The 144179-nt window shown below is 42.0% G+C and overlaps 3 protein-coding genes across 7 annotated transcripts in view; all 3 read right to left on the reverse strand.

Annotated features, from left to right (window-relative positions):
* Positions 1-46288: 46288 nt before the first annotated feature.
* STK31 (serine/threonine kinase 31) lies at positions 46289-98755 on the reverse strand. Of its 2 annotated transcripts, XM_079786037.1 has the most exons (23): positions 98713-98755; positions 98572-98624; positions 94627-94725; positions 88842-88916; positions 87108-87266; positions 85052-85410; positions 82268-82442; positions 76874-76989; positions 75114-75273; positions 73058-73180; positions 71817-71996; positions 69637-69753; positions 68459-68578; positions 66046-66177; positions 64722-64823; positions 62253-62333; positions 59541-59666; positions 58796-58921; positions 58530-58616; positions 57699-57848; positions 55772-55894; positions 48965-49033; positions 46289-46633 (listed from the first exon to the last, which is right to left on the reverse strand). In XM_079786037.1, the coding sequence occupies exons 1-23, from the start codon at positions 98738-98740 to the stop codon at positions 46406-46408; spliced, it is 2988 nt and encodes a 995-aa protein (XP_079642163.1). In that variant the 5' UTR covers positions 98741-98755; the 3' UTR covers positions 46289-46405. The 2 variants fall into 2 exon arrangements, with proteins under 2 accessions (XP_079642163.1, XP_079642164.1); XM_079786038.1 differs by lacking the exon at positions 48965-49033 and having other exon boundaries at positions 98713-98752.
* Positions 98756-102199: 3444 nt separating this feature from the next.
* Positions 102200-119604, reverse strand: FAM221A (family with sequence similarity 221 member A). Of its 3 annotated transcripts, XR_013814295.1 has the most exons (8): positions 119483-119604; positions 116732-116905; positions 113578-113768; positions 112614-112820; positions 109621-109725; positions 103513-108359; positions 103196-103333; positions 102200-102894 (listed from the first exon to the last, which is right to left on the reverse strand). XR_013814295.1 is itself a non-coding variant. In XM_079786170.1 (7 exons), exons 1-7 carry the CDS (start codon positions 119545-119547, stop codon positions 104923-104925), a joined length of 894 nt encoding a protein of 297 aa, XP_079642296.1. In that variant the 5' UTR covers positions 119548-119604; the 3' UTR covers positions 103432-104922. The 3 variants fall into 3 exon arrangements, 2 of the variants coding, with proteins under 2 accessions (XP_079642295.1, XP_079642296.1); XM_079786170.1 differs by lacking the exons at positions 102200-102894; positions 103196-103333 and having other exon boundaries at positions 103432-104991; positions 108277-108359; XM_079786169.1 differs by lacking the exons at positions 102200-102894; positions 103196-103333 and having other exon boundaries at positions 103424-108359.
* Positions 119605-127276: 7672 nt separating this feature from the next.
* Positions 127277-144179, reverse strand: part of CCDC126 (coiled-coil domain containing 126) — a 17737-nt gene continuing 834 nt past the window's right edge. The window contains exons 2-4 of one of the 2 annotated variants that reach the window (XM_079786045.1): positions 139069-139198; positions 131744-132140; positions 127277-129010 (exon numbers count right to left, since the gene is read on the reverse strand). In XM_079786045.1, the coding sequence (XP_079642171.1) occupies positions 128826-129010; positions 131744-131981 (423 nt within the window). In that variant the 5' untranslated portion in view covers positions 131982-132140; positions 139069-139198 and the 3' untranslated portion in view covers positions 127277-128825. The remainder of the gene's footprint in view (positions 129011-131743; positions 132141-139068; positions 139199-144179) is intronic. The other variant, XM_079786044.1, reaches the window with a different exon arrangement.

Genomic DNA, 144179 nt, shown 5'->3' on the forward strand with positions numbered 1-144179 from the left:
GGTGTGCTGACTGGGTTGGACTTTGGGCTTCTCTGCATTTCCTTACGCATCCTCCTGGACAACCCCAGTGTGACCCCAGCCCTGCAGAAGCAGTGGGTGGCTCTTCAACGTAAAGACATAGATAGCTACAGCCTGTCAGGACCTCCTACACGAATGACAGCCTCCAAATGAATAGAGCTCGTGTCTCAGTGGAAACCTACAGTCCCAGCAAGGAAAGGGTCAGGGGGGAGGTCATTTACAACCGACTTCCAGAGGTTTACTTAGATGTATTATTATTTACATTTTAATAATACAGATGAGAAAATCGGGGGCGAGGGGTAAGTACGTATCTACCTTCATGCAACCCATCAATGGCACAGATGCTCACTGATCACCAAATTTATACTTCTCTTTTTTGTCAATACTGATTTTCATTTTTTTTAAAAATGAAACGTGCAGCTTGAGGAATCAGGAAGGTAAGGGGGCGAGGCATGAATTGCACACGGTGGGCAGAGCTCCAAATTGATGACAATGCTCTGGCAACCCATTCAGTTGGGCCCCAAGGGTTCTCAGGTGCTCACCTTGGCAAGATCCCCAACACTCAAGGTTTCAAAAACCTGAACTCCTGGTAGACCCCCAAACCCGTGACACAGCCATTATCATCTCTCTACAGCAAAAACTCACAAACTCAGACTGCACACGAGGATCGCCTGGGATCCATTTGAACAAATACAAATGTCTAGTTCCCAAGAGACTCTGACTTGGTCAGTCTGGCAGAGGGCCCTGGCAGCAGTGCTAGTTAAAAAGCCCCTCAGGTGACCCTCCTGGTCAGCCAGAGCTGAGAACCACCGGCCCGCAGCTGCCATTCGTGGTCAGGAGTGCTGTTCTCTCTCTTCTCTGCCTCTCCTGGGCCCTTATCCTCTCAATTCCCCCTGACAATTCCTTCTGTGAAGGCCTTCCAAAACAGCCTGCTCCAGATTCTTTCTAATTAATCAATATGAGCTTTTTCACAGGGAGTGAGGAGCAGAGAGAGGTTGTGACAAAGGGAAGTTTGCATTATTATTTATTACTGAAGATGTATTTAGCAGCCAGGATGTGCTGAAATAAAGGACTTTGAGATTGCCTTATCTGGTGTGCAGCTGCTATGAGCAGTTAGTCATGTGGTTGTTTATACTTCTCTATTTAACTGCCTGTGAAGTTAATAGGTAGATGCAATGCTGGAGTTGAGCTGGTTCAACTCTGAACTCAATATGCAGCTTCTAAAGAAAAGAGCAATTGTCGCCTCAAAATCCAATTAAGTGCCACTTTCCCCTGCTGCTAGATAGACCGAGACCCTGGGAGTAATGTTAAGGACACCACAGAGCATCCAGGACAATCACCGTGCCCCTTTTACTAAATCACACCCCAGCCAGCAATTAGCAAGTGCAAGAATTTTAATGCAACCCTCTAGCTGCTAGTTGTCAAACAAAATACTATGAGAGGCAGAGGGTGATGAGGGCCAGACAATGAATTCAAAAAGACATATGTACCATTATTCTTTTTCTTTTTCAAAGAGGAAGTATTCAAGGTCAGCAAAACAGATTACACAGATAGTTTCCCAAAGGATGTGTCTTTGGGGACCCAGTGCCCCAGCCTCTGTGCCCGTCCAGCGTTCTTCACTGTAATTAAGATACATGTGCTTTTCTGGCCTTTGGGAGCTGCTGATAGACAGACAGCTCAGCGGCCAACGAAGTGTAAATTGCCTAATGCAGACTCTCCATGTTAGATGGTGCCCCAGGCAATGCAGGGCTGTGCGGCTACCTAAGCAGACTGCAAAGCAGGGTGTTCAACAGTTTGAAGACACAGAAGAACTGGTGTTGGGTTTAGATTGCAGCCTTTCCTTTATACGATGGGGATGAGAGGGCATTCCCAAGGCTGAGCAACTTCAGCTGGTTCTTGCCACTTGTCCCACCAGTCAACCCCTAAAGTCAACCCCCAACCTCCCCCGGGAGCTCTTTCCTCCTCCGACTGACTTCCAATGGGCCTGGTTCTGTTTCTGCATGAGCCTGACTCCCCCCCTCACACTGTGGAAAAAAGAAGACAGGGCTGTAATGTGCTAAATTCTGTTTCCCCAAAATTCATATGTTCAAGCCCAATACGACTGTATTTAGAGATGGGGCCTTTAAAGAAGTGATTACATTAAAATGAGGTCATATGGGTGGGCCCTAATCCAACTGACTGGTGTTCTTATAAGAAGAGATTCAGACACAAAAGAGACACCAGGGACACACACACACACACACACACACACACACACACACACACACACGAATGTGCATGTGAGGGTATATTGAAATGGTGGTCATCTGCAAGCCAAAGAGAAAGGTGTCAGGAGAAGCCAAACCTGTGGACACCTTGATCTTGGTCTTCCAGCCTCCAGAACTGGGAGAAAATACATTTCTGTTGTTTCAGCCATCCACTTCGGTATTTTGTTATGACAGCCTTAGCAAACTAATACAGTGGCCCCTATCTTACCTAATAATAGACAAACATGTAAATTGACTGTACCTCCACTACACCCACAGCCAATCAGGAGTGAGGATGCAAATTAACCCAACAAAGATGGCGGGTTAATTTGCATATGCAGGCACGGAGCAGCCCGGAGGGGCGGGACGCCTGCTATGAGGGGGAGGGGGAGTGGCCGAGGGAGCTACAGGAGCGGTGCTCTGCAGGGAACGAGGACTTGCAGGCTCCTGGGCGGCCGGGAGTGATGCCAGGGGAAGGAAGGCCTATTCTTGCACAAATATCATGCAACAGGCCTCTAATTTTGATATAATTGAATGTTGTTTTGACATACAAATCAGAGCACACTGATCTTTTTGTTGGTGAGTCCTCTCCACCCGGCCATCTGTACTATGCAAGCAGCACTGCACGTTGGCATCTAAGTCAAGGAAAAACCTCAAGAGTGCTCCCTGTGAGGAGAGCTGGTACTTCTACAGTGACCTCTTACACACCTGCTCATGCACACGGAAAGTGTTCTTGGGGGTTGTTAGACCTTGAAGGACCTGAACTGAATCACAAAAGTGACAAGAAAAATTGGAGTGGTAGGGAAGGAATGGTGAGAAATACATTAGTATTTCTAGTGGGGGGTTAGGGAGGTGTCCCATAATCCTCACCTCATCAGTGGTTAAAAGTATTTAAGAACTTTAAGGTAAGTACACACAGTTAAAAAACAGCAGTAATTCTACACTTGAGATACATGTACTGACTCTGTGTGTGTGTGTGTGTGTGTGTGTGACTTTATGCATGTGTGTGTAGGCAGAAGAATGATGAATCCTGTGTGCCCAAATCTGTTTGCTCAAAAGAATCCTGCAGTATTTAAGAAACACAGCCCAGGATTCTGAGCTTGGTTCTACAGGGATCAATGTGAGACTTCATGACCAGAAAAAGCCAGAAAAGTTCACAGTCCACAAATAAGAGACTTAAGAGAAAGGCCAAATTGACTTGAGTTGCCCTGGTGCCGATCTAGAACTTTCTCTAAATGACTTAAGTTTTAAGAATACTGAGGTCTGCCTCCTCTCCCAGAGATTCTCATTTAATTGGTGCAGAGTGTGGCCAGAGCATGGGGAGGTTGTAAAGCTTCCCAGTGGTTGTAATGGACAGCATGGGCGAAAAACACAAGGAGTCCTTCCCATTCCTTCGTCAAGGTCAAGATTGACCTCCGTGAGCTGAGAGAGGATGTCCTCAGTCCAGGGGCTCCGGCAGCTGGAAGGGGAAGGGATAGGATGGGACAGGGAGTGAAACTAGTCAAAGCAAAAGGTTTATTGCCCAGAGCTCTTACTTTCCTTCCTTCCAAAAATCATAACAGGGGTGGCAAGAATTGTTGATTAAACAGAGAGAGAGATCCTATTTGCCTACGAAACTGACAATGCCGTCATCCCACCCATTAGCACCGGTGAGAAAACAGTGGAGAGGGTTCTCTCACTGACTGAGGATTGAAGGCAGACTCTACAGCCTTTAGGAAAGGAGTCCTGACAATATGTATCAAGAGCGTTAACAATGCCCGCAGCCGTTATGTCTGAAAGAGCTATGGAAGGATGCGCACCAAATTAACAGTGGTTTGTTTTCTCTGGGTTGTGGGACTTCAGGTGAATTTTATTCCCTTCTGTTTTCATATACCGATGTTTACTGTCTTTTACACAATGAGCATGTATTGCCTTGGAGGGGTCAACAAAATGTAAAAGCAATGTTTTATTAAAAGTTTTGCATCTTTGTGGCTCAATCCTGGGTTCCCACACCAAAAAAAGTTTTGCATCTTTAACAAGACTTTTTTACTCATGTATTTCTCACCATTCCTTCCCTACCACTCCAATATTTCTTGTTTGGACTCATAAGTCATATGCCACCAGACGTAACTGCATTAATCCCTGTAGAACTGAGCGCCAAACCCAGGGATGTGTTTTTCAAATACTGCAGGATTCTCTCACACTAACCGACTGGGAGCACAGGATTCTCCATTTCTCTGCCTACAGATACACACACACACACACACACACACACACACGCACAAACGCACACACACACACACACACACACACACACATACACATACACGTCAGTACATTGCAAATGTCTTGTTCAATGGGACTGCCCCATTCCAAAGCCCAAGCATTGACTAAGAGCTGGGACTCCGGAGTCAGAAATCTTGCCGGCATCCAAGTGGCGTGACTTTGGACAAATTAATATGTCTGTGCCTCACTGTCCTACAATGTAACGTGGGGTGGAGAAGGAAAGCTACCCCAGGGGGCAGATATGATTCACAGTGAGCTTCGTAGGGCTCAGCCCTTGTTCTGCCACTTGGGACACTCCTCAGCCTCTCGGAGAGTCAGATTCCTCATCAATAAAAGTGGGATTATAGTAATAAACCCGCCCTCTTCCCCACCATGTTTGAGCTCCAAACTATGGGTGAAAACTCTAAAGGGCGTGCAAATGCCAGTCGTTATTTTTACACAGTTCTGATTACGTCCTGTCACATCTGATCGGTTCACCTCCCCGTGACTGCATGAGAGCCCAGAACAAGGTGGTGCTCCACGCATTTTTCAGAAAAGCTAAGAGGCCTTGCGCCCTCAACCCCCCTCATCATTGTCAAGACAAAGGAGCGACTTGGCAGCATTTTGGCCCCATGACATGTGCTGGGCCCCAGGACCCGACAAGGCACAGGCCTCCACGCACACCCCCGAGGTGACTGCTGAACTCTGGATTTTAGATAGAAACCCACACAGTTCTGCCCAGACAAGCTATGCTGTCATCGCAGGCATGGATGGGTTTTCTTTTCTTTTTTTTTTTTTTGATGAAAGAGTGGTTTATTTTTTTTTTTATTTTTTAAATTTCTTTATTGATTAAGGTGTCACATATTTGTCCTCATCCCCCCATTCCCATCCCACACCCCTCCCCATGGATGCCCCAACCCTCTGTTGAACTTAAGCATTGGTTAGGCTCATATGCATGCACACAAGACCTTTGGTTGATCTCTCCCCCCTCCCCCCACCCTCCCCTATCCTCCCTCTGAGGCCCGATAGTCCGATCGATGCCTCCTTGTTTCTGGTTCTGTTCTTGTTCATCAGTCTATGTTGTTCATCATTTCCCCTAGATGAGCGAAATCATGTGTCACTAGAGATATACTTATAAGAATTGAATGTGCGACGAGCAATAATAGTTATGCTGACAGGCAAATGAATCAGTCTGTAGTGAGTTTCTTTCTGGTCCAACAGTTCTTTTGAGACCCAATATCAATGTCCACCAGTTCCTTATGAGTACATGTCGGCACTGACCCCTCAGCTCTGGATGGTGGACAAATGGTGGTAATGCAAGTCCGACTCCCCCTGGTTTGGTCTCGGCCGGATCCAGGGGCACGGCTTCACCCGGATCCAGGGGCCCACGGCCTCACCCGGACCCGGGATCCAGCCTCACCCGGATCTAGGGGCACACGGCCTCGCCCAGACCCAGGATTCAGCTTCATCCGGACCCAGGGGCGCATGGCCTCACCCGGACCCAGGGGCGCGTGGCCTCTCCCAGACCCAGGGTCGCGTGGCCTCAACCGGATCCAGGGGCCCACGGCCTCACCCGGACCCGGGACCCAGGCTCACCCGGATCCAGGGGCCCACGGCCTCACCCGGACCCGGGGCCAGACTCACCCGGATCCAGGGACCCACGGCCTCACCCGGACCCGGGACCCAGGCTCACCCGGATCCAGGGGCCCACGGCCTCCCCCGGACCCGGGGCCAGGCTCACCCGGATCCAGGGGCCCACGGCCTCCCCCGGACCCGGGGCCAGGCTCACCCGGATCCAGGGGCCCACGGCCTCCCCCGGTACCGGGACCCAGGCTCACCCGGATCCAGGGGCCCACGGCCTCCCCCGGACCCGGGACCCAGGCTCACCCGGATCCAGGGGCCCACGGCCTCCCCCGGACCCGGGACCCAGGCTCACCCGGATCCAGGGGCCCACGGCCTCACCCGGACCCGGGACCCAGGCTCACCCGGATCCAGGGGCCCACGGCCTCACCCGGACCCGGGACCCAGGCTCACCCGGATCCAGGGGCCCACGGCCTCACCCGGACCCGGGACCCAGGCTCACCCGGATCCAGGGGCCCACGGCCTCACCCGGACCCGGGACCCAGGCTCACCCGGATCCAGGGGCCCACGGCCTCCCCCGGACCCGGGACCCAGGCTCACCCGGATCCAGGGGCCCACGGCCTCACCCGGACCCAGGACCCAGGCTCACCCGGATCCAGGGGCCCACGGCCTCCCCCGGACCCGGGACCCAGGCTCACCCGGATCCAGGGGCTGGATGGGTTTTCTTAAGTGTCACCTTTCTCAAGATCAAATATAAACCGCGCGCAACACTCTGCCACCAGGCACAGGCAGGGATTCAGTCTCGGTCACTGACATGGTGCCTGCTCCCCTCTCCGGGATCTCACGAGGTTCCCGACTAACAGAGCATCCAGGGCAATCCCGGTCCAAGGTAGCGTCTGCCCCGCTGAAGCTGTGGCCAAGCCCTGGTCCTCTGCTCTGAGCTGGATTCTGCTCTGCGTGGACTCAGGAAACTCCTGGCCTGGGTGCTGTGGAGCACAAGACCACAGACTCAGCATCGCAAACAAAGGTCATTTCCTAAAAGCGGGTGTGCAGGAAAGAAGATCAGGGGGCCTCCCGGCGACAGGCCGGGCCCTACCACAGCAGTTCCCTAACAGAAAAAGGACAGCCTTGCTCTTCCTCCCTGTGCCAACCTCGTGCCTGCGAAGGATCGCCGGTCAGCAGAGCCGAGCCTTGTTGTTCCCTGTGATCTCACTCAGTCCTCAGGACGACTCTGTGGAGTAGCTGATCATCCCATTTCACACACCAAGAAACGGGCTTTGAGAGAAGCGAAGGGCTCGCGTGAAATTATTCAACAAGGGAACGCAAACACCACGACACAAAACCGGGCTTGTCTGCCCCCAACACCCGGCTCCCAAGCAGGCAACGAGCTTCCAGGAGGTTAACCTGGCAGGTGGGCTGTTTCGTTCCCGGAGGCTTAGGAAACGATTCCCAAGGCAAAAGAACTAACCATCCCTTCTGATTATCCTGGCCACACTGTCATCTCACCCAGAAATGGGGCCTGGGACGACGCCATTAGCACAGAAAGGGTTTTCCACATAAATCAACCTTTGCCATCCAACTGCCGTGTGTGATGCTATGGAGCTCAGGTCCAAAAACAAGTTCGCGTCACGTATATCTCAAATCCTCCGATACCGAAGGGCACTGTGGGCTTACAGAACATATTCACGGCAGAGGGAGAGCATGTCAACTCCTTGGTAGGTAACCTTGGGCTAGTGTTTTAATTTAAATGTTACTTTTCTCGTGTGTTCAGTGGAGCTAAATAGTGGTATTACTTCACATCGATGATGGGTTAGGAATTATATAGGGCTTAATGCACACCAGGCCCTGCTCTGAGCATCCTGCATATAGTAGCTCATTTAATCCTTTCCACAGCCCCACGGGAGAGGCGGAGTGGGACCTGTTATTATCCCCACGTTACAGAAGAGTAAAGGAGACACCGAGAAGTTAAGTAACTTTCCCAGCATCACACAGAGCTGAGACTCAACCTGGAGCAATCTGAGGATGTCTCACCACCAAACCATACGGCTTCTTCATGTTGTGAGGATTAACTGAGATGGCGCGTGGAAAGCATTTCTAGCATCGTACCTGGTCCTTAATAAGTGCTTAGTTGATGCTATGCCATTATTTTTATTATAATCACCATCATTTAAAAACTGAAGCAGAGGATAGCATTTTAAACTGAGGCATAAAAGCACATCTCCAAAGAGCAAGCAGACTTCCAGCCTTTGTAGAATTGTCTTATTAAAACAGGAAAAGAAAAAGAAGGACTTTGCAAGAGAGGATCTAAATCCCCATCGTAGAGGGATGGCGCTTTTTTAAGCATCCCATTTACAGGAGCAATTCAACAAAGGCCCAGGGAGTGGAGTAGCACTGCAGACCAACCGCAGAGGGAATTCCCCCCTGAAAGCCCCCGAAACCATTAGGAACTCAGGCAGCTGGGGAGCGGCAGTGCTCTCATTCCTGCCATCTCTGCCTCCCTGCTGACTGCCACGTCCTTTTTTAAAAGAAGGAAATAAAGCTAATTAGAAAAGCCTTACACTGCAATGAGAAGCCTGGATTTAATGCTAAGAGATGGGAAGGAGTGGAGGGCTGTGAGTAGGGGCTTTGATGCTCTCCCCACAGTGGTTCCTCCTCAAAACCTAATGACACTCCTCAGAGATGCCTTCCCCAACAACCTCAGTTAAGTCAGGTCCCCGCCCTGGCCGGGTGGCTCAGTTGGTTAGAGCGTCGTCCCATACACCGAAAGGTTGCGGGTTTGATTCCCGGTCAGGGCATACATCTAGGTTGTAGGTTACATCCCCAGTCAGGGCAGGAAGCAACCGATCATTCACCTTGTTTTTCTCCATCATGTAACAGAATCCCTAATTATCTCATGTAACTTGTTTCTGGTCACAGAGACCTCTGTATAAAAGCACATATCCCCAACACCTATTACATGTTCAATAAACACTTCTTAAATGAAAGAGATAAAAAGTTCAGTCTCTACTCGCCACTCACCTCTGAAAAACATGTATGAGTGTTTAAATATACAATCCACACAATCACTACAAAAATTCCCTTTCTTCTCCAACTCTACCACAGTACTGCCCAAAAGAAATACACTGCTAGCCACCTATGTGATTTAAAAATTTTAGTAGCCATAAGTAAATGGAAACAAGCAAAATTAACTTTAATAATGATTTTATTTAGCCTAATAATGATTTTATTTATTCTAATACTAGAGGCCTGGTGCACAAATTCGTGCTGGGTGGGGTCCCTCAGCCTGGCCAGCAATCGGGGCCAATCGGGGGGACCGGCTGGCTGTGGGGAGGGACCACAGGAGATTGGCCGGCTGCAGGAGGTTGGCTGTGGAAGCGCACTGACCACCAGGGGGCAGCTCCTGCTTGAGCGTTTGCCCCCTGGTGGTCAGTGTGTGTCACAGCAACTGGTCGTTTGGTTGTTTCATCACTTAGGCTTTTATATATATAGATATTACCAAAAATAATCAATATTTAGAAGTTATTAATGAGATTTCCCACATTCTTTTTTTTGGGGGGGGAGAGGGGGTAACCAAATCTCCAAAAGCCAATGTGTATTTTATCTTTATGACACATCTTAATTTTGACAAGCACATTTCAGGTGCTCAATAGGCACATGTGGCCAGTGGTTGCCATATTAGATGGCACAGCTCTAGCACCTTAAAACAGCAGTGGTTGCCAACCATTGGTCCGTAGACCACTGGTGGTCCGTGAGGTCTGAAAGGTTGGCAACCGCTGCCTTAAAACTCTCAAAGTCCATTTCAGGAATTCTCTCTCTCTCTCTCTCTCTCTCTCTCTCTCTCTCTCTCTCTCTCTCCAGTTGCTGTTCCCTATGCCTAGAACTCTTGCTCCTTCCCCAATAGGCACCGTCTCTTTGTTCAGACCTCCACATTGCATTATTTATTACCTATCTGTTCTTTAATAGCTGTCACTGTCCATTAGGATATATCCCATGAAGCAAGGACCTGATGGTATCTCCAGAGTCTAGCACATTGCCTGGCATATCATAGGTCTTCAATGAGTGTTTGTGAATGAGGGAAGGAAAGAAGAATAAATCCTTTAGATCTGATCCCTCCCCTCCTTTGGACCAAAAGACCCACCCTCCTCTCCGAGTCTGAATCATGATAGGCTCCAGCTGCTTTTGTGCGGGGTCTTCATGATTTGGGGGCCATAAACCCTTTGGCAGTCTGTGACACGCATCGACCTTTGCTCAAACTAATGTTTTTAAATGCATAAAGTGACATTCACAGAATTACAAAGGAAACTGAATATATGTCATTACAGTTGGCAAATTTTTCTTAAAATTGTATGTGGTAATATTAGCATAGGTAGCTAGATACTTACTAATAAAGGAAAGGAGCAGAGGGAATCCGACATTATTAAGCATTACCAACCAGGGAGCATAAGCCTGCTTCACTAGGAAGTTACAGCTCAGACCCCTCAGGGGACTGCAGCACTGCCCACCAAGGGGACTGGCACTCCTCCATATACCCACCAGATTGTGCCTCTGGCATGTGGAAAAACGGCTTTGCTTTGGGGAGAAAGTGGGAGCTCAAATTGCTCTCAAGTATGGACAGAAACACCCCCGTGAGCCATGTGACCCACCCTGAGCTGCCTGTACCCCATAGTTTCCATGTAGAAGATGGGGGGGGGGCATAAGGAGAGACTGGTTCTCTGGGGCCTATCTCAGTAATGTGAGCATTGCCCAACGATCACCACCACCTCCCCATCCCCAAAGTATTGGGAGAAACAATGCATTCTTAGGACAAGTGTGGGCTTGGAGTTAGACAGACTGAGTTTATGTCCAAGCACAGTCACTTACCACCTGGATGGGCTTCTGCAAGTCAATTTTCCTCCAAGCTTCATGTCTCCTGTCTGCAAAATAGAGGGAATACCATTGTCATGGAGGTACTATGAGGACTAGAGAGTCCATCGATAAAGCAGCTAGCACAAGGAGGTTTTCAGTAAACAGTAAATATTATTAAGTACTATTAACCACAAGAGTTTAAGTGTACGGTGTCTGAAAATGGAGAAGGTGGAGAGAAATTAAGGTACAAGAAATCAAAACGAGAGATCTGGTTGCTGAAGAATTTCAGCCGTTCAGTGCTGGGTGAAATAAATGATCATGTGGGGATGATTAGAAGGTAATTTTATGTTATACAAAAACGACTTATTCGTTAGGACAGCCCAGAGCAAGAGATGAGGACTGACGTGCATAGGAGGCCAATCACAGACACGCTTCCCAGTGCCGGAAAAGGTGGCTGGTCACATGGCCCATCTCACAGCAGGCCGGTCCCAGCCCTCCCTGCATCCTTGCTCACCCAGGGGCTTGGGAGGAAAAGTCCCTCTGTTTCACAAAGTGATGACAATTAAAATGTCAGGGGGGAAAGTGATTGAAGTGTCACTATATCTTTGGTGACCAGATTATTTTTAATTTTTCAGTTTCCCTCCCCTGACTTTTGGGATCCTTGTAACCAGTGATAGTCGAAAGCCCTAAGCATACATGCAATCCATTCATTGTTCATTGGTGAAGTCCATTCCCAAGTTCTCTTTTCCCTTGGAGATATAAATAGGAAGGTATGAGTGCTGGGTGGTAAAGACGAGGCTTGATTTTGCTGTCTTACTCCAACCAGAGTCCTGGGAAGCTCAATGAATAATACTTTTCCTTTCTTATATTTTTCCCCTTCGCTGACGTCATACCCCGTTCTCCTCCCAAGACTGTATGTTGCCTTCCAGGATTCTGTGAAGGAGCCAGGCCTAGGACCCACAGTAACAAAGGAAGGAAGATGGAGAGGTGACATTAGGTCCAGCCATGTGCAGGGCACCAGCCTAGATACTGGGGGGAAAGGTATCGAAGGGCCACTAGATACCTGCAGTCTAATTATTCTACACAATGAAGTCAGTTGTCCTTGCTTAACTCAGAACACAGGGCTCCCACAGTTCATCTCCAACTCGCACTTCCAGCCCCATTCTTCACCCCTGTTGCTACAGCCATGCAAACTAGAACCCAGGACCAACTCCAGGTCCTGGCTCTTTACATGGAGCTGGTCCATATCTGAAAATGTAGGACAAAGGTGAGTTTGAATCCAGCACTACTATTTATAAACTGGTGACTTAGGTAAATGGGTAAATTTCTTAACCTCTCTGGACATCAGTTTTCTTATTGCATAATGTAAATAATTCCTTTTTCATAGGATCACATGAAGATTAAATGAGATCACCCATGGCAAGTGCCTGAATTACATGAATGACAGAAAATTCCCACTAGATGCCCGCTAGGTTAGATGTACGTAGGAACAAAGGAGGAAGAGAGAAGCTCCTTACATTAAAAAAATTTTTTCTCCCATATTAATATACCAACAAGAGATTTGCTTGTGTCAATAATCATCTTATTATACACGCAAATCACGACCGTGAGTGCTAAGCTTACCAATTCCCATCTTCGTATAAATTATTTAAATCAGATCAGTACCCCGCAGAGTTCGAGATTTCAGTGCTGTGATCATCATGCATAAAAACCTTTTTATGAAGGAAGCAGACAGTGAGAAAGGACGTTGGGCATTCAGGACACAGCAACCGGGTGGCTGAAGGTCAGGGTTGGGTTGGGGGGAAGGAAAATAGAGGAACAGAAGAGGGGGGAGGAAGGACAAGGACCTTGAGAGGAAAGGCATAGGATTCTCAAAAGTCATTTTACCATGATTTAAATGAATCTTGACTTAAAAGGTAAAAAATACTCACAATACCCCAAAGGCGTAAACAACCCAAATGCCTACAGATGGATAAACAAAACGCGCTATACACATACAATGGAACACTGTCCAGGCATAAAAAGGAATGAAATTCTAACACATGCTATAACGTGGATGAACCTTGAGGATATTATGTGAAGTGAAATAAGCCAGACATCTAAGGACACATATTCCATTATTCCATTTATATGATGTACCTGGAATAAGCAAATTCAGAGACAGAAAGCAGAATAGCGGTTACCAGGGGCTAGGAAGAGGAATGAAGAGCTACTGTGTAATGGATACAAAGTTTCTGCTTGGAATGATGAAAAAGTTCTAGAAATGGATAGCGGTGATGGTTGCAGAGCAGTGGGAATATTCTTAATGCTACTGGATTGTACACGCAGAAATGGTTCAGATGATAAACATGATGTCATGTCTATTTTGCCAAAATGAAAAAAAAGGATAAACTGCTTCTGAATACCGTATTTTCCGGCGTATAAGACGACATTTTAACCCAGGAAAATCTTCTATACGCCCAGTCATCTTATACGCCAGAAAATACGGTACCTTCCAGGCTTTCTGGAGGAGAACGCTAAAGAAGAAGGAAGAGAGAGCCCAAAATCAGAGTTCCAAAATGTCCCTCCCACCTCCAAAAAGTCTGGAGCCGGTTCTCTGAGGGACGTTGTGTATTTCAGCATCCACCCAAGCGTCACCATTGTCCTCTGCCCTCTTCATGTGCACCTTGTCCTTGAACAAAGGGGTCTGCATTGACACCAATTGGTTCTTCTTCCTCCGCTGTTCCCCACCACAATACCTTAGAGTGGAAGATAAACAGCCACGTAAAAACCACCCCACGGCTGATGCTAGCTAAACACCCATTGTGGGAAACTTCCACGCCTAGCATTAGAATTACCCACGGGGTGGCGCTTCTTTTTAATTTTCAGCTTTTATGGTTTTTACAATTAAATGCACCCTCAGCACCCACGCTCCTGCTCAGTCGGTACGGAGATTTCCACTGGCACTCAGAAAAGGATGACACATTACAGATGTGACTACGGCAGCAATTACCCCTTTGTTCCTTTAAAATGGCCACACGCCGTGTTCAGCCAGGGCGGGAAATGAGGCCATCGTCTAACTAATTTTTATCTCAATTATCTGGGCAGCGGCCTGAATTCTGATCTTCCCTTTGCTGGTAGAAATTGGACATGATCGAAGGAGTTAGACAGGACAAGAATGGGCTAGGAAACTTTGGTAAAACTGCCTGCAGGGAACAAGGTCATGTGTGATCTTTATACTCTTAAACCTGCGCCTCCAAGTGCGGCCCGCAGACCTGCAACATCAGCACCACCCGGGAGCCGCCTTAGAAATGCGGCCACGTGGAGGGCACCATGACAGACCCACGGGATAGGGCCCCCAGTGGCACCCAGTTCTTAGGGCACCCATTCATCTAGGACTGTAAAGTTTAAGAAGCCCAGTGTTCATCCCAGCCAGCGTGGCTCAGTGGTTGAGCATTGACATATGAACCAGGAGGTCAGAGTTCCCCAGTCAGGGCACATGCCAGGGTTGTGGGATCCCCAGTGGTAGACGTGCAGGAGGCAGCCGATCAATGATTCTCTCTCATCATTGATGTTTCTATCTATCTCTTCCTCTCCCTTCCTCTCTGAAATTAATAAAAATATAATTTTTTTTTTAAAAAAAAGAAGTCTGGTGTTCGTTTCCTGTGGCTACTCTAACAGATCACCACAAACGTCATTGCTTAAAACAACAGAAACGTCATCTCACAGTTTGGAGCTTAGGGAGAAATCAGAGACCAGGTTCAAACTCTGGCTCTGCCATTTATTAGCTTCTGTGACTATGGACAGGTACTTAGCTTCTCCCAGCCTTAGCTTCTTCATCTCTAACACGCAAATAATAACCAGCTTGCAAGGTTCTACACACACGAGAGAGGGCATGTAAAGTTACCATGCACTCAACAAATACGCATTGAGTCTGTGCTGTGTGACAGGAACTATTCCAGGGTCTGGAGATAGAGCCTGGGACAGAGCAAACAAAAGCCCAGCCTTTATGACTCGACATTCCATCGGGGAAGGCAGAAAGTAAGCAAATCAATGAGAAAAGACATACTATGCGGTCGGTGGTGCCGCAGGAAAAGATCAGCGGGAAAGGATGTGTGAGGGGTGGGCAACGTGTTGCCTCAAATAGGATAGTGAGGAAAGGGCAGGCTGGAAAGGGGACGTGCGAGCAGAGGCCGGAGGAGGTGAGGGACAGCAAGCAGACGTCTGGGCAGGGTGTGCCAGGCAGTGGGAGAAGCAAGCGCGGCAGCCGGAGGTGGAGGCTTGCCTGGTGTGTGGTGCGTGCCAGCCTCGCAAGGAGGCCGGAGTGACCAGAGGCGACGTGCTGAGAGGTGGCAGCCCCTGCTCAGAATTCCGATCGTGTCCATGGCTCGGAGGGCCCATCGGGCCCGCGTCCTTGTCAGGGGTGCGTTGCTTTAACTCCCCAACTGCATTCTAATCTTTCATTATTTTCTGCTGATTAACTCCTTGAGCGCAGAGCCCAGAATACCTTTGCAGTGCCCTTCCTGTCCCAACCAAATGCCTCGGACATGGATGGACAACTGTCATCTGGAACCTGACCAGACACACACACACACACACACACACACACACACACACACAGGCAAATTGCCAATTCATCCTACTTACTAAATTACTAGTCTCTTTGCCCAAGTTTTCTCACCTCCACATTATGACTAAACTAGACGCCCGATGCACGAAATCCGTGTAAGAGTAGGCCTTCCTTCCCCCAGCTGCCAGAACCGGCTTCCCTCTGGCACCTGGGACCCAGGATTCCCTCCGGCTGCCAGCAGGCACCCAGGACCCGGGCTTCCCTCACAGCCCCAGCTTGTCCAGAAGGTCATCCAGAAGGATGTCTGGTCTAATTAGCATATTATGCTTTTATTATTCTAGATTATTTTAAATTTATTTGCATTGAGAAGAGTTCCCTCTTGGGAACTCACTTTTAACATGGCAATCTCTGCCAAGCCTGGCGTTCCTGAAATTCCTTCAACAAGGATATTGCTTACATTGGCCACATCAACAGCTACACTGACCCTGACAAGAACGAACTTGACTCTCATCCACCTACACGCTTTTTAGGGTGCAGGATGCTTCATTAGCCATGCACGCCTTCTCTGAAGCTCATAAACACCTGCTGAACCAAGGACCATAATTTGAGGAACAAGCTTCCAGAGGGCTAGAAATGCATGTGGACCACATTAGGAAGAAATCATTAGTCTTCGATTACTCCCTAAGCAAAGGATAGGCACTCCAGTTAAAGCATTACTACCATGTATTGAGCATTTACTATTAGCCTTGTACTGTGCTAAGTGCTTCACTTACCTGCCCTGGTTGAGTGAAATCTTCACAATAGCCTGCAAGGTAAGTATTAGCTCCACATTACTGATAAAGAGGTTAAGTCATTGGCCCACAGTTCCGTCACTATTGAGGGATAGAGCTAGGATTTGAACCCAGTTCAACCAGCAGTGAAAACAGTACACCAAGTGTACATGCAACAAAGATCCAAGAGGTGATCTCATTCTGAGGCTCGGGGCAAAGTGCTTTTTGCAGAGGTAGAAGGTTTGTCCTTATTGGTAGCTGTGAGAAGCTAGGGCTGCATACCGAGCTGAATTGTGACCAATCCCCAAGACAAGATGGAGGGGTACGCTGAGCGCCTGGACCCCCTTCACAGGAGCGAATGGACGAGCAAGTTGTACTTGGGCCCACAATGCTGGAGCCTTCCCCCACAAATTAGCTGTGGGTGCTCGATGTTGATGACTGAGAGCAATTATACCACTCACAGCAGATGAGAGCATACGGTGCCAGCCAACACGAATCAGTGTGTCACAGCAGCAAGGTCCTTGGTTACGATTTAGGACATGTTGTCAAACAGTGATTCTAATATTACCGGGAGGATGGGGCCAGCAATGACATCTTTCAGCCAATAATTTCCAGCACTTTTTTTTACCCTTATCCAGTGGCCACTGTTTACATACAGTTCCAGTTTACAGATGGAGAAATAGAGATACAAAGTAGTTTGCCCCAGTTTACAGCGTGAGTCATTGGCAGAACTTGTGGGGTTTGAGAGAGCCTAATAGAATCCCCTTTCCTGTCTTGAACCCATGAAGAAACAAAATAGCCCAGCCAGTGTGGCTCAGTTGGTTGAGCGTCTCCCCATGCACCAGGAGGTCGCTGGTTCAATTCCCCAGTCAGGTCATATGCCTGGGTTGTGGGTTCGATCCCCAGTAGGGGGTGTTCAGGAGGCAGCTAATCAATGTTTCTCGTAGATGTTTCCATATCTCTTTCCCTCTCCAAAACCAATAAAAACATATTTAAATTTTTTTAAAAAGAAAGAAAATAGCAGAGGCAGAGATAGAGCACTATGTAATACCATCTTTATTACAAATAAAGCTAGGCTGGAAGACAAACGCCCTGGCTAACTCCAACTCAAGGACAGACAACTTGAGGGGCAGACAACTCAGTCACTGCCCCAGTACTGGCTTGGACAGAGAGGAGAGAGAAATCCCCTGCTCGCAAAACCTTGCCTAGCTATATTAGCTCCCCAGTTGAAAAACATGGACTGAAGGCTGTTGTCAGCCAACCAGGTAACTCACTTCACCCTGAACGACGTGAGCCTGGGGGGTCCGTCTATGTAGGGGTGTCTCTTCTGTGGTTTTTCTCAGCAGGGTCTCGGGTAACACTATCTTGCTGTCCGTGGGAGAAGGGCTTCCCCTGAAGGGAATAGGGGTTACCACTGCCGATCATCCTGGGAAGCGGGTGGCCCAGGCAAGAAATTAGAATCCAGAGAGACAAGCCCTTGACTGAGGCGAGGACAAGTGGCCTTTCTTCCTGGGACGGGAGGAGGCATCCGAGCAGAAGGTCCTGTCTCATGTTGACACAAAAGTGCCCGTGCTGCCACTTGGACTCGCTCCTGGGACTTGTTTTCCAGGCCTCTGCTGCCAGTCTGCCTGATCCCCGAGGCACAGGCCCGCCCAGCACCCAGGGGAGAACGGGAACAGAAGCCTCCCTGAGGGCTGGGCAGCACCGTCTGAACATTGCCTCCGAGGCCCCAGCTCCCCAGGCCAAGCCTCACCAGCGTGGGGCACACTGCTCTTGGTCTCTGACCCGCAGCCTGCGGCCAAGACCCCCACCAAGGTCTCGTGGCCCCAATCCCCTTCCCCAGGGTCCTTTCCGAGGAAAAATCCTTGTCTGCGCCTTTCCCAGTCCAAAAATTCTGCCATTTCATCCAACGGCAGATGACGTTCATTTTCCGTTTTCTTTAGACATGTACCTTCAACAGACGTAGCTTATCTACACAGACGTAGCTTGGCTTCCGGTTGCCTTAACACTTCCCTCTCCAGGAGAGATTCTTGCCTTGATCTGTACATAACCAGAAGGCCCGTCGAAGTATTGCTCTTGTTGTTACAGGAGGAACTGTCCCTCGATAGTCAAGCCAGACTCCCATCTCTGGGAAAACAGAAGAAAATGCTGGCAGGTTTTAAATAGCTGTTTCCCACCTGCATCCCAGCCACGGCTTCCAGCCCTCAAGGCTTAAAAAAGTGACTCGGGTTCCAGCTAGTGCCATCACATGTGTTCCAGTGCTGCCTCCAGGCAGACTGACAGACACAGATGCTTCCCTGCTTCCTCTGACCTTGACTGAATCTTCATATTTTTAGAGCTCTATCTGTCAACATTGTTTTCTGCCCCAATACACCCAAGGAAGATGATACCCTCTGTCACTCACAGCATCTCGCCGACACCAGCGGGGATTCTCAGATTGAAGGTGGAGCAGGCAGACCTTTCAGAGACATAGCAGAGTCTTTGAGGGGGAAAAATTTGTGTAGTTTGCAAAGATAATTAAGACACCCCATCCCCTCTCAACCCCACCTTCCCCCTACACAAGAATAAATTCTGTGGAGGCTCTAACTTGCATATGTCTTCTCCCACCAGCCATTATAAAATTCATCTGGATGTGCTTATTACAAGCCTTGCCACTCCTTCCAAAGTCCATGTCCTTGGGTCACGTTAGTGTCTCCTTTCATTTTTCCTTATTCTCTGCCCAACAAGTTGCTAAAATCTAAGGCGCATGAGGAGCCCTAGAGGGACGCCTAATGCTCAACTCACTAGAACCAATGTTTACATTTGTAAAGGGCGGAAACACTGCCTCCAAACACAGTAATCCAGGCCCTTCTATAGTCTTACCTCACAGGTGTCCTAAACCCCCGTGTGCGTTTGAAACAAGAGCTGGGAAGCTGCATTGAAAGCCTTAGAGCCTTCGGGTTCCAGAATGACACAGTTGTGTCAGGAGAACTCCTCCTTCGAGCAAGACCAGTATATGGGAATTATATTACAGGGAAGAAAAATAAATGCATATTCACCTTGTAAAATCACGTACCCATTGAGTTGCTTAACTGGCAAGCTTCCCTGGAACTTATGAAAAGAATTCAGTTTACGTGAAATTCCGATGTATACACACACCAGGGGGAGGCAGCCTTGAACGTACGGAGAGGTACCTACACCCGTGAGAACATTCTTCCTCACTAACTCACCAACCCTTCTCTATCCGTTCCATCTACGCATTTATATATGCCTTATAGTCATGCACAGCCCAGTAGACACAGAATATGAATACCTGCACAAACATAGAACTGCTAGCTGTCATCTGGGTACTTGCTGCAGGAAAAAATTCAGTTTTCCACGTTACGTCAGAAGAGACTGAGCTGAAATGTCGGTGTTCAGACTAAATGAACACCTTGAAGTGTCTGCTTAGGTGAGGGAGTTAGGAGTCAGGCATCCCAGGTGCCGAAAGGCTCCCTCCACCCCAACACTCACTCCTGGAGAGAGCAAACAGCCATGCTGAGTCACAAGCAGAAAGACAAGGAAAGCTCTGGAAGTTTCCAAATTAAGGTAGTCATGCATTTTGCCCCGGCGTTGGCTTCTGCCCGCCTAGACGGACAAGCATTTTAGGGGACACTGCATGTAAAGGAAGAAAATGGCCCGTGGGACCCTTCGCTCCCCGCCCTTACTCTGCCCGTGGCCCTCCTGCTGCTGGGCGCTTTACTTAGTTCTTAAAGTTCCAGCATTTTAATTCTTTCTAAATTCTCCACAATTCTAAGTCACTCCGGACATGACAGGATTTCGAGTAAGTCCTCCTGTTCTCAAGATATAAAGTCCTGAGCCAAACTGAAAACAGCCTTGGACGGCTTCCTCAGGTGTCAGGTACTCTCTCTCCCGGGCCCCGAGGTGGTGCCCTGGGCCAGCGCCATCCTCCCTCCCCACTGACCACACCCGCGGGGCCCCCCAGCGCCTCTCTTCAGTAACTGCTTTCTCTCTAGTTACCCATTTCCCACGCCCCCAGCCCACCTTCAGCCTGGACTCGTTGCCCATACGCATCCCTGGTCCTTAGCTCAGACACCAACCACAGCAGCCTCACCTTCTCCTGATTTTTTTTCAGGTCTGAAATTTCAAATTAATTGTAACTATACATTCAATTATATAAGTAATACATTAATCTATGCACCTTATAAGAACTGAAAGACTACTAGGCCAACATCCCCTTTGACAGCCCCAACTCTGGTTCTTCTCCAGAGGTTATCTACTTGGGGAAAACCTTCCAGACATGGGCATTTGTCTCCATCATGAACACACAGAACATACGGGGCCGTATTGCGTCCTTCTCCCTCCGTCCTCACTCTGACTACTGACAGCTTTAGATGCTGGAAGCCAAAACAGCCATTAGCTCCCAGAACTGAGAACTGGAGTAAGAAAAGTACAATATCCTCTCAGGGGAAATGGATGGTACCCAGCACCCACGGAAAAGGCCATGTTTTCAGAAGGGCTAATACCAGGCAGCAGAGCCTTCTCCAAGCAGACACAGAGGAGAGGGGGGAAGGTCTGTGGGGTATTAGGAGCATCACAGAGCAGTGCTGGTTTGAGGGGGACAGCTCTCCAGCTCTCACCAGCACCATGTGGTCCAGCTCCCTGCTGGGTCCCCTTCTCACCACTGGGAGGCCCGAGCCACACTCCACTCCACTAGTCACCACCTTCCCCCCGTGCCCCCCCCCCCACTCCTTCTGTCTGGGAACCTGGAAGGTCTGCCATTTTGGATGTGGACAGGTACTTCCCAAAAGCTCAAGCCGACGGAGAACCAGTAAGAAAGGGCTCACTCCTGATTAAATTGAGCCCAGCCTGCATCAGGACAGCCAAGACTGCTCTCTCCTGAGTGACAGAAACACACAGAGGGCAAGCATGTGGGGGTGACATGTTCTCCAGATCTAAGAGAGACCCCACAGACACATCTGCAGGGACCCCACAAACACATCTGCAGTCTCCTGTTTTACTTCAGTCCCTGCCCACCTCACCTTCTCCCTCGTTTCCTAAATTGGAACTTTGGCTATGGGAACTTTTTTTATTAATAGCCACTGGATTGACTCGAATAAAATAACAAAATAGCCAGATACGACCCCAATGATTCCATTGGAGATGACCTCACTAACTCACCTGGAGCAGCAAACCCTATGAAAGCCAGCAGGGCGGTGAGAGGAGCCCTCGCCTGCTTCGGGTTCTGCTTTCTTTCAGTTAACTGCGCTCTCGGTCCGGCTCATGCTGCACAACAGAGGCAAGCCTCCCCCCTTCTGGCCATCCACAGTGTCTGCGTTCTCACAGAGAAAACCCAGGTGTTTGCATCGCTGGTTCCTGTCCTGGAATGCTTGGGCCGCAGTCTCTGCAAGGCTGTCTCTTTCTTGTCATTCACCTTCAATGTCACTTCCTAAGAGGTAACTTAGGAAACCCTCACATGCTCTCCTAATAGGATGTGGTGCTTTCTTTCACTTGCCATGGGCAGCTCTTATAGGTGAGTATGGTAAGGTGCTGAGACCAGACCTGGGGCTTAGAATTCATAGACACACACTGGAAGCTATAACCTACACTGTATAATATTTCCTTTTCTTAAAGAGAGAAGTACACAACCTATCATCTATTTCAGCGGTCGCCAACTGGTGGTCCGCGGATCACTGGTGGTCTGTGAGGTCCAAAAGGTTGGCGACCGCTGATCTATTTCATTCTGCTCATGAAAATTATAAAGGGGTCAAGAAGGACCCCTGAGGCTCCTCCTCCGGTCTGTGATACCTTACCTACCTTCTAACCAAAGCTACTTTTTTCCTTTCCTCCTTATTTCCTGATGGAAGAAAGGCTCTCTCCATGTCAGCCTCTGCTCCTGTGATACAAGGTCCCTGCACTTGACCTCCTAAAACTTACAGTTAGCTGAATGTTTCTTCTTGGTGCCCTCAGAGAGAAGGGAGATTCTTTTTTTTAATTGTAGGCTAGCAGGTTGGTGGTCCCATAACAAACAGCATCTTTCAAAGATGGAATCAATACTGATACAACACAGAGCCACACAAGAGGAACATAAAGCAAGAGGACAGATTTCCCAAGATTCATCGGGGCCTATTTGTTTCGTTCCTGAGCTGTGCCTCCAACGTCAAATGGCCCCGGGAGGGAGAACTGGTCCCCCAGAGGCATAACATCCTCACTTCTCAAATCATCAAACACTTACTGTGGCAGGAGAGTGCGCCGTGTCCTGGGCATCACTCTCCCCTGAAGCCACCTGGTGGTGGGACATGGGGAGGCCGGGAAGAGCACCAAGTCAAGGGGTAAAAATGCGCATCTTCCTGAAGTTCAATTTTACTAAGAGATTCAAAGGGGGAAATGATGGGGGGAGGGGAAACAGCTAAAAACATAATTTGGTATAAAAATGAGTTGGATTGCCTAATACAGTGTCCAAGAATTTTATTTTTTTAAAAATATGTTATTATTGATTTCAGAGAGAGGAAGGGAGAGGGAGATAGAAACATCAATGATGCGACAGAATCACTGATCGGCTGCCTCCTGTATGCCTCCTACTGGGGATTGAGTCCACAACCCAGACATGTGCCCTGACCAGGAATGGCACCGTGACCTCATGGTTCATAGGTCGATGCTCAGCCACTGAGCCCACTGGCCAGGCAAGAGTCCATAAGTGTTATGGGAATAAAAAGTTTGAGCTTGCTGCAGGCAGGTTCAGGTTTCGACTCCAGCCCCATTTCCCCAACCCTAACCTGGCTGGTGGTCCTTCCACTTTGCCTTGGGCTATTTTTCCACAGGAAAGTTCAAGAAGCATTGAATCCTTACAGATTTTCAGAGATATTGAATGAGGGTTGAAACCAAATGGGATGTCTGTGTGTACTTCAAATATATAGGAAATGCATCTAATCTATATATATAAAAGGCTAAGCAACCATCTGACCATCCAACCAGCCAGTAGGTATGACACGCACTGACCACCAGGGGGCAGATGCTCAACGCAGGAGCTGCTGAGCTGCAGTGACTTGGCAGCGGCGGTTCTCAGGTGACGCACCCGGAACCAGAGAGGAGGGAGCCCAATTCCTGGCGGGAGCACGATTCCACCTTTGGCTGAGGGTTATTTTGTTTCTGGGGCACTGTCGGCCCCGAATCTGGTTTGTTGCACACTTGCGTTTGCATTCCACACCCTGTACAACAGCAACTTTGCAGAGTGCCCTCTCGCACTCCAGGACCCCTTAGGGGATGTCAGAGAGTCGGTTCAGTCCGATCCCCGGAGGCCAGGCTGAGGGAACCCCACCTGCCAGAGGGACCCTGCTCATTCCGCAGACACCCTTCGAGCCACGGTGCCGCCCCAGGGAAGGGACCACAGGAGGTTGACTCCAGGGCATGTCCAGCCTGTCTCACCCAGTCCTGCCCCGCCAGCCACCTTCTAATTAATCTCCTTTCAATGTGCACAAATCCATGCACCGGGCCACTGGTCAGAATATAACACCTCTCCATCCTAGAGTCTGTCCTTTCTTCCTGCTGCACCACAGTGCCCCTCCCAACCCCTGCAGCAGGAACTCAGGCCTATATTGCCACTGCCCCAACCTGGTCAGTCAGCAAAGCTTTACTTGCACTTGATGATACTGTGCATCACACATCTAAGGATCATCTCCCCCCGAACACCCCCATCTAAGGATCACCGCCGGCAACCTCGGAGGGAACAAAGATGAATACGATGATATCCCTGCCTCAGAGAAGTTCACAGGCATGTGAGGGGTCGGTATATCAATTTTTACATGACTTTGTAATGTGCTAAATCCATTAAGAAAGCTACAAAGTGCAGCGGGAGCAGAGAGGGATGAGGGATCACCTGCCCCTCACAGGAAGGATGGTCAGGCGCCATTTCTCAGCTAGAGCGGCGCTCTGGGCTCCACACTCCAAGACTCTGGAGCAGCGATGTGGGCCCCGTCCGGTGGGACCCAGGTGTGCTCTGGAAACCCTGCCCAGCTGGCTGCCCCCGCTCGCCGCTCCCGGCCCCGGCCCTCAGTGCCTCCATTGCCTGCACTTCACCCGGAGACACTCCTACTTTGTAACCACCGTGCCGTGTGTTCTCCCTCGGCCCCAGGAAAGGCAGCCTTGGCGTAGCTTTCACTACCATCTAGGGCCCCCAGCCACCGTGTTTTATTATTCCTACTCCCCCTGTGAAGAGATGGAGGCTCAAAGAGCTTACGTTGCAAAGCTAGGTCAGTCTACACTCTCCACTGTACCACTCTCTCCCCTGGTTATAACGCTGCCCTTGCCTGCAGGTATTTGACAGGCCTATTTTTATGAATGAAATGCCAATATCTCGTCTGGCTACTAAAAACAAACAAACAAACAAAAAAAAAACCTCAGGAAGGAGAGGGTCCGTTTTGACAAGAAAACTATAAATTTTTGTAATGTTCTTTCTACTCTTACATGTTTGAAAAAAAATGCTGCCTTTGTCTGAGTATAAAACGGAAATTATGCACTGTGTATTCATTTGTTTCTACTGAAAGCAGCAGTGCCACGCGCGGGAAGATAACAAAGAAGCCCAGATTAGACGATGAGTGGGGAGGGAGAGGCAGGACAAGGGAAGGAAACACGAGCAGCCAGAGACGTGGCTGAGAGGAAAGGTGCCAAGCCCCACCCGATGCCTCTGAAGGTGTAAAGGCCCAGGAGCAGGGCCAGAGGTTACCCATCGGAAAGCTGGAGGCCTCAGACTGGAACCTGGGCCTGGGGGAGGTCAGAGAGCCAGGATCTCTGCGGCCGTGCAAGCAGCTCCGGGTGCACAGTCGTGCCCAGGAGGGAGACCAGCAGGGGGGCCCTGCTCCAGGGTCAGATGCAGGGAAAGGGCTGCCACGGTGCTGTGGCGCCTCCTGCTCCGATATACAGCGGAAGCTGGCATGTGGTGCCCGCCCAGCCCCCCTCCCTGCCCCCGGCCCGGCTAAGGTGGGGTCCAGAAGCCAACAAGCCAGAGAGAGAAACAGGAGAACACGCTCCCCTCGTCAAACTCCCACCTTCTGTCCTGTGCCCCGAGGACGATGGGGTAGCACTTGCATGCCATGTGTCGGGAGCACCTCCGATGCCGGGTTCGCAGGAGATGGAGCAGAGCTTTGTGCCAGAGTCCTCCTCCTTCGGACCAGGCAGCTGCGAGAAGGCATCTCAAGCTAAAGACCCGGCAACAAGGCAGCCAAACTTGACCTTTCAACTCCTCTCTGATTTCCACTCTAATTCTGTGAGGGCCTTGACTACATCCACGTGGGTTCATTAAGTGCTCACGCAGACCTATTAAGAGTTGAAGAGGAACAAACCAGTAACCCACACAGGCCTCGTCCTTCCTTTTTCCTATAGCTGCCACATCAAAGGGATGGTGGATTTGGTCCCAGTTGCCTTTCCTGAAGCGGGTTATCACAAAGGAAAAGGATGTTATTTAAGGTGGAAGAAAAAAGAACACCAGAAAGTCAACCAATTTATGTTGGTTGGAAGCAGTGAGTGAATGCAGGGGCTGGATGCAGATAAGATGGCCTGCACTCCAGTCCACGTCTCATATTCTACCGGCTGGTAAACTGCCGATTAAAGAATACCCCAACTGGTGTCCGTCAGAGGGACAGTCGGTAGTCAGACTGCAAATCCAGACGAGAGGCATCAGCAACATTCCAGGAAGCAAGTTGAGAGAAAAAGTTATATAAATGAATACACACACACACACACACACACACACACACACACACGGCTGTCCTGGTGAAAACAGATGCACAGCCCTGAGCTGTAACTAATGCCTGTTCCTGTAACCTCGGCAACAGAGACTGTTCTCCTCCTAACCTGAAGAGCCTGTGGGAATGAGTCAGGAAGAACGAGGTGCGGCTCTCCTGGCCAGGTGCCGTGCGGCCGGCCGATGGAGCAGCGCCAGGCCAGGTGCAGAGCCTGCAGAGAGGGCCTCCTCAGCCCGCAGCCCTGGGCGCCGCAGGGGCAGCTCCAGGTGGGACGCATGCTGCCCACCGCCACGCCCTGGGCGGGGGCCTGTGCTGCGGGCTGGGGCTCCGGGTAACCTGTGTGCTGGCACTCTGCCCTAGCGGCCCAGGCAGGCCTGCACCTGCCTCCTTACACTCTAAAGTGATTCTCCCTGGCTAATGGCCGCGGTCAGCTGTGGTCTCCCCTCGTTTTCTGTCTGCTTCTCTCTAGCTCGCTTTCCCACCTTTCACAGAGAATGCCCTACGGGAAGGTGATGGTACCAAAATACCTCACTGCAGCCCAGCATTTATTTCCCCCAAGAAGCAGCTATCCTAGACAGTGGTCGGCAAACTCATTGGTCAACAGAGCCAAATATCAACAGTACAACAACTGAAATTTCTTTTGAGAGCCAAAATTTTTAAACTTCTTCTAACGCCACTTCTTCAAAATAGACTCGCCCAGGCCGTGGTATTTTGTGGAAGAGCCACACTCAAGGGGTCAAAGAGCCGCATGTGGCTTGCGAGCTGCAGTTTGCCGGGGAGGGCCATCTTCGGAGTGATTTTAAGGCTGTACTTGTGTCAACTCAAGCTGGCCTAGGATGGAGTCCGATATTCTCCACCGCAAATGATTCCTTTCTGGAATACAACACAGTCAAAGGCACCCTCATACAATCCCACAGATAGGACACACTTACAGCATGCTTACTGTGCAGCGACTGGTTTTCTCAATCATGCTGGGTGCCGACGTGGGAATCTGGCAGAGAGAAGAACGAGGAAACTCTCAGAACTTCTGCTGCAACCCAGTAAGTCCCTGCTCCAGCCCAGCCCCTCCCGACGGGTCTACCCTGACGCTGAGGCCCATGAGATAGCGCTGAAACTATCTTCATCGGCAACGTCAACTCTTAAATAATTGTATCTTTATCTGTAATGCTAAGCCCGCTGCTGCTCTGCATGACCCTCGTTGGTCATCGCTGGCCTTCAGCTCCCAGCCACTTCCCATATTAAACCCGGCGTCCTTCCTGGAAAACTACCTTCACTTCCCGGCCACGCCCTCTCTCTCTCTCCCCCCCTCTTCCTCCGGCCCTGTGCCACTCCCGCCCTGTGCCACTCCCTCCTTCCACTACCCATCTCCAAAATTACTCTCCTTTCTTTGACAGAACAGGGATGGGTTACATGGCCAAACATATCATGTGAAGCTTCATCCCATCATATTCATTTGGGGGTGGGTCATAAATATTCAGTCCATAGCTGCAACAATCTTGCCTCATTTACCCGGTAGAGGGCAAATAAAAATTCCCAGGGAAGATTTTTTTTTTAATGATTAGTTTGTTTTAAATATTTTTTATTTAAAAAAGAAAGTTTCCCAGGGGCAAAAAAAAAATCACATTTCATGGAAAACTCAGTCAGGAGGATGGACCCTAACAGTAGCTCTGTAACAATCTATGTTGGACTTGGACCAGGTCACCGCACCCCCTTGCTCCTGGGAGGGAAGGAGCTGGATGGAGTGACCCCGGGGCCTTCTCCGGTTCTTCCGAACTGGGACTCTCGTGGGAGGAGCCGCCCTGCACATTACTTTTTAATTTGTGCATCCCTGTTGTTGCCTTCCCTCATCAGTCCCTGAGACAGAGTACACAGAGTCCACAAATGAAATGACAGCTGTTCTCACTCAAGACTGCACCATCCATCAGGGAAGCAACTGCCCTCCAGTCTCTCCCGCACATGTGGCATCAGGACTCCAACGGCAGCACCCTGAGCCCTACTGCAGGCAGACTGCACTCACTTTATTTAGCAAAAAGGCTGCTCTTTCGGAGGGCGCCTTGAACTTGAAAACATGCCTAATTCCACTTACATAAGAGATGCTCCTCGGGAGTGTGTAAATGCTTATATTCAAGCCTAATGCAATCTAAACAATATTGACTCTGCACCAAAACCATATAACTTCTCAAAAAGACTGAGACTGGGGTAGTGCTGCTTTTGACATGCTCAGTATTTTCCGTTTTCAATTCTGCAAATATATGATTGCAGTCCAAAAAAAAAAAGGTGTACCCACAGAATCCTCAGCAAACAGAAAGCCATGTTTGAAGACCTGCCACATGGAATGTCCATGTGGCTAGTTCAGTTTCCTCTCTGTGTTCTTCCCAGATAACCTTCATCTCAACGGGGAATGTTAATAGAGGTAGATGAGTAATAAAAATTCAAAGGACTTCTCTCTTTCCCCTGCTGTTTTCTATTAGCAGTGCATTGTGTTGTATTATGTTCCAGTGTTTACGTACAACATCTCATAAATATTAGAGAAATAGGCTAGCAAGGCCCAGCCGGTGGGCGTGGCTCAATGGTTGAGCACGTAGGGATAAAAAGATACCCCGTGCTATGGAAAGATACCCGCGCTCTCCCCGCCCCCCCAAAAAAAGGAAATTCATGTGTTGAAGTGCTAATCCCAATGTAACTGTATTTGCAGATAGGGCCTTTCTGGAGGCAATTAGGATAAATGAGTTTATAAGGGTGGGGCCCTGACCCAATAGGCTGTGTCCTTATTAAAAAAGACACTGAAGAATCCCCATTCCCCACCTGCACCTGCATCTCACCCCCAGTCCCTCTCTCCAAGGATGCACAAAAAAAGAGGTCTTGGGAGCACGCAGCAAGAAGGCAGCCATCTGCAAGCCAGGAAGTGGACCTAACCAGAAACCCCTTTGGCCGGAATCTTGATCATGGATTGCTAGCCTCCAGATCTGTGAGAAAATCACGTTCTGTTTAAGCCACCCAGTCTATAGCATTTTGTTATGGCAGCCTCCACAGATACCTACAGATCCTGCCAACCCACTCAGACTTCTCTAATCCTCCCATTTCTTCTCATCTGTTGCATTCTCCTTGGTCCACCCTTCTATCCTACCACCAACGTGATCTTTCCAAAAGGCAAAATTTATCCTCGTTTTCACTGAAACACCTCCTTTTGTTGATCAGTTAGGTTGTTTGCAGGCTTTTTCTATTACCAACAAAGCTACAGTGAATGGCCTCGTGCAGGAATCATTTCACACATGCAACACTTAACCTATTCTCGTCCATTGCACAGGCATGACAGGTGCATGTTATGGGATTTGCTCTTGGGACTTCAGCATTCATCTGACTGTTAAACAATTCTCCCATGTGCCCGTTTTTGCCATTGCACTCATTTTCTTTTTTTCATCTCCATCCTAATCACATGCCTTTTAACTAGCAACATTCTTTGTTTTGCACTTCAGAAACATGATTAGGTTAATAATGTTCATTTATGACCTCAAAACCAGATGCAAACATGCGGGGAGGGAGAGAGAGAGAGAAATACCAATGATGAGAGAGAATCATTGATCGGCTGCCTCCTGCATGCCTCCCACTGAGGATCAAGCCTGCAACCCAGGCATGTGCCCTGACTGGGAATCGAACTGTGACCTCCTAGTTCAGTGATGGGCAACCTTTTGAGCTTGGTGTGTCAAACTTCGCCAAAAAACTGAGCATAACTCAGGTAGTGTGTCATTTTGAGGAAAAAACTAACTCCAAGACTCTAGTCGCAAATGTTTCATCCTCAGGAGCAGCAAATGTTTCATCCTCGGCATGCGGCTGCGTGTCATCAGAAATAGGTTCGCCATCACTGTACTAGTTCATAGGTTGACACTCAACCACTGAGCCACGTCTGCCAGGTGACCATGCATTCTTCATGATGGAGCCTCTAAATCCTCAGAGCCCGTCTAGTTTGGCGCATGGGCAATTCTAATGAATAAAGTCCTCTGGGTTCTCCTAGAAGATTAAGATTAGCACCTAATAAAGCTAGAACTAAACACCAATAACAGCCAGAAGTGATGCTTTACCGTGAAGGTGAGGCATCCAAACTGTAAAAACATAAAATAACACTCTTAGACCATTCAGTGTAGAAGAAATAGCCCAATATACGTGAACTGCTCCTGAGGGCACACTTACCATATTACAACACAAGTAGCTGATGAAGCAGAGTCACAAAATACTACGTCCTGTTACTCTGTTCTTTTTAAGAAAACAGAAAATGGGTGAGGGTTGTCGATAGATAAAAAAAGAACACCTTGAGAAGGATTTTCATATTACATTATCTCATTTAATGTCTACCAATCACGTTGGGGTAGACATTATAATTATCATGTTACAGAAGAGATTCAGAGAGCTTAAGTAATTTGCCCAGGGTTTTTCAACTACTCAAATTCAGGTCTAACTGATTCCAAAATCCTTGTTTTTCATACTATATCACACTCTCTCTTGCCACGCTCACTGCTACATTAAGAATTAAAGTGCTGTGAGCCAACCCAGGAACCTAATCCCTGTTCATATCATCATTTCTGTGGGAAGAACAGGTGACCTGTGTTGAGCAACCTACACATGAATTTTTAAAACCCAACTTTTCATTCCTTGGGTTCTTCCTGTAGGACATTTGGTTACCCCTTAATGTGCTACCTAGCACAATGCAGGTGAATAAGTTAATTCCCTACTCATATGAAGCTTACATTTTTAGTAACTCCTTTAGTTTCCTTTTTTTATGAAAATAAGACATCTTTATCAATTATGTATTCTATACAATGGATGAAAACACTTCCTTCCACAGATCTACTGACAGAAAGTTCTCTCCTAGAATAGTGCTAGACACACAGAAGGTGCTTTTAAAATCTGCCAGTGAATAAATGCATACATTAATGAATGAGAGTGTGCTTTCAAAAGGCAACCCAACTTTGGCAAACTTTTGACTGGAGGGAGAAAACCAATTCACTGAAAACCAATTCATTGAGTGAGCAATTTTTCAATATTACGGTAAAAGTGAAACAAATTAATTGATTAACTGAACGAGTTAATCATTTGGTAAATTGATGTTGGCAAACTAGCTAATAGATAAATTGGTCACTTGAAAAATCAGTCGTTCTTAAAGCATTTCTTGAGCAACAGCTGGGCCTTGCATTTCAATAGCAGGGATGTGGCCTGGGCTCTCTGTGGCAATGTCCCTCTGATCAAGCATATGTCACAGTCCATCTATTGCAGTCCTCCTCTCCCTCACCTGGGTGGCCCTTCCCTCCCCTCTTCTGTGTCCTACTCCTCTAGCTATTGTCTCCTGTCACAATAGATTTTCCTTTCTCTCCTCTCTGGTATATGCCTCCATCAGTCCTGTCAGCTCTACAGCTCTGGGCACAAACTACGGAATGTTTTTTTCCTTCCTGCTCTCACTCCTTCTCACCCTAGTTGTACCCTAACTCACCAGGCACATTATGGTATATTTAAGGCAAACATTTAGTCAGAAAAAAGAAAGAAAGAAAATGTGTTTGCTGATAGAAAACTCTGCATTGTCTACAGGATACCCCTCCAGGTCATGTGATTCTAGCCCTTCAGTTGTTGAGCACCACTTACCTACAGCACACGGAGTCAGGTCATCTGATTCTAGCCCTGTTCACTGTCTTTATTTCACAACTCTGTATAAATGTCTGTTCTTCGAATTCCCTTCTGAACCAGTTATAACATCTGCCTAGGTTCCTCACTGAATAAGCTAAACAAAATCGTTAACATATGTTCATCTTTATATCTGTATGAGAACTATGATTTAATCATTTTTGAAAATTATCTTTGAACACATTCCTTTTTCTCTAGTTTACTTGCATTTACACGATATTAAGAGTAGCATCACCACCCAGCCAGTGTGGTCAGTGGTTGAGCATGGACCCATGCACCAAGAGGTTGCTGGTTCAATTTCCAGACAAGGGCACATGCCCAGGTTGCGGTCTGATCCCCAGAAGAGGGCATGCAGGAGGCAGCCAATCAATGCTTCTCTCTCATCAATGTTTCTTTCTCTATATACCTCTCCCTTCCTCTCTCTCTCTCTCTAAAAATCAATAAAAACATACTTTTTTAAAAAAGAGTAGCATTACTGAAATGGGAGTGGGGGTAAACCTGTGTGGTGTTATCTGTGGTCTTGAGTAGCCATTACAAGCCAGAGTACCTTGGTTCCCTGGCAGCCTTTGGCCAGTTACCTCTAATGCTCAAAGTGTTTTGCTTGCCTTTCTATTCATCATAATAAAAATATTTGGAAATATTTGAAATGGAACCATGAGTTACTTTCAATAGCTTTATTGATATGTAACTCATCTACACTAATAAAATAGAAAGATGAAAATTGACCATACCTCCGTGGTGCCCACCAGCCAATCAGGAGTGAGTATGCAAATTAACCCAAAAAAAAAAGATGGAGGGTTAATTTGCATACACAGGCGCCCAGCAGCCTGGGTCCCGGGAACATCCTCAGGACCCAGGCCGCTCAGAGCCTGTAGGCCACACGTAGGCCCTGAGCTGCCAGGGTCCCAGAACACCCCCAACCACTCCTGGCCTATGGGCCTTGGTGCCGAGCGGCTGGGGGCAGGGCGGCAGAGGCTTGAGCAGGGCCTGAGCGGAGCCGGGGGGGTGGAGGTAAAGCCCTGCCTAAGCCGTGGCATGGGCTTGAGCAGGGCAGGAGCGGAGCCAGGGGCTGCAGAGGAAACACCTTTCTGACCGCTCATTGACTAAGTTCCCTGTACGCCACTGGCAACGTTCTTGGTAACTTGGGTAATAAGAATCCAAAACAGTGATCTAGGGTTTTTCCACCACACTCCTGGAGAAAAAAAATGAAGGTCCACTGCTGGAGGGCTAAGAAATGTCATATCCTGCCCTAGTGGGTTTGGCTCAATGGATAATACCTGAGCCTGCCAATCACAGGGTCCGGGTTCAATTCTGATCAAGGGCATGTACCTAGGTTGCAGGCTCCTCCCTGGCTGGGGCCCAGGTCAGGGCTCATGCAGGAGGCAACCAATCAAAGTGTCCCTCTCACACTGATGTTTCTCTCTGTCTCTCCCTCTTTCTCTCTTCCACACTCTAAAAATCAATGGAAACATATCCTCAGGTGAGGATTAAAAAAAGAAAGAAAGAAAGAAATGTCATATCCTATGAAAGACACATCTTGAAAAATGCCTAAAGAAAGTTGTCATTTTTTCATGGTGACTAGAGCCTGTCTTGATGAAAACACCTTGGCACCTGCGGTGACTGGCAGTGGCTGCAGCAGTGGGGTGATGGGGCTGGCGCCTACCCCTGATCAGCCCAGTCACCTCCTGCAGAGGGAGGCCAGACTGCGGCTTAGGCCCGCTCCCTGTCTGTCAGTAGGACATCCCCTGAGGGCTCCCAGTCTGTGAAAGGGGGCAGGCTGGGCTGAGGAACCCCCACCCCAGTGCACAAATTTCATGCACCAGGCCCCTAGTATACCATAAAGTTCACCCATTTAAAGTATATAATTCAATAGTTTTCAGCATATTCACAAAGTTGTGCAACTACTACCACAATCAATTTTAGAACATTCTCATTACTCCAAAAAGATTATCAGTTGCTCTTGATTTACCCACAACTTCCTGAGCCCCTGGCAACCACTAATCTAATTTCCATCTCAAAGGATTTATTCCAGATATTTCATACAAATGGAATCATAAAATATGTCGTCTTTTGAAACTGGCTTATTTCACTTAACACAATGTTTTCAAGGTTAGTCCATATGTGTCAATACTTCATTTCTTTTTATAAACAAACTAGTAGCCCGTTTGCACGAAGATTCGTGCAATAGACCTTCATTCACCTGGCTGCCTGCACCAGTTTTCTGCCGGCACCGGGGACCCAGGCCTTGGCTGTGGCCACCGCCTTCTGCCTTCTTTCAGGGTCGGGGCTTGGCCCCGGGCGGTGGCCTTGGGCTCGGCCACACCCAGCGTCCCTGCTACGGAACACAGGAGCCGACCCCCAGTGGTTTCCTGCGATCCGTGCAGGCTCCCCGCTGGTGCCCAAGGCCGGGAAAGCCTCCGCCCGAGGCTTTCCCGGCCTTGGGCTCCGCCACACCCCAAGGTCCCTGCAATGGTTTCCTGGTGGGCGTGGTTGGTGGGCGTGGCTTGGTTGGTGGGTGTGGCTTGGGCATAGCGAAGGTGCGGTCAATTTGCATATTTGTCTATTATAAGGTAAGATGACCATATTATATCCCATTATATGGCTATATCACATTTTATTTATCCATTTAACAATTGATGGATACTTGGGTTGTTCTAATTTTTAGCTATTATAAATAATGCTGATATATACATTCTTTTTATGGGGGGCGAGGGAGTTAATCCTCATCCAAGAGTAGAAGCAAGTGAGGGGGAGAGACAGAAACATCAATGTGAGAGAAAACACATTGATTGGTTGCCTCTTGAATAAGCCCCAACTGGGGGCTTGCAAACCCACAACTCAGGTATATGCCCTTGACCAGGAATCAAACCTGAGACCCTTTGGTGTGTGGGCCGATGCTCTAACCATTTAGCACACCAGCAAGAGCTGATATGAACATTCTTTACAAGTTTTTATTTCTCTTTGGGATAGACTTGGGCAGGGTCCTATGATCGCTCTATATTGAACATTTTTAGGAACTGCCAGACTGTTTTCCAAGGCTCCATTTTACGTTCCTACCAGCATTGTGTGAGGGTTGCCTTTCTCTCAAGCTCTGATAATAAAGAGTAAAAGCAAAAACTATTTCACATGTTTTTACCCCTCAGTTTGAGAGATAGTTCCCTCAAAGTGGTGTGAAGTTAATAAACTCACTTTAATCTCTTACTCAAATCAGAACTGGCAATTTTGTATTCCATATTACAGTCACTTATCGACTCTACATAGATGGTCCCAGGCAATGGCTTTGGCCTAAAAAATGAGCTATAAACTTTTTCTATTAAAGGGGTCATATCTCCTACAATAGAGTATTTTACAAAAAAATTAAACATGCACAGAAATTAAAATTTATCTCTTTACATGTAAAGTTAATCATTCTGCCAGCCATTCAAGAAAATGATTATGCCATGCCAGCACAGCTAAGGGTTCGGTGAGCCTGAGGGGGGGGGGGTGGGGGAGGACAGTGAAGGATTAAAGAAAAGACAAAGAGAAAAAGCTGGGGCTCGGTGGATCTCCTGTGAAAGATCCAGATGGCAAGCTGAGCCTTTATTTTATAGTCAGAGAAAAACAAGGTAGTGGTCACCATAGTTGCAATGTTCTTGTGAGTTTCACTTGTTTTGGCAGTACTTGCTGCACCTCCCACAGCCCATTAGCTACCCAGGAAAGATCTAGGGGGTGCCATAAAGTCAAGCTTAATTATGCTAAGAGGGCTCTGCCCTCTAAGCTGGACTTGTTTGTGGCTCTGCCACAGGTCAATTCAAGGCTTAACTCTAGAGCTGCTCCCTACAAATGATCTTCACATTTTAAAATTACAAAGCTTCTAATTTACCAAAATAGTTAAATAATGTATGGCTTGATACCTAACATAATAACATTTTATTTATTATACAGAAGCTAACCTTCTATGTCACTTCAAGAAAATAATCAGCAGAAATACATTTTAACTCTATCAAAACTGTAAGGGCAGTAAACAGATTTATGCAGAAAAGGTGTAGTTGCACTTAATTTTGGACTCTGCTAGGACAGTCTTAGGTTTGCTGACCCCAAGATCAATTCACTTTTGCTAGGAGACACCACTTCAGGATTAATGGCATTTAGCAAGCAATTCTTGTCTCAGTTTTTCTCACAGATATGCCTTGTCTCAACAGCCATACTGAAGGCTTTCTAGAACAAAGACTCACACATCTTAGTGTCTTCAGCATCTATCCTGGTGTCCCACACACGATGTCAATGATGATAAATGTGATCTTTGCCAAGAAGTTAGTCCCTCATACCTCACTTTCCTTCCTCCTGGGTAAAAGAGGAATAATACTTGTATTTTATAGGGTTGTTGTGAAGATTAGAGATACTGTAAATGAAATGCCTAGCACCCACCCAAACTCATCCACTATAGTAATTTATTCTACCATAGCCTTTAATTATAAAACAAGTAACACAGATTTCAGAAATTTTTAACACAAAAGGAGGTGAGAATTGAAAGCAGTAGGTTAAACTAACAACCAAGGTAGATTTTAAAATCAACTGTTGTATCAGGGTCTAAGGATGCACTTAACTACAATGAAGTCATCTATGGCTAGCCTCGCTCAGGTGTTTACTCTGAATATGCTACCATCATGCTACGAAAATCAACATCCCTTCCCAACTTGCAAAACACAATGAAATAATTTTGTCAATCATATTAATCAGTAAAGAATGAAATTGAAAACAACCTCTAGCATGACTTTAAACACTATGAAGCAAAAAATAAAAATTATTTAATGGGGCATAAAGTGTATTGTTTGCCTTAAAGACAAAGCTGAAGGTTCTTACAGCAGCCCCAAAGGAATGATCTGATCCAGGTTTTCCTACTTAAGCAAACTGTCATCTGCTATGGCTGATGATTATGTGGGGTTGAAAAGGATATAATGGAAATAAAATTCTGTGACTCATAAATCGGAGTGCAGAAGATGATGCAAGCCATGACTCAGGTAAGCACAATAATCATGATCGAAACTATGTTTGCATTTTTCATAAAGTTTGTCATAGCAATGGTAATTTGCAGGTTACCAATTTGTTGCCATAAATGGAGCTGATATCAGATAAAAAAGAATCATGATGTTCAAGGGAAAGCAAGTAAATGTTGAAATATTAACCTGCATAATATTTTGGGCAGTTATAAAATCATAATGGTAATAACCTAACTCTGTACCTTAGTATGAAGTCATTCAAGAAATTTTTTTAGAACATGTTGTAAATAATTTAATTGTTTCAGCAGTAACTAATCTTTCTATAAATAAACTAGTAATGATTAAAAATGGGGAAAGAGGAGGGAGGATAGGAAACAGGAGGAAGAAGGTATACCAGACAGGTATGCAATGTAGACATTACTTACCTTTCAAGAAAATGAAAGATAGGAAAGACCTTCGAAGTCCCCGCCCTTCGGGCAACATATATAATGGCTCTTTCTTGTCAAGTACAACTGAAAGAATACATGTGAAAACAGAATAGAGTGATAAAACTAGAAGTTTGTAACTTAATTCTTGAGCTAAGTAATTCTATGTGATCTTGTTTCTCTGGAATTTCCCTTCTTTCTGTAAAATAAGAGTCCTTCTTTTAAAAAAAAACATACAACTCAATGTTTGTTCTTGTCTTCTCTCTGGATGAATCCTTCTACCATATTATCAGATATTCAAAAGCATGACACTAAATTCTTTGAGAAAGACATCTCCTCTACTTAAACTAAAATTCTCCCAACATATTTTACTCTGAACAGCTTCATTTTATGGGGGGATGGAGGGGGGAGCTACTATGTTTCATAGACAGCTTATCAAATATTCTTACCTTAAAAAAAAAAGACTTTAAATTGGAAAATTTCCCCCCAGTTATTCCAGTAGACAGTTTAATTTACTTGGCTATACTATTATATTTTTGCTCCATAATTTTATTCTCTGGTATGTAGAAACAAACTGATAGTTGATGACATCTAACATAGAGAATAACTGAGAATTCTTTTTAAGGAAGAGAAAGTATTATGATTAAAATGGATTTTAACATAAGTAGGCTTTACTTTCCTTTAAAAATGACTTATTTTTCACAACTAAAAACAAAAAAAAATATTTTTATCTAGGAGCTATTTTAATACTATGAAAGATACTTAAACTTGACCCCTTTATCATTAAAAGGAAATTAAAATGGAGCAAGCATACTTCTTATAGATTTACAAATTCCTACAAATTAGCCTTCAGTAAAAGTTTCAAGTCATTCCTTGTATTTTTTCACTCAACAAATATTTATTGAATGCCTGTCATTGTGTTAGGTACAGTCCCAAACCTTAAGGTGTTTGTTTAAAAAGATACAGACATTAATCAATCACATTAAAGAAAATTATAGTTGCAATAAGTTTTCATTGTACAAAAAAAGTCTGAACATTGCCATTTCCATGACTAGTTTAAAGCCTTCTTAAAATTATCCTTTCAAAGATTGATAACATAAATAACTCAAAACTTTTTTTTAATTATTTCAGAGAGGAAGGGAAAGAGAGAAATAGAAACATCAATGATGAGGGAGAATCATTGATCTGCTGCCTCCTGCACACCCCCTACTGGGGATCAAGCCCACAACCCCGAGCATGTGCCCTGACTGGGAATCGAACCATGACCTCCGGGTTCATAGGTCGACACTCAACCACTGAGCCACGCCAGCTGGGCCCCAAAACTTTTTACATGGAGGCTATCGAGTAAGAAGGTCAAATTCTCAGTAAGTGAAATAGTGATAAAGACTTTTGAACAATAAAATATATAACCTAAATTGCTTTAGATCTCAATGAAGGAGAAATTTACTATATCTTCATCCAAATAGCAAGTTTGATGGCATTTAAAACATTTTTTTACTAAAACCTTCCTTGTGTATGTTTATCCCAGGATGCCATAGGCCCAGAGCTACCCCTGGTGGCCATACACAAACTTACAAAAAATTGTTCTAAACCTTGTTTTGTAATCTTTGTTGAGTATTACAGATGTCCCCCTCCTTTTTCCTCCTTCCCCCCACCACCTGGTTCCCACCCCATCCCAGCCCATTGTCTGCTATTAATCAAAACTAAGCATCTCTTAAGAAATAACACATTATTACTTGATAGCTGAGGGAAACTTTAAACTTTGAATGAAAAACAAATATAAAAAGATTAAGGTAGATAATTATATAATAAAGTATAACAATGTTATAGTAAAATTTAAGTGATAATAAATGGATATTCGTTGTACAATTCTTTTAACTTTGCTGTATGTTAGAGACATGTTCACAATAAAACGTTGACAAAATTAAGAATTTTAAAAAATGTCTGTCACCTATATTTTTACAACAAACACCTTTTTTGGTATTTGTTTCCCTTATGTATAAACATAATGTGTGTCTTCATAATTCATGCTGTGTAACAATCTATTACATTGATATGTAATGAATTATAAAACAATTCACTGTTCTGCATTTAGTCAATTTTTAGTTGAACAATTACATGAGTGTTTTAGTATGCTGTGTTTTCATTTCATTCACCTAAAAGTATTTTCTAATTTATACTATTTCTTTCTTTGACCCATCAGTTATTTGGGAGTGTGTTTTTTAATTTCCATATATTTGTGAATTTTCCAAATTTCCTTGTTATTAATTTCTAATGTCATTCAATGTGGTTGCAATACATACTTATTTAAATTCTTTTACATTTCTTGAGGCGTGTTTTATTTTCTCACATATGGTCCATCCTGGAGAATGTTCTTTGTGCACTCGAGGAGAATGTATTTTCTGCTGTTTGGGGATCTCATTTTCTAAAAAGTGACCCTTGGTTTAGTGTTGTTCGAGTTTTCTATTTGCTTCTTGATTTTCTGCCTAGTTGTTCTTTCCATTATTAAACATGAGGTAATAAAATCTATAGTTGTTTTTGTTGAATTGTCTATTTCTCCCTTCAATTCTCAGTTTTTACTTCTTTTCTGCTGTAAGGAAGCAGTAATGGAAGACCTATCCGCTTAAGAAGGGCATTCTACACCAAGTACGTATGTCACAGGTGGTCCAAGTGCTAGCTCTATGATGGAATGAATGGTAAGGATAAAATTATAAGACTCTGCTATAGAAGTGGAGATACTAGGGGCTGGATACCAGAGAGCTACAATTTATTCTTCCTGCTATATTTTATCAAGAGTCACTCCATTAAGATGTAAATCCTGATTCAATGCCTCCTGCAAAGCTTCAAAAAATCAAAAATCTCTGAAGTCCACTGCACTGTTCTGCCAATTTTTGGATATTCTGTAGTTCACAATCAACAATCCTGGACAAAAGATCAACCAATGAACTTATATGCATACTAGAGACCTGGTGCATGAAAATTCATGCACTCAGGGAGATCCCTCAGCCCGGCCTGCACTCTCTCACAGTCCGGGACCCTTCGGGGGATGTCCACCTGCCAGCTTAGGCCCACTCCCTGGAGGATCAGGCCTAAGCTGGCAGTCAGACATCCCTCTGGCAGCCCAGGAGCCACAGGGAGCAGGCCTAAGCCACAGTCAGACATCCTTATCGCTGCTCCTGCCACTGCCACTGCACTTACAGCTGTCAGCCCCACTTGTGGCTGAGCAGAGCTCCCCCTGTGGGGCCACACTGACCACTAGGGGACAGCTCCTGCATTGAGCATCTTCCCCCTGGTGGTCAGTGCATGTCATAGCAACCGGTCATTCCTGGTGGCTCTGCCGTTAGGGTCAATTTGCATATTACCCTTTTATTATATAGGATATTCATGACCCATGGACACAATGGGGTGGTGAGAGCCTGGGATACGGGGGGAGGAAAACTAGAAAAGGTCAATGGGGGGAAAAGGGGACATATGTAATACTTTCAACAATAAAGATTTTTTTAAAAAACAATCTTGGACCTGCCCAGAGTGGTGACCTTGAGCATAGTTGTGTGCAGCATTCTTCTTTCCGCTAACAAGTTGCTCTGGTTGAATGAGTAAATACTTCCCTATATCCGTGGTCGGCAAACTGCGGCTCGCGAGCCACATGCAGCTCTTTGGCCCCTTGAGTGTGGCTCTTTCACAAAATACCACGGCCTAGGCGAGTCTGTTTTGAAGAAGTGGCATTAGAAGAAGTTTAAGTTTAAAAAATTTGACTCTCAAAAGAAATTTCAATCATTGTACTGTTGATATTTGGCTCTGCTGACTAATGAGTTTGCCAACCACTGCCCTATATGAATCCCATCTATAGCAGTTAGTTCTAGGTCTGGAAAGAGTATTTTGGGCACATGCTTCCCAGCTCTTGTCTCAAAAAATGGGCATCTAAAGATGCATTAAGCCCTAGCTGGTTTGGCTCAGTGGATAGAGCAGCAGCCCACGGACTGAAGGGTCACGGGTTTGATTCCAGTCAACGGCACATACTTTGGTTTCAGGTTCCCCAGCCCTGGTCAGGGTGTGCGCAGGAGGCAATCAACCAATGTATCTCTCTCACTTGATATTTCTGTCTCTCCCTGTCCTTTTTACTCTCTAAAACTAAATGGAAAAATATCCTCGGGTGAAGATTAACAAAAAAATGCATTCAGCTGCTCCATTTTATTATTTTCCAACATCCTTTTTTCTGTCAAGAATGATGCCATCTGGCTGGATTCCAGGCAATAGAGTTCCCAACAACTGTCCCCAACCTGGATATCAACTTGGCCAATGTGAATGGAAAGGCACTCCCTCATGCTGATCTGAAGATGTTGACACAGCCCTATGGTAATGATTGCATTTTACGTATATTTTTCCACTTTTCTACCTTTTGATTGGAAAGTTAGTACATTTGTATTTAATAATTACTACAGTACACATCTTCCTTTTTGTTTTCTGTATATCTTATGTCTCTTTTGTCTCTGTATCTCCATTACTGTCTTCTTTAGTGTCAGACATTTCTAGTGTACCATCCTCTTTTTGTTTCCTTTACCATGTTTTTTTAAAATTTTCTTAACAGTTACCCTGATAATTACAATTAAAACCTTAAAACAATCCAGTTTGGGTTAATACCAATTTAATTTCAATAGCAAATCTTTGCCATAAATCCATTTGCTCTCCTCTCCTTTGTACTATCACTGTCATACAAATTACATTCTTATAAGTCCATTAATAGTTTTATAATTCTTTATGAAATTTTTTATCAGATTGAAAAAAGTTATAAACAAAAATACATTTATATTGTCTTTTATATTTGTTTATGTAGTTATACTTTTACCTTTTTTGTAGGGCAGGCAAGTGTTGTATTAACAAATTGTTTTTATCTAGGAATGTCTTAATGTCATAAAATGTTCATTTCTTTCATTTTTGCAAGATGTAAAATTATTGGTGGGCAATTTTCTGCTCTTTGAAAATAGCATCCATTCTAGCCCCCGTTATTTCTGATGAAAAATCAGCTATTTATCTTATTGAGCATGCCTTGTACTTGTCTTTTCTCTCATGCTTCTTTCAAGATTCCATCTTTGGCATTAGCATTCTATAGTTTGTAACATCTAGTTGTGAATCTCTTAAAGTTTATCCTACTTGGGATTTGCTGAGCTTTTTGAATATGCTGATTCATGTTTTTCACCAAATTTGGAAATTTTCAACCATTACTTCTTCTAATATTGTTTCCTCCCCTTTCTTGTCTTGCCTGGGACTCCCATTATGCTGTTGGTACACTTGTTGATACTGCATAGACCTCTTAAGTCTATTCACAGTTTCCTTAATTGTTTTTCTTTTGTTTCTCAGTTTAATCTCAATCAATCTTTAAATTCATCAATCTTTTCTTTTGTCAATCCAAATCTACAGGTGAGCTCCTCTAATGATTTCTTCACTTCAGTTATTATACTTTTCAACTCCCTAATTTCTATTTGGCTCCTTCTTATAATTTCTAGCTCTTTATGGATATTCTTTATGTGGTGAGACATTGTTCCCATAACTTCCTTTAATTCTTTAGATATGGTTTCCTTTAGTCCTTTGAACATATTCAAAACAGTTGATATCAAGTCTTTGTGTACTAAACCCAACATCTAGGCTTCCTCTGGGGCAGTTTTTATTGATTGCTTATTTTTTCTTGCATATGGAGCATACATACTTTTGTTTCTTTACATCTTACCTTTTTTTTTTTTTTTTTTTTTTGCTCAAAACCAGACATTCTAAATATACTAATTTCCAACTTTAGAAATCATATTTCCCCCCTCAACCCAGAGTCTGTTGTTACTGCTAATTATTGGTGATGATGATGATGTTTGCTAGTGAGTGGCCAGGATTAATATTGTGAAGTCTGTACTGTTTTTATGTGCAACTTAGCTAAGTGGTCAGCGGATAACTGAACAGACAATTCCTTAAATGCCTGGAATCAGTAAATCTCCCAACCTTTGCTGAGCGATTTGTATGTTTGGGCACATCTTCAACACTCTGGCAGTTACAAATCTACCTTAGACTTTACATACTGTTTTCTAGAGCCTGAAGGTCACCCAAAGATGAAAGATTAGGGCCTTCTGAAGGTCTTGCCTGGGAATGCACACAGCTCTGAACATATGTGTGTGGCCTTTTAGAACCCTAGGAATTTGTTAAAGCTTTTCAATGTATCCTAGGAACATAACATCATTTCCAGATTTTTCTATTAAATTGTTTGCCCCAACAGTATCACTACCTCAGGAAGCTGTCAAAAGAACTGCCATGATCTTTTTTTTAAATAAGTACCCTGGGGAAAGTATTTTTCCCACTGAGCACGCTCCGAGTTAGGTCAAATAGAAACAAGCCCTGTGAATGGAGTTTTTCCAGGTAGCTTCCAGACAGGTCAAACAGTGACAATTCTCTGGCAATGGAGCTTTTTGAGGAGCTCCAAACATTCTGCCATTTCCACTGGCTGTTAGGCCTCTGGTTGTCATAGCTAACATCATTGTGAGGCTGCTGATTTACAAGGCTACAACAGAGCTGGAGACAAGCAATGGAACAAGACAAAGCTTGTAATTCTTACCAAGACTCAGTTGCTTTTCTTGAATAAATGTTCTTCGAATTGTTCCAAGTCCGTGGTTAATTCCAAGAGTTCTAAACAAGTTGATTTTGACAATTTTTGTCAATGTTCTTACTGCTTTTATGAAGACTTTCAAAGACCATTACTCCACAACTCCAGAACTGCTTATGCATATAATTTTAATGGCAGAAGATATGGTTATAGCAAAAACTAAGGAATGATAAAGCATGTTATTTGATGAGTTAAGATATCCAGCCAAATTCTTGCCCTTTCCTTCCCCAAATCTACCCTTGAGCTCTAATTTGCTTGGCCTGGAGTAACTTCTAGTTCCAAACAAGTGGAACCCTCTAAAATTAGTCAAATGTCTGTTCCTCAACTTCTTCATTCATTTTTCCTTCCTCTTCTCTGTGGTGACATAATTTCTCTTTTTATAGGTGATTACATACTGCATTGCACTGTTACTCCCCTAGGCAGTAAACCCATTTGCTTGCCTTTGCATTTCTCTTACACACATATATACCTATTTCAAGAAACATTTATGGCATTGAAGAGATACTTAGTAATTTGTCTCTTTACATCACACATTAGTATTTTCAATTTTGAAACAAAAAATACAAATACTCAGTATGCTACAAAATCTGATTCTCTCCCTAGTTTCATAGAACAGAAATTGCTAGGTATAATGTGGAAAAGGGGGGGTTTTCGTTGTTGATTTTGGCAAATGCTAGGCTAAAAACTAAACAGATTTTTCTTCTAGAGAACTTCTTAGAACCTTTACCATCTAATATAAAAGATCAACCTCCAATTTAGTATTCATTACTTTCCAAACAAGTAATCACAGAATTCTTTTTTGTACTGAACCTCTCAAGGGACTTGGTTCAGAACACATTTGGAAAATACAGGTCTAATTCTTTATTTAAAATAGTGAGCATAAATACAGTGTTCTATTCTTTGTTCCCTTTAATTATCCAAGTTTGCTATAACCTTAATTACTGTGTCTTTATTACTGAATCAGATAAAGTTAAGTTCTATTATAAAACAGGAAACCCAAAGGTAGCAATAACTTGAATGTATGGCAATGGTTCTTTTTAGTACATTAGAATAACTTAAAGCCCTTGTTAAAGCACAGATTGCCAGGCTCCACCCCAGAGATTCTCATTTAGTGAGTCTGGAGTAGAGCCACGAATCTGCATTTCAATTGGGGTCCTCAGGTGATGCTGAGGCTGTAACATGATGTAACATGAAAGCTTGAGGCTAGCACAGAGGATCCAGAATATTCCGGACACCAGCTCCTTGGACTTGCTGCTCCATCATCCTAGTTCATGGGTTTCATCCTAAGGATGCTACTCCAATTCTAACCATCATGTTAACGTCTAGGCCAGGCGTCCTCAAACTACGGCCCGCGGGCCACATGCGGGTGTTTTTGCCGTTTTGTTTTTTTACTTCAAAATAAGATATGTGCAGTGTGCATAGGAATTTGTTCATTTTTTTTTTAAACTATAGTCCGGCCCTCCAACGGTCTGAGGGACAGTGAACTGGCCCCCTATTTAAAAAGTTTGAGGACCGCTGGTCTAGGCAATAGGAAAAGGGTAAAGGCAAAGGGGCACATCTCCCAGCTAAGTTACCTCCTTTTAAGGAGCCTTATTTGCAAGAATCTGGTCAAAAGGCCTCAAGAGAAAATGGTGAATGTAATATTTTAGTCAAGTACACTGCCACCCCAAATAAAATTGGAATCTATTACTAAGAAAAAAGGAAAACTAGATTTTGCATAGGCAACTAGAAATTCTACCACACTTTACATATATTTCAATCACCAAGTCCAACTGATTTGCCTAATTATTTTATAATTATGTCTCATGTTTCGTCACTATTTCTACTTCCCTAGATCTCTGTTTTCATCATTTGTCACCTACATTTTTATAATACCCTTCTAACCAATCTCCCTACCATCTATCCTGTAGTGGGTATGAGAGGGACTTTGAGGGAACTAAAGCTATTTAACATTCTTCAATGACTCCACATTTCCTATAGAATGATTAGGTGTAACCCTTTATTATTCCATACAAAGCCCTCATCTACCTGTATGACTATCCATGCCTCAGATTTTATACAATTAAACGCAACTAACTGTTTCTCCTTTCAGTGCTTTCATCATGCTTCCTCTGCTACTTAAAACACTCTTGCCCCATCTTGACCTTTACTACTCATCGGTTAAGGTACTACCTTCCTCCACAGTTTAAGTCCCTTCTCTTCAATCCCAGAAGGCTCTGTCCAGAGCTATCATTGGATGCTCCATATTATATTATGAAGATCTGTTTATATCTCTGACTTTCTCAACAGATTGTGTGCTTTGTAAGTGTAAAGACCACCTTTTATTTATTTTCTATCCCCAGAACTGGGTACAAAGTGAAGCAACTATCATTTATTGAACAAAAGCATTACCCTTCATCATCAGCTGGCCAACATATTAAAAATCTGCCTAGGATCTGTCCACCAATCTAATAGCCTTTTCTATTACAAGTATATTAGTCTAATTATGCAATTTCAAAAAATAATAGACAGAAAATCTTTCCTTAACACCTCCAGTTAAATGAAACTTCAAAGTTTCAACATTTTGCATAGCCAAATATCTTTTATTTTTTAAAACTGGAATACCAAAGACATAACCCAACTAGCTACAGAACACTTCCAGGTTTTTTCCTGTGTATTTAACCAAACTAAATTAAGTTTTTAAAGTGAACATCTGCAACAACAAAAGAATCCTAATCTATCAATCAAAGTTGGCTTCACCACTTCTTGTCTTTTCTTTATATTTATCCAAGTTCTCCAACTTTAATTCTTCTTCCTCTTTATACTGGGCATATTCAGTATCTTTTTCTGGGTTTGGAGTTGGTGTCTCTTTTGGTAGCAAGAAACATTCAGCATTCAAAACTTGCTCAGCAGTCATTGAACTTCTCCGATAGATCAAACTACATAGGAGGGATTTGACATTATCACCCTGCAAGGAAAAAGAGATGTGGCAAAACAAAAATCAAATCAAAACAAACAAGCAAAAAGACAAACCTGCAATAAGGAAAGAGGATCATATTCAAAAACACTTTTAACCAATGTTACAGATCTAAAATCACTTTTTCCTATTTAGATTTTTTAAGATTTCTACAAAATTCAACCCGTTTTTACCAGAAATGAATTACTCAATAGTTAAACAATGAAACTGAGTTACAAAAGAAACACAGCTGAAATGTCTCAAGAAACAAGTGAAATTCCAAAACAGGACATTTTATATCTTCCCCTTTCCCGTTTTTAGGGTAATAGTCAGAGCTTGGCATGATAAAAATGTACACTGAAGCTCCTCTCGCTCTCTCCCTCTGCTTTTCTCTCTCTGAAACCAATAAAAACTTATTTTTTAAAAATACTCTATTTAAAGTGTCAGCCTGTGGACTGAGGGGTCCCAGGTTCGATTCCGGTCAAGGGCACATGCTCAGATTGCGAGCTCGATCTCTAGTAGGGGGCATGCAGGAGGCAGGCAACCAATCAATGATTCGCTTTCATCATTGATATATCTACTCTCCCTCTCTGAAATCAATAAAAATATATTTTTTATTTAAAAGACGTTCTTTATTTATTGTGGGCACTTTGATAAATCTAGAATGGGTCTTGGTTTCTGCTCAGTAAGTAAGGAAAATGGCCCTTCTCCCCTGCCTTATGCTTTAGGTTAGCTAAAATTTCAGCAGGAGGAATATTGTCACATGCACCAGATTTCACTGAAAAGCAAGACACTTTTTCATTTCCTTTATGTTTAAATGAGTAAATATTTACTAAATATGTATGGTATACAGAACACTGCTGAATGCTGAATTTAGATTGAGGGCAAGAAATATTTGTGTTTTTTATTGTACCTTTTAAGTATTTTTATCATGAGTATGTGTGTCAAACATACCTGTTATTTTTTTCAAAATAGTGTCTTGCAAATAGTCTCTTATAGAGAAAGAAAATATATTCTTCTTAGAATTGATCTAATGAAAACTTGTGATATCTTTACCTTTCTCCTAGGGGTCAAGTGATTGCCATTCTTCCCCCTTTAATGGGGAAAATATACTTATATTCTGGAGATAGGCATTCATACCATTTTCTAGTTAGTGAAACTCTGATTTTAAGTATTTGATCATATCAAAGTCAGAAATAAATTTACTAAATGGTAAAAAAAATCTACACTAATAAAAGAGAATGATGCAAATTGATCATACCTTCGTGATGCCCACCAGCCAATCAGGAGTATGCAAATTAACCCAACAAAGATGGCAGGTTAATTTGCATATGCAGGCACCAAGCGGCTGGGGGCGGGGCGGGACACCTGTGTTGTCACCATGGCGACGATGCAGGCATTCCACACTGCCCCAGCCGCTGCAGGCCTCTGGGCAGCGTGGGAAGGCGGAAAGGCGGCTCTGGGCCGGAGCAAAGGCAGAAAGACAGCTCCGGGGGGAGCGAAGGCGGTGCCGGCAGCCAGGGGAAGGAAGGCCCATTCTTGCATAAATCTTCGTGCATCGGGTCTCTAGTATGTATATATATATACATATAAAATACTCTATTTATAGATCTTGGTTGTTTACTTGTTCACATTTCCAAATTATTAATTTTTTTAATGCTGCAATCCTAGTAACCCAGCCCCTAGTTCAATTTCTGATATAGAATAGAAACTTAAACTATGTTGGCTGAATACAAATATGAATGGCAAAGCAATATGAATGGCACAGATGTGTGACAAAGAAAAGATATAGCTAGGTATTTATAAGAAAAGTAAAACAGCACTAGGAGATTTGGCTCAGTGGATAGAGTGTCAGCCTGTGAACTGAAGGGTCCCAGGTTCGATTCTGGTCAAGGGCACATGCCCAGGTTGCGGCTCGATCCCCAGTAGGGAGTGTGCAGGAGGCAGCCAATCAATGATTCTCTCATCATAGATGTTTCTATCTCTCTCCCCCTCTCCCTTCCTCTCTGAAATCAATAAAAATATATTTTTTTAAAGTAAAATATTAATTTTAATACAATATCACCTTGGAAGATACAGAAAAGACTATTTTTCCTTAATTGTTACTTAAGATTATTTATATAATTTGTGTGAAAAACATACACTCCAGCAGTCTTCTCTAGCAGTAATTCTCTGGCAGTAATTTAAGTAGGGTACTTAACTTTTTTTCAGTATTTCTTTATTGTGAATGCTATTTCGCATTCTTACAATAATTAGAGCATACTTTCAGTCAAATATTTAAGTTTACATTACTATTACACATCTATATCACATTTGCAACAAGTAAATAAAAAAGTCACATACCAAACGAAACTGATCCACTTTTGGGATTCCCTCTTCATTTGTCTCAAATTCCTGATTTTGAACAGAAAGCTGTAAAGAAAATCAGAAGGAATAAATTCCCAATGTACCAATACTGACCCTATAACAAAGTCAAATCTGGAACTCTTCAGATTCTGGTGAGAAGAGAACAACTAACTCAAAGAAAGCACATTAACCCTTGCAGGATAAAAATACGTTCATTATAATAAGAACTTGTTCACAAACAACCAAATAGTTCCCCCCAAAAAAGTATCAATCAGAGTGGTTGCACACAGTATAGCAACTTTTAATACTTCCTCACCTTACAAGCACCATCCCCAACTGGAGACTGGATCAGCTCTGCCAAGTCCCACATAACCCTGTAGTTCCATGGCAGGAAGGAGAGCAGCTCAGAGCTGGGCATTCAAAGTGTAAGACCTTTAGAGGGAGGCTATTGTCTGGGACCAGAGAAAGTGCTTAGCCCCATCCTGCTGGCTGGGCTGGCATCATCCTCAACAAGAGAGAGTTTTGATCTATCGTCCTGAGCCCAGGTAGGCTAAGCTTGCTCCTGTACCCAACCTGAACCTGCAGCGCGCCTCCATAGAGGAAACTAGAGTTGGAGACTGTCAGAAACAAAGGGGTTTGGCTTTGAACCAGGAGCTACTTTCCCTAAACCTATTCTCAGCTAGCCTGGGTTCATCCTACAGTCTCCCTTTGGAAGGCTCTGGAGGAAGACCAGGCAACCTCAGGGGGAGTTGGAGTAGCTGACAGGTGAAAGTGGACATCAGGGAGCTTCTGTCCTTTTACAGATCTGCTCCCAGCTCAAAGCTGGAAGAAGGCAACCCTTTTACACAGATTGGCCCCTCCCACACACACTCAGGTCCAGTCAATGCAGACACAAACTGAACAGAGTAGTAGTTACAGACAGGCAGCCCAAGGTCGGTAACTCAGAACATCTGACAGTGACCTGTACCTGAACCCCACTCAGGCAGACCCAGAACTAACACAACCAGTGGTGGGCTTCAGACCACACCAAAGCTTAACCTAACTAGCCACACACAAGTGGCACACCCAAAGGGGAATTCTGGCAGGCACCAGATCCTGCTGGAAACAACCCTGCCTCAGGGGGCAGCCCCTGCACAGCATTTCATGCATGGTGATCCAAGTTTACCTTATAGTCACCCAGACTGAAGGGTTAACCCCACCCACAAAAGGGCCAACATCATTCAAGTTCAGCCACAGCAGGGGGTGCACATAACCCACAAGAAACATTCCTAGAGGATGGAAGTCAGGTGATCTGGAAGATTGTTCTACTGAACCCAACAAGACACCTCAAAACTGTACCAGCACAGCAGCTTGCACAGTGTGGTCAGCGATGAGCCTCACAGTCAGCCAGCCTGAGGGTTGATCCTGACCATGAATGGGCCAATAGCAATCGAGACCCAATTACAACAGGAGGGCCCACATAAGCCACACAAGGGACATTCCTAGTGTACCCAGCTCAGGAAATCAAGGAGAGTACAATCACTAGGTCCCACAGCACACCTACTACATAAGACTACCCCATAGCAGTTCTATCTAATACACAGATGAAGAAACAAGTCCCAAATGAAAGAACAGGAGGAATCTCCAGAAAAAAAGAGTGAAATGAAATGAAGGCAAGCAATTTATCAGAGTTCAAAGTAATGGTTATAAGGATGCTCAAAGAACTTACTGAGAACTACAACTATTGAAAAAGAACATAGAAACCATGAAAAAGAACCAGCAAGAAATGAAGAATACCATATCTGACATCAAGAATACAAAGTGGGTTGGATGAAGCAGAGAATCAAATCAGTGATTTGGTAGCCAAGGTAGGAAAAAACACCAAATCAGAGCAGTAAAAAGAAAAAAGAATTAAAAATAATGAGAATAGTTTAAGGAACCTCTGTGACAACTTCAAAAGAACCAACATTTGCATGATGGGGGTGCCAGGAGGAGGAGAGAGAGAGCAAGGAATTAAAGACCTATTTGAAAACATAATGACAAAAAACTTCCCTAACCTGGTGAAGGAAACAGACATACAAGTCCAAGAAGCACAGAGTCCCAATCAAGATGAGACCAAAGAGGCCCACACAGAGACACTTCATAATTAAAACGCCAAAGGTTAAAGACAAAGAGAAAATCTTAAAAGCAGCAAGAAAAAGCAGAGTAACAACTGACTCCACACTACTAATAAATCAAAGACATATGCATCCATATTCTCACTGCAGCATTTAATAAGACATGGCACATATCTATACAATAAAGAGCCAGGGTCATAACGACCATTATGACTGAAGGCTCCACCAGACCGAAGTCATGCTGGGTTGCCATGGTGACCCAGCACTGACTGCTTAGGGGGCTGCGGATCAGGTCCAAAGAGAGGCCTGCAGAGAGAGAGGCAGGGTCTGATCTGTAGCCTCTGTGGCAGCTATTGATCAGAACTTGCCTCTCTCTCCCAGCCTGGCCAACAGCCGTGCCTCCATTTCTCTCCAGGCCTCCAATGGGGCTGCTGATCAGCACCACCTTTCTGATCAGGCCCCGTTGATAGGCCCAGAGATGCTGACTGGCATAGAAACTGACCAATCAGAACCAAATCTGGGTGAATGTAAGGAGCCAATGGCTGCCTAGGAAGTGGAGCTTTTGACGCAGACTGGCATAGAAACTGACCAATCAGAACCAAATTGGCCAACAGAGGAGGGCAGTAGGGGACAAGATCAGGCCAGCAGGGGAGGGCAGCTGGGCATGATTAGGCAGGCAGAGGCAGTTAGGGGTGATCAGGCAGGCAGGCAGAGAGATTAGGGGCAATCAGGCAGGCAGGCAGAGCTGTTAGGGGCAATCAGGCAGGCAGCCAGGTGAGTAGTTAGGAGCCAGCAGTCCCAGACTGTGAGAGGGGTGTCTGACTGCCGGTTTAGGCCCAATCCTGGTGGTCAGACATCCCCTGAGGGATCCCCAATTGGAGTGGGTGTAGGCTGGGCTGAGGGTACCCCCCTCCATGCATGAATTTCATGCACCGGGCCTCTAGTATACAATGAAATTATTCAGCCATAAAAAAAAGAATGAAATCCTGCCATCTGCAATAACATGGATGGACCTAGATGGTATTATGCTAAGTGCAATAAGTCAGAGATACAAATGCAATATGATTTCACTTACATGTGGAACCTAAAAATTAAATAAACGAACAAGCAGACCAGAAACAGACTTATAGATACAAAAAAACTGAGGGTTGCCAAATGGGATGAGGGAATGGGTGAAAAAAGGTGTAGGGATTAGGAAATACAAAGTGGTAGTTATAGAACAGTCATGGGAATATAAAGTACAGTATAGGGAATCTAGTCAATAATATTTTATTAACTGTATAGTGTTAGATGGGTACTAGATTTATCAGGGTTATCACTTAAGTTGTATAAATGTCTAATAACTGGTTTTTACACCTGAAATTAATGTAATATTGTATGTCAATTATAATAAAAAATAAAATACTATTTTTAATCAACCAGCCACATATAATTGTGTCTATTCCTACTGTCTCTATTCTGCCCCACTGATCTGTATGTCTAAGTGTACACCAACATCACACTTTCCTGATTTTTAATTTCATTAAGTCTTAAATTCAGATAGTTTAAGTCCTCCAACATTATGCTTTTTCGAAATTATTTTAGCTATCTCAGATCCTATGTATTGTCATATAAATTATAGAATTTGATTGACAATTACTGAAAGCCTAGAAGTATTGTTGTTGAAATTGTATTGACTCTGCAGACCAATTTGAGAAGAATTCAGATCCTTCAACATTGAATCTTCTAGTCCATGAGCATGGTACATTTCTCCACTTATTTAGGTCTCCTTTAATTTCTCTAAACAACACTTTTTAATTTTCAGTGTATAGCTGTCTCTACTGTAAGTGATGTATTTCAATTTCCTATTTTGCTAATACATGAAAACACAATTATTATGCTGATGTTTTTTCCTGCAACCTCACTAAAGTTCTAGTTGCTCTTACGTACATTCCTACATATTTTCTACATAATAAAGACAGCTTTACTTCTTCCTTTTCAAACAGTGTGTTTTTTACTTCTTTTTATTGCCTTAGTACACTGGCTAGACCAGGATCAGCAAATTATGGCCTGTATGCCAAATCTATTCCAATGCTTATTTTTGTACAGCCTGGAAGCCATTTTTTAATGTTTAAAAGAAAATAAAAAAAAAAAAAATAGTCCCGGGTCCGGGCGAGGCCCTGGGCCCCTGGATCCGGGTGAGCCTGGGTCCCGGGTCCGGGCGAGGCCCTGGGCCCCTGGATCCGGGTGAGCCTGGGTCCCGGGTCCGGGCGAGGCCCTGGGCCCCTGGATCCGGGTGAGCCTGGGTCCCGGGTCCGGGCGAGGCCCTGGGCCCCTGGATCCGGGTGAGCCTGGGTCCCGGGTCCGGGCGAGGCCCTGGGCCCCTGGATCCGGGTGAGCCTGGGTCCCGGGTCTGGGCGAGGCCCTGGGCCCCTGGATCCGGGTGAGCCTGGGTCCCGGGTCCGGGCGAGGCCCTGGGCCCCTGGATCCGGGTGAGCCTGGGTCCCGGGTCCGGGCGAGGCCCTGGGCCCCTGGATCCGGGTGAGCCTGGGTCCCGGGTCCGGGCGAGGCCCTGGGCCCCTGGATCCGGGTGAGCCTGGGTCCCGGGTCCGGGCGAGGCCCTGGGCCCCTGGATCCGGGTGAGCCTGGGTCCCGGGTCCGGGCGAGGCCCTGGGCCCCAGGATCCGGGTGAGCCTGGGTCCCGGGTCCGGGCGAGGCCCTGGGCCCCTGGATCCGGGTGAGCCTGGGTCCCGGGTCCGGGCGAGGCCCTGGGCCCCTGGATCCGGGTGAGCCTGGGTCCCGGGTCCGGGCGAGGCCCTGGGCCCCTGGATCCGGGTGAGCCTGGGTCCCGGGTCCGGGCGAGGCCCTGGGCCCCTGGATCCGGGTGAGCCTGGGTCCCGGGTCCGGGGGAGGCCCTGGGCCCCTGGATCCGGGTGAGCCTGGGTCCCGGGTCCGGGCGAGGCCCTGGGCCCCTGGATCCGGGTGAGCCTGGGTCCCGGGTCCGGGCGAGGCCCTGGGCCCCTGGATCCGGGTGAGCCTGGGTCCCGGGTCCGGGCGAGGCCCTGGGCCCCTGGATCCGGGTGAGCCTGGGTCCCGGGTCCGGGCGAGGCCCTGGGCCCCTGGATCCGGGTGAGCCTGGGTCCCGGGTCCGGGCGAGGCCCTGGGCCCCTGGATCCGGGTGAGCCTGGGTCCCGGGTCCGGGCGAGGCCGTGGGCCCCTGGATCCGGGTGAGCCTGGCCCCGGGTCCGGGTGAGGCCGTGGGCCCCTGGATCCGGGTGAGACTGGGTCCCTGGTCCGGGTGAGGCCGTGGGCCCCTGGATCCGGGTGAGGCCACGCGACCCTGGGTCTGGGAGAGGCCACGCGCCCCTGGGTCCGGGTGAGGCCATGCGCCCCTGGGTCCGGATGAAGCTGAATCCTGGGTCTGGGCGAGGCTGTGTGCCCCTAGATCCGAGTGAGACTGGATCCCGGGTCCGGGTGAGGCCGTGGGACCCTGGATCCGGGTGAAGCCGTGCCCCTGGATCCGGCCGAGACCAAACCAGAGGGAGTCGGACCTGCATTACCACCATTTGTCCACCATCCAGAGCTGAGGGGTCAGTGCCGACATGTACTCATAAGGAACTGGTGGACATTGATATTGGGTCTCAAAAGAACTGTTGGACCAGAAAGAAACTCACTACAGACTGATTCGTTTGCCTGTCAGCATAACTATTATTGCTCGTCGCACATTCAATTCTTATAAGTATATCTCTAGTGACACATGATTTCGCTCATCTAGGGGAAATGATGAACAACATAGACTGATGAACAAGAACAGAACCAGAAACAAGGAGGCATCGATCGGACTATCGGGCCTCAGAGGGAGGATAGGGGAGGGTGGGGGGAGGGGGGAGAGATCAACCAAAGGTCTTGTGTGCATGCATATGAGCCTAACCAATGCTTAAGTTCAACAGAGGGTTGGGGCATCCATGGGGAGGGGGGTGGGATGGGAATGGGGGGATGAGGACAAATATATGACACCTTAATCAATAAAGAAATAAAAAAAAAAAAAAAAAGAAAATAAAAAAATACTATTTCTTGACATATTAAAATTTTAACAAATTCAAATTTCAATGTCCATAACACTCATTCATTTACATATTGTCGATGGCTGCTTTCATACTATAGAGACCTTAAATACTTACCATATGGCCCTTTATTTTGCACAACCCTGGGTTAGAACCTCTAGTACAATTGTAAGCAGAAGTGAGAACAGACATCCTTCCCTGATTAATACTTAATCCCTCATAATTCACAGGAAGAATGGGTTTAAACCTGAATAAAAAATCGCCATCTGGTTTACATTGAAATCAGGAATATTTACTCAAGGTTCACTCAGCATTTATTTTCCACATATGGATAAAATGCTTCCATATAATACAAGACAAAATCATTTTCACTGTTAATCTTGACTTTAATAAAACTAAGACAAGTGTGATATATAAATATATAGCAAGCCAATTTGTAGAAAGTATATAATAGGTGATAGAAAGTATGTCAACAGTTTGTCATAAAACTTTTTTAAAAGGAAAACAAGCAACTTTCTACTAAAAATCTATCACTGCTTTTTTGTTGAGGAAAATCCCTACAAAATCATCAGTTTATATACTGACACACATACACACACACACACACACACACACACACACACAGTATATAAATAAATGACCTATTTCAATAAAAAATAACATACCCACAATAAAATGCAGCCATACGCATACAAGTCAGAACTTGGAGAAGCAGGTTTTCCCATTTTCACTTCAGGTGATATCAAACTCAAGTCACCAACCATCATGTTCAGTGAGGCTCGCTGACTCTAGAAAAACAGCAGGTTAAATATCTTAGAGGCAACACAGTTGAGGTGGCTCTCTGTGAAGTACTCTATATCTATTCAACAACAACAAAAACTAATTTGTAATACTCCATTCTCTTTTGTCACCAAGTATTTTTACCTAATTTCTATTATAAACTGCTCCTAAAATCAGTGTCATAAAATTAACAGTGAGACTTCGGTTACATTTCACACTGTAGATCCAAGTAGATTTAAAACTAAGAACCACTAAGTATTTAAACATTTGGTACATTTTTAAAATAAATGTCATAAGGGAAGAGAAGATGTGCTATTTTCTAATTCTAAAATATTCTAAGTAACTTTTAAAAAAACTGAAAGTCTACAAAGTATTTTCCTTCTTTACTGACCATTTTCTAAGTATACCATTTCTGATGTGTCAAAAGATATCTAGTAACAAGAACAAAAGATATCTAGTTGACTGAACACTCTGTGGCTCAGTGGTTGAGCACCGACCTATGAACCAGGAGGTCACGGTTCAATTCCTGGTCAGGTCACATGCCTGGGTTGCAGGCTCAATCCCCAGTGTGGAGCATGCAGGAGGGAGCTGATCAATGATTCTCTTTCACCAGTGATGTTTCTCTCCCTCTCTCTCCCTTCCTCTCTGACATCAATAAAAATGTATCTTTTTTTAAAAAAGAACATGAAACCTGGATTTAGACAGACCTTGGCTGCAATTCTCCTCTCCACTTATTTGCTGTGTGACCTTAGGCTTTACCTAATTCTTTGAGCCTAAATTAACTTGTAAAATGGAAATAATATCTACCTTACAGAGTCATGGGAAAGCTAAAAATAATTGGTAATCACCTAGCACATATTACTGTTAATTATCTCTTCTCCTCCTCCTGTCTTCACCCTTGGTTCCCAAGTTCCTAAAAAATGTCTATTAATTTAAAAAATAGCAAAAAAAAATAAAAAATAAAAAATAAAAAAAATATATATATATATATCTTATATAATCTATTAGGAGGGAAGGTATTAATAGAAGGAGAGGCAGGAAATAGCCACCTAGTTTTCCCTGTCTATTTCCTAGCAATTAAATGTATCTTGATGATGATACAATAATGTTTAGTGTTGTCAATGCCACTGACTACAATGTCAGCTTGCTCTTAAGACTGATAGTTACAAAACATAATGCAAAAATTTAGAAACTCTGTTCCAGCACCTAGCTGATAACAAATTGCTTATACTACATAATACAACTTAAACGAAAGGCAAAGCATCTTATAATTAGAGGCCCAGTGCACAAAATTCGTGCACTGCAGGGGGGTGTCCCTCAGCCCAGCCTGCACCCTCTCCAATCTGGGACCCCTCGGGGGATGTCCAACTGCCAGTTGTTGGACATCCCTCTCACAATCCAGGACTGCTGGCTCCCAACCAATCACCTGCCTGCCTGCCTGATTGACCCTAACCACTTCTGCCTACCAGCCTGATCACACCCTAACCACTCCCCTGCCAGCCCAGTGGCCCCCAACTGCCCTCTCCTGCTGGCCTGGTCGCCCCTAACTGCCCTCCCCTGCTCCTGATCGCCCACAACTGCCCTCACCTGCCAGCCATCTTGTTGGCCAACTTGTGATGACATGGGGGCAGCCATCTTGTGACCACATGGGCGTGACCACATGGGGTGGCCATCTTGTGCAAGAGTGTGATGGTCAATTTGCATATTACCACTTTATTATATAGGATTATCGTATCATGTAAAAGTGTTAAAATACTGCCTAATAATATTAAACGATGTTTAGGACCTATTTGTAAAATCGTGTTATTTTACCACAGATTTGGTGAAGTCAAAATCTCCAACAATTCCTTGTTCACGGTTTAAAGCAAATACATTATTCTGATGAAGTGATCCATGAATTATGTCAGCCTTGTGCAAGGTATGCAGGCCTTGAGCAACACCTTTCATGACCTTTAAAGCTTCCTATAGATAAATACACACAAAAGAAGTCAGGAAGTAGGCAAATCATTTTAATACATAACTAAAAGACTATTCCAGAAATGAGTAAAGTTTCCTCCAAATGAATCTTTATTAAGAATATAGCATAGAGAAAGAATTAGACAGAAGCTATGATTATGTAACTGGTGACATCATCTATACATGACTTAAAATTCAGTCTCTAAGAAGACTTAGATTATAAATAATGACTATATAAGGTATCTAGGGGAGAAAAGGAGACTGAAATAGTGTTACCAGGCAGGAAAATTCAGGATGTCCTTTATTGGTATTACTAATTCAAATTTATGACAGAAATTAAAGTTGTCACTCAAGTACCTATAATACCAAGTGCTATATATACAATGCAACTTACAGTACAGCTTAATAGTTTTAAGCATGAGCTTTGGTACCAAAAAGACCCAATTTCAAGTCCCAACTCTACCACTGGTTAAGGGACCCTGTGCAAGTCATTTAATCTCTGTGAGCCTCACATTTTTTCATCTGTATTTAATGGGATAACTCATATCACAGGGTTGATGTGACAAATACAGTAATATGAGTCAAAATTTTACATAGTATAAAGCAAGTAATATGCCCTCCATAGACATTAGCTGTTATTTTCTCATTCAGCACATTCATGGGAATAGATTTTTTTTTTTTACTTACCTCTGAAGTTAGAGGCATACTGGCTTGAATAGCACTCAAGTTTGCTCTAGGATAGTATGGGACCATCAGATAAGCCATAGGATCGGACTAAGAAGCAAAAACAGAAAATAAGACTCAAGGTAAAAAATTCTTCAATATATTTTTAGTATATATTGATTGTTCAAGATACCTTAATTTAAAAGGAATGAATAATTGCCTCACTAATACTGGAAGCTAAAACTTTTTTAAAATGCAACATTTTCTGCAAGAGATTAGTATAACTTTACCTTACACAGAAATAGGAATATCAATGGTAGCAACCCAGACTCTTCCTTAGCTTCTCTCCAAGCTCTGTGATAGGCAGCTGTTCTCTGAACCACCCTGGCTTCTGTATCAACATCCACAGAGTAGCCCTTGTACCAAAAAGAGAGACACTGGTAATTCCAAGATTAAAAATCCCACTCTAATGATACATCATTCCAACTTCAACGTCATGATTTTTACATAAGTTAAATTACATCTAATTTTATTTTTAAACTTTTTGAGTACATTTTTATCTGCTTTGAATGCTGTAATTTAGAAAGGAAAGAACAATTCTACTTGTGACTTAATATATATCCACAATGCATGCCACTGAGGCCAAATTAACCTATTATCATGATAACAGTTTCCCAGATAAATTAAGAGAAGAAATCAAAGAATAGAAGACTGAGTTGGCAAAACAGGTAAAATTTTATAGTAACTCATTTCAAAGAGAAGTATAAGAAAAACAAAAATTTTAAAAAGCTACTAGATAGAATGTAATAAATTCACTTAAAAAGGAAAGCAAGTATTTCCTATTAAGAAACATATATTACTTAGGAAAGCTTTAAATTCAAAATTATTTCTGGTTATCAAACAGGAGCATAATCATCAAGCTGGTCAACTAATAAAATTTAGAAAACAAACAGTGGGCTTTTACTTTCCTAAAAAGTAACACCACAGCCCGTTACATTTCTGAATCTCCCATAAGTCAGAATAACTTAAACTTACCTTTAAAAGAATTATCTGCCCATTAACCTCAGAACATAACAAAGGACGCTTGCTGCTAAGTTCTTTCATGGGCTCAGCATCAAGAAGATCCCGTTCCAAGCTCATGGTAAGAAGACCACCAGAGTTCTAGGCACAAGTTTTTGTTAAAGTAATAATCCAAACAATCCCAATGCTTAAATCATCAACATAATTAGTTACGTGCTATTAGCTGAATTGGACATCATTAACCCTACTGGAGAAACCAAGGAAATAAAAATATTTAAAGTTTCTTTTTTTTTTTTTTTTCTAGTTCCTGGCTCTTGAACCACAACCCAAAGTATTATCATTATCAATTTAATTGCTACTACAGTTAGAGAACAGACTCTGAAAAAGACTGGAGTAAACCAGACATGCTTCCAAGGAACCCTGATGTTTACTTGTGAAACTTCTTGCATTTTCTAAAATATTAAAATGACAATAAAAAGAAGGTTGTAAAATGGGAATGAGAAGCCTAAAAATTATGACTACTATGAAGTAATTCTAGTAACTCTGCATCTGTTTGAAGTGGAATCCTCAAGGGTGAAAATGAATTTCAAGTATTTTCATTCTACTAAATTATTCCTGCTACTTTTAAAAAGAAATAATGTTTTGCACTAAAACTTGAATATCAACAACTTAGGTCAAGCAAGTTTCACTGCGGTACAATTTTAGTAACAAGGACTGTAAAACTGCTTTGGATTTTTCTTAAATGTTGTCAATACCCACAACCTATAATCAATCCACAGAGGTTTCCTAAGTACGCATCTCAGTTAAACATCTTAAAACCATTAAAGAAGTCCATAATCCCTGATTTAACCCTTTTATATTCTTCCACAATAAAATAGGTTAGCATATTTTTAAATTAATTTTCAAGTCCTACATGGCACCACATATTCACTCACCCATTCTACATGGATAGTCTCTAAGCTATAGTTAAACTAGAGGCCCAGTGCATGATTTAATCATGCACGTGTAGGCTGTCTGTCCGCTGGTCGGGACCCGGTGTGGCCGGCAGCTCTGAAGTCCCAGGGCCCCTAGGCTGAGGCAGGCCGGAGCCCAGGCCGGAATGCTGGGGCCGCCGCCGCCTCCTCTGCCTTCGTGGAAACCCACGTCCTCTACGGACACAGGGACACAGGGACACCGGGACACCGCAGCGCGCTCCTGCTCCTGCGGCCCAACTGCCGCCAGACTCCTCCCCCGGGAGCCACGCCGCCCGCCCACCCGCGCCGCCTCCAAACCTCCAAAACGCCGGCTTGCGGCCCCAGAGGCCCGTCTGTGCTGCAGCACAGCCAAGGCCCAGACGCTGAGCTCGCATTGCCACAACGCGAGCTCAGCGTCCTGCGGCCCAATCACTCCAGCCACCCCAAGTCCCGCCCATGTCTCCCGCTGGCCCAATCGTGGGCGTAGCAGAGTGATGGTAATTTACATATTACCTTTTTATTAGGTAGGATAATTGCATGAAAAAACCCACATTATTTTTAAAGTTCCATCTGGAAAGATTTTACAATAATTACTTTAACAATTTAAGAGACATTAATCTTCACATTTATGAATTCACAAATATGTGAATATCCCTTTGTGTCCCACATCTGTTATCATGGACTTAATGTCAATCTTTAAGAAGAAATACCATGCCCTAGCTGGTTTGGCTCAATGGATGGAGCATCAGCCTGTGGACTGAAGGGTCCCAGGTTCGATTCCAGTTAGGGGCACATGCTCAGGTTGTGGGCTTGACCTCCAGTGGGGGTTGTGCAGGAGGCAGTTGATCAGTGATTTTCTCTCATCATTGATATTTCTGTCTCTCTTTCCCCTCTCCCTTCCTCTCTGAAATCAATAAAAATGTATTTTTTAAAAAGAATAACTATCATATCTAGCCCCCATCACTACCAGGCAATATAAAACACAGAGCTAACAAATTCTGCCTTAAGAGCCAGAGTCTACCATCCTGCTCCACACTGCCCTTCTATCTAGTACTCTGATTTTCCAGCCTTTGAATCCTATTGGCCTAGAAAACTATACCCACATCAACATCTCTAGCTTAACCAACATCTCTACAATTTTCTCCAATCTGCTTTAACTTAAAAGATACATTTGGCACCAAAACCAGTTTGGCTCTGTGGATAGAGCATCGGTCTGTGGACTGAAAGGTCCCAGGTTCGTTTCCGGTCAAGGGCATGTACATTGGTTGCGGGCACATCCCAAGTAGGGGGCGTGCAGGAGGCAGCTGGTCGATGTTTCTCTCTCATCGATGTTTCTAGCTCTCTATCCCTCTCCCTTCCTCTCTGTAAAAAATCAATAAAATATATATATTTTTTAAAAAGATACATTTGGCATAAATTCCTCATGACTAGCAGTGTCCTGCTTTTATTCTAACTCTTGGCCAGCAGCTAAAACTGCTATTATTTCAAAAAATAAAACACCTAGAATGCACTGTGCCAGTATTAACCCTTTGCACTCGCTTGCTTTTTTCTCGATTCCTTTATTCTAATGCTAACCGTGTCGAATCACACTCTACATCCGAGTGCAAAAGGTTAAAGACAGTTTTGAGAAAAAGTTCTCATAATACCCAGACACTACTCATCATAAACATTTTTATAGTATGGATATTATAAATTTAACACTGACATACAATTTTTAACATCATTAGTTTCAACACTGTCTGCAGAGTAGTAATTCTCGGGAAACAAAGCTTACCATGTATTTAAGTAATCCTATTTCAGGATGAAGCAGAGGTAGCTCAGGGAACCATTTCTGTACCAAGTTATTCAGCTTCTCCTAAGTTTAAAAAATATAGATATATATTCAATTGTGATATGTTGGCCTTTGGGAAAAAATAACATAGCAGTATCTCCCTTATTATATATCTAAGAAGATATGTGTGTGCCCTAAGATATATAATCACTGATTCTGCCTTCTACTATAAAAAAAAATAGCAAATGAAAGCCAAGAATCATCTTAGATCTAAAATACCATCTTTTGGAATTGACCAACAGGAAATGGGATCAAGAAGACGAAACCCTGCTGGGTCCCGGATCCGGGTGAAGCTGCGCGCCCCTGGGTCCGGGTGAGGCTGGGAACTGGGTCAGGGTGAGTCTGGGTCCCGGGTCCGGGTGAGGCCGTGGACCCCTGGATCCGGGTGAGCCTGGCCCCGGGTCCGGGAGAGGCCGTGGGCCCCTGGATCCGGGTGAGCCTGGGTCCCGGGTCCAGGTGAGGCCGTGGGCCCCTGGATCCGGGTGAGCCTGGGTCCCGGGTCCGGGTGAGGCCGTGGGCCCCTGGATCCGGGTGAGCCTGGGTCCCGGGTCCGGGTGAGGCCGTGGGCCCCTGGATCCGGGTGAGCCTGGGTCCCGGGTCCGGGTGAGGCCGTGGGCCCCTGGATCTGGGTGAGCCTGGGTCCCGGGTCCGGGTGAGGCCGTGGGCCCCTGGATCCGGGTGAGCCTGGGTCCCGGGTCCGGGTGAGGCCGTGGGCCCCTGGATCCGGGTGAAGCCGTGCCCCTGGGTCCGGCCGAGACCAAACCAGAGGGAGTCGGACCTGCATTACCACCATTTGTCCACCATCCAGAGCTGAGGGGTCAGTGCCAACATGTACTCATAAGGAACTGGTGGACATTGATATTGGGTCTCAAAAGAACTGTTGGTCCAGAAAGAAACTCACTACAGACTGATTCATTTGCCTGTCAGCATAACTATTATTGCTCGTCGCACATTCAATTCTTATAAGTATATCTCTAGTGACACATGATTTCGCTCATCTAGGGGAAATGATGAACAACATGGACTGATGAACAAGAACAGAACCAGAAACAAGGAGGCATCGATCGGACTATCGGGCCTCAGAGGGAGGATAGGGGAGGGTGGGGAGAGAAGGGCGAGATCAACCAAAGGTCTTGTGTGCATGCATAAGAGCCTAACCAATGGTTAAGTTCAACAGGGGGTTGGGGCATCCATGGGGAGGGGTGTGGGATGGGAATGGGGGGATGAGGACAAATATGTGACACCTTAATCAATAAAGAAATTTAAAAAAATAAAAAATAAAAAAAATAAAATACCATCTTTACTAACAGAAGAAAAACTTGATTACCAATTTTAGGCCTGGTATACATAAATAAACACAGAACCTTGCCTACGGTCAAGCTCTGCACTAACTTCAAGCTAAAATGAAAAAGTGTGACAATACACCAATTTGAATTATGAAATTGTCCTTATTTCTCAAAAAAAAAAAAAAGAACACAGTGTCATGTTTAAATAACAGCTATGTCATTTAGGAGGAAACACACATAAACACCTTGAAAAAAAATATGTAGCTCTACAAAAGCCACTTTGAAGCAAATGTGAAAATCGAGGATTCTTAGAAAAGTTATTTATCACATATTCATTAACTGAAATTTCTAGACACTTATCAAGTCACTGGAAGATAGCTATTTTATTCAAGGTGAATACTGAAGTACACAGTCATGTGAGTTTGCTAAATGAAATATAACCTTAAAATGTCTATTATTTCACAATATTTTTATTTTTTCAAAGCAATGTTCTTAACTTAGTTCACATTGCATTCCTGATACATAAAATACAATACTCTTGCATTTTAAAGAGAAAATATGATGACTGACTCACAAAAACTAGTGGTAGATTAGAGACTTAAAGATGCAACGTCTCCCCCACCCAAAACCAGGTAGTTTTTTTGTTATATTCTTCAACTAATTTATGCTGCCCTATTAATGCTGTCATTGCGGTATTATACCAAAATGATGTTCATATGAAATTTAATAAAGGAAAAATCTTCAGGTTTTCTGTTAAGCAGAATATAAGCAATGTGCAAATTGTGTTTATGCTATCATCTCAAGTCTTGTAAAAATAAGCAAAAAAAGACGAAAGGAAAGATAACGTCAAAAATTAACAATGATCACTATTGTTACCACAAGTAGGAAAATTATGGTGATGTTTTTTCTTCTTTATAATTTTGTGTAATTTCCACATTTGGTACAATGGTAATAAATTATTTTGTCATCAGAAATTAATATCTAAATTCACATAAACATTACTGTGCCAATACATAACTATGCCAATATCTCTATCCTTGTTATTATAGTCCACTTCATAAAATGGATATATTAATTCAATATCTAGTTCAAACTAATTCAAAACTTCAAAGAATCAAATACTTACATATTCCTCTCGCTCACGATAAATTTCCTGAAAGACACTATTACGTAACTGAGTTATTTCTTGTTTTATTTTCTCAATTTCAGATCCATCATGGTCATCAGACTTTAATCAGAAAGAAAAAAAGTGACCTTACAGGCTTGTTAAAGTAGACTGAAAATAAGTCTTCCTAGTAAGAATTAATGCAACTTCTAAGCAAATCACTCCATCTGATTTCTACATATCCTATGTACCTAGCACATAATAGCACTTGTTGAATTAATATTCTAACACTAATTTTCTAAAACCTCTGAAAAGGAATTATAAAAAATAAAGACAAAGTAAATTATATAGATTTTTTTCTCACCTCTTAAAATTTGCTGAAGAATTTCTCTACAATAAAGATGACCAACTGCCATCAGAAAGTAAGTGTCAAGAATAGGAACCAGAATACAATTAAATGCCCTGGAATGGTTTTCTACATAAGATTTGGGTTTGTGTTTTTTTAATGAGTAAATGTGTGGCATGTCTACTAGAGGAAAGACTCCAGTGATAATAAGCCATCTTAAATGGCACATTTTCAAAGTTAGATATATTTCTCCAAAAGTTAAAAAAATTAAACTGAAAAAGACACCATTCCCCACAGCCCAGAACACAATAAAACTGGAAAAATATTAAACCATTATATTCCACTTAAGTGCTTCAAAGAGAAACAGAGCTCATTCAAATTGGATTAAGACATAATATAAAACTCTTTTTAAATCAAGTTCTCAAGGGAAAACTAAGAATTCCCAAAATTTCACAAAGTTTTAAAACTAAGGAAGAAAGTTAATGAAGATTAGAATGTCCTAATTCTTCTAGTTCTATTATCATATAAAAACAACTTTAAATATTTCCAAGAAACAATAAAGAAACAATATGTACAACTATTTAAAAAAGAAGTGAACAGAAGACATCATGATCTGAAAAATAGTTTATAACAAAATTCTACCTTTGGGGAACACCCCAATACAAGCCTTGCATGTAGTAGGTTTGTATTGTAATAGACATTATATAACAGTCCAAACCAAAAGAGTTTTTCAAATTATTAAAAAATATTTATGTTACTGAAAACCAAGGCAGCCATGTAAACTGTTTTCAAAGAGCATTTAGTGACATGGAAAAATGTTTACACTATTAATGTAATAATTTTATTTACATACACAGAGGGGAAAAGATAAAATGTATAAAAATGTGAATAATGATTCTATTCTATTCAAAAGAGAACATTTACGCATTACTTTTATAAAGCAGAGCCCAAGTAAAGTGAGGCACACAAAGAGTTCAGTGACAACAACTATTTGCTTACTTCTTCCAAATTATTCTTTTCAACCAATTTCCATCTCAGTCGAGCTTTTAAGTTTTTCAGTGTCTTTTTAATGGACAGCAAATGATCCAGATTGGGGCTCTTATTTAAACTTTCGATAATCTGCTTCTTAAACTAAGTAAGAGAAAGAATTATCACATTTTCAAAACAGACAGCATAGTCACTTACAGACCATTTATTACTTATCTATTAAGATTCAACTAGTATTTACTGAATGCAGGTTGAAATAAAGTCTACAAGATAATTCAACACTTGATTTCTTAATTATCCATATTTCTATTTAGAAGAATATCTGTTCCAGTATTGAAAAGCAAAGGTAAAAGTAATATCTCAAGCTAACACATACAGTAAGGCATACTTTGCTAGAGAATATGCAAATTGGAATTTCTAATGACAATGTAAATTAAAATTACCTTTCCCATCTGAACAATAAAGATTTATTTTTTAAAAAATTACCTTTCCCAAAAGTAGTTTCATAATATGTATCAAGTTTTAAGAATATTCATTCCTTTTGACTTAATAATTAATAATTTTTAGGAATCTGAGAAAACAGACATACAAAAATAAATATAGGGTGAGGGCATGTGCTGCGGAGGTGGGAACAACCGGGGAGAGGTCAGGGGGGGGAAAGGATTCATATGTAGTACTTTAAACAATAAAGGACTTTTTTAAAAAGAATAAATATACCATAAAGGAAAAAAATTAAGTACAAAGTTATGTACAGTATTATTGATGGTAAAATAAAATTCAAAGTAACCTTAATGTCTAATGCAGAGGAACAGTTCACTGTATATCTGTACGAGGAATGACTTCTCAGCCCTGGCCAGGTGGCTCAGTTAGTTGGAGCGTCGTCCTGTACACCAAATAATGTTGCAGGTTCAATTCCCAGTTAGGGTACATACCTAGGTTGCAGGTTTGGTCCCCAGTCAGAGCGAGTACAGGAGGCAAATGATTGATGTTTCTCATCTCTCCCCCACTTCCCCCCTTCCTCTCTCTCTAAAAATCAATGGAAACATATCCTTGGATCAGAATTTTTTGAAAAATGACTTATCATATGGGAAAATGTTCATACTACACCATTAAATAAAGAAAACATTTTCAAAACAGTTCACAAAATGATATAATGCACATAATACACATACATACATACAAGTCACCATACAAAGAAAAAAAAGGCACACGTCATTTTATTGTGCTTTCCTTTATTGCGCTTTGCAGTACTGTTTTTTTACTAATTGAAGGTTTGTGGCAACCCTGGTCAAGCAAGTCTATCGGCACCATTTTTCCAACAGCATTTGCTTATTCCATGTTTTTGTGTCACATTTTGGCACTTCTCACAATATTTCAAACTTTTTCATTATTATGATATTTGTTATGGTGATCAGTGATCAGTGATCTCTGATATTACCACGGTAATTGTTTTGGGAGCCACACCCATATAATATAGCAAACTTAACCAATAAATGCTATGTGTGACTGCTCCACTAATCAGCCCTTCTCCCATCTCTCTCCTTCTCTTTGGGCCTCCCTATTTCCTGAGACACAACAATAATGAAATTGGGCCAATTAATCTATATATATAAAAGGCTAATATGCAAAGTGTCCCCTTGGGAGTTTGACTGGAAGACTGGGAGTTTGGTCGCTCGCTATGATATGCACTGACTACCAGGGGGCAGCACGGAACGAAGGAAGGTCCCAGCTGGCAGCCGGCAGCCAGGGAAGATAAGCCCCTGCCAGCTGCCAGCAGCCAGCAGCCAGCAGCCAGCAGCCAGCAGCCAGCAGACAGTGAAGGAAGGCCCTGGCCAGCAGCTGGAGGCCCTGATTGGCCCTGATCACAGGCCAGGCCTAGGGACCCTATCCATGCACGTATTTCATGCACTGGGCCTCTAGTAATCCTATAATGGCCTCTAAGTGTTCAAGTGAAAGGAAGAATCACACATCTCTCACTTAAAACCTAGAAATGAGTAAGCTTAGTGAAGAACGTTGAAAGCTGAGATAGGCCAGAAGCTAGGACGTTGCGTCAGCTAGCCAAGTTGTGAATGCAAAGGAAAAGTTTTAAATTAAGTGAACACACAAATGATAAGAAAGCATAACAGCCTTATTGCTAATATAGAAAAAGTTTAGTGATCTGGCTAGATCAGACCAGCCACATTTCCTTAAGCAAAAACCTAATCCAGAGCAAGGCCCTAACCCTCTTAAATTCTATGAAGGCTGAGAGGTGAGAAAGCTGCAGGGAGAATTTAATTACATACCAGCTTACAGCAGGACAGTGCTTTACTAACAATAACAAATAATTTACCTACACACGGGGTATTAAACTACCTGAGAAAAGTTTAAGTATTAAAAAATACAAAGCATCAACACAGAAGACAAATAGAATAAAGCATGATCCAACCTCAATACTGTGTTTGTACTTGGATTGTACTGCAGCAATAAGCCTTTCCTCTGAATGGATCTTCTGTAGTACCTGACTATATGTACTTAAAATGATTTCCTTGTCTGCATCACCTTGCTCCTAAATGAAATCACACACATGGAATTATAGACAAAGGAGTATCCAAAACAGTTAAAACTTTCAATAACAATGGAAAAACTTCAAAATGATGCCTTTAACACATTTCTATATCCATTTCAAAATACTTCTTAAACACAAATCTTTTTCTAGACAGAAGAAAGAATGATTGTCAAAGATGTACATATGGGAATTTTACTCCCATTACACTATTATTCTTACAGGTGTCTGGAGTAGAGGAACATTAAAGAAAATCAGGAATACTACAATGCTAAATGTAGGAACTAAACACAAAGCTATTTTTAGAATAATCTATTAACAACCATTTCTAAAGTTAAGTCTGACAAAACCATCTAAATGAGGACTATTTGACAAAAGAGAATACAGTTAAGTATATATTTTTAATACTAATCTAAATAAAATCACAAACGGTAAAAAGAAATACTGTAAGTAAAATGAAGAACATTACTACTGAGACTTTGGTAAACAGCTGAAAACCTGGGAAAGAATCCTAGTGAACAATATTAACATTAAAAAACATCCTTTTGAGGAGCTACACTAATTTTTAACTTGACATAGCAACAGAGAATATGCACAATAGAGAAATGGAGCTATTAATCACCCATGTGTAACTGCTTCCGAAGCTCTCACAGATTTATTTCAAGTTTTCACAAATTCTCAGAATCTTTTATTTCAGTCATTGAGTACGATGGACTAAAGAATCAAATGCTTCAGAAAGTGGTTACACTTAGATTTCCTAGAATTAAACATTAGATTTCATTTTTAATGTTAAATGTCCTATTAACCTTTTGCACTCGGATGTCACGGTTAGCATTAGAATAAAGGAATCGAGAAAAAAGCAAGCGAGTGCAAAGAGTTAAAAATGAAAATACCATGCCTGGGGAAGAATGAGATTTTGTTTTGTATTTGGATTAGAACTTGACAGTGTTACTCTTTCTAACAGGCCTATAAGAGCAAAGCTAAGACCAGTCTTGATATTTTCTAACCAGCAAGAGAAACAAACCATATTGCTTCAAAGGATGCAATAAATATCAACTCACAATCAGAGATATCTCCAGCTCTTTGCAGACACTTGACTCAGCCTTCTCTAGGATTTCATCAATATTATCAATTGTGTCTTCAGAAGTCAGTGATTCTTCCACAGAGAGATCAAAAGCCTCATTTATAAAAATAAAAGCATGAAATATCTCATGTAATTATTTCAATAAGTATTGTGTCCTTATAACTGGAACAGAACATTAGCCTATTCACTGAGCAATGTGGGGGAAATAAGGATACACAGAAAAAAAGTACTATCCTCATGTAACTTATGCATGGGGGGAGGGAGGTACAGATGTATCACACACATTAAAAAAAAAACCAACCGATTTTTTTTATAGTAGTTAGTGGTTAACAGAGGTAAGAGAATACAGAGGAAAAGTATGGGGGTGGGGGAGAGGAAGAGACAAGACCAAGATGTTTGGTGGGAATAGTAAGAGTTAGTCTTACTAAAAACTGGTTTAAAAAAAAACCTTGAATGTGCAGGTGGCAAGCTTAAATCTGAATATTAGGCAGGCAATGTCAGGTCTTGAACAAGGAAGGAATATGATTATAACTGGTGATGACTTACTAGTATTTAGGAATCTGGAGACTAAAAGTTACAGACTAAACTCAAATGGTTCCATTTATTAGAAAAACAAAGGTATTTTCTATCAGGAAATAAACTTAATAGTAAGATATTAAACAGAATAAAATCAGGGGCCTAAATTATAATATAGAACTAAAGATCACAAACAGTGACTTTGGTTTCAAATAATCAGACTGTGGAAATGAAAGAAAAAGATAATGAATAATAAACCTAAACAGAAAGGTAATTGTGATCAATAACAAAAGAGAATAAAGCAATAATTTACTTATATTAATTATCCATAAGAAAGCACCAAAAAGGAAACAGCCTAAGTGCCCACCAGCAGATGAACAGATTAAAAACCTATGGTACAGCTACACAATCGACTACTACGCTGCTATTAAAAAAAAAAAAAAAAAAAAAGGAACTCTTACCATTTGCAACAGCATGGATGGACCTGGAAAGCACTATGCTAAACGAAATAAGCCAGTTGGAGAAAGATTAAGTATCACACGATCTCACTCATTTGTGGAATATTATGAACAACATTAACTGATGAACAAAAATAGATCCAGAGACATAGAAGCATCGAACAGACTGTCCAACCTCAGAGGGAAGGCTGGGGGGAGGGAGGGTTAAGAGATCAGCCAAAGTACTTTTATGCATGCACATAAGCATAACTCATGGACACAGACAGTAGGGGGGTGAGGGCATGTCCTGGGGGTGGGAACGGCTGGGGAGAGGTCAATGGGGGAAAAGGCGACATATGTAATAATTTCAACAATAAAGAAGTTTTTTAAAAAAATCACCTGGCAAGAGCCAAATGGGAAAAAAAAGAAAGTACAAAAAACAAAACAAAAAACAGTTATGCAAGTAGCTAGAGATTAACTTGTGTTTTTTCCAAACAAAGAAATTCATATTTGGAAGTCATTCACACAGATTGCCCTTGCTAAGGAAGTTGTAAAGCACATAGAACAGAGAATCAATAACAAAATTAGGCTAAAATTTAATTAGCGCTCTGAGTACATCATATAGAACCACATGCCCCCACACCTTTTGGAAAACTACATGCTGTTTTTGTAATAGTAAACAAGAATTAAAAAGAATGATATACCAAACATCGTCTCTAATATCTAATATCAACTAAGACTAAGAGTCTCTATTTAATTTAGGTATCTTTAAGATCTTTAAGATATCTAAAACTCAAAAGATTTAAACAACACCAATTAGCATATTTCAGGCATGACCAGTTAACCAACTAATCTTAAAATTCATCTTGCTAAAAAAGAAAACAAAAAATAGGAAATCTATACTATCCTCTAAAGCACATGTATTTTTACATGCCCTTAACTCCACATTATAGCTGCAAAATACATACTACTTGCAATAAACTCCAGTAATATTATCTTACACCTATAGCTTTAAGTTGTCTTTATATAGGTCCTAAACAGACTACAAATATGTAAATTCCTCATTCCTCCATCCCAGCACACACATTCTCATTCATATTCATTCTCATCCTCCCCACACCCCCTCAGAAAAGAGGTAAGTTACATTTGAAAAAAATTTTTTTTAATTCCCTGGTTTGTGCCACTGAGCAAGAGCTCTTATTACCTTCAAGGTGCTCTGAAACCACGCTACAAGACGTTGTAGAGAAACTTCTGTTTCACTCCTAACACTGGTGAGCTCCTCCCTTTTATCACACTTCCAGTCATAAAATTTCTTAAGTATTTCTTCAGAGTTTGTTCCTTCGTTGGCCTGTCCATATACTGCTTCTAAAGAGGCTGACAAATCCTGCAGAGATAAATTTCTGTTTATTAACTTCCTACTAGAAATAAAGCACTCTATTAGAACCTGCGAGACAGAAATGTAGTATGTTGACTATACTTGAAAATTTTATAAATAAAACAGAACAATTAGACAGACATGAAAGCATACAACTACCTAGAAGCTGACTTATTTGGACTCTAATAGTGAAAGTTTACTAAGTGAATTAAGGTTACATATAGAAAGCTTTATAATCTTAGGCTTGCTATTAAGAAGAAAGCCCCCTCTTTTCTCTGGCTTTAAATTAGAATCACTACTGCTTTATCCTGACATGGAAGTTTCCAAGACCTACTACTTAATAAAAATAAACTACACATCAAAATATACAAATAATTCTAATTAAGGAAAGACACCAAATATATATGTGTACTTAAAAGCATTTTTTAAAGGACTGGAAGAACAAGAGAGCCTGCTGGCTCTCTCAAGGAATCAAACTCTAGAAAAATCACAGAGACCAGAGAAAACTTAATAGAGCCTGAAATTTCCATCATAAAACTCTGAGAAAGCCTTGGGAAGACAGAGAATAGCACTAAGTAAATACAATCTGTGCAAGTGGGAGAGAACTGTACCTCCTGTGGGAAAAGATAACTTTCTTCACATGCAGAACAGATACACATATATACATAAACATATTAAATACATTCATATGAAATGTTTTAAATGTTTTTATTGATTTTAGAGAGGAAGGGAGAGGGAGAGATAGAAATATCAGTGATGAGAGAGAACCACCGATTGGCTGTCTCCTGCACACCCCCTACTGGGGATCGAGCCTACAACCCGAGTATGTGCCCTTGACCAGAATCAAACCGGGGACCCTTCAGTCTGGAGGCTGATGCTCTATCCACTGAGCCAAACCGGCTAGGGCCATTCATATGAAATTTTAATTCCATTAAGAAGAAATTAGAATCAAAGAAGAGAAGAAAAACTTTTGCAACCATTGGTACTATCTGAAGTCTCCAGGTAAATACTAATTTCATCTCTCAAATGATAATGTATATTTAATGCTATGTATCTTTTTAAATTCCAACCTGCAATGTTTTCAAGCGTTTATTAAGAGGTAATTCATCTACTTCCAAAATAAAAGCTTCTACTGCCTTGCACAGTTTCTGTTGCACTTCATTTCTTCTGGCAATCAAAATATCCCCTTCATTCTGAAGGAAGAGAAAAAAGAATAACTATCATTAATATACACATCCAGTGTTTTTTATTGACCTATATTAAAAAATTGATCATTAGCCCAGCTGGTGTGGTTCAGTGGTTGTGGGCAGGGCACATGGCTGGGTTGTGAGCTTGATCCCCAGAAGGGGACAGCTGATCAATGATTCTCTCTCATCACTGATGTTTCTATCTCCCCGCCCTTTTCCCTTTCTCTCTCTGAAATCAATGGGGGGGAAAAATTTTTAATTGATCCCTTCAAAACAGTAAAATTTAAATTACAATCTCCAAACACAGTAGCAAATAAGACAAACACCTCTCTTTAGATCAGGGATGGGGAACCTTTTTTTTACCAAGAGCCATTTTGATATTTATAAATCAAATGGCCATAAAAAATTATCAACTTAAAAATTAGCCTGCTATATTTGGTCAAACATTGTATTAACTCACCCCTAATGCCTTGGCAGGGCCAGAGCAAATGAATTCTCAGGCAGGACGTGTCCACCCCTGGCCTAGATCAACAAACTGACAAAGAGCTTTCTTTCTCTTAATTAAAAATAAGACATTTAAATTCAACAATCCTGCTCTGCTAATCTTTATTTTTTCCCCATTATTTCTACAACAATGAAAATTTTGTTCTTCTTAAGAAAAACATTCAAGTTCCTATTAATTATACACTCTGTCTCCCCCTAGTCCCATCCTACCCTCAATGGACAGAGACTTGACTTGGAATGGTGAACATACAATATATAGATGATGGACTGTATTATACAACTGTACACCTGAAACCTATATAATTTTATTAACAAATGTCACCCCAATAAAAAAGAGGAAAAAACTTAGTGTAAGGAGAAGTTTATAAAGTACCTATAGCATTGCCAGTGTTTCACTGAGATTCAAAAATTATTACTTCTGTCACTTTCTTCCTTCCATAATCAGAAGTGACCAGTTAGGGTCTAATATGTAAAATAACCGAAATCTAACCTTTCTCCAAATTAAATATTCCTGACATTTCCAGAGGCCTAGTTATTCTGTTCACTCTGCTCATTCAGAGCCAGTTAGTTGCCAACTGACCAACCTAAGTTTGAATAGGGAGTAAGACTTTCAGAGACTACTCCTCAGAGGCAGAAACCACTGCGACTTAAGATTGGACAGTTCCAAACACAAGCATAGAACTCACAAGTACTAAGGAAAACAATGACTGTTGTGCCAAATATCTTTATTAAAAAAACAAGGAGTTATGCCCAGCAGCTCAATATAATAAAGAAAATTGGAAGAGAAAATAAATATAGTTGTACCTATACTAATAAAGAATTCATGTGAAATATTCCTTCTTCATATCCCTCCCCTCCCCACAAATAACCACCTCTCAACAAATGGTTTAGATAGCATTTAATAGTAAGGTAGAGTCCAAAGCTGCAGCATAAAACACACCTCAGACCAGAAGACAAGATCCTTGGTAGCAGGTGTGGTAGCCACCCTGACTTAGTCTCCTGCCTCTCAACAACTACTATCTCTTACAGACATAGCATCCAGGGTCCCTCAGGGGGTATGCCCAGTTGCAAGAGTTTCACCAAGTACTCGTGTCTATAGTTCCTCCCCGTCCAGATACAATTTACCAGTCAGTGGTTTTATTTTCCTAAACAATGTTGCCTAGTAATATGACAAAAATATTTTATCACATTACCAAGGGAACTAACCAAAGATCAAATTATCATGCAAAAGTGGAGAAGATTTTTTTAACCCTTTATCTACAACCACTATTCCCTACCTTTCTTACAAGCAATAAAATAATCAAATAATAAAGATACTGTAAAAATTAATATTTCACACTAAGTATCAATACAGTAGCTGCAGTCCTGCTTCCTCAAAAGATATCTCCTTATATTAAACACCAAAAAATAATAATAATAGAAATTCTTGACCCACCACATTTTGACAAGTTTTAATCTTCTCCTGAGCCAGATTGTATTCTGCCCAAACTATCTCTAATTCATTCAAAGAAACTGGGGTAGAAAGGCACTCTTCATCCAACATTTGTATAGCATCTGAAAGGTCATTTCCCAAACGAACACTGATGTTAACACGTCTATTAAAAAAAATAGAAAAAGGAAAAGATAGAGAAAATTTTTAATTGGTATGAGAAAAAGTTGGGCTTAAATGTTATGGTCTAAAGTTACTATTTATAAAATTGTCTATAAAGAGGTACTTTTTAAAACTTTATATAAAACCTTAAATAACTGGTACAAAGTTATAATTAAAAATATATATGACAGAAAAAAATTAAATATTTTTTAAAACCTTTATATAAAAGGACAACTTCAAATGTTTGCAGAATTTAAATTATATCAAATGGACCTTCATTTCTTGTTGACAATTAAATTTGTAAATATATTTTTACAAATTTTAGACTTAAATTACCAAGACTACAGGCACATAGCCCTTGTACCCTAATAAGCAGACCAGCATTTGTAGACTTTTAAAAAGAAATGTAAAAAGAAAAGTCAATCAGAAAGGGAGGCCAACTAGCAAAACTAACAAGGTCCATACATATTCTTTTTTCTAGCTTCCAGCTAGACTGCCACCATTCGAGTAGCACATTATGTCTTCAAAATATAAATTGAAATATATTGGATTTTTTTGGTCTGAAGTCTGTTTCACAACTTTGCAATGTAGCCACTTAATTTCTCAAGGTATATCAAAGGTTGATTAGCCTCTAGAGCAGTGGTTCTCAACCTTTGTAATGCCTCGACCCTTTAATACAGTTCCTCATGTTGTGGTGACCCCCAACCATAAAATTATTTTCGTTGCTACTTCATAACTGTAATTTTGCTACTGTTATGAATTGTAATGTAAATATCTATGTTTTCCAATGGTCTTAGGCTCTACAGCAGCGGTTCTCAACCTGTGGGTCGTGACCCACAGGTTAAGAACCACTAGCAGGGTTGCCTAAGACCATCGGGAAAACACAGATATTTACATTACAATTCATATAAGGCTTTTATTATATAGGGTGCCAATTCATGGATTTATACTGGAGAATGTTTTCATTGGACAGAAGACCAACATGCAGCATTCATTCAGGGCAATTTCTTAGTGTTTTAAAATACATGAGAAAATGAATTACTGGTTTAAGTTCTGTGTGTAGCATAAAAGAGAACTAGGTTACTTTGATAACTATTTTTTCCACATTCCAGAAAAGTATAACAAATTTTTCCTAACCAGCAATAAAGCAATCCTCTATTATATAAAATACCTACATAATTCACACATACTAAGTCTGAGAAATACTAAATAAACTCTGCACAAGACTTGCTAATCCATTTTCTTTTGACTCCATGATGACTTTTTTTCTTTCTTTAGACAGAGTATAATTAATCTAGATTACTGAAATCTTTAGCTTCAGTATAGGCCCGAAAGTAACATCAAGCAAAAAAACTGGAGGTAGTAGTTCCCCATGTGTTGAACTTTTAATTTCATTCTCACAGATTTTAGGACAATATAACTCCTTCTACTAACAATGTAACACTACAAAATTTGTTTAATCAGGAGTTACTATTTTAAGTTTCTCTCTTTAAAGTTATAAAAATGCAAAGTTAAATTTCAAAGCAAAAATGGTGGTCATACAGAGCACCAACTAATTAATAATTATTTTAAATTATCCTTCTCAAAAATATGCTCTTACCTACCTAATTTCTTTCAATCTTTCAATCTTAGCTGCTAGATTTTTCATTCTGGTACCTACATGAGTCTTCAGAGTGCTTTTTAAGTGTTTAGTTAAATCCATGATGGTTGCTTTCTCTTGCTGAAACAAAGAACAAGCACATCCTAGTGAGACCGAAATAGGAAACTGTATTTTCACTGTTATTTAAATGATTTTTAGAAATAATTAAAATTTTAAAGGTTAAAAAAACGTTAAGCCACAGGGTAATAAACAATGATGTTCCTACTAGTAATGGCCCGGTGCACAAAATTCGTGCACGGGGGGGGGGGGGGGGGTGTGATGTTCCTCAGCCTGGCCTGCACCCTCTCCAATCTGGGACCCCTCGAAGGAAGTCCTACTGCCGATTTACAGGGATCGGGCCTAAACCGGCAGTCGGACATCCCTCTCGCAATTCAGGACAGCTGGCTCCTAACCACTCACCCCAACTGCCTCGCCTGCCGACCTACTCACCCCCAACTGCCCCCCACTGATGGCCTGCTCTCCCCCAACTGGCCCCCCTGCTGGTCTGCTTACCCCCAACAGCCCCGCCCCACCACCAGCCTGATCACCCACAAATGCCCTCCCCTCTTGGCCTCTAACCGCCTCTACTTCGGCCCCGCCACCATGGCTTTGTCCAGAAGAATGTCCAGAAGGTTCTCTTGGAAAGTCTCCCAGTCTAATTAGCATATTACCCTTTTATTAACATAGATAGAAGCCTGGTGCATGGGTGGGGGCCGGCTGGTTTGCCCTGAAGGGTGTACTGGATCAGGGTGGGGGTCCCATTGGGGTGCCTGGCCAGCCTGGGTAAGGGGCTGATGGCTGTTTGCAGGCTGGCCACGGCCCCCAGCGACCCAACCTCCCAACCCCTCTTTTCTGCTTTTTTTTTTTTTCAGCACCTCCTTGAGCAGAGGCCAGGGCTGGCTGGAAGCAGGTATCTGGGATTTATTTATCTTCTATAATTGAAACTTTGTAGCCTTGAGCAGAGGCCAGGGCTGGCCAGGGCAGGCAGGAAGCTTGGCTTCCTCCATCGCCGGGGGCAACCCAAGCCTCCTGCTCGCTCTAGCTCCATGGCCGCCACCATCTTGGTTGGGTTAAATTTGCATAGTTGCTCCTGATTGGCTGGTGGGTGTGGCCCTTGGGCATAGCGGAGATATGGTCAATTTGCATGTTACTCTTTTATTAGATAGGATTACAGTCTTCTGCCTTCATACAGACTAGACTCATACAGTGGAACTTCGGTTCTCAAACTTCTTTCTGGAAGGCTGTTCAAGAAGCAATTTGTTCCAAAACTGAATCAATTTTTCCCATTAAAAATAATATAAATTAATCCATTCCAGACCCACAAATGATTCCGTTTTAACCTTTATTATATACAGTACATATCTAATAAACACATCTTTTCTTAAATTTAGTGAACCACCCCCTACCAGCCTTAAATGAATCACTTTCAGCACTTGTTCCAAGGGTGTCTTTTAGGAGGTCAGTATACAGCACCTTCACTTTTTCACATATCATTGCCTCTGAAATGCTGTCACTGGCCAAATGCTTTGCATTTATTCAAATCAACAATTTTTCTTCCTCTTCAATTGCCTGTGATTGTTGCTTTGTGAGCACTTCCGTACCCTTAGCAAAATTAGCACTTTTGATGACCTCTTTGTTTTAAAATTGTGCTAATCATTTATTTCACCAGCAACAAAATTCTCTCCTTTGTTTGTGGTCTGAGAGATGCTTTTTGTCATGCTGAGGAACTGGCATGAAAAGGTTGTCACTCGAAAACTAAAGTTTTGTTCAACAACCAAGTCATTTTTTCCATGAACAACTTGGTCGAAAACAGAATTGCTTGAGATAGACATTCGAGAACCAAGTTTTTACAGTATTTCAGAAGCCAAATAGAAACAAAATTTCACACTGTATGCCTTAATACTTACATTTTAAAAAGATAAATGAAAGATCATCCTAGAAACAAAATGATTATCAATGACAATTTCTTTTCTTGAAAGTCTTTTTTTTTTTTAATATATTTTATTGATTTTTTACAGAGAGGAAGGGAGAGGGATAGAAAGCTAGAAACATCGATGAGAGAGAAACATCGACCAGCTGCCTCCTGCACATCCCCCACTGGGGACGTGCCCGCAACCAATGTACATGCCCTTGACCGGAATCGAACCTGGGACCTTTCAGTCCGCAGACCGACGCTCTATCCACTGAGCCAAACCGGTTTCTGCACTTTTCTTGAAAGTCTTATGTCATTCTGCATTACTCAAGAACCAAAAATATAATATCCCAGACCAAAGCTAGATTAAACTCCCTGATTCTAAGTGGTATCTCAAAGATAAGTCTACCATGATTATCCAAAATAATGTATAGAGCTGTAATATGGATAAAGACCTAGTAATTTTATTCTAACACTAATACAAACTAAGTATTATGTAACATAGAACTTTTATTCAATATTTAAACATGTTCTCCAGTCCTCACATTTTTTCAGTTAAATAAATAGAGAGTGCCAGCCCTGGCCAATATGGCTCAGTTGGTTGGATGTCATGCCATGCATCAAAAGATTGCTGGTTCAATTCCAGTCAGGACACATGCCCATGTTTGGGGCTCAATCCCAGGTAGGGGGTGTACAGGAGGCAGCTGATTGATGTTTCACTCTCACATTGATGTTTCTCCTTCTCCCTTTCTCTCTCTCTAAAAATCAATTTAAAGTGTTTAAAAGAGAGAACAGTGATGTTTGTTCTTAACTGTTTCTATCCACTGTGATTGCTAGAATAATTAAATTACATAAATCTAAAAGAACTAGCCCTACACCAGGCCCCCTAACCTAGGGTTTCAGTGCCAGGAAGAAAAGTCCCCATAACTTCTGGCTGTAAACACCAGTGAATTGAAGCTGAGTGAGATGGAGGGCTACTGGAGTCCCAGGCAGTTCCTCTTAAAGGGCCCCGATATGGACTTACTCAGACTCACTCCCTCTGAGTTCCAGTGCTGGGGCAACTCAACTGAAACTGTCAAATTGCGGATGGGGGACCTGGTGTGAACTACTCTGAGAATTAAACACTCCAGGGGGATTCATTCCTCAGGAAGCCTATTTTGATCAGTTTTACATCCTGAGTCTCTACCACATCCTCACCATAAATAACAGAAAAATTCCCTCAAGCTTCCAGCAAGGGGAGGAGAAAAGAAACAATTTTGAAATATGCTAGGCCTTTCTGTAATTCTTAACAAGATTTGCCCTCAGGGAAAACTTATTTAAACAGGGCCTAACTAACCTGGGGAAAGGAGAATAACCAACTCCCACTTTAGCCATCTGTCTTACCTAAAAGGTTTGGATGGGAATGAGAAGCATGTGTGAAGTTCTCAGTCCAGAGGCACAGGCTCATTAAAAGATTGAAATCTTCTCAGTCGTTTAGGACTATAAAACATTTCTCTTCCCCCCATACCTTACCTTATCACCACATCACTAAAAGCCTAGTTATAGCAGTTCCTTTTACCTAGTACATCATGCCCAGCTATCAAGAAAAAATTATAGGACATTAAAAGACAAAAAAACCCAGCTGGAATAAGAATCAGACAAGGAATTTAAAACAGCTGGAGTAAGAATCAGACAAGGAATTTAAAACATGATATGATTAACATGGTAAAGGCTTAATGGATAAGGCAGACAGCATGCAAGAACAGATAAGCAATGTAAGCAGAGAGAAGGAAATTCTAAGAAATGCTAGAAATCAAAAACACTGTAGCAGAAATGAACTAATATTTTAATGGGCTTACCAAGAGACTGAATATAGCTGAGGAAAAAAATTTCTATAATCCAAGATATGTAAATCATATGTTCACTGAAGGACTTGTACAAGAATATCCACTGATTTATTAAAAGCCAAAAAGTGGAAACTACCTAAATGCCCATCTACAAAATAATGGGTAAACATACTGTGGTACACTCAAATGGAACACTACTCAGCAATAAAAATGAACAAACTATTGATACACACAATATAGATAAATCTCACAGACATTAAGTGAATGAACCAAGACACAACTGTGTGTACCAGAGGATTCCCTTTATATAGAATACAGAACCAGGAAAACTATACTACGATGATATAAATCAGAACACTGGTTGCCTTGGGTGGAACGGAGGATAGGCTGGAAAGAGGCACCAAAGAACTTTCTGGGGTTGAAGAAAATGTTTTATATCTTCAATACATAAAGCAGATGACCTGTAATATAATTATTCTCTTCATGGAAGGGGACAGAACATCCCCAGAGAAAAGAATAAAGGCAGGTGACTATTTTAACCTGTCAACTAGACCTCTCAAGAAATAAAAAGATTTTCTAAGAAGAAGAGACTGTATCTCTAAAATGTCCTTAGCAGGATGTCCCTAGCTAAAGAATTAGTTATAGTGGATAGAACCCAAGATTTATTGATTTCTGAAACAGAGCTCCCTGGAGAATGTCACATATGGATTTAAGGGCTAAGGATTGAATTCAATTACCAATGGACTTAATATAAGGTGACAGAAGATTTGACTTCGGTGGTAGGCACAGGGTGCAATATACAGATCTTGTAACATAGAAACCCACACCTGAAAACTATATGTTCATGCTGACCAATGTGTCACCCCAATCAATTTAATAAATATTTTTTTAAATTACTAATGGTCAATGATTTAACCAATCAGGCCTATGTAATGAAACCTTGATTTAAAAAAAAAACACCTCAGGATGAGGTTTTGAGGAACTTACAGACTGGTGACCAAATCCATGTACTAGAGACATCCCTATCCCCTACTCCCAACCCCACCTCCACCACCACCCCATACCTTCCCTGATGCATCTCTTCCTTTTACTCGGCTATTCAATTCTCTCTCTTTTAGGAATGTTTAAAAATTTCCATTGTTAAGTTTTATTTTATTTAATCCTCATCTGAGGACATGCTTAGAAAGAGAAAGTGAGGGAGGAAGTGGAGGAAGAAGGTGAGGGGAACACCTATGTAAGAGAGAAACACCAATCAGTTGCCTTCTGTATGTGCCCCAAGCAGGGTTCAAACCCAAAACCCTGGTATGTGCTCTGACAGGAAATAAAACTGGCAACTCTTTGGTCATAGGACAACGATCAACCAGCTGAGCCACTTGAGCCAGGCATAGTTAAAAATAATAAATAAATAAAAACATAAAAGGAAATGTAAATGTGAAAATATAAATCTTTTAAATATCCAATGAAATCCAAAGGTGATAAGTTTGGAGTATAAGAAAAAAATTTCATCTATAAACCAATATAAAGTAAGAAGGAGAGAATGAAGAGGGGGGAGAGAGTAGCTGAATATCGAGATCCCAGTTGGTCATTCTTTACCTTACTTAAGCCACTGAGCATACCATACCTGCAGTTCCTGGGCAGTCTGTTCTACTTTCAATTCTAATGCCTTATAACTTTCGAGAAGAACCTCCTTTTCTGTTTTAAGCTTTTCATTTTCTTCAATCAGTTTCTGGTCCTGCTTAATTTTTGCCAGGCTGACATTAGACCCTAAATTAAAGTCACCAATAGCCAAACATTCCCTGTTAAAAACAAATACACTCATTTTAAAAACCAAACTGTATAAGGCTAACAGAGATCAGAAATCTACACTAATTTATGTTAGGCTTTTTATACTTTAATATATCTTAAAGTTAATTTTGGAAACTATCCTAAAACTTTACCTAGACCACCACTAAAAAATATCTTAATGCAAATTAGATTTTATAATTAAAGTTATACTTCAGAAACAATGCTTCCAACTCTTAAAGAAAATATATTCCAAGTTTTTCACAGCAATATCAACTCCAGCAAATACTGTAAAAACCACTCTATCAGTTTCTTCCAATCCCTCCTCACCATCACCCCCACTCCACTTGACAGTTTCATTCCTAAAGCACTGAAAATATCCCAACAAATAGCTACATCACCTAACATATGGCATCATGACTTGGATCATGATACAGAAATATGAATGGCTTGGTACTTATAAACATCAAATGTGGCTTTCCACTTCAAGCTTATATTCAAAATTATCTAAAAAGTGAACTCCTTTTGTAATAATCAAGTTCCATCACAATTAGTTTTCACAGGAAGAACAAAGAGCCTCTCTTTTGATTAAAAAAAAAAAAGTCAATTCCCTAAAACTCATTAAAATATTTCTAAAGCTGAAACCGGTTTGGCTCAGTGGATAGAGCGTCGGCCTGCGGACTCAATGGTCCCAAGTTCGATTCCGGTCAAGGGCATGTACCTTGGTTGCGGGCACATCCCCAGTAGGGGGTGTGCAAGAGGCAGCTGATCGATGTTTCTCTCTCATCGATGTTTCTAACTCTCTCTTCCTCTCTGTAAAAAATCAATTATATATATATATGTGTGTGTGTGTGTGTGTGTGTGTGTGTGTGTATATATATATATACTTCTAAAGCCACAGGAAAAACTTCAAAGTTTATTTCAAATTCTAGCTTTCCCTGAATAATTCTGATTTAGGGGGAGGTTCTATTTTTGATCAACATATTCAAGAGCATGCTTATAACCCAGCAATTCCACTTCCAGGTATATATTCAAAGAAATCCAAAACACTAATTTTTAAAAAAATATGCACCCCTATGTTCTTTGCAGCATTGTTTACAATAGCCAGATATGGAAGCAACCCAAGTGCCCATCAATAGAAGGTTGGATTTTATGAGACTGACGCGCTGCCTACTGCGCTAAGGAGGCAGCTTAGAAGATTGGATTTTAAAAGTTGTGGTACACATATATACAATGGAATATTACTTGGTCATAAGAAAAGAATCTTAATATTTGCAATAGCATAGATGGACCTAGAGGGTATTATGCTAAGTGAAAGAAGTCAGTCAGCTAAAGACAAACAATATATGAATTCACTTATCTGTAGAATCTAAAGAATAAAATACCTATCTAAACAAACAAAACAGGCTCATAGATACAGAGAACAGACTGATTGTTGCCAAAAGGGAGGGGACTTGGGGGACTGGGTAAACAAGGTGAAGGGATTAAGTACAAACTGGTAGTTACAAAATAGTCATGGGGATGTGAAGTACAGCATAGGAATTATATTCAATAATACTGTAATAACTCTGCATGGTACCAGTAGAAATATTAGGGTGAACACTTTTAAAGTATATTATTATCTAACCCAGGCGTCCTCAAACTACAGCCCGAGGGCCACATGCAGGTGTTTTTGCTGTTTTGTTTTTTTACTTCAAAATAAGATATGTGCAGTATGCATAGGAATTTGTTCATAGTTTTTTTTAAACTATAGTCAGGCCCTCCAACGGTCTGAGGGACAGTGAACAGGCCCCCTGTTTAAAAAGTTTGAGGACCCCTGATCTAACCACTATGCTGTACACCTGAAACTAATGCAAAAATGATAAAAAATGTAAACTGTAATTGAAAAATATAAAACAAAAAATAAGAATATTAAAAAGGAGTTGGCATGAATAGTTGGTATATGAACTTTGAACAATTCAGTAATCATTTTCTTTCAAAATGGCTCTTAACGAAAGTATTCCTGCCAAAGAGAATAATAATACATGTTTTAAAAAAACAGAAATAATTACCGTATTTTCCGGCGTATAAGACGACTGGATGTATAAGATTTTCCTGGGTTAAAAAGTCGTCTTATACGCCGGAAAATACGGTAGTCCAATATATCTAATCCATTGTATCTAATCCCATCAATATAGTCCAATATATCACATTTTCTGGCGTATAAAATGACTTTTTAATCCAGGAAAATCTTATACGCCCAGTCGTCTTTTTTTTTTTTTTTAATATATTTTATTGATTTTTTACAGAGAGGAAGAGAGAGTTAGAAACATCAATGAGAGAGAAACATCGATCAGCTGCCTCTTGCACACCCCCTACTGGGGATGTGCCCGCAACCAAGGTACATGCCCTTGACCGGAATCGAACCTAGGACCCTTGAGTCCGCAGGCCGACGCTCTATCCACTGAGCCAAACCGGTTTCGACTGCCCAGTCGTCTTATACGCCGGAAAGTACGGTAGTATCATTCCTCAAAATCATGACATAGCTGAGGACTCCAAAAACATAACCGTTGACTGCTACTATGACAAGGGCTTCTACCATGAATTAAATATTAGGTAAGATTAAAACCCCACCAAGTCTTACTTTGGAAATGGCACATGATTTCCTACATCATTTTCATCCTTTGAGTCAAGTGTCTGCCTCCCACTTAATCGCCCCTTTGGCCTGCTGAAGGTTGACTGGTTTGATCTATGCCCCCACAGAGGAATGGGGCCTTTGAGGTTCCTGAGAACAAGCTGACCAGGATCTGGTTTTTGTTCTTCACAGATGTTAGTGCTGGAAGTGAGTTTGCATTTTTCTGCAAATCCTTTCTTAGCCACCTCTTCCCCTATATCCACAGTGCCATACTCAGCCTGAGCAATAACTGTTCCATCTTGATAGGTTGCTTTAATTCTCATTTTTATTTCCTTTTCAAAAATCAAGCTCCCCAGAAAGGTTCTACCCTAAGAAAGACAGGGGAAAAAAGGCATAAAACAGCTACACCAACATGTTATTCTTCACTTGTTTCCACCCAATGTTTCTAATAATTGTATTTTTCATTCTCAAATCTCTACAGACGTAGTCTTACCTTGTTATGCAATTATACTCCACGTGTGCATGAATATATTCCAATTATACACTTGCTGAAGTAGAATACCTGAAGTATAGGTACCCATATTTATATATTTTTAATGTGTATCAATTAAATATCCTCAAATAATTTTTTAAAACCAATCAGACTGCTGACTATTTTGGCCCCAACTAAATATAGTGGTGTCCTCAGAAGCTACAGAACATAAAAATAGATTTTGATACCTAGAAAAGGTGCTAAAATTCAACAAAACTTTAAAAATATTTTAAAGGCAAAATCAGGTACTCTGGTTTTAAACACAAACAAGAACAGGAGCAAAAAACAGAACTAAGAGCACAAAATATCAACAATTTTCTTTAAATCAACAAATTGAAATTACAGAATATGAGATGTTAGAAATTCCTAAATTCAAAACCCTCTTAAACTGAATTTTGTTTAAGGGCATAACACTTGTACAACTGGTATATAAAAAGCCATATGAGTAATTATGTATTTGCTAACTTTTAATTATTAATTATCCATCCTGTGCACTAAGCACAAACATACCTAAGACATATTTTGGAATGGAGGATATTTTGAGATTTGATTTTAATAAGGACCTGCTTATAGCTCAAAAATATTAAAATTCTTTAAATTACTTTGATATACTCTAACCACCAAGACAGAACCCTGAACTTGGAATACAATTTAATTAAACTGTAAGACTACCCCTGAAATTGTCAGATGTCTTCCAGAATTAGATTACTAACCCAAAATTTAATGGAAATGAATACAAACTAGAATCTAGATTAGCAGAACACATCACTGGAAATTACATCAAACAGTATGAGCCTCTGCCAAAGTGATAAAGTCGGATTAATTTATAACTTAACTAATTTCAAATGTCTAATATTTATGATCAGGACTAGGTTAAAGTTCACTTTTACTTATATACTGTCTCAAAACCCAAAGACAACATCATTTTCTTCATCATATATGAGACTCACCTGTTAAGCTTTCATAACAGAAAAAACTATTCATATTTATTATATAAATACTAGAAGCCTGGTGCATGCATTTGTGCACTGGTGGGGTCCCTTGGCCTGGCCTACAGGGATCAGGCAAAATCAGCTCTCTAACAACCCCCTTGGGGCCCCAGATTGCGAGAGGGCATTTCTCAGCTGACACACCCTGGAATCGGGCTCCCTCCTCTCTGGTTCCAGGTGCGTCACCTGAGAACCACAGCTGCCAAGTCACCACAGCTCAGCAGCTCCTGCGTTGAGCGTCTACCACCTGGTGGTCATTGCGTGTCATAGCTACCAGTCGGACACTCCGACGGTCACTTAGGTTTTTATATATATAGATATAGATATACACATATATACCACTTTTGTCAGAATACCAGCAAAATGTACCTAGCAAAAGATGAGCACAAACATGTTATTATATAATTGCTTTTGAATCATTCTATAATTCATAGTTTTTATTATTTATACAAGCTTTTATATTAAAGAAAATTAGTGAAATTTAACTACTCTTATATTTTGTTTTACTTCCATTAACAAAAAATATTTAAAATCTGTGACTTGCCTGATCAAACTGGTTAACTTCTTGGCCAGAAGGAATCTGTAGTCCCCAAAGTCTATACTTTTTGGCAACACTAGAAAATTGCAGATCCAAAGGAATCTCAACTATATCAGATCGATTTAGAATTTCAGTATTTCCATAGTCAATGTATCTCACCAGACACTGGGAGGAAAAAATGAAACAAATGCTAATAAGGAACTAAACATCTCAAAGAAACCACCAAAATTTACTTTCTATTAATTAGCTATAAATCAAGATAGCATTTTACCTCAAATTGGCAAATAAGAGCTCCAGCAATAGCCTCAAAATAAGAAAAATCCATAGTCTAGTGAGAACCTAGTGATTTCTATATTTGTATCATACAGTACTACTTCCAACAGTACCATTTCTCATTTTGGATTTGTTTTTAATCAACTGGCATTAAATAAATATAAATCTATGAAGCTTATAGCCCTCTCCTACCTGGAATATTAAAATCATTCAACATTCTTAAATTCAAGCTGAAAAGACAAAGTTATCAAACTTCCTGTAAAATTAAACCCACTCCAGCTATTAGACCTTGAAAATGAAGCAACTTCACCTTTACCTCAAGCTCTATATCTGTTTAAAAAGAAAAATACCTTATCACAAGGTCAAAGGCCAGCTTGCTACTTAATTTAAAAAGTTAAAGCCAAATCAAAAGCAAATGCAAAATAGCAACGACAGTTGTCAAATTATGGAGAAAAGCTCTATTAGAAAGGTCTATTTCATTAAGATAAATCATTATCGCCCTAACTGGTTTGGCTCAGTGGATAGAGCATCAGCCTGCAGACTGAAAGGTCCCAGGTTCAATTCTGGTCAAGGGCATGTACCTTGGTTTCGGGCACATCCCCAGTAGGGGGTGTGTAGGAGGCAGCTGAATTGATGTTTCTCATTTATGTTTCTAACTCTCTATCCCTCTCCCTTCCTTTCTGTAAAAAAATCAATAAAACATATTTTTTTAAAAAGATAAATCATTATCTTTGACAGTAATAAAATGTGAGGTTTTTAAAAAGATATTTGAAATATTACACAAATTGTTTCATCTTAGCATTTCCTTGTTACAAGAAAAATATTTATAAATATACATATAAAATATTTTAAATCCAGGAAAACCATCACTGAAAAAAACAATAAAGGAAAGCCCAGAGAGATGCGTTTACACACCTTTGCAAAGCACACTTTATAAATAAAATAAATAGCTAAACACAAAGAAAATTCATCATATTTAACAAAACAGGAGAAAGCTTCAAGCCAATCTTCATTAACAATATGCACATGAACTAAGAGATAAAGATAACTTCAGGACCAATAAAATGTTATTTTCCTACTTCATCTTAATAGAAGGAACTTTTCAAAGTTGCTCAGCAAAAATCAAACATAATTATTAAGAAGTGAGATACACAAAAACATCAAAAATTATTTAATCTATTCTTCTTGGACAATCTGGAGTGATTATATGACAACATAAATTCAGAAGAATGTTCCTGAATCTGACCTGGATTTTTTTTAAGCAATTCTTTTCTTTTATATTCACTAGGTAAAAAATAAATAAAAATAAATAATTTTTTTTTAAAAATTGTGTTTTAATCCATTTAAAAATTCCCTGAACCAGATCTTATTACCACTATGAATAAGCAATGAAGGGTTAAGTAAGCATCAGATTTTAGAACAGAATAAATATCACTCAGGGAGGAAAAATTGAACATTTATTCCTGCCTTTTCATCACTGATGAGTTTCAGTATTTTGCATCTGTACCAACATTTATCTTCAGAAAATAATCCACCATAAATCTACAAAGAGAAAAAGAAAGTACAATTATTTGGAATTTTAATTAATCAAAGCATGTTAAGTAGATGAAAATAGTGGTTGCCACTTAACTACATGTCAGTAAGTATTTTATTTATACCTTATTTTATTCTTACAACAACCTGAACAGGCAGGAACTGTGTTTCACCATTATACAGCTAAAGTCATAAGCTAGTTAGCAGCAGAACCAGGATTCAAACTTCAGAAATCTGGCTACAGAGTCTATTATGCTATTCTGCCTTTCGAAGAAAAGGGGTGGGATTGGGGAGGGTAGGAAAGATAAAAAACAGACAACTGAAAAAGGCAGCACAAATTAGTATTTTCATATTCTTTGGAGATAAAGGCACCATGTTCATTGCAGCATTATTTACAAGAGCCAATAAATGGAAACATCATAGGTATCCACTGATATATAAACAGATAAGGAAGATATGGTATATATATATATATATATATATATGTATATATATATATACACACACACACATATATACACACACACACACAATGGAATATTACTAACCCATAAAAAATGAAATCTTGCTATGTGCCAACAGCATGGATGAACCTAGAGGGTACTACGCCAAGTGAAATAAGTCAGACAGCCTGGCCACTGGTGGCTCAGTGGTTGAGCACTGACCCATGAACCAGGAAATCACAGTTCGTTTCCCAGTCAGGGCACATGCCCAGATTGCAGTCTCCACTAGGGGACATGCAGGAGGCAGCCAATTGATGATTCTCATCATTGATGTTTCTCCCTCTCTCTGCCTTTCTCTCCCTCTTTCTAAAATTAATAAAAAACATATTTAACAAAGAAACAAAGTGTCAGGCAGAGAATGACAAATACCTATAATTTCACTTATATGTGAAATCTAAAAATCCAAACAAACCAACCAGGAACAGACTCACAGATACAGAGAACAAACTGATAGTTGCAGGAGTGAGGGAATGGGCAAAAAGGGTGACGGGAACTAAGAAGTACAAACTCCCAGTTATAAAATAAATAAATCATGGGGATGTAATGTACAGCATAGGAAATATAGTCAATGATATGGTAACTTTATACAGTGACAGATGGTTACTAGACTTAATGGTGATCACTTCATAAGCAAAAATGTTAAATGTCTATGTTGTACATCTGAAACTAATATTGATTGTATGTCAACTATACTTTAGTAAAAAAATGCCCAAGCATCAAAGACTTGAAATCATGCTGTTTTAATATATGAAGACATAACTGACATAACTAATTGCTCTTTAAACATAAATATTCCAAGCACATGCCACTTAAGTCTAATTCTTAATTATGGTGGGATCCGTATGTCGTACCAGCCAAGAATGGTTTTTATACTTTTTATTTTATATACTAGAGTCCTAGTACACGTGGGGTTCCTCAGCCTGGCCTGTGCCCTCTTGCAATCCAGGGCCCCTCAGGGATGTCCGATCCAGACAGGAGGGAGCCCAACCCTGCAGGCCTGATCCAGAGAGGAGGGAGCCCGATCCCCACAAGCCTGATCCAGACAGAAGGGAACCCGATCCCCACAGGCCTGATCCAGACAGGAGGGAGCCCAATCCTGTGCGTCAGTCGTTGAGGCTTTTATATATATAGACTAGAGGCCCGATGCACGAAAATTGGTGCAAGAGTAGGCCTTCCCTTCCCCAGCTGCAGGCACCTGCTTCCCTCCAGCACCCGGGCCCCGGGCTGTTTCCCTCTGGCTACCGGCAGGCATCCGGGACCTGGGCTTCGCTCCAGCCTGGGCTTCATCCGGAAGGACGTCTGGAAGGACGTCAGTCTAATTAGCATATTAACCTTTTATTATTATAGATAAGAAGTTTAGAGTTATTGAGTAGATAAAATTAAATCAGATAATATACTTAACACCAGACTTTCATTTACTTTAAATCAGTATTTTAATTTAATTATCCTCCTATATAATAAAAGGGTAATATGCAAATCGACCAAATGGCAGAACAACCAGTCGCTATGACGCACACTGATCACCAGGGAGCACACACTCAATGCAGGAGCTGCCCCCTGGTGGTCAATGCACTCCCACAGAGGGAGCACTGCTCAGCCAAAAGCCAGGCTGACAGCTGGCAAGCACAGTGGCCAGCTTCCGTGGTAGTGCTAAGGATTTCTGACTGATGGCTTAGGCCCGGAGCAGGTCTAAGCCATCAGTCAAACATCTACCAAGCGCTCCCAGACTGCAAAAGGGTGAAGACCAGGCTGAGGAACAACCGCCCCCCCCCCCAACCCAGTGCATGAATGTCTTGCACCGGGCCTCTAGTGTTTAATAAAAAAACAAAGAGAAAAAATTACATATTTTAAGTCAATTTCTCAACTCAGCACCACTGACATTTGAGACAGGATAATTCTTTGCAGGGTGGGGGCAGAGGGGTGTTGGCTGTCCTGTCCATTGCAGGATGTTTAACAACATCCCCCTGGCCTCTACCTACAAAATACCAGTAACACCCTCTCAGTTGTGACAACCTAAAAGGTCTCCAGATACTGCCCAAGTCTCCTTGGAATGAAGAATACAAAAATCACTCCTGGTTGAAAATTGTAGGGAGCGGCTATAGGGTTAAGCCTCACATTGACCTGTTGGCAAAGCCACAAACAAGTCCCAGCTTAGAGGGCACAGCCCTCTTAGCATAATTAAGTTTGACCTTATGACACTCCCTAGATCCTATCTGGGTAGCTAATGGGCTGTGGGAGGTGCAGCAAGTGCTACCAAAACAAGTGAAACTCACAAGAACATTGTAACTATGGTGACCACTATCTTGTTTACCTCTGGCTATAAAATAAAGGCTCAGCTTGCGGTCTGGATCTTTCTCTGTGGCCTTAGCCAGGCACAGGAGATCTACCTAGACCCAGCTTATTCTCTTTGTCTGTCTTTTCTACATCCTTTGCCACCCTCCCTCAGGCTCACCAAACCCTTGGCTGTGCTGGCACAACACAGAAAACCACTATAAATCATTCATTCTCAATGGGGAAAATATCCCCAAGGAAGTTAAAACTGGTTCTTTGGGTGTGGGGAGGCATCATAGATATTATAATGGTTTGTAGCCCTCCAAAGTTCAACCCTACCTGACAACATAAACAGTTCTATGGTATATCTGTGATGTTTAAATGTCTTGGAGGAAAGAGAACCATTAGGAGGAAAAATGCTTTAGAAGGGCATAATGAAAAAAAGGTTGAGTGACAGAGTAAGACTAATTTTAAGCATATCACTCTGAACTAGAACAAATTCACAGATTTTAAAGCAAAAAGAATAAACAGTGTGAAACTTAAAATTTTTAATTCCACAAGGCAACAAAGTACAAGTCAATTGAGACACATGGATATCTACCAAAGCAAAAGCTACAAAGAATAGGTGTGTTCAATTAGCACTTGACTGTGGTTCCCTCAGCTAACATTCAACTGGAAGGCAAGAAAGGGCACGCATGGCATGGTACCCTCTCCCAACCATGTCACTTCATTTTCCTACAAGCAAACAGGCTTAGTAGCAAAAATAGCTGATAATCTATAGTCCTATTCAATTTCAAACTCTACAAAAGGTCACATTATCTTTAGTTAAGACTTTGTAATCTAGCTATATATATATATAAAACCCTAATATGCAAATAGACTGAATGGCAGGACAACCGAACAACCAGTTGCTATGACGTGCACTGACCACCAGGGGGCACACATGGAACATGGCAGGCATCGACCGCGGGGGGTATGGTGGAGCAGGTGAGCGGAGTGGGGGCTCCAGACCAAGGCAGGGCGCCGGTTGCTGTGATTGGGGCGAGCCTGTGGTGGTTACTGAAAATTCTTTGCTCCTCCACACCACAGTCCTACCCGGCGCTCACACCTGCTGCAGGCACCAGCCCTACTCGCACCTGCTGCCAGTGCCGGAGCTGCTGCTTGCACCCCGTGCTGGCACCCAGCGCCAGACCCAATTGCTCAGAGCCATCAGTGGATGTGAGGGGCAGCTGCCAGCCCTAATCACCCCTGAGGGCTTCTCCACCTCCCCCTGCTCCTGAGAGGTAATCAGGGCAGCAGTCGCCGCTTGCACCCATTGTTGGCGCCAGCCCCAATTGCAGTCAGCAGGTGCGAGTGGGGCCAGGCCGGCACCCTCAGCACGTGGGAGCGGTGGCGGCAGGAGCGGGGCTGCCGGCAGACAAGGGACTGGGGGCTGCAGCTGGAAGGGCCGGGTAGGGGTGTGGAGGATGGGCCGAGACCCACCCCTGCGCTCACTGCAGCCTCACGGCCCACAATTCCTTTCAAGGTGCACGAATTTGTCCACTGGGCCCCTAGTTATACTAATAAAATAAACATTGGATATAAGGCAGGTGACAGAAATGGTATGTCATTGCAACCCAGTTTAGGTAAAGGTGGGGACACTTTGTATCCAGGAATAGAGCTGGGACCCAACCAATTTGAGAAACCTGAAGTTATCATCATATACAAGTCTATCCCAAACAGATTTATTTGTCTTTAAACATAGTCCCACTGTGCCCGGTTCCCAGCTTCTTTCCAACTCAACTATTCATAGCTCATGACCTGCTTACATGGTGAGAAGGAGAGAGCCACTCAATCACTAAAGAAAATTTACAAAGTATAATCCATTCATGGATAATCAGAGATGACTGAGTAATCATTTATAAGTCTATTATTGAAATTTGCTTACATTTTTTAAGCAAGTAGTTGATTTTGCATTCAACAGAAGAAAACCAGCTGTGTCTTTAATTTTTAACACTATCAAACACAGTCACAGACTATAAGGATGCTTTAACCTTTTGCACTCGGATGTCGAGTGTGATGGTTATTGAATGTATCAATAATTTGAAATATAAAAAATCCAAATAAATAAGTTTGTATGAAAAGAAACTCCAGTTTTTTATTCTACTGCCGTGCTTTGTAAAATCTGGGGTATTTAAAAAATTAAATCCCAAGTAGAATAAAGGAATCGAGAAAAAAGCAAGCGAGTGCAAAGGGTTAAAAAAACTAAAAACTTTATAAATTGCATTTCCTTCTCAATTCTGATGTCAACTCCAAGCCACACTGTTTCCTTCCTTCTAAATTTCCTCTTTTCACACATTTTTATATATGCCATTGGGGTTTAATAATTTTAAAATAAAACTATAGAGGCATATTATTAGAAGAAAATCAAAGTATATTGAAAAGGGTAAAGAATAAGACTTCCTTCCCAACCCTCTTCAACATGAGCCTCTTGAAAGTAATTTTATTTTTACACTAATGCTCCATATACACTAGGATATATGTTTATACATTTTTACACAAATGAGCTAATTTTACATATGCTACTTTGCATCTAATTCCATATTAAAATACAGACATCTATCTCTCATTTAACTAAGCAAGGCACCCAACACACAAAATTTAAAGAGGCACTCACTCACTCTGAGGTACCAACTCTGCACTTGCATAAGTGCCTCCTTAAATTTCACACAAGGACTCTTATTTTGTTCACCAGTGTATACTCCATGCTTAACACAGTGCCTGGCACATAGCAGATAGTCCATAAGTATTTCGAAAGAAAAAACTTACTGACTACAGTTTATACATATTCTAAAATTTTGCCTCTTCCTTTCAAATATATCAAAATTTTCAAAAACTATAAAATTCAAGATATAGGAAAGATTAACATGACAGATGGGGTAATTATATCCAAGAATATGACTCACCTTCTTTAGATCAAGATTCCCAAAAACTGAATTGGCATGAGGACAAACTTCAGACAGTGAGCAACCAATCTTCATAATATCCTCATTTCTACTGATACTCTAGATGGAAGAACAGATTTAGTATGATTCAGTAAAATATTATTTGATAGTGTTATTCAATTAAGGGTTCTACTAAGCATAATACCTAAAAGATTTTGAAGCACTGGAAATTAAATCAAATTTTTATGTCAGTTTTTCATAATTCAAATGAGTTCTTTATAAAAAATGGGACTAGGCTATAGAAAATGTTTACTTCCCAATGAGTTCAAATTACTTGGAATTCAAACCAAGATACCAAAATATTATTAATATGAAGAGGTAAATTTAAACAATTGTCTCTGGATTTTACTTTAAATCAAACTTTAATTGCTCAAAGTGGATAGCGTATTTTGGTCTAATGACTTAAGTCTTCTCACATATTTGTTGTTGTGTAAAGGAAACATGCAAACATAATTTCAAAAGTATACATTCCCCTGTACACAAATACTGTAGTTAGTAAATTCATTTCTTACAGATTCTTGGGATAATAGTTCGAAATTAGGTACATACTAGGATTGAACGAGTAAGTAAATATACTGTAAATAATGAGAGCAGGAAGAAATTACAAATAAGGAAGGCTAAACAAATCTACAGCGTTAGACTAGAACTGGAAGGTATCAGAATGAACTCACAATATACATGTTATTGGTGCATGTGTCTGCATTATGTTTGTATGTAATTGTGCATATATGAAAGAGACTATAAAGAGAAATATAAAGAGAAATATAGATGTGTATATGAGTGAGTGGGTTCTTATACATATACTAGAGGCCCAGCGCACAAAATTCATGCGCAGGTAGTCCCTAGGCCTGGCCTGTGATCAGGGCCATCTTCCCTGGCTGCCTGCAGTTGGCCCTGCCCCCTGCTGCCACCCACCCTCGGTTTTCCGTTTGCCATCAGGTGATCGGAGCCAGCAGGCCGAGGGGAGGAACCGAGATGTCAGCCGTTTTGCCCACTCGCCGGCCCTGCCCCCCGCCGCCACCCATCCCGGTTCTGCCATCGGACGATTGGAGCTTGATGGCTGGGGGAAGAGAACGAGAGGTAGGCTGTTCCCGCCCTCACGCCAGCCCCGCCCTCGTGTGGGTTGTCCTCTGTGTGTGGGGTGACTGGTGGGGCAAGGCCCTTGGCCTGGCGCCACCCACCCCCAGTTCCCCGTCCACCATCGGGCAATCGGAGCCTGCTGGCCAGGGAAAAGAACAGAGAGGTGGTCAGCGCGCCTCACAGTGACCAGTCAAGCGGTCCCTCTGGTCATTCTGCCATTAGAGACAATTTGCATATTACCCTTTTATTATATAGGATAGAGGCCCAGTGCATGGGTGGGGGCCGGCCAGCCTGCCCTGCTGGGGGCCCTGGATCAGGGTGGGGGTCCCTGCTGAGGAGTGGGGCTGGCCAGGGTGAGGGGCTGTGGTCATTCTGATCTCTGGTCATTCTGCTGTTTCGGTCGTTGGGCTTTTATTACATAAGATATCTTTTCTAGCTCTGTCTACTGAGAGGGCCTAGATGCAATGACACTCCAGTAGCAATAAGGACATTTTGATTTCTAAACACCATTCTCCAATAAAAGGAACCAGTGTTCCTTGGAGAGAGGTTGATTCCAGGGCTAGAAAAGGGAAATAAAAGGCAATCCTGTAATATCTGGTGGGGCCAGAAAGTAAAGAAATGCTATAAAAAAAAAATTGGTATATATTTAAAGGATGCAATAGCCAATGAATGTGAACACTCTCCTAATGCCTGAAGCTGCAACAAATTAAATTCTAAAATAAACTAGAGGCCCGGTGCACGAATTCATGCACCAGTGGGGTCCCTCGGCCTGGCCTGTGGGATCAGGCTGAACCGGCTCTCCAATATCCCCTGAGGGGTCCGGGATTTTGAGAGGGTGCAGGCCAGGCCGAGGGACCCACCAGTGTATGATTGGGGCCAGGAATGGACACGGGAGGTTGGCCAGCTGGGGAGGGACCACAGGAGGGCTCCAGGGCTTGTCTGGCCCATCTTGCTCAGTCCTCATCATCCAGACCCCAGCAGCAAACTAACCTACTGGTCGGAGCATCTGTCCCCTGGTGGTCAGTGCATGCCATAGGGAGCGGTTGAGCAGCCTTTATCATGTTATTAGAATATTACGCTTTGATTGGTTGAAAAGCCAACCAGTCAACAGGACACTTAGCATATTAGGCTTTTATTATATAGGATATAGTATTGGATTATATCCCATGGACTATATATATATACCCACTGTCCATATTAATATAAATCATCAAATGGTGGAGAACAGACAATTCTTCCTTACAGAATTCCAATTAATAAATGTAGAAGGAATGAGGGAAATAGAAAATCATCATTTGGTACGCACCATACTAATAAATAATAAAATTTGTGGGTACAACATTGAAGAGAAACAAGATTAGTCTCAATGTAGCTCCCTCTAAAACATTTATTAACTGCAAAAGGAAAAATAGTAACTTTACAGTGAAGAAACTTAGCAGTTACAACCATAACCAAATGGATCAAGGTTACTGTCATCAATAATGAGATATATCAATATCATGAATTCCCAATATGATGCGCTGAACAGGATACTTCACCTCTGCAATATCACTACCAATTTAAGAGAAGCCATGTGTCTGCTGAATTTTAAATTATTCATATGGTTCATATTATTCTACTGGATAGCACTGGTTTAGAAAATCTTAAACTAATAAACGTTGTTCCTATATAATGAGCTTAAACATAATTTATCATTCAACCGGGGACACTGTTGAGAGTGATACAGATGCTATACTATTAATACAAAGGGCATAGAACTGAAACGTGGACACTTTAAAAATACAGAGACAAATCTGCCACAAGTTTTCCTTCTCCAATATGTTTTCTATACAGACTTAAGAACTCTGGGTTAATCAGATTCTTCTATAACTTTTTTTCTTATAAATTCTATTTCCCACATTGCCAATTCACTCCACCCACACACAAAAAGAACTTCTCGCCCTAACTGGTTTGGCTCAGTAGATAGAGCATAGACCTGCGGAATGAAGGGTCCAGGTTCGATTCCGGTCAAGGGCATGTACCTTGGTTATAGGCACATCCCCAGTAGGGAGTGTGCAGGAGGCAGCTGATCCATGTTTCTCTGTCATCGATGTTTCTAACTCTCTATCCCTCTCCCTTCCTCTCTGTAAAAATCAATGAAATATATTTTTTAAAAAATAAGGACTTCTCATGCTGTAGGAAGTACAAATCTATATCATTCCCTTCCCTTCATGTGTAGTTCACAAAATTAAAAGTGAGTACTTATGTTCCTTAGAGGGATTCACCGTCTTAAATTCAGGAACACGTGCACTTTGGTGCCTGGCTTTTTATTTAAACCTGAATAAACGTATCTGACTTGAAGCCTTACTACTAATAGAAACTTACTAGTACTTCATTACTACTTCCAATTTTGCAATGAGAAAGATATTGTAAATCAAATTCAAAATTAAACCATTAGGAAAAAATGACAGATTATCTTTCAAGAAACAATCTTATAAAATATCACTAGATGGAGCTGTAACTTCACAAATAAAAATCTCTCAGCATCTTCAGTAATTTATGCAGCCTAGATCACTGGTGTTAAATTCAATGTAATTATGAACCATGATTACACTCTTGTTTGCTTATACTTAGTATATTATGAACATTCAACTCAGAACGCAGGTATTAAGCTCCAGCTGTAGCCGTTTGTCTTCTAACAATGCCTTGTGTTAAAGATTGTCAATAAAAATTAGAAACTGAGAATGACAATGATATATTCTGGGATTTTTATTTTTGTTTTTGTTGGGGAGGACCTGTGTTAGTGGAGGAAAGATGGGAAAGAAAATCAACCAGGCTGCGATTTACCTGGGCCCAAAATGTTACTGCATCTTCCACATGACTTCCAACCACATCTTCAACTAAAACCAAATCACAGTTCGAAGAAAATTAGAAATTAATCAAGATCATCTAACTTTTACATCCAAAAATAATTTTTAGTGTAAGTACCTTTATTGTAATGTATATCTTCATCCATTTGGACAATTCCTGAAAAACTAAAACAATGCAATATCTTGAATTAGGTTCTAATAATCTGTCCATTAGCAGTGAAAAAAAAAAAAAACTAAACCTAATGTTCAAGTTCCTACAAATATGTTTTGCACTAAAGTCACCAAAATTCAACTCTATATTTAAAAAGACCTCAAAAATATTTGTTCAATAATTATTTTATTTGTTTTTAGTATACTGTATTTTCCATTTTCACCATATACAAACACCAACTTTAAAATGATCTCTTTAGCAAAACTTTTACAAATTTACATCAAAGTGGATAATTCATGCACATTGTGATCAGTTACATAAATCAATACTTCATAACAATGTGCATATTCTTTTAAACTAATTGATGTCCTCCCAAAACAAGAGCAGGCCTTCTATAATTTAAACAAGAAGAAACACTACAAATATAGAGAGAGAACAAATGCCTCAGACTGGTAATCAATTTTATTTAAAAGGTACAGTGGCTTCTGCTTTTGAAGATACCTTGCAATTAGAGACTTGCAAAAAGAATCACATTTTTCCCATTATTTCAAAAATAATTTTCAGCCCTGGCTGGGAGGCTCCATTTGTTGAAGCATCAACTTGTACATCAAAAGGTTGAGGGTTCGATCCCCAGTCAGGGTGCTTACAGGAGGCAACCCATCCATGTTTCTCTCCTCTCTCCTCCTCTCCCGCCCCCCACCTTCCTCCCTCTCTAAAATCAATAAAGACATCCTCAGGTGAGGATTAAAATAATAATAATTTTTATTACATAACAAATTTTGCCAACTGCAAAATATTTCAAAATTAATACCTGCTTTATAATTTTACACTTAATTCACTAGGATATTGCACTTTACATGCATAAATGTTAGTCCTTTAAAGAAAACTGAAAGTATATATTTAAGAGATTTTAAAGTTATCTAACTATACCAAAGTTTAAAATGTTCTCTGAAAGAGATAAAAATTAACTCTGTCTGGGGAGGCGGGGGAGGTCATAAAAAAATTTTTTTTAATTTTAGTCTCCTAATTTTTGTTACAGCTTTAAAAACTTTTTTTCACATACACTCAGCAGCATCAAAACATTTTCAAAACAAGGATCCTTCCTCTAATATTGGTCAACAGGTAATTTTTAAGTTGAGCAAAAATATAAAACCAAGCTGGAGTCAGTTTAAGGACACCGTGAGTTCAATTTAGTAAAAATGAAAATGTTGGCTTTGGAAATCCCACCAGACACGGAAGAAGCTTTTTCTAGAATCATTTTAAATCTTATTTTAAGGGGTGTGGGGGGAGAGGGGGCGGTCAAAACGACTTTTCTGCAAACCTGGGTTACCAAATGGGCACTCGCAAGTCCCCAGTTCAGGGCGATGATTTGGAGTGAGTCCAGGTCGCTCCTCGACAACTGTTTCGAGCGATTTTGAAGTTTAAGTGGCACAGAAGCGAGAATTCCACCGTCTTCGCCGAGAGCCCTCGGCCAGGGGTATTTGCAAGCAGCTTTGGCCTCTGGGCCGGCGCTGGGGGCCGCACCTCGCCAGCGGGCCGGCGGCTCGAGGGCGAGGGCAGGCCAGGAGGTGGGCCTCGCCCGCTCGGAGGCCTAACCGGCACCCAGGGGCCAGGCCGCGGTCCTGGAGGCGGCCTCCCTCGCCCCTACCCGAAGGACGACTACTGACCTCACACTTTCCGCCGCACAATCCCTAGGAGCGTGTTCCCAGCCCCACATGCTGGGCCCGCAGCCCTCTCCCGCCACCACGGCTCACCGTCCTGTCCCCGTGGTGCACGCGCAGACTTACCGCGCGAGCCTCGGCCGCTGGGGCTCCAGGTGGCGCCTGCGCACACCGCCCTGCGCCATCCTGCTCCCGAGGTGCTCACGTGCTCACGTGGCCGCTGAGGCCTGGGGCCCCGCAGGGCACGCTGGGCGGGGCCACGCACACGGAGAGCCCTGCGCGGGACTGCGTGCAGCGGGGTTGCAGGAGGTGGGGGGAGCTGGGAGTGGGGGGGGGGGGGGGGGTGCCTCGCACCTGCGGGTAAAGGCAGGGTCCTTCCGCGAGGCATCAAGTAGTGGCGTGAATTGTGTGCTCTTCCCTAATTGGTTGGCGCTGATTCCAGTTTTAAAACAGCGAAATGAGAAAAATGCCAACATTCGTTTTACAAGAGGGAAAGGGGAAAAGGGCCTTGGTGCATGAAAATGTTTTCAGATTCGTAGCTTCATAAGCATTCTCGGCCCAGCCTCTATTTCTCTCTTGTGTCGCGGCTTTTTCACCGCTTCAAGGAGTGGCGGGCGGGAGGGGGGGGGCGGAAGGAAAGGGGGTACATTAATATAGTTTAGGTGTCTGGTTATATACACATAATACAGTTTGTGGCAAACCTTGCACAACAGTTAAAATTATTTCCATTAGGAAATTAAAAACCTATTTGAAAAATAAAATTATGTCCATTAATTTAATTCCTTGATTGAGGTATAATTAACAATAAGCTGCAGGTATTGAAAATGCACAATTTGATTAAACCTAACATACACACTGTTGAAATCATCCTCGTAATCAAGATGATAATCATTGCATTTACCCCAAAAATGTTCCCTCTCCTATTTGGCTCTCCTACCTACCCCAAGTGGCAGATTCTGCTTTCTGTCACCATACATTAGTTTGCATTTTCTATAATTCTATGCTAATGAAATCATACAATACATACATTTTATCTGGTTTCTTTCATTCGGCATAATTTTCTTGAGAGTCATCTATTTTGTCATCTGTATGAATAGTTTGTTGCTATTCATTGCTAAGTGCTATTCCATTGAATGATTACATATTTCCTGCCAATACATTTTAACCAGAACCTGCAATTCATTCAGATTGTAACCAATCCTAAAGCAGGCGTGAGGAACCTTTTTTTTCTTTCTGCCAAGGGCCATTTGGATATTTATCACATCATTTGTGGGCCATACAAAATTATCAACTTAAAAATTAACCTGCTACATTTGGTCAGACACACACACACACACACACACACACACACACGTGTGTGTGTATATATATATATTTTTTTTTATTTATTTTTTTTTTTTTACAGAGAGAAGGAGAGAGGGATAGAGTATTAGAAACATCAATGAGAGAGAAACATTGATCAGCTGCCTCCTGCACACCTCCTTCTGCGCCCGCAACCAAGGTACATACCCTTGACCGGAATTGAACCTGGGACCTTCAGTCCGCAGGCTGATGCTCTATCCACCGAGCCAAACCGGCTAGGGTTGGTCAAACATTTAATTAACTCACCCCTAATGCCTTGGCACGGCCAGAGCAAATGATTCTTCGGGTATTATACGGCCTGGGAGCTGGACATTCCCTACCCGTCCTATAGAAAGGACTGAATGTCCCCCACTAGGGTATGCTGAGACCTGATCCTAGTTTTCAGTTTGAGGTCAATGAGCGGTGGCAGGGGTGGCTATGGAGGAAGACAAGTGTCACCTTACAATGCAAGTGCCTTCAAGTCTCTGCAGGATCTCCAGGCAAGCACGGGCTGCTCTCCTCTAGCAAAAGCAGGGAAGCTGCTTCTGCCAATTCAGAAGTTCAAGAAAACCCAAGGGTTCAAGATCAGGCTCACAAATACAATGTCCCCATCCTGTGTGTAGGGAGCGGTTCTAGGGTTAAGCCTCAGACTGACCTGCTGGCAAAGCCGCAAACAAGTCCCAGCTTAGAGGGCACAGCCCTCTTAGCATAATTAAGCTTGATCTTGTGACTGCTCCCTAGATCTTTCCTGGGTAGCTAATGGGCTGTGGGAAGGGCAGCAAGTGCTGCCAAAACAAGTGAAACTCACAAGAACATTGTAAATTACCTTGTTTACCTCTGACTATAAAATAAAGGCTCAGCTTGCCTTCTGGATCTGTTCTGTGGTCTTAAGTCACGCACAGGAGATCCACCAGACCCAGCTTATTCTCTTTGTCTGTCTTGTCTTCATCCTTCGCCAGCCCTCACTGAGGTTCACTGAACCCTTGGCTGTGCTGGCACGGCACACCTGTGATTCCGTGTGGCAGTGTTATCCTGTCAGCATGCGGCCTTGGTTGGAGGGGATGATCGCGGCTGTGCGTCGCTTCCTTTGCAGCCTTGGCACTTTACTACTAACTGTGGGCCACTTGTCAGCGCAGATTGTCTGCATCTGCAGGAGATGAGACAGACTTTCCGTAAAGGGTGCCATCGAGGCGCTCTGGCATTGATGGCATGCATGCCTTGAGGTAAGCGGCTAACGTGAACCTATGTCCTTTTCCTTGTTCAAGGTTTCTAAAGCTGTGAGCAATAGCTCACAAACATCTCCATCTTTATCATTTCCACCAGTCCTATTCCACTGTAATGCCACAGCTACTGTGTGGCCTAACATGTTACCTTCCACCCGCACTTCACCCAAATCCAGTGCAGTAACTGTGACGCTTCCTGCCAGGCGTTATCAGTGTCCCACTTACCCACACCTGTGGGGTCTTCATTGTCATCTGTCCAGTGAAGGATCTGGTCACAGAACCCCATCCTGAAGTCTTGTTAAGTGTGTTCCTGGTACCCCTCTTAGCCTGGTTTAACACCACTGCCCCAACCAAACGCAAAGCCTAAGACAAATGTTAATACATACAGGTAATTTATTTGGAAAGTGATCTTAGAGAACCTGTTTGTACACATATTCCCAAGAAAAAGCCCCAAGCCTGAAAGGAGGGCAGGGAAAGACCAAAGAAAGAGGCAGGCCACTGGAGTCTGGCAATTAACAGTTTATTCAGGGAAACTTACATACCAGGCATGTCTTGGTGTGGGCGGCTGCAAAAGGAAGTGGATATCCTTCTCCAGGCACCAAAGGATTATACAGAAAAGGGCGAGATGGATGGGGGTACTGGTATGTCATCAGTCCCGGGTGCGAGGAAAATGCCGTACATACTTGCCAGGTCAGGGCAGTGGCCTGTTCCAGGAACCAGCACAACAGGGGACACAGGAGGCTCTGGTTTACGTCAGAAGGAAAGTACCGATTATGATCAGACAGTCTCTGAGAGGGTTTACGGGAAGCGCTCTCTGTTCTGGCCCAGGTCCATCTGTGGGTCTGCAGCGGTCACATCATGGAACAGCCTCCCCTCCACAGAACCAAAGGGAAGGAACCGGGAGTGGGAAGGGGGGGAGAGAAAGCTCAAATAAGGATACATTATGAAGTTGGCCACTATTTGGGGTGACTGGGGAAGCTTATGAAAGGCATCCCAGGACTGCCTTCCCAGCAGACAGACAGACGAGGGAGTGTTTATCTATCGGCTTCCCCCTGGGGGTTAGTCAAGGGTGGTCCCAACGTCATTAACTCCCCCATATCTTTTACACATGTATGTTGCAAAGGGTTCCAGTGCGTATCCCAAGCCACGGTGTCAAAGGATCCCTGGAGAGTCTTGACACGGTCCCAATACAGACGCCTGCTTGGAAGTGTTTCACAGCAGGACTGGAGGAGGAGGCAGGGCTCAGAGATTTTGAAGTGGACACAAGAGGTGTCAATACAGTTACATGCAAGGCATAGTTAACAAAACAACCTAAAAATCAGGAGATACTGCTAGAAAATGATTATATAATTTTGAAATAGCTTTTTATTAAAAACATAAATCAACATTACAAAGTTTAAAAAACAAAAAATTGATCATTTTAACTTACTATTTTGAAACAGTGGCCCTATATATTTGTTCAAAAACCTCAATCACAACAACGTGAGCGAGAAACATTGATCAGCTGCCTCCTGTGCATACCCAGACCAGGGATCGAACTGCAGCCCGGGCCTGTGCCCTGACTGGGAATGGGGCCGGTGACGTTTCGGTCCACAGGATGACACTCAACCAACTGAGCCACACCAGCCAAGGCCAACTTTAATTTTTAGATACATAGTCTGAAAAAGTTAAATTATGATAGACTAAAGATATTTACTGTTCTTTTGACTAATAGGAAAATAGCCTCATTTGTTAGGAGAGATAAAAAAAAAGTATAGACAAAATAGTAAATCATAAAATTTGATACAAGTAATATAAGGTATTTCACTTATTTAAATTAAGAAAACATCCAAAAAGGCATTTTATATACTAACAGAAGTAAACAATTTAAGAGACAATGAACTATATCACATTTAAATAAACACACAAAAATAGATATATTTGGATGATGGTTTTAATTTCCCCAATAATCTTCATGAAGGTTTTGTTTTTGATGGCACTGGTGCTTTTCCTTTATGCTTAGCAGCCTTTTCCATTTTTATCTGTAAATGTAAAATATTTGTTGATAGAATAATTTGTAAAACATTCTAAAGAAAGAAAAGGTTGCACATACCTCACTTGGATTCATGTTTTACTTACCACAGCCACATCACACAGTTACGTAGCAGTTATTAAGCTACTGAATACTAATGCCAAAATCTGAGAGTGGAAGGGACCTAATTGCATTTAAAAAATACGGTTTGAATTCAACTTTACAGAAGCATTTTAATAAAAAGAATGTATAATGAGTACTTCTTTGGAGAAAATGAATAAATATCATTTTAAAGGCCATTCCATATTATTTTCTAAAAGCTGAAATACCTAACCTTCCATCAGCCTAAAGACATTCACTTACAGAACACACCTAAGCCAGCCGGGCTATTTCTGGAATGTGGGCTGCTTTAAGGGTAGTTTCCTATCGTTCTCGTTTCTACATTTGCACAGTTCCCTTCCTAAAGGCTGTCCTTCTCCACGGAAACTGCAGCAAAGAAGCTTGCATACCCTAAGCAGCAGCCTTCCCACCTTTTAGAAACATATAACACTTTCCAGAGGGGACAAAACAACAACAACAACAGAGAACCCAAAACCCACCTGCCTCTTACTGCCACTCACACACACCCATTCCCAGAGGCAGCACCACTGCCTTACTCCGGGCAGAGAAGGCTGAGAACATTGGGGCATGGCAGCTGCAGGCAGGGCCTCCCACCCTCTAAGGTGACAGGAATATAATGTCAGGAAACCAGTCTTCCCAATCTCATCAAATTATAAATAATAACTTCCTAATAATAAAATTGAATGAATCTCATCTGTCTCTTCCCCGTTTTTCCTTCTCGCTCCTGTTTCAGTTGGTTGGGCACCTCATTCAGAGACCAGGCACTCATATCACTCTTGCACACTGTCAGTCAGCAGGTCATCTGAAGGGCCCCAAAGGAACACCCTATTCCAAGGCAAAGAGTATAGGCTTTGGAGTCAGAGGGAAGAGTACTCAAACCGCACCTCTGTCGTTTATTAACTATATGAGGCAAGTTATTTAACTAATAGTTTTCTCATTGGTGAAAATAAGGGTCATAGTAATAGGTCCATCTCAGGGTTGTTCTAAAGGTGTAAATAAGATCGTATATATAAAGATCGACATACTTAATAAGCACTCAACAAATACTAGTCTCCTTTCCTCTCTCATTTAGGACCAAGTGTTAGATTTATAGCAACATTAAAAATTAGGAAAGATGCTAAAAACACAAAAGTCAAGGAAGGGTTTGCTCATTGAAATACAGGCACACCTCGTTTTATTGTGCTTATCTTTACTGCACTTCACAGATGTGCTTTTTATTTTTTTAAAAATGAAGGCAAGACCTCCGCCAGCAAAAAGACTACTACTCACTTCATTGCGATGCTCAATTTATTGTGGAGGCTGGAAAACCAAACCCACAATAGCTCCCTCCCAGGTAGGTCTGTACAAGCACAACATTACTCTGTAAGTGCTCTGAACCCATCAGCTTCCGTTTCCTAATCCCCCCTTTTCCCTCAATGGTGCATGTCTTGGTTTTTTGGAATAACAGAGGAGTACTAACAATGTGTACAGCACATGTCAGCTCAGAAGCAGTTTAAGTCTGAGCTTCTCAGTTTTTATACTCTATTAATCACAGAGGCTGGAGAGTTTATAAGCTGTATCTCATAAATCCATAAATCACACAAGGCAGAGAATTATAAACTACATCTCACAAATCCATAAATTCTAGGTCTCGGTATAATAAGCAGCCTGGGTGGGCCAGGTATATCCTCCAAAACATTCAGATAAGAACTCCCCTCCATTATCTTCCCACAAGCAAATCCCACTGGCATGTTTTCAGGCAGCCCACACTACCTGGACTTCTGAAGGAGGGAAGGGAGAAGTTCTGGAACCCTGTGCCTCATAAGCCTACGAGGGAAAACTAAAATTCAGCCGTTAACGTGTGTGTTCCAAGAATAGAGCTTGGCTTGATTAAAAATTTACCCTTAATGATGTCGCAAAAATCACCTTTTCCTTTCTCACTCTGATCATGTCATCTTGCTCCTGGGTTCCTACTGCCCCCTTTTTCCCTTAAACCAGAGCTTTCCCTTAGACCTGTCCAGGAAGGTAGCCACGAGCCCCATGTGGCTAGAAATGTGGCTAGTGTGACCGAGGAAGTACATTTTAATTTATTTAATTTAGACTTACAGAGTCACGGCTACAACACAGATACAGAACATTCCCACCACTGTGGAAACTTCCATTTTCTAGCTCTGCCTTAAATCATACGAGGACTCTCCCCGCTACTTCAAAATTCTTCAGCAGGAAAACCAAGCTTATCTCTGTCCCCTACTCACTTCCTCTTCTCTTGGAAGGTAATTTATATAATAGTCTTCTTTTTCTTCATCTTCTTGTCTAAGAGTTGTGGAAGATAGGACAAAAAGTGACAAGAGTGTCTCTTCTTTCATGGCACTTACTACCTAGTTGGAGAAATTAAAAATGCCCACAAGGCAACTATAAAATAATCCTAAAGAAAGCACTTTGAGGAATGTGCCATATGGCTGCATAACACCCCCCAAACCTCATTAAGCCGACATCCTTTCATCCATCTATAAACAAAAACAAAAACTCTCAAATATGAACACTGCATGAAACACATCAAATGTGTAATCAGATGACATATATGAAAGGAATATCAATGACATTTATTTTTTTCCATAAATGTTTATTGAAAACATATTATGTACAAGGCGCTGTACTTAGTTCTGATGAATAAAAGACTACACTTAGCCCTAAGGAGTTTACAGGGTGGTGGAGAACTGATGAACACTATCATTACTGAAATCTAGGAACACTTTAATACTGTAGTTGCTGAGCCCTAGAAAATGCTAAAATGCATGTATGATTCGTGTTCTGTTTCTTAAAGGCTATTGAATAATTTTAACTTCACTATGGATATACCTAGAAGTCGCTAAGAAGAACCACCACCACATATTATGAATTCAAGACACACATCATTTACAAATCTGTTGATGGTTGATGGTTATTACTGACATTTTTTTTTGTATATTTAGTCAATCTTAATGAGCTCCATAAATTAACCAGTGTATTATCATATTACTCATCAGTCCTGTTTCTCTCTGAATTGTTCTAGATAAGCCCCATGGCCTAACACCACCTATAAGTAAAGACTTCATAAATTATCTTTCAGGACAATCCACAATCAATATTTAATTGTCCTATGGTGTCTCTGGTACAAGTAACTGCTTAACGTAAGCAGATTTCTCCACAGACTTACCCTTTCCTGGTATCGTCTTTCAAAGAAAGCCATGTCATCCTCCTCCGGTCTCCTTAAGGAAGAAACTTGACTACTTGTACCTACTAAGAAGAAAATAAACAATTCTAAGTAATACATTTCCATAATTATAAATTTTCCTGAAATAAAAACAGAAAGAAAACTTTCCTCCTACCTGATGATGATTTTTTTATTTTTCAAACCAGAAATGGCCTAAATGGAGAATTGCTCCTCCTACTTAATTCTTTTTTAGAAAGCAGAGCATCATAACACAAAAGTAACTTTCACTGACAAACGTTCGGCAAATATTCAACTGGTTCATATTAAATAGAACAATATAGCTTTTTCATATAAGAGCACCAGTGTATGTGCTGAAAGAAACCTTTAATTGCCTCTGAAGGAAAAATCTGGTTTTCTTTATAGGTACACCAAGAGCCCAGTTCCATGGAAACGTTCACCTTCGTTTCCGGTGAATGTCTTGGTTGGATCCCTTCACATCCAAAATAGAGTATCAATCTGAACACCTGTTCTCATTTTTAAAACACATGAATGGCCCTAGCCAGTTTGGCTCGGTGGGTAGAGCACCGGCCTGCGGACTGAAGGGTCCCAGGTTCGATTCTGGTCAAGGGCATGTACCGTGGTTGCAGGCACATCCCCAGTGGGGCGTGTGCAGGAGGCAGCTGATCGATGCTCCTCTCATCAATGTTTCTAACTCTCTATTCCTCTCCCTTCCTTTCTGTAAAAAATCAATAAAATATATTTTTTAAAAACAAAAACACATGAATGTACCCTCAACCAGCAACACAAAAATCATGTAATTCCCAATAATCACCACAGAGTATAACCACACTCTGTCAACCTAAAGCAGTGGTCGGCAAACTGCGGCTCGTGAGCCACATGCGGCTCTTTGGCCCCTTGAGTGTGGCTCTTCCACAAAATACCACGGCCTGGGCGAGTCTATTTTGAAGAAGTGGCGTTAGAAAAAATTTAAGTTTAAAAAATTTGGCTCTCAAAAGAAATTTCAATCGTTGTACTGTTGATATTTGGCTCTGTTGACTAAAGAGTTTGCCGACCACTGACCTAAAGGATCAAGGCAATTAGTCCACTAGAGGGCTCTCTTACTCAGACAGCAAAGCAATAAGGTTTTAAAACTTTAAATTATTGTATTATCAGAATCCTCATAATTCTCAGATTTATCAATTTTCTTGCTTTTTCTCACTGCCTGGCCATTATAAAACAAAATGATAATCAAATTGTGGATACTGGGGACAAAGAGAGCTTATCAATGACTCAATCTGCATTCTTATTTTCTACATCCAAATATATTTCTCAATTTAATTTCATTACCATCTGTTAGTGTTTCTGGGGAAGTAGCTGATGCTTGAAATGCCTTTAGAAATGGGTGGTCCACGGCCGTACCTGGAGAGTCTAAAAATTCAGGCGAAGGTGCACCTGATAACAAAGTACATGAAAAATGAAAAATAAATCTCTATTTGTTATGATACAAAGAAGTTATTTCAAATGTGAAATAAATTAGAACCTATCAGAATCATTAGAAAAATCCATTCTGGCCCGGCCAGCGTGGCTCAGTGGTTGAGTGGGCAACCTATGAATCAGAAGGTCACGGTTCGATTCCCGGTCAGGGCACATGCCCAGGATGCAGGCCCAATCCCCAGTGTGGGGCGTGCAGGAGGCAGCTGATCAATGATTCTCCCTCATCATTGATGTTTCTATCTCTCTCCCTCTCCCTTCCTCTCTGAAATCAATAAAAATATATATTTTTTAACCTTTTGCACTCGGATGTCGAGTGTGACTCGACACAGTTAGCATCGGTAGCAGCTTGTATGTCGAATTGTATTGAATGTATCAATAATTTGAAATATTAAAAAATCCAAATAAATAAGTTTGTATGAAAATAAACTCCAGTTTTTTATTCTACTGCCGCGCTTTGTAAAATCTGGGGTATTTAAAAAATTAAATCCCGAGTAGAATAAAGGAATCGAGAAAAAAGCAAGCGAGTGCAAAGGGTTAAATCCATTCTATAAAAAGGAAATTTTTGTTTTAGATTTTTACCATCCATATAAAGTAAGGGTAGAAGGGTGAAAGTGTTTTTTTAATTTCTCAGAGACCTTTTTCACAGAAAAAAATATATATATGCACAAATGTGATTGAATGTCAGCGAAGAGTGCAAAATGTTAACATAGTTATAAAACACGATCAAAAGCAAGATTTGCAATAAAGAAACTCTAGTTTAAGAGGGAAGAATAAGTATGTTTTTACTCTATCACTCACTCCAAAAAAAACTACAAAGAGTATTTAAAAAATAAACCTTCTTCAATGAAATGAGGAAACGTCACAACCCAAAACCACAACCTACAAAGACCAACTGCTAAATAATTGACTTTTGAGGAAGTGCAGAGAAAATGTATGCATAAGTGCTCTATCTTCTTCACAAACCTCACCTCCCCCACACCCATCTCCATCCTGCGGGTAGAGGGAAAGAAAATACACTTCAGTCCTATTTGGTTTTAAGTTAGTCCTTACTTCTAACGAAGCAGTGTGGGGCAGTGCTCGGTCTTTCAGACTCCCGCCCCTCCTTCCGCACTCCTCTGTCCCGTGGCTGGTGGGAGCAGAGGAGGGGTGCTCAGGTCCAGCCAGGCCCTCGTGCCTGCCTCTGGTTGCTCCATGCACTACAGACCTCCAACGGCGAGGCTGACCGAAGTGGCAATTCGGTCTCTCAGCTTGGTAGCTTCACTCTTACTCTCACTAGAAGTGCAGGCCCCTCGATGCCTGCCACTTCCTCAATTGAATCCCCCAGAGCTCAGGGGACCCACCTCTGGCTCCGCTCTGAGGTCACCCTTGCCCCTTGCTATGACAGAGACCGTGGCAGGCCCCGGCCTCACAGCTGTTACGAGCTGGGAATTCTGGACTCCCTCCGCTACACTGAGGAACCAAATTCCAGCAAGGGGTCATCTCTGCCCAGGACTCCACGTGGCTAACCAAGCAGACATCCCTTTACCCAGGATCCCCTATATCTGAAGTCCAGACAAAAATATTTTATGTTTCCTCTCCTCACGCTCACCTTTCTTCCCCTCCCCTTCCCTCAAGGGCCAAAAGGGGCAGTGTTTCTTTCTTTATATTATAAAAATGTTTAAATGATAAAATACTAGAAAAAAGATATGAGCCACTACCAATACTACTTAGTATTGTTCTAAAAGTTCCAGACATTTTGGTTAGTCAGAGTAAGAAGACTCATAAATATTGGAAGGAAGAGGCAAAAATACCATTACTTGCAAAATTAGCTGAACACTTATTTAAAAGTCCAAGATTAAGTACAGTAATGACTAGTAACAAAAGCAGCATAAAACATTTGCTTTTGAAATAAGACAATAAAGAGGCAGACTAAGGTGCCCAACCCTACCACTTACTAGCTGAATAACTCAGAACAAGGCGTTTTACTCCTGTGCTGAGTTTCCTCATCTGTAAAATGGGAATAATAGCAACTAACTCAGAGTTGTGAGAATTAAATGAGGTAACAGATGTACAGAGGTTGGAACAACCCCTGGTCATCATCAACATCATTATAATTGATTATTTTTTGCCGGTGGTAATTGTGTATTCTGTAATCATTGCATGTACCTAATAGAATCAGGTACCCATAAATACTGAAAAAGGATTTATTTATGGAATTTAACAAGCTACTTGTAAAACTAGTTAGAAGAGAAGCACAAATGTATCAGGGCAATCTTGAAAAAATAAAGAAACAAACGGGAGGAATTTACCATAACAAATACCAAAACACACTATGAAGAATAACAATTAGCCCTAACTGGTGTGGCTCAGTTGGAGCATCATCCCATATACCAAAAGGTTGCAGGTTCTGTACATACACATACATGCCTGTGAGCATGCATTATAGATGTGATTACATGCATATACATGCATGTACATATTCACACACACAGACATAAGCCTACTAGTATGTTTCCAAAATGAGATGACTATAATGGTAAAAATTGCATACAATAAAATAATAGGTAAACTGTATCATATCAAATAAAGGAAATATAATTTATTATTCAGCTATTACAAACAATGTTGTTATGGGTTGGGATTTGGGTACAAATATTGGGGAAAAGAATGATCTTTTCTCTTGTGATTTCTAAATTTTCTGTAATAACCATCTATTGTGTAGTGGCAATTAAATCTTTTATAAAAAATAAAAATAAGAGAATGTTTTCTGGGGGGAAAAAAACATGAAGAATATAAAGTGCTAAACAAACATAAGGTTTCACTATTGTCCACACACATAAAAACAACATGACAAGCTCATCACTTACCAATTCCGCTGTCATCTAACCGCATGTAGCCTTCTGCTAGTGAGCTGAAGCCGGTTAATCCTCCCATGGCTGCATAAGGAACATCCCGTCCCACTGGTTTTCCTTGAGCCAGCCTCTCTTGCTTAGTTTCCACTACTGTGTCATGGGCATACGCAGGCTGACCACAAGCACAAGTGAAGCAACTACGGAATCCTGAACACTTGGAACCTGAATCAAGGTGTAAAGGGAGGTAAGTTCTTAGATGTAGGGACCGAGCTGCCTGCTCCAAAAATGCTCAGCTTGGCCTAATCACCTGAATCTGGATTCCTCGTGTGCTGTCCTCTAACCCTGATAACTGCTATCTCCAGACCTTGAACTCCCTCCCAGCCACTGCTCTTACTTCTGAAAGATTCTAAAGCAGTAATGATACTAGGAGGGGGAAAAATTGGAAAAGACAATGAGGACTAAAATAAACTGGGCTGAATGCTGGAGAGCCAGGAATGCAGGCCCTTTCCTCAAATACTGAGTTAAAAGCAGGTGTGGTGGGGACACCAGTGGCCAGGTCCAGGTGAAGAGATAATGTGAAGGCCTCTCTATGGGTCAACTCCCCACGAAAGCCATATTGGAAGGCCAACACATAGACAAAGAAAGGATGCAACAGAATACTGTAAAACAATGAAAGGGGAAGAAGGCCTTGGACAGATGGCTCAGATAGCTGAGCATCGTCCCATACACCAAAAAGGTTCTGGGTCCGATTCCCGATCAGGACACATACCCAGGTTCCGGGTTCGATCCTCAGTCAGGGTGTGTGTGGGAGGCAATTTTAAAATAAAATAAAATAAAATAAAATAAAATTTTAGAGTAGCTACCCATCAAAATTGTTTAGTTGTTTCATAGTGACAATAAAACTGGCACAAAGACACATTAAATATTCAATAAAGAAATAAAAGCATTCGGTTGGTGAAGTTATAATAACGTCACTCACAGGCACTGCACATAAAGCCAGGCGTGGCGCTGTGCTGATCAGCAAAGTGTTTGCACCTGCAGCGAATGGGCTGCGTGCCATTCAAAGGCACATACAGGTAAGCCCTGCACGGGCAGCCGGTCACTCGGCAAGGCAGACTAATGGGGCGCTGCTGTGGGACCGCTTCAAAGTCAGTTTTATGCTGTTTGTACCTAAAAAGGCGGGGGGGGGGTGTAAAAACACAGTGCAGGTAATGTCAGAAATCACTATTTCTATTCTGTTCAATGCAAAATGATTCTTTTTCATTTTATTTTTGTTTCATCGTTCTTGTTGGTAAGGTGAAAATAAACTCCCCTACTTGCAGTATTTCTGGCAGCTATATTACTTTGATCAGAGAAAACTTCATTCTTAGATTTTTATTTTTAGTAATCACAGCAATATACAAGAAATATGATATGATTCCCTTAAAGTACATACCACTACAGGTTTTTTTAAATGAAAGCACAACCTAAGAGTATGGGAGGCCACCCATACTCTTACAAATAAATTCTTTATAAAAATCCTTTTTATTAAAACGCATTACTTGAATTTATTTTTATAGGTTAAAATACTATGTAATTTTCTTAGACTACTCCCTTCCTTCTCATAAGGTGGTATTCAGTAAAATGATATTAAATTTATTATTCTCCATATTAATCTAGGTAATAGAAGTTAAAAGAACAAGATACCATTTTTCACTTAGCAAAGAGAGCCAAAGCTTTTTTTAAACTATACATAATTTACAATGCTGCCAAGAGTGTTACAAAAGAAACAGTCCGTCCTAGCCGGTTTGGCTCAGTGGACAGAGCGTTGGCCCGCAGACCAAAAAGTCCCGGGTTCAATTCTGGTCAATGCATGTACCTCGGTTGCAGGCTCCTCCCTGGCCTGGGCCCTGGTCAGAGTGCAGTGCAGGAAGCAACCAATCGATGTGTTTCTCTCACATCGATGTTTCTCTCTGTCTTTCCCTCGCTCTTCCACTCTCTCTAAAAATCAATGGAAAAATATCCTTGGGTGAGGATTAAAAACAAACAAAAAAAGAACCAATCCCATTTAATGTTTTAAGAAACTTAAATAGATACATCCTTTAACTTAAATAGCTCCATCCTTTAACCCAGAGAGTTCATTTTTTAAAATATACCCTAAGAAAATAATTCCATGTATTGAGTGTATGTATAAATATCGTATTAGCAACAGTACTTACAATAGCAAATATATATGTATACACCCATACATACATAACCATCCATACACACACACCCACACACACACACACCACTAATAACAAAGGCATGATTAAGTAAATTACAAAACAATAGTTATCAAACTTTTTACTAGTGAAACCCTTCCTTCAAATAAAATCTTTCACAGACCATAATATATAAAATAGATGAAAGCAGAATTGGTTGAAGCAAGGGAAAGAGCCAGAATTAGAGTCTGTCCTTCCCCTAACTTACCCTTCCACCTGGTACGCCCTAGACACTCACGCCCCTGGGGAACACACAGTGAACCAGCTCAAACATCCAGCAGGTATTAAAAATCCTGCTTGTGATTACCACATAATGTGAAAACATATTTCTGTGATTCAGTCATCAAAAACTGGTTCAATATTTATACTCACACATAATTAACTAAATAAACTATGTAAATAAATTATATGAATATAATAAAATATATTAACAGCAGCTGGCTTGGGTGATGTCTTCTTTCTACTTTTCTATATAACCCTCTACATTTTCCTTAATAAACATGTTTCACTTTTATTATGGGGGGGAGGGGCATATGTAGACAGAGACCTGAGTTCTGGTACTTAAGAACTTTTCCATCAAAGTTGAGTTGGGTGCCCTGCCAGCGTGGCTCAGTGGATGAGTGTCAACCTATGTACCAGGAGGTCATGGTTTGATTCCCGGACGGGGCACATGCCTGGGTTGTGGGATCCATCCCCAGTAGGGGCTGTGTAGGAGGCAGCCAACCAACAATTCTCTCTCATCATTGATGTTTCTCTTTCTCTCTCTCTCTGTCTCTCTGAAATCAATAAAAATATGTATATTTTTTTAAAGTTGAGTTGGGTCCATTTTGAAGGTTAATGTCATGCTGTATAGATAAGAGATAGGCACTAAATCTGTATAAGAATAAAAATTGAAACTAACACAAATTTATCCATTCTGAAAGATATCAATGTAACTCACATTTTCTTTCCTCCACAGTATTTTCAGTTGGAGTTGCTAACTAAATTTCAAATCAATCTATATACAACATTACTCATCCTAGCAACTGCCTAACAACCTCTGGCAAACTGCGAGTCTGTAAATAGCAACTACACAGAGCGTCTCCTGACAGAGGCCCAGGCGCTGTCAGAGCAGGGCGGTCCTCCTTCCACGGCTGCTTGGGAACAGAAAGTTAGAGCTGTTACCTAAAAACGCATCACGGGTTCAGTGATTTGTTTCCGTGAAGCAGCTTTGTCCTTTTGAGCTTCCCAACTGTGACCTGGGACAGCAGTGAAATGTAAAGTAGAACACGACAAACACAGCCAAATGCAAACCTCAGGTACAGGCAACACGCCTCAAGGCGTGGGGCCTCAGGTATTTCCTTTGCTCCGTGTGCGTTGCTTGGAAACAAACGGACCAAGCGTAATAAAAAGCTGAGAGCTCAGTATTTTTGTTTGTTTGAAGAAAGGGAGGGACAAAACGTGCTTCTTAAAGTACAGAGTGAGATGAGGAAATGGGAGGAGAAATGCTTCTCTGTGCAGATTGGGAACCTGGTCGACGTGGGTCGACTCCAGCAGTTGTGCCGTCTGAGGACCGGTCCTCAACCACCTTGTCCGGAGGCGGAAGCGGCAGCGGTGCTCCCAGCCTCAGGGAGAGGCCCCTGACAAGCCACGGGGGCATCAGGACCGTTTTTACCAAAGGCAAGAGAAGAGATACTTAAGGTCATGGACTGTACTGAGTTCTAATAGGAAATAACAGAATTTTTAAATTACATTTAAAAGAATTTTAGATAATTCCTAGTGTATAACACAAAGGCCTATTTAAATGTCTCTCCATTATCACATGTAATGTTACTTACGGAAGGAAGATACGCTCTGCTACAGTTTTATATTTTTCTAATCACCAGAGAACTTAGCAATAAAATATCTTACCTGTGTGTACAAAAACACAGTGTCTCTGGGCCCACAAGTTTACAATCCATTCCAGTTGGGGATCGCCAGCTCACGAACAATCTATTCTGCAAGCGCATAGGTAAAACTCTCCTTTTGTATTCTTCATACTCTTCAGGAGTAAAAAGTTTCCCTCCATCGTCCTCACCCACAATTCTACAACAACAAAATACTTCTCTTAAGCCTTGATTATTTATCTCCCAGGTTAAAAATACTATACTCTAAAATTAAACTAGCCCTGACCGGTTTTGCCCAGTGGTTAGAGGGTTCACCCTGGAACTGAAGGGTCCAGGTTCTGACAACAGTCAAGGGTGCGTACCTGGGTTGCAGGCCCCATCCCTGGGGTGAGTGTCTCCCTCACATCGATGTTTCTCTCTGTCTCTGTCTCTCCCCCTCTCTTCTACTCTCTCTAAAAACCTATATAAAAAAATATCCTCAGGAGAGGCTTAACAAAAAATAATAATTAACTAATTAGACTATACTTGTACAGTCAAAGGAAAGAATGACACGGCACTGGTTTTTTACTTTAGGTTTATGTCAATCGCAAAATTACACACAATGGTAATAAAGCTTTTGCTTCCCATATAAAACAGGATTCTAAATAAGAAAGTCAATGAATTCATGACATCTGACTTTCCTTACGGCAGCTTACCGCCGGAGAACTGCCATATATTCATCTCAATTTCTCCTTTGATTCTGAAGCAAACATGCTCATTCTTGTCATTAAAAGCTGGAGCCTAAACAACTAAAAATGCTAACATCCTGTCCCCCCCCCCCCCCCCCCGCCCCGCAAAAAAGAAAAGTACACAAAAAAAATCAGTGAAGAAGACAACATGACTAATGTCCACCCCTGATCCCAAACCCTGGCCAGGAGTTCAGTGTGAGACCACAAACACCCTTGGGCCTGCATAAGCTCAAAACCAGGTGCATGATTGTTCAATTCCAGGAGATCTCAAAATTGTATGGGAGAAATTAAGTCACCGATATTTCTTAATTTCTTAAGGAATTGAGATTTGGCCTCTCCAGAGGAAAAGCAATTAAAAGTATTTCCTCAAAACTGAAGGAATTTCCCCTTGACTACATGCCCCTCTTAAACGTCATGAAAAGTGTTGTTTGCAGAATGCTACATAATTTGTTCTACAATCCATACCTTTTTCCATATGTTCAAGCCTTTAGCTTGAGGAAGATAAATAAAACCAGTTCAGAAGCTATGGAACCATCACAACCTTCTTCCTCAAATAATTTAGATACACCATCGTAAAAAAAGACAAAGGGACATTTTATTCTGAGATCACTGTTGAGCCGTTTCACTTTATTATAGCTGCCAAGAAGTATACCAACAGGTACTGAAAAGAACTTAAAGATCAATTCAGTTCTCTGAGCAAAGAGATCATTTATATCTAAGTTCTAACCCAGTGCAGCTCACGCTTTATGGCATTACACAATCCTCGCGGGACTCAGTCAAGTGCAGATGCAGATTCATGGTCCGGAGTGGCCCTGAGAGTCTGCATTTCCCACAAGCTCCCAGGGGATTCCTACTCGGCTGGTCCACGGTTGCTACACTTCGAATAGCTGCAGGCTCTAACTTTCAAAGGGGGTTGTTCCAGGTCGTTTATGTTTGCAAAAAAATAATTTTCCACCAGGCCCTAACGTATTCTAGACCAAGCAAGGGACTACAACGGGGGCCCACAATCTGCATATCTAAACATCTAACTACCTACGTTATCAGTCAACAACGGGGCCCAGCAACTTGGTCCCAGTGAAAAGCCCTGGAGACTAGGCGGCTAAGGAGCCGGCTCTGCTGGGGGGTGGGGAGGAGGGGGGAGGGGTGCTGGGTGGGAGCTGTTCTGGGCATAGGACTCCGGGCATGACCTGGACCCACCCGAACCCAGAAGGAGGCCTGGCCCATCATCAATCACGTTCCTCGCCCTCATTTTTCTGGCTCAGAATTACCAGGCATTTCTAGGCGTTACCCAACCCTACACCACGAGCCAGTCGGAGGGAGAGCGGTCAGCTAGGACGCCCGTGGGCCCGAACCCTCCTGGGTGATTTGGGGCGGCCACCTTCACGCGGCGCGGCCCCTCTCGCTCAGGTTTCGCGGACGGGGCTGTGATTCCGTCGCTTCCCGTTTATGCACACACCTTCCCGCCACCCTCCCACCCCGCATCCTCCTGCCCGTGAAATGCCCGCTCGCCGCGTTTCCCAACTGTCACGAACCTGCCTTGGGAGACGGAAAAAAGCACCCGGCGCCGCAGGGGCACCAGACTTGGTGCGGGCCCCAGGGGCGGCTGCGTTTCCAGTTTGGGGGGCGGGGGGTGGGGAGACTACCTCCAGAACCCCCGAAACTCCACCACCAGCCGGTGTCCTCCCAAAACCAGCACCTCGGGACTGGGAGCACGTTTGCAAGTTCACGGCTCACCCGTCTGCTACACCAACAGGCAAACTTAATGTCTGTTCCTCTTCACCGGCCCCGAGGACTCAATGCGTAATTCTTCCATGCCCTTGGGGGGGGGGGCTGGACCTTTGCGTAAATCTAGCGTTCGTCACCCCTCTGGGAAGGGTCGAAGCGGGGACCTGGTCCATAGCCTCGGAAGAGGCTTCTTAGTACAGTGTCATTGCGATATTTCATTACAGGAAGACGCAACTCGACATCAGTGGAAGCCTCCCCAACCGCCCGCCCGGGAACGGACTCCGCGCCCAGGCGGGCGAGCGCCCCGCGGAGGCCCGCCTCACCTCCGGTACTCCACGTAGTCGTCCACGGCCGCCGCGCCGCCCGGCGGCATCGTCAGCCGCTCCATGGCCCGCGGGGAAGCGAGAGGCGCGGACGCCGCGCGCTCCAACCCAGCTGCGCGCGCGAGAGGACCGCGGAGCAGCCAGGGCCGGCCCCGCCCCGCCCGGCCGCGCCCCCGCCCGGCCGCCTCCTGATTGGTCCGCCCTGACGACCGCGGTGACGCCGCAGGGCGCGCGCTCCCACCTGGCGGCCCACGCGGACGCGAGAAACCCGCCGTCTGCGAGCGCAGCCCCGCCCTACCGGGGATGCTGCTCACCGCCCTCCGCACACCTGGCCGATCCCTTTCCCCAGTCTGGCAGGTCTTCGTATAAAGTGACGTGGACAAGCGAGTGCAATTCCTTGCATATAATGGACGCACAGAGCATTGCTTATTTCTTTGTACAGCGCTTTTCCAGTGTTGGGAAGGGTCTGGATATGGCCTGCCTGCCCATAATCGCCAGCCCTGTTTACCAAACGGGAATTTAAAAAAACAGTGATGGAACCTGGCCAGTGTGGCTCAATGGTTGAGCATTGACCTTTGTACCAGGTGGTTGAGGTCAGAGCACATGCCCAGATTGCAAGCTCCATGCCCAGTAGGGGGCGTGCAGGAGGCAGCCCATCCATGATTCTCTCTCATCATTGATGTTTCTAGCTCTCTACCTCTCCCTTCCTCTCTGAAATCAATTTTTAAAAAAAGTTTTTTAAAGAAAAACAGTGATGTAAAAGCAATACCGGTAGTCCTTGGTGTCTCCTTCCAGTTTGGGTGTAAACCTACATATTTGAAGAAAGTGAATTGCGGGTTTAAGCAGGGGAAAAAGTAAAAACAATTTAAACTTTTTTTAAAAACCTTTAGAAATATTCAACACAAAGTCCTTTTTAAAGTTGAATAACCATGTGATTGGTAATTTGGCCATAATTTGGGTTAATAACCTGAAAAGGGGGTAGGAAATCCATCACTGCTCAAGAGTCATTAAACTCTGATGCTCCCTGAAGACCAGCTTGACCTCTCTCTATAAATTACCTGGGAGAGAGTATCGGCAAACAAGAAAAATAATTCCTTGAACTACAATATTTTAAAGTTACTCTCCTGAATAATTCAGGTCCCAAAGGCAAACTCTCATGCAGACAAATGGTGTAGATGCCCTCTTCCTTTTTAGTGTCCTTGGTTTAGCAATCTATGTTTATTATTGTGGTTGAGCTGTTTCAAAGTATCACACATTATGACATTTAAAGCCAAAATACTCTAAAATAATAAATAAGGACATTCTTCTATCTAAATAAAACGGTATTATTACTCCAACAAAATAAAAATAGCTCCTTAATTTCATCTCATACCCTTTCTATAGTTAAATTTACCCAGGTCCTCAGAATGTTCCATGAGCACAATGGGGTGGCTGTTTCAAAGGAGTGAAGTATTAAGACCCTTCATTGCTTGTTACTTGTCCTAAACATGAGGGAACATGGAGACATCCCATCAAAACTCTGTTACCAGTGAGAATGTGAAATGGCACAAAAAGTGTACTCCTTAATATACACATGCACTGATACCAATCTGATAACCTAGATGACCACTAAGTGACTAAGGGGCGGACAGGGAGTTCAGCACAGACCCCTGGACAAAGAGATGGAACAGACAGCGAGAGATTTCATCATACTCAGAACAGCATGCAATTTAAAGTTATGAATTGTTTATTAAATTGCTTATTTCTGGAATTTTCCATTTAATATTTAAGGCCCGAAGTTGACTGGATAACTAACTGTGGAAGGCAAATCATAATAAGGGAGTACTATTGTATATGGTATAAAAGAGGTTGGGCAAAGCCTGGCAATAGAAAACAGGATTGTTTTATACTGTGACCAGCTCTGGGCTCAGCTTCATCTGTTTGGAATTCCAACAGGACATTCTAAGATGGCAAAGGGCCCCTGCTGTGACAGAGTTAGGACACTTTCTGCCTGGCCCGCACTCATGCCTAATCACCAGCAAGAACCACCAGCTATTTTGGTTTTGCAGAGGCAAAGGATAATACTACTTTACATCTGGCCTTCTGGTTTGTGATGAAACCAATTGTCTTCACCTGGGCACCAGGATATGGGAAGAAGAAGGTAGTGGAAGGTACAGCTTAAATCTTCCTGATGGTAAAAGCAAGGACCAAGCTCATCCTTTCACTGGTAAAGTCACCTGAATACTAATCAACAACAAGGAAAACTTCCCCCTTTCGGAATTGGCCTTGGCTTCCTTCAGCCCCAGGAAAAGGTAATCTTTCTAGAAACAGAGGGCAGAGCAGCCACTTCTGCCATCTCCCAGCCCCTCAGCTGAGGCTGTGTCAGAAAAGTCACTTGTTTTCATCAGAGGAAGGGCTTTTTCTTGTTAGTAACCATGGGCATTCAGCTTTCTTCTGTTAGTAACTGTGGGCACTCTTCACTGTATTTAAACCCAATCTTGTTTTTAACAAATGATATTTAGGAAAGAAGATAAACAGAATTAAATCATGTTGAGAGGCAGAAAGTATTTTTTACTTAAAACTCTCACTACTCATACCACTTTCTTTGGGAGAGTTTAATACCAAATACCACTTATTCCCCTCTCCCCCATTGATTTTTAGAGAGTGGGAGGAAGGGAGGGAGGAAGGTGAGAGAGAGAAAGAGAGAGAGAGAGAGATACATCAATGTGAGAGAGAAACATTGATTGGTTACCTTGCACATATGCCTTGACCAGGGCTAGGGATAGAACCGGCAATCCAGGTACATGCCCTTGACCCAGAATTGAACCTGTGACCCTTTGGGGGGAGGGAGGGGGAGAAGAGAGAGAGAACAACGCTCTCTAACCAGTTAGCAACACTGGCCAGGGAGCCATTTATTTTCAAAGGCAAAAAATGACAGAAACCTGTTTGAGGAGAAAGAAGAACAAACTACATTAATATATCAAACACTCCCACCCCTTGCAACTTCTGCCTGCTTTCCTCCTCTCGGTGTGCCTTTGCCTGGAAGCTAAGAGAAGGGCATTTGTGGCTAAATGTTCTTAGTTCCCAGTAAGCCCTGTTTGCGTTCTTTACCTTTTTTAATAACCAGGTTCAGAGGTAGACCAAAGAAATAGCTGCCCCTTTATTATATGGGCCAGTAATAATGGACAATGCTAAACACAAAGAGGATTTCCGTTCACTTTTCACCTCCCCTCCCCACGGGAGGTCAATCCAGGCTGAGGACCAGTGCATGAACCATCCCAGATGAAGCAGAAAGGTGGATCCAGAGCTTCTGCAATTTAAAATGCTCGCAAGTCAACAGCCAAGCTCTGGGAAAATAGCTTGAAGTTGTTAAAGGCTCTGCCAGTTAGCATTTTAGAAAACCCAGAGAGATAATCTTAGACACAGCGAAGTCACTATTAAGACAATGGCAGGCTTCTTTAAAAAAAAAAAAAAAAATCATCGAATGATCCATTTGTAAAACATAAAGAGGTTAAAAGGAGCAAAACAATAGACCAAGAGTGTGGTCTTGCATACCATTTTGTCTAGCCTCTAGGGCAGTGATGGCGAACCTATGACACGCGTGTCAGCACTGACACGGGTAGCCATTTCTGATGACACGCGGCCGCTGAGGCGGCCGCATGCCGAGGATGAAACATTTGCTGCTCCTGAGGATGGAACATTTGTGAAATAATGTTTTTTCCTCAAAGTGACACACTACCCGAGTTATGCTCAGTTTTTTGGCGAAGTTTGACACACCAAGCTCAAAAGGTTGCCCATCACTGCTCTAGGAAGTGGAAAATGAAATATTTTCGTCCCAGAAAGTCCCTCACCTAAACCTGGCAAATAAAATCTTAGCACCAGAGAACTGCCGGAGGTGAGCTGAAAGTGCCCTGAATCCCTTGGTGGGTGCGGAAAATGGCCTTGAGGGTAGACTGAGAAGACTCTGTTCACCCTGCAGAATATGCACGCGTTTGTCCCTACCTTCCCTTTATATCAAATGTGAGAGACACTATGTGGCAGGTTCAGCCACAAGCTCCCAAATACCATACCCTGGTGCTTCCAACTAACTCCCCAGGAATTGATTCGTGTCCCATCACCCCCAACCCCAGCCATCCTTGGCCATCAGCCTGAGTGAGGGGGCTACCACCAATGCCTGAGAGCCCAATGCATCAAGTGTGACGTCTTTGCAGACTCTGCACATTGCTGACCCCTTGAGGACAAAGTGAGGAGTGGGCAGAGAAGCATTTCTCTCTTGGATCAGAGGAGCTGCTAGGTCCCAGGGACTAGATGATGGGAGTAAAGGGAACGCTTGCATTTACTCATGCCAAGATCAGCAGAGCTGCTAGTAAGACCTGGCAGTCAAGAGCAAGGACTCGAGACAGACCCTTCTGGGTGTGAATCTCTGCTCTGCAGTCTCTAAGGTGTGACGGTAGCCCCCGTTTCCAGCTTCTCTGTACCACACTCCCTCACTAACCGAACCTACCTCACAAAGTCTTGAAGATTAAATGAGATAACGAAGAGCACGGCACAGGACAGAGCCTGAGTAGATGCTCAATAATTGTTATTATAACAATCCCATGACATGGGAGACATTATTAAAAACAAATTCTCCAAACCCTTCCTGCTCTAAATCCTCCCTCCTGGAACACTTTCCTGTTTTGAAAAGTTTTAATTTAATATGCAAGACATAGCCCTGCTCCAGGAGGCAGGGCCAGAGGCCTTCCTTACCTGGCGGAGCTGTGCCCTCCGGCTCCAGCCATCAGTCAAGGCTTTCAGACTCCCAGTTCAAATGTGAAGAAAAGAGTAAAGGTACTTTCCCCCTCCGTTTCAAATTCATGAAGATGACAAGCAAGCAAGCAAACAAAACACATTTATATCAAAATTAAGCATAACCTAATGTTATGTGTAAATTCCTAAGCACTGGTGGTTCAAAATGTTTCATTTCCTCAAGCCCTGATATCCTATCTACCATAGCACCTCCCCGCCCACTACCACCAACCTAAAAAGACTCCTCACAATCATGGTTTATTTCTTTGCCTAAAAAAATTGGTAGATACTAAAGATAGTGTAAATGGGTGATGATGTAAGCATCCAAGAAAGTTAAATGAAAAATAATGGTTTATTCACAGGAATGATGCTGCTAATCAACACTTAGAAGCAATGTGAAGTTACACTTGACCTAGTAAGGCCTCACTGGAGATCCTAAACTCACTCAGAAAAAAAATGTTTAAGAGATGCTGGTATTGGTAAAATCTAAAACACTCTTAATTTTTTAAAAAATCTTTATGGCTTAACTGCCTTATTTTAATGTACACAAATATTACTGATTCATTGACAAACTTGATCTGATTAAGCACAAGTCTGACCACTGACCAATCCCCGCCCAGCTCTCTAATCCAATTATGGATGAGCCACTGTACAATGTGTTCCCAGTCTTTTTCCGACTATGCAGTATGCGTCTGGCCTGCTGCTCATGTCATTAAACAAGGTTTGAGGATGATCATCTAGCATAACATAAGAGGAAGAGGACAGGCCTTAGACTTGTTCCACACCTAGGTCTAAATCTTTTATCTGCAACCAAAATGCCTAACCGAGTGAAAGATGATTATCAACTGTGACATAACCAGAATAACAGAATAACCGTTTAAGTAATGTAAAGAAGATCATGATAGGTTGCACAAAAAGAACATATAGTGTAAATTTTAAAAATATAAATAAAGGTATAGATGCACAAAGCAGAAAGTGTAGAATGGTTTAGTAACTCATTTTAACGAATATTCATCAGGCACCTATGCTGTGTCAGACATGTTGTATATGCCCAGGTTTTACAGTGAATGAAATGAAGTTCTTGCCTTCCTGGAGCTCATATTCTAAGAAGCATCAGGAAAAAAAATTAATATACAATTTAATGTTATATATACCACAACTGTGAAAAAAAAGGAAAAAGGGTAAGAATGTTAGAGGTAAGGATGTTAGAGGTATGCCATTTTAGGCAGGTGGTCCAAGACAACTTTCCTTAAGAAGTACCATTTGAGCCCTAGCCGGTTTGGCTCAGTGGATAGTGTGTTGGCCTGCAGACTCAAGGGTCCCAGGTTCGATTCCGGTCAAGGGCATGTACATTGGTTGCAGGCACATCCCCAGTAGAGGGTATGCAGGAGGCAGCTGATTGATGTTTCTCTCTCATCGATGTTTCTAACTCTCTATCCCTCTCCCTTCCTCTCTGTAAAAAATCAATAAAATATATATATTTTTAAAAAGAAGTACCATTTGAGCATCTGAATGTGAGGGAGGGAACCATGAAGCTATCTGGGAATAAGAGTTACAAATGGAGAAATATGAGGTTTGAAGCTGCTGATGCAAAAACATGTTTGGTATGCCCTAGGAAGAAAAAGTCAACATGGCTGGAGAGGAATTAAGGAGGAGGAGGTTGGTACAAGGTTACAAGACAATCAGGAGCAAATTAGGCTTTTGAGGCCACAGTGAGAATGCTGGATTTTAAGTAGCAATGAGAACTTGATGAAGAGTGTCAGAAGGGGAAATCAGATCCACATTTATATACTAAAATGTCAACAGCAGTTATCCCTGGGTAAAAAAAATTTTGGATTTTTTCCCCACATTTTGCTTTTCTGTATATCCTAATTTTCACTTTCAGTTATTCCTCTTCTCTCCCTATCTCTTGAGCTCTCACAAAAGATGAACCCTACCATTCCTCCAACCAAAAGTTGTTAAGAATCATTAAGAGATTTCAAGTATTAAAAAATAGTTTCAATTAACTCCTTTGTTTTTGTCTCTTTCAATATATCATGTCCCCTTTTCAGATAAACATTTCTCTAAAAAAAAAAAAAAAGGGGGGGGGGGGACACTGTAACTACACTGAAAGCTATGCAGCTCCAAGTGGTGTAAAAAAGAACTTGGTTTGCATCTAAGCGTAAGATGCAAGTCAGAGGCTCCTCTGTAAGCTGTTAACACTTCAGGTTTCAGAGAAATAATTAAATGAGCTGAGGCAGATTCTCTAAATCAAAATATGGAAGAATATGGTTATCATTAAAAAGACAGACTTGAGCTCTGGCCAGGTGGCTCAGTTGGTTGGAGCATGGTCCCATACACCAAAAGATTATGGGTTTGATTCCCGGTCAGGGCCCATACCTGAGTTGCGGGTTCAATCCTAGGTAAGGGTGCATACAGGAGGCGGCTGGTCGATGTTTCTCTCTCACATCAATGTTTCCCTCTATATTCCTTCCTCTCTCTCTAAAATCAATAAAAACATATCTTTTGGTGAGGATTAAAAAAAAAGAGAGACAGACTTAAGCCTTTATAATCTACTTAATCGAGCCAATTACCTAGGTGTTTTTTGAAAGACAAATGAGACCCAAGTTATCATCATCAACTATGTAAAATGTTTAAATTGCTTTTTAAAGTAAACTCAAAGATACTCTGAAATAAATTTGAAAGTTTTTAGTATCTTTAGTGATGTCTTACGTGCTAATAACCAATGAAGATTAACTGAGATATAAATACTAAGGCATGACTTACAAAAACTTAATAAACTTCAACTTGTGGGTACGAAACCTAGGAAACTGCCTTCGATCACAGTCCTCAGACCTGTTCCTATGACCCTTGCACTGTCTCTCCTATCCTAAACAAGACAGCCATCCACTTCCCTCTTCTGAAAAAGTTATCTCAAGTTGGTGGAACAAACCCAAATTTTCTAAGATTCCTTTTAATCATTAAGCAGTTATTAAATGCACAATCACCAGTAAAGAACAAAACTTATGATAACACTTTGTAAGTACAAATAATACATTTTATTTCATCCCTGAAAACAAAAAACAAAAATAAAATGTCCACATCTAATAAGAAAGACAGAACAATTATTCCAAACTTCACTTGGCAATGGTATATAATTCATTTCTTCACATAGAGTACAGAGAAAGTTTGGAAAGCTCCCTTTCATGAAATTTTTTTCATACTTATTTTAATTATTGCTACTATGTGTGGTAGCATATTGCAATAATGAACAATGTAATATCCAAAACTAAATTCAATATAGTCTAAATCTAGAAGCTAGCTGCACTTGGCAGTTATTATAGAGAATAAATACTATGAAATATAGGGCACCATATGGCAATTAAATCTGCTACAAGGGACATTTAAATAAAGGTGTCCTTTGCTCTATGCTAGAATTACCCAAGATTAGGATCTTCTGTGCTATATACATTAACTGTTTTCCTGAAAGAAGAGTCAATCTTCATAATTTAAATTATATCTTAAATGTTTTTAATTATCTTAAGTGGTCATTACATAAAATGAACATCTAATGTATCTATTATACAAATCCAAAATTTCATAAAGCAGGATACTCTTATATAATGTTAACATTTTCCAAGCAATTTAATGTAGCACAAATACCTTTATACATCTATGCATCTGGCTAAAGTCTTTGAGAGCCCCAGTCTCACGAATATCTCCATCTCCCTTCCCCTGCCAACATAAAGGCAAAATTATCCAAATATGGAAATAATGTGCTTCCCTGACAGCATAGACACTCAACGGGTTAAACTTTTAATACTTATTTTTATCTCATCATAAAAATATCATTTGTTTTCAGAATACATGTAAGAAAATGTTACATATGAGATTTGAAATTACTATCTTAATGTTCTTTAATTGTCCCAATGTTAATAGGTTACAGACAGTGGCTACTACCCATTTCAAGAATATTCTCATACAAATGTAATTTTTAAAAATATACAATAATTAACCTTCAGTTATTCTGAAGGATAGTGCAAATGAAGACATTCTTTGGGTCATGATTTCAAAACATTATTTTCAACATTATACTTCCTTGCTCTGCTCATAATCTGAGTAACAAAATATAGTACTGGAAATAAGCACACTTTTTAATAGTATCAGTCTAAGTTTATATATATTGAGAACAAATGACAGAATGATTCAATAACAATATTCTTCACTTGTCTGAAAAACATGTTATATATTTAAATAAATATTTTCTAGAAATGAAGCCATGTCTTTCAGTGTTTTTATTTCAGCTTGACCTCAAACACAAAAGGTTTCCATAAAGATCACCTATCTGCATACCACATCAACCATGTTACCAAATTCCCTTTAAGGGTACAGTTCAGCATTGAAGAGCCTTGCCTGAAAGCAAACTAATAACTTTTAAAAATGTATATACAGAATAAGAGTTCCATGATTCCAGCATATTCCTTGAAAATGCAGAGTATTTGCAAAGTATTACTCTATCCTAGCCAGCAGTTTAAAAGCTTTTCTGTCCTCGGATCTAACCCATGGGGATGCAGCAGCACAAGGTGATCTTTAACTGTTATCTAATGTTGCCGAATGCATTAACCCTTTTGTTCGTGGTTACTGGCACCAGGTTCCCACTAGTACCATTGGTAGTGTTGGTTGCTGAGCCGTTCACAACAATATAGTCAACTTTGTTCTCTAGTTTCACCAACCGCTGTAAAATGTCATCCAAAAGGACAGCAATTGTTCTTTTTAGATCCGCTAGGGGGGGAAAATCAAAATAAACCATATTAAACAGTAGCATTAATATTTGTGTTTTCATAGTTTGAGGGAAAAAGTGAGTATTATTAAGTCATCTGAAAGAAAATATACTAGAGAGAAAGCACTCAGACCACAAATAGAAAAGGCCTAATTATTGTAATCAATAGCATCAGAGCTTCTTAAGGGAATTTCAGTGTTATAAATATGGGGGGAACTCTCACTTTTCCAGTGCAATAAAACAGATTTAAAGTCTGGTTAAAAAGTTAATCCCACCCAACCAGTGTGGCTCAATGGTGAGGGTCGACCTATGAACCAGGAGGTCATGGTTTGATTCCTGGTCAGGGCACATGCCCAGGTTGCAGGCTCAATCCTCAGCAGTGGGCATGCAGGAGGCAGCCAATCGATGTTTCTTTCTCGTCATTGATATTTCTATCTCTCTCTCCCTCTTCCTTCCTCTCTGAAATCAATAAAAATATATTTTTAAAACACACAGTTTATAAAATATCAGGTGTAGAGGGTCTCATTTTTGCTTTTAAAACTGAGTTGTTAGCCCTGGCTGGTTTGGCTCAGTGGATGGAGTGTCGGCCTGGGGACTGAGGGGTCCCGGGTTCGTTTCCGGTCAAGGGCATGTACCTTGGTTGCGGGCACATCCCCAGTGGGGTGTGTGCAGGAGGCAGCTGATCGATGTTTCTCTCTTATCGGTGTTCCTAACTCTCTATCGCTCTCCCATCCTCTCTGTAAGAAATCAATAAAATATATTTTAAAAAATATATAAAAATAAAACTGAGTTGTTATACAAAGCTGGGCAGCATAGCATAGACAGCTCTACTTTTCAAAATATCACAGTTATTTTGCTCAAGTAGAATGAATTTTGTTTTCAAGTATTTCTCTTGTTCCAGAAGAACTGCTTCTTCATTGCTGGACTAAGCAGAATGCAAAACAATATAACCTGCATCTACATCTGCCACAAGTACACCACTCTCAATTTATGCCAACTCCTTCAACTCTAGTCACCTATATTTGACCCTCATCACTTCATAAAAAAACATCAAAAGAGGGAGAAGAAAAAATGGTAAGTGTCTAGGGCATTCCCAGATAAAGATGGTAAACTGAACAAAGGCATTTAACCTCTGATGACTCTGAATAGCCACCAAAACAATGAAGGTGTTTTTTCTCTTTTTCTTTTTTTCTTTTTTAAACCCAGGAGGCCAAAGATAACAAGAGGAGACAATAGCAACAAAAATCCAGAAGCTGAAAAGCAGATGAGCACTAACTGACTTAGCAGACCTGAAAAAGTTGGATCTTAAAAGAGGAAAAATACCAAGAAGTAATTTGATTTTCTCCTTCGAACCCCACCCTAAAAGGCCCAGTACCAAGTACCAATAAAAACAAGGGTAAAGAAGGAATTAAAACAGGACTAGCCCTAGCCGGTTTGGCTCAGTGTATAGAGTGTCGGCCTGTGGACTCAAGGGTCCCAGGTTTGATTCCGGTCAAGGGCACAAGCCCGGGTTGTGGGCTCGGTCCCCAGTAGGGGGCATGCAGGAGGCAGCCAATCAATGATTCCCTCTCATCACTGATGTTTCTATCTCTCACTTCCTCTCTGAAATCAATAAAAATACAATTTTTTAAAAAAAACAGGACTAGATGAACATTTATAAAGCAATTTGATTCCTAAAGTCTTTATACCACTCCAAAACTGGGCAACAGCCCCTCCCCATTGCAAAAAATCTCATGTATGTTCTGAGGCTAGTAAGCTGCAGACCTGGGGACCACACTGAACACTGGGGGCGTAGCGGAAGTTTACACAGTAAGTGCTGAGGCTACCCCTCCTCCCCGGTCTTTTCCTCTCACTCAGGTCCCAGAACACTTGGGAGACCTATACTCTAGGGAATTTGACTAGGTCAAGAGGGAAAACCTAAATACACTAAGATTCGGGATTCCCCAAAGAATACAATACATTGTAAAATAAAGAATTAGCTGGCCTTTACCACGGATTCCTGGGAGGTAGCTCTAAACACTTGGAATTTCCTGAGTGGTAAAGAGACTTTGTTACTCATGGTGGGCCCCTGTGACTACACCTGATAGTTTATATTAATAAGATGTCTCAGGGCCCTCACTGGTTTGGTTCGGTAAATAGAGCGTCAGCCTGCGAACTGAAGGGTCCCGGGTTCAATTCTGGTCAAGGGCATATACCCGGGTTGCAGGCTCAATCCCCAGTTGGGGGTGTGCAGGAGCAGCCGATCAATGAGTCTCTCTCATCATTGATGTTTCTATGTCTCTCTCTCTCCCGTCTACTCTGAAATCAATAAAAATGTATTTTAAAAAAGAATTAGACATAATACTACAAAATATTAATAATTATTAAAGTGATGGATATATGAATATCATATTATTTCTTTTTCAGTACAATTGAATTTTTCATAATAAAAAGCGAAGAAAACATTATTTGTAAAGGCCTATGCACTAAGTAGAGTTAGACTTCCCTGACTATCTTTATTTTGTCTCTTTTTCCATGACTATCTTTATTTTTTTTTAATTTTTTAATTTCTTTATTGATTAAGGTGTCACATATTTGTCCTCATCTCCCCATTCCCATCCCCCACCCCTCCCCACGGATGCCCCCACGCCCCTGTTGTCCCCAACCATTGGTTAGGCTTGTATGCATTCCATGACTATCTTTAAATCAGGATAGGTTCAAGAGGAGAAAACTAGAAATAGTCTACATTAACTTACCATATCCTGCCATCGAAGCGCCATTCTCAACATCCATTGTGTTCTTATTTTCCTCTGCTAGAGCTTTAACGTATCTTTTGCTTAAATCTAGTATTTGTTCACGTAACTTGACACTGCTTTGATGTCTTGGTTGTTGAAAAGTATAGTGCAGTAACATCAATCCCCAAATGAATCCAAATACAAGCAACAGTAAACTCAATTTCTGGGACATATTTTTTCTGGAGATTGCAAAAATCATTTCTCCTGAAGCAAACAGACTAAGCTGTAAAGTGGTAACTAAAGGCAAGCCACCAATCAAGATTTTTGAAGGGGAAAAATATTCCCTCCTCCTCTGCTAATATGGTATATTCTTCATCTTGAACAAGATTGCCTCCAACTCTCAATTTCCTCTGTAAAACTGAGAAGAAAAAAGGCCATTAGTCATAACCTGTATCAGTAACAGAATAAACAATGACAGATTTAAGAAGAATTTCTATAAATAGTTTTAATTTGGAACTATATCATCTTCTTTGCCAACTTTCTCCACCACTCAGCAAACTTTCAGATCTTTATCAGTTTCCTTTACATAGCTCTTCAAAAATTTAAAACAGAAATGTCGATTCATTGAAAATATCTCTTTAAAATACCATCATAATCATAAAATTCTAGAATGACTTCTTGTCATTTGTAACTAAAATTATGAATGTAAGATTTATAGGAGATTTCAGTCTATTCAAAACAGGTCACCAGGCCCCGGGTCCGGGTGAGGCCGTGGGCCCCTGGATCCGGGTGAGCCTGGCCCCGGGTCCGGGTGAGGCCGTGGGCCCCTGGATCCGGGTGAGCCTGGCCCCGGGTCCGGGTGAGGCCGTGGGCCCCTGGATCCGGGTGAGCCTGGGTCCCGGGTCCGGGTGAGGCCGTGGGCCCCTGGATCCGGGTGAGCCTGGGTCCCGGGTCCGGGTGAGGCCGTGGGCCCCTGGATCCGGGTGAGCCTGGGTCCCGGGTCCGGGTGAGGCCGTGGGCCCCTGGATCCGGGTGAGGCCACGCGACCCTGGGTCTGGGAGAGGCCACGCGCCCCTGGGTCCGGGTGAGGCCACGTGCCCCTGGATCCGGGTGAGGCTGGATCTCGGGCCCGGGAGAGGCCACGCGCCCCTGGGTCCGGGTGAGGCCATACGCCCCTGGGACCGGATGAAGCTGAATCCTGGGTCTGGGCGAGGCCGTGTGCCCCTGGATCTGGGTGAGCCTGGCCCTGGGTCCAGGTGAGGCCGTGGGCCCCTGGATCCGGGTGAAGCCGTGCCCCTGGGTCCGGCCGAGACCAAACCAGAGGGAGTCGGACCTGCATTACCACCATTTGTCCACCATCCAGAGCTGAGGGGTCAGTGCCGACATGTACTCATAAGGAACTGGTGGACATTGATATTGGGTCTCAAAAGAACTGTTGGTCCAGAAAGAAACTCACTACAGACTGATTCATTTGCCTGTCAGCATAACTATTATTGCTCGTCGCACATTCAATTCTTATAAGTATATCTCTAGTGACACATGATTTCACTCATCTAGGGGAAATGATGAACAACATAGACTGATGAACAAGAACAGAACCAGAAACAAGGAGGCATCGATCGGACTATCGGGCCTCAGAGGGAGGATAGGGGAGGGTGGGGGGAGGGGGGAGAGATCAACCAAAGGTCTTGTGTGCATGCATATGAGCCTAACCAATGCTTAAGTTCAACAGAGGGTTGGGGCATCCATGGGGAGGGGTGTGGGATGGGAATGGGGGGATGAGGACAAATATGTGACACCTTAATCAATAAAGAAATTAAAAAAAAAAAAACAGGTCACCAATCTAAATGTCCAAAAACTATTCCTCCTGTTCGTTAAAAAAAAAAAAAAAGTAGATGCCAAACTTAAAGTTAGAAATGAGGAAAAATAAAACACTGGAAAATCAAAATACCTGTCTGACTTAAAAAAAAAAAACACACTACAATTTAAGTAAGTGTGCCAATATTTGAAAATGTCACTAGAAGATATTACTAATGGCAATTAGAGAATCTTAAGAAGCATTAATCCTAAGATTAAAAATAAGTCATAATAAATGAATTCTGCAATGTAGCAGGATACAAAATTAACGCCCAGAAATATATGGCATTTTTATACACCATTTACAATCCCATTTACCATTGCACCAAAAAAATTAAGATACCTAGGAATAAACTTAACTAAGGAGGTAAAAGACCTGTACTGGGAAAACTACAGGACACTGAAAAAAAGAGATAGAGGAAGACATAAACAGATGGAAGAACATACCATGTTCATGGATTGGTAGAATCAATATCATTAAAATGTCCATACTAACCAAAGCAATCTACAGATTCAATGTACTCCCCATTAAAATACCATCAGCATATTTCACAGACCTAGAACGAACTTTCCAAAAATTCATCTGGAATAAAAAAAGACCCCAAATTGCTGCAGCAATCCTGAGAAAGAAGAACAAAGTAGATGGGATCTCAGTACCAGATTTCAAGCTATACTACAAAGCCACTGGTCTCAAAACTGCCTGGTACTGGCACAAGAACAGACATATTGATCAATGGAATAGAATAGAGAACCCAGAAATCGAACCAAACCACTATGCTCAATTAATATTTGACAAAGGACGCAAGAGCGTACAATGGAGTCAAGACAGTGTCTTCAATAAATGATGTTGGGAAAATTGAACAGATACATGCAAAAAAAAATGAAACTAGACCACCAACTTACACCATACACAAAAATAAACTCAAAATGGATAAAGGACTTAAGACATAGGATGGGAAACCATAAAAATCTTAAAGGAATCCACAGGCAGCAAAATCTCAGACATACGCCGAAGCAATTTCTTCACCAATACCGCTCCTAGGGCAATGGAAACTAAAGAGAAAATAAACCAATGGGACATCAAAATTAAAAGCTTCTGCACAGCAAAAGAAACCATCAACAAAACAACAAGAAAGCCCACTGCATGGGAGAACATATTTACCAATGTTATCTCCGATAAGGGTTTAATCTCCAACATTTACAGGGAACTCATACAACTTAACAACAGGAAAATAAACAATCCAATAAAAAAATGGGCAACGGACCTAGACACCTTTCGAAAGAGGACATACAGAAGGCCAAGAGACATATGAAAACATGCTCAAACTCACTAATCATCCGAGAAATGCAAATCAAAATGACAATGAGGTACCATCTCGCACCTGTCAGAATGGCTATCATCAACAAATCAACAAATGACAAGTGCTGGCGAGGATGCGGAGAAAAAGGAACCCTCGTGCACTGTTGGTGGGAATGCAGACTGTTGCAGCCACTGTGGAGTTTCCTCAAAAAACTAAAAATGGAACTTCCATTTGACCCAGTGATCCTACTTCTAGGAATATATCCCAAGAAACTAGAAACACCAATCAGAAAGGATATATGCACCCCTGTTATGTTCATAGCAGCACAATTTATCATAGCTAAGATTTGGAAACAGCCTAAGTGCCCATCAGCAGATGAGTGGATTAAAAAACTGTGGTACATCTACACAATGGAATACTATGCTACTGTAAAAAGGAAGGAACTCCTACCATTTGCAACAGCATGGATGGACCTGGAGAGCATTATGCTAAGCGAAATAAGTCAGTCAGAACAACATAAACTGATGGACAAAAACAGATCCAGAGACAGAGAAGCATCAATCAGACCATCAAACCTCAGAGGGGCCGAAACCGGTTTGGCTCAGTGGATAGAGCATCGGCCTGCGGACTCAAGGGTCCCAGGTTCGATTCCGGTCAAGGGCATGTACCTTGGTTGCGGGCACATCCCCGGTAGGGGGTGTGCAGGAGGCGGCTGATCGATGTTTCTCTCTCATCGATGTTTCTGACTCTCTATCCCTCTCTCTTCCTCTCTGTAAAAAATCAATAAAATATATATATAAAAAAAAAAACCTCAGAGGGAAGGCAGGGGAGGGTGGGAGGAAGGGGGAGAGATCAACCAAAGGACTTGTATGCATGCATATAAGCCTAACCAATGGACACAGACACTAGGGGGTGAGGGCACGAGCAGGCGGTTGGGGGGTTCATGAGGGGAAAAAGACACATATGTAATACCTTAATCAATAAAAAATTTTAAAAAAGAAAATAATAATAAGTTCTAAGTTTATACATCTAAGTTTAATACTTGCCAGAAATAATGACAAGTGTTAAAACAGGTTAATTTTTAAAAATATTTTCAAATTTACAATTCTAAATTTTAAATGATACAGGTATGTATTTTTATAATTTAAAGAAAAAAGAAAAGGTTATACTTCAATTTTTTAAAAAAGAGAAAGGTGATGATAATTACGGCATCTAGAAAAACCTGAAGAGTAATAACTTGTATGAATCACCAAAGTCTCTAGTGAAGAAAATTCTTCAACGGCTGGGGAGAGGATGAAGAAGGTAAAGGGGTTCAAATACGTATATGGTGACAGAAGGAAACCACACTTTGGGTGGTGAGCATACAAATGATGTATTATAGAACTGTACACTTGAAACTTGTATAATGTTATAACCAATGCTACCCCAATAAATTTAATTTTTAAATGTATTTAAATTAAATTTATATAATTTATGTAATATTTAATTATGCTTAATGGAGTATAGTCTTTAGGTAGAAATATACCTGGAGTCAAAAAATACATGTCACAGCTTAACAGATATTTACTGGGGCAGTATATACTAGGTACTAGGGCAGTGATAGCGAACCTATGACACGCGTGTCAGCACTGACACGCGTAGCCATTTCTGATGACACGCGGCCGCTGAGGTTTATTAAATACAATTATATATAACAATTATACATTTATGTTATTTAAACTATAAATATCGCGAAATAATGTTTTTTCCTCAAAGTGACACACTACCCAAGTTATGCTCAGTTTTTTGGCGAAGTTTGACACACCAAGCTCAAAAGGTTGCCCATCACTGTACTAGGGGAAACTATGTTCTTGCCTTAGAAACTTATTTCTTAGCATAAGTGCTTTCACACTGTTTTTTAAATAATAAAAATAAGCCTGGCCGGTGTGGCTCAGTGGTTGAGCATCAACCTATGCACCAGGAGGTCACAGGTTCGTTTCCCAGTCAGGGAGCATGCAGGAGGCAACTGATCAATGTTAATGTTTCTATCTCTCTCTCTCTCTCCCTTCTTCTATGAAATCAATAAAATACTTTTTTTAAAAAAAGAATTAAGATCTAGCCAGTTTGGCTCAGAAGATAGAGTGTCGGCCTGTGAACCCTTCAGTCCCGGGTTCAATTCCAGTCAAGGGCATGTACCTTGGTTGCAGGCTCCTCCCTGGCCCAGGCCCTCGTCAGGGCACATGCAGGAAGCAACCAATTGATGTGTTTCTCTCACATCGATATTTCTCTCTGTCTCTCTCTCTTCCACTCTCTCTAAAATCAATGTAAAAATATCCTTGGGTGAGGATTAAAAAAATAAATAAATAACATAAAAAAAGTTTGTTTGGAAGTAATCCATTGTTATTAATATATGTTATTTGCTTAAAAAAAAGAATAAGTTAATTAATTTATTAATTACCAGTCCTAAAAGATGACCTAACATCACGATGGTGATGAGAACAGTTCATCTTCCAAATAGCCCAAAATGAGACTAGCGTATCTGTTTAAATGCTATCTTAGTCAAAATAATTTCAAAACCTCATTAGCTTACTCTAACCCATGTTCATCTTCTAACTCTCATGGCACATTACTTTATACCAACTGATTTTACACATGGTGTCATCCAATCACATGTGAGCCCTGTCTCCTTAAGTCTCAGGTCCCTTAAGGGTAACATGCCCTACACTGCTGCCACAAATCCCACAGAGCCTGGTGAACCATCAGCAGAGATGCCTTATAGTTCACTTGGAACACATCCTGGAGCCTAACCCCACCTCCTCCCAAGCAGCAATATAACTTCCCTGCAATGCTTTTTGGGTGCGAAGGGACAGAGGAGACAGAAATTTTGAGATAAAACTAAAGTATTTTCAATTATCCATTTCTACGTTGGAAGAACCTGGGAAGAAATCTAATCCAATTCCCTCATCTTTCAGATGAAGAAACTAACCCCCAGAAATGTTAAGTGTCTTGCCTAAAATGACACAATCAGTTTGTGGGAAAAATTGTACTGTCCAGAACACAGGTCCTAATTCACTATTAGGTTTTTCTCTATACCACACTACCTCCCTTGCCTCCACTAAATGAGTAGTAACATTAAGTGAAGCTTGTTATTCTTTGCTTTAAAAGAATATAACCAGAAGCCCTAACCGGTTTGGCTCAGCAGATAGCGCATCGGCCTGCGGACTCAAGGGTCCCAGGTTCGATTCCGGTCAAGGGCATGTACCTAGGTTGCAGGCACATCCCCAGTAGGGGGTGTGCAGGAGGCAGCTGGTTGATGTTTCTCTCTCATCGATGTTTCTAAGTCTATCCCTCTCCCTTCCTCTCTATAAAAAATCAATGATATATATTTTTTTAAAAAGAATATAACCAGAAAATAGTAATGGCAGTTTAGAGCAATGATCTCAAAATTCTTAAGATATATAACTTGTGCTATTCATTCAATTATCTAGTTGGCACATTTAAGTTTCAAATATGCTTTATTCACATAAATCAAAGTATTACAAAGTTGCTACAAAAAGGATTTAAGCAATCTTAGACCTTTGTGTTTTTTTCCATAGGCAAAATACGACAATAGAAAAGATATGAAGTAAAACAAAGATAAATACAAGGTCTTCTGGATGTAGACAACTTCACCATGACCAGCAAACACACTAAGAAGAAAGAACACGTTTTCAAAAAAAAGAACTTGAGGAGAAGGAACTGAGGGGAGGATGCATAAAGGCCTAGGCTCAACACAGCCTTTACCACATGCAGTTTCATTTAAAGCATGAAAGAACTTGGTTTATTCATTCATTTTGCTCACTTGTTCACTCACAACATTTATTTAAAGCACCTACTATGTGGCAGAAACTGGAGATGTAAAAGGTGACACGAGGTAAGACAGGATCCTTGTTCTTCTGGAGAATATACTTTAGTAGAAGTAGGACAATAAACAAGCAAACACAGAAACAAACTAATTTCAGCCTGTAAATTGCTATGGAGAAAATAAGCAGGACAATGTGAGAACGTCTGGGGAGTCTAGAGGAGGTGTAAGGTCAAGGAAGACCGGAGTTCTGATCTGAGAAAGAAGAGGAAGTACAAAGTCTGGTTCCAATTACCTTTCAACTAAAACTTTTAGAATTCTTTTCTGACCAGAATCTTGGGAGCAGACAGTAAATTCCTTACTCTTACCCTTCTCAGCACAAACCAATGAGAATGAGAGGGATCCCAATCCCCAGCATGGAATGTCCTGTTTGCAGAAATCATCCAAAGTGAACAGAAGAAAGCGTTGTGTTCCCCTTCCTTATGAGAATGACAGTTGCTGTTTGGAAATATACAGGAACAATAATGATTTAATATGGTGATCTTTACACAGAAAAATGTATTCTTATTGGTGTTTTCTAATATGAAAGGGGCAGTGGCAAGATGGAGTGTGGAATAAAGTCTAGGTAGCAATCCACTGTCATGTTAATTTATCATTGTTATTAAGCATTTTTAATTTAATGTTTTCAAACTCTAAAATATTCCTTGTTAAAGAACACAAACATATCAAAAACAAAGAACCTGGGGAAATTATTTTCCTTATTTTTATATTTATTACTGGACTTAACGTCCCCACTCCAATTTGCAAGACCTGTGGAGACCTGTAAAGCTCCAAAGATCTGGTTTAAGTTTTACTATGTCACTTGCCAAATAGCAAACATCAAACAACTAGATATTTAAGCAAATTGTCAGTGGTTTCTCCCTAGCCAGGACAAATATATTAATCTAACATTATTACTAAGGACAAATAAAGACAGATAATCAGTGAATATTTAAACTAGAACACTCTCATAAACATAATGTGATGCACAAAGAGAAGTGACTACCCAACATCAAACAAAAGGGGAAAATGAGGCATCCAAACTTTCAACCCAGGACTCCAATATTTTCCAAAACCAAGAAACAAAATCAACTTAATAGTTTGCAACTGGCACTTGTTTAAAAAACAAGATAAAATAGAAATCATCAGAGTAGACTGCGCCCACTACAGATTTCATTTTGCAAAACTTTTCTTTCTGTTTACATATAAACTAGAAGCCCGATGCACGAAGATTCGTGCTGGAATGGGCTTTCCTTTCCCTGGCTGCTGGCACCGCCTTTCCAATCCGGCCCAGCCCCTTTCCACTCAGGCCCCGGAGCCGCCTCTTTTCGCTCTGGGAGCCGCCTCTTTCCGCTCTGGGCCCTCCTTCCCACGCTGCCAGAGGCCCTGAGAACCGGGGGTGGGGCGGAACGCCTGCATCATCACAATGGCGATGACGCAAGCATCCCGCCCCCATCACTCCGCGGCTTAGTATGCAAATTAACCGCCATCTTTGTTTGGTTAATTTGCATATCACTCCTGATTGGCTGGTGGTGTAGCGGAGGTACGGTCAATTTACATGTTTGTCTATTATTAGGTAAGATATATATTTTTATATATATCTTTTTCATACACAGGTACACACATGCACAGACAGAGCTATACATCTATGGAGTCTTGACATAAAGACTCGTGTTATGGGCTGCAGTAAAAAAATTTAAAAACACTGCATTTCACGCTACCAGTCCTGAAATACTTCCTTGTATTTTTATGTAAACATTGCAATAGCAACATAAAAAACATTAATGGATGTCTAATCCTATTTTAAAAACCTCTCCTTTAAATCCCATTTCTGCATTTCTTTGGCAATCTGCTTCATGAACCAATATGGCCACAGCTAAAGCAACTACCTTCAGCAATAATATCAGCAACTAGCAAGCAGAGACCCTCTCACTTAGACAAAGGTACTACACTGCAAGAATCGCTATTAGTCTCCTAAGAAATTTACAGCTAGAGAAGTAGATATTTATTACAAAAAGGAGACAGTATGTTCACCAGAGCTCAGAGGTTCAGAGAGTTCTCTCCAAAAAAGGCTCAGAAACAAGTTCTCCACAGATTTGATCTTGGAATGTAATTTCAGGGGGAAGGGGCATTTCTAAATGTCTTAAATTACTGAAATACTTTCTCTACATAATATTGCCTAAGGTTAATCTCGGGGGGGGGCGAGGGGGGAGGGAAGAATTTAACACAGGACACAGTCATTCACTCCTAATTAGCTGTAAGATTAAAAATGTGAACTGCCTTGAGAAAAGCTACCCTAAAATTCCAGCTGAGATACAGAAATATCATATCTAAAGATATTAGATCATTTTTATTTTGTTTTTGCTAATCCTCACCCGAGGCTATTTTTCCATTGATTTTTAGGGGAGGTGGAAGAGAGAGGGAAAAACAGAGAGAAACACATTGATTCGTTGTCTCCTGCGCGCTCCCCAACCAGGGCCCGGCCAGGGAGGAGCCTGCAACCAAGATACACGCCCTTGACCAGAATTGAACCCGGGACCCTTTGGTCCACAGGCCAAATGCTCTATCCACTGAGCCAAACCGGCTAGGGCTAAAGATATTAGATCATTTTTAGATGGCATGTTTGGGAGAGGGGAGAGAAGGCTGTAACACTGAAGAGTGAAAAGATAGAAAAACCTGGGTAAAGTGAGTCAGGGTTAAGAATAGAACATGTTAAGGCAAAAGGGAAACTACTCAGTCACTATGCCATAGTCAAATTTTAATCTAAAATACATTATGCAGCACTGGATATTTCAGTCACACAGTCTGACCTGCCCATAGCCTCAGCCAATCATGTTTTGTGCCACGTGACCCCACATCCCCTTCCACAGCTGACTAGACTAGCACTGTGCACCTATGCCTGAGGCCTTGGACAAAAAGAGGCCCTTAAGAAAACCAGAATGTTGATTTGAGAGCAGGAGCAAAAGGGAAAAGAATTCAGAAAAAAAGAAACAATGACGTTAGGCTAGGGGATTGACAACCAGAGTTGTATACAAAGAAGCAGACATGATAGGTAAACTGAGGCTATGAGTAAAAGAAAAGAGGTACAAGCAGTAAGTAAGGAGGAAGGGAACTAAGCACGTCAACAATGCAGAGGAAGCCCATGCAGCTCATAAAGAGATTCCGGTGTGTGGCAGCTTTCTAGATCTTTCACAGGTATTGCCTTCCTCACCGTGGAGATGCACCCTAAGACACAAATGACTAAAAAGGTTTGCATCCTTTTTTTTTTTCCACATTAGAAAGAATGTCTAAAAACCCTTCTCGTGGAAAGTCTGAGCTAGGAGAGTCCTTGGAATCAGACCAACGCACTATTTTAGAGAGGAGGAAATTGAGGACCACAGCGGAACCGAAGGTCACCCAGATCGTGACAGAGCTGGACAAGAACCAAGGACTCCTATTCCTGTAGTCATTACCCTCTGTCCTACACTATTCTAAATAACACCAACATGGAAACGTTTTTTTCTTTCAAAACAAGTATTTTTACCACGTTTTTAAATGAATCAGCAATCTTTATGTGCATATGCCATCTCCCACAGTTTAAGTTTTCCACTTGCGTACTCTCTGGCTCTCTATTATCTTTATGAAATACAGTCGTTAGATTTCTCCTTTTCTACTGAAAGAAAAATTTTAAATACATCTGTCACTAAAGACATTGCACGGAATATTCATCAGGCCCCACTATAACTGTACATTCAAATAGAGCATCACTCAGGACGTATTTTACCTACTACACAGTAGTGTTCAAACTCAAAATAGTACAAAACTGACATTTTAAATGAAAAAATTTTTTCAACTAAGGACCATAAAGATTTCTTTGAAGAAAAACTCATCACCAGTATCAGTAAAATTTAGGAGAAAACCGTGCAAGAACAACTCAAACGAAAGGGGGGCTAATGTGAAATATTTCAAGTCACTTCCTTACAAAATGTATTATTACACTGAATCAACTGTCCTGAGAACAAAAAACTGCAACTTGGAAACACAAATCCCAAAGGGAGGAAATGACTAACCAGTGAGAAAGAACAGAAGAAGTAAAAAGAAGTTGATACAGGGTTGAAAAGATGGTGAAGTTGAAAAGATGGTGAAACCCCTCGTCAGGATTGCAGATGCTTACTCCGCCAAAACACTTAAGCTGCTCTAAAGGATCCCGCAAAGGACAAAGCAGGGGAGAGGGGGGGTGAAGGAGTCCCTGTATGTATGTCCAAAGCTGATCCACAGAAAAGCAGAGTCATCAATTTCCTAAGAACATTCTCAGCCATCTTAAAACATTGTAAATTGCGACAGCATGTTTTTTAAAATTCTTTGCTTAGGTTTAAGGTGCACGAGGCCTAAAGTGAAGAACACTACAGAGATAGTGATTAAAGAAAGAAAAACACAAAATTCACAAATCCAGAGGCTACTTCAGTGTAGCTAATGAAAGTATCATATTCAAAAGATTTATTTTTTGTTAAATAAAGAATTAGTGGCATTGTAAGTATACTACTTCTTATCCTAATAACTTAAAGGTGTGCAGTTCATTGCCATTTGATGATTGATGAGAAAACTCAGGCCTCAGGATTGGAACCCAGGCTCTCTGAGCCACACTTTTGAGAGTAGTTTCAGTTCCTCCTTACCACTCACCCAGGAGGTGAGTTTTGAAGAGGAAGCTAAAAAGGGGCATTTGAGCCCTAGCTGGTTTCGCTCAATGGATAGAGCCTGGGCCCCCGGACTGAAGGGTCCTGGGTTCAATTCTGGTCAAAGGCAAGTACCTTGGTTGCAGGCTGCCGGGACTCGAGCTGGGGGCAAGCAATAGGAGTGAAACACATTGATGTTCCTCTCTGTCTCTCCCCCTCCTTCCACTCTCTCTAAAAAATAAATGGGAAAATATCCTCGGGTGAGGAGTAACAAAAAACAAAAAAAATTATTTGTGACAGTTTAAGGAGGGGGGCGCACTTGACTTTATCTCTCAAAGTTGTGGAAGCAAAAGGGGCCACACACTAAACCGGAGAAGCTCGGGGGAAGCCTGCATTGTAAAGTTCAAACTCAGCGACCTGAAGTAACCACATAGGATGGTCTGAAATTAAAACTTCCTAACTAAAAGCAAGGGTGGTCCTGTCCTAGGCTACTTGCTATCTTCCTTGACAAAGGTCAATCTTTCCCTTACCTGAGCCTGTCTATGGTCTTTTTGCATCTACTATATTATACCTTTGGAATGTCATGGTAATTTCCTTTTTTCCAGACCCCTCAGGGCACAATCACTGCATCAGAGTACAGACCACAGAACCCTTCGTTGTTACTGTTATCTGTGGTTTTACCTATCCCATACCACCAATATAAAAGTACGTGTTTACCCATTTTACTTTTTTCCCAATCTCAGATCTCACTGCTTTGCTGTCTCCCATCTCCCTAACCTATCACCAAT

The sequence above is a fragment of the Cnephaeus nilssonii genome (assembly GCF_951640355.1).
Source record: "Cnephaeus nilssonii genome assembly, chromosome: 12".
Taxonomy (NCBI): Eukaryota; Metazoa; Chordata; class Mammalia; order Chiroptera; family Vespertilionidae; genus Cnephaeus; species Cnephaeus nilssonii.

Coding starts and splice junctions, on each gene's coding strand:
- STK31 (XM_079786037.1), bottom strand. CDS start 98,740: ATGGATGAAGATATACATTACAATAAAG. Junction 66,178..68,458: donor AGTACAAACACAGTATTGAG/GTTGGATCATGC, acceptor TCTCTTACTTAG/TTTAAGAAGCAGATTATCGA. Junction 58,617..58,795: donor TATTCCTATTTCTGTGTAAG/GTAAAGTTATAC, acceptor TTTGCTTCTTAG/TCCGATCCTATGGCTTATCT.
- FAM221A (XM_079786169.1), bottom strand. CDS start 119,547: ATGGAGCGGCTGACGATGCCGCCGGGCGGCGCGGCGGCCGTGGACGAC. Junction 112,821..113,577: donor TGGCTTTATGTGCAGTGCCT/GTGAGTGACGTT, acceptor ACCTTGATTCAG/GTTCCAAGTGTTCAGGATTC. Junction 109,726..112,613: donor GTTAGATGACAGCGGAATTG/GTAAGTGATGAG, acceptor CTTTGTTATCAG/GTGCACCTTCGCCTGAATTT.